General features: G+C 35.2%; 15 protein-coding genes and 1 long non-coding RNA gene across 22 annotated transcripts; 8 read left to right on the forward strand and 8 right to left on the reverse strand.

Annotated features, from left to right (window-relative positions):
- Nucleotides 1-3,690: 3,690 nt before the first annotated feature.
- LOC140887133 (type I inositol polyphosphate 5-phosphatase 4) lies at nt 3,691-7,259 on the reverse strand. Its single transcript, XM_073294192.1, has 10 exons — nt 6,758-7,259; nt 6,552-6,639; nt 6,149-6,217; nt 5,935-6,022; nt 5,726-5,830; nt 5,024-5,648; nt 4,736-4,929; nt 4,493-4,601; nt 4,248-4,396; nt 3,691-4,164 (listed from the first exon to the last, which is right to left on the reverse strand). Exons 1-10 carry the CDS (start codon nt 6,785-6,787, stop codon nt 3,930-3,932), a joined length of 1,692 nt encoding a protein of 563 aa, XP_073150293.1. The 5' UTR covers nt 6,788-7,259; the 3' UTR covers nt 3,691-3,929.
- A 10,627-nt stretch (nt 7,260-17,886) lies between these two features.
- Nucleotides 17,887-22,737, forward strand: LOC140886943 (protein NETWORKED 1C-like). 2 transcript variants are annotated; one of them, XM_073293887.1, is made up of 4 exons: nt 17,887-18,072; nt 18,390-18,633; nt 18,745-21,314; nt 21,421-22,737. In XM_073293887.1, the coding sequence occupies exons 2-4, from the start codon at nt 18,534-18,536 to the stop codon at nt 22,534-22,536; spliced, it is 3,786 nt and encodes a 1,261-aa protein (XP_073149988.1). In that variant the 5' UTR covers nt 17,887-18,072; nt 18,390-18,533; the 3' UTR covers nt 22,537-22,737. The 2 variants fall into 2 exon arrangements, with proteins under 2 accessions (XP_073149988.1, XP_073149987.1); XM_073293886.1 differs by having other exon boundaries at nt 18,475-18,633.
- Nucleotides 22,738-32,446: 9,709 nt separating this feature from the next.
- LOC140887421 (sulfate transporter 3.1-like) lies at nt 32,447-36,919 on the reverse strand. Its single transcript, XM_073294663.1, has 12 exons — nt 36,512-36,919; nt 36,208-36,415; nt 35,764-35,935; nt 35,576-35,641; nt 34,613-34,726; nt 34,200-34,316; nt 33,973-34,099; nt 33,600-33,886; nt 33,332-33,522; nt 33,147-33,232; nt 32,967-33,043; nt 32,447-32,855 (listed from the first exon to the last, which is right to left on the reverse strand). Exons 1-12 carry the CDS (start codon nt 36,864-36,866, stop codon nt 32,664-32,666), a joined length of 1,992 nt encoding a protein of 663 aa, XP_073150764.1. The 5' UTR covers nt 36,867-36,919; the 3' UTR covers nt 32,447-32,663.
- Nucleotides 36,920-47,143: 10,224 nt separating this feature from the next.
- On the forward strand, nt 47,144-48,876 carry LOC140892494 (uncharacterized). Its single transcript, XM_073301414.1, has 2 exons — nt 47,144-47,490; nt 47,589-48,876. Exons 1-2 carry the CDS (start codon nt 47,215-47,217, stop codon nt 48,522-48,524), a joined length of 1,212 nt encoding a protein of 403 aa, XP_073157515.1. The 5' UTR covers nt 47,144-47,214; the 3' UTR covers nt 48,525-48,876.
- A 403-nt stretch (nt 48,877-49,279) lies between these two features.
- LOC140891900 (uncharacterized) lies at nt 49,280-52,116 on the forward strand. The gene is made up of 10 exons (XM_073300570.1): nt 49,280-49,479; nt 49,562-49,720; nt 49,807-49,990; nt 50,187-50,243; nt 50,332-50,402; nt 50,632-50,710; nt 50,815-50,874; nt 51,158-51,261; nt 51,331-51,391; nt 51,495-52,116. The coding sequence occupies exons 1-10, from the start codon at nt 49,358-49,360 to the stop codon at nt 51,882-51,884; spliced, it is 1,287 nt and encodes a 428-aa protein (XP_073156671.1). The 5' UTR covers nt 49,280-49,357; the 3' UTR covers nt 51,885-52,116.
- A 1,137-nt stretch (nt 52,117-53,253) lies between these two features.
- Nucleotides 53,254-55,889, reverse strand: LOC140891216 (uncharacterized). Its single transcript, XR_012152454.1, has 3 exons — nt 55,703-55,889; nt 53,717-55,539; nt 53,254-53,630 (listed from the first exon to the last, which is right to left on the reverse strand). It is a non-coding gene; the product is annotated as an uncharacterized lncRNA (long non-coding RNA).
- A 2,159-nt stretch (nt 55,890-58,048) lies between these two features.
- On the forward strand, nt 58,049-59,453 carry LOC140892501 (uncharacterized). The gene has a single exon (XM_073301421.1). It carries the CDS (start codon nt 58,441-58,443, stop codon nt 58,921-58,923), a length of 483 nt encoding a protein of 160 aa, XP_073157522.1. The 5' UTR covers nt 58,049-58,440; the 3' UTR covers nt 58,924-59,453.
- Nucleotides 59,454-64,406: 4,953 nt separating this feature from the next.
- On the forward strand, nt 64,407-65,161 carry LOC140887938 (transcription repressor OFP16-like). Its single transcript, XM_073295556.1, has one exon. The coding sequence runs from the start codon at nt 64,504-64,506 to the stop codon at nt 65,101-65,103; it is 600 nt and encodes a 199-aa protein (XP_073151657.1). The 5' UTR covers nt 64,407-64,503; the 3' UTR covers nt 65,104-65,161.
- Nucleotides 65,162-67,666: 2,505 nt separating this feature from the next.
- On the reverse strand, nt 67,667-69,624 carry LOC140887939 (small ribosomal subunit protein eS24z-like). The gene is made up of 6 exons (XM_073295558.1): nt 69,522-69,624; nt 69,365-69,439; nt 69,216-69,257; nt 68,448-68,618; nt 68,044-68,130; nt 67,667-67,862 (listed from the first exon to the last, which is right to left on the reverse strand). Exons 2-6 carry the CDS (start codon nt 69,434-69,436, stop codon nt 67,821-67,823), a joined length of 414 nt encoding a protein of 137 aa, XP_073151659.1. The 5' UTR covers nt 69,437-69,439; nt 69,522-69,624; the 3' UTR covers nt 67,667-67,820.
- Nucleotides 69,625-70,183: 559 nt separating this feature from the next.
- On the reverse strand, nt 70,184-72,043 carry LOC140887937 (COMPASS-like H3K4 histone methylase component WDR5B). Of its 2 annotated transcripts, none has more exons than XM_073295554.1 (3): nt 71,904-72,043; nt 70,749-71,499; nt 70,184-70,590 (listed from the first exon to the last, which is right to left on the reverse strand). In XM_073295554.1, the coding sequence occupies exons 2-3, from the start codon at nt 71,394-71,396 to the stop codon at nt 70,303-70,305; spliced, it is 936 nt and encodes a 311-aa protein (XP_073151655.1). In that variant the 5' UTR covers nt 71,397-71,499; nt 71,904-72,043; the 3' UTR covers nt 70,184-70,302. The 2 variants fall into 2 exon arrangements, with proteins under 2 accessions (XP_073151655.1, XP_073151656.1); XM_073295555.1 differs by having other exon boundaries at nt 70,749-71,427; nt 71,904-71,943.
- Nucleotides 72,044-74,376: 2,333 nt separating this feature from the next.
- Nucleotides 74,377-81,307, reverse strand: LOC140887936 (ent-copalyl diphosphate synthase 1). Its single transcript, XM_073295553.1, has 15 exons — nt 80,970-81,307; nt 80,768-80,845; nt 80,552-80,637; nt 80,074-80,383; nt 79,060-79,243; nt 78,245-78,459; nt 78,034-78,154; nt 77,814-77,926; nt 77,310-77,536; nt 76,514-76,629; nt 76,106-76,204; nt 75,750-76,001; nt 75,386-75,497; nt 74,878-75,102; nt 74,377-74,736 (listed from the first exon to the last, which is right to left on the reverse strand). Exons 1-15 carry the CDS (start codon nt 81,073-81,075, stop codon nt 74,503-74,505), a joined length of 2,478 nt encoding a protein of 825 aa, XP_073151654.1. The 5' UTR covers nt 81,076-81,307; the 3' UTR covers nt 74,377-74,502.
- A 4,221-nt stretch (nt 81,308-85,528) lies between these two features.
- LOC140892758 (fatty-acid-binding protein 1) lies at nt 85,529-87,429 on the forward strand. The gene is made up of 4 exons (XM_073301741.1): nt 85,529-85,943; nt 86,208-86,451; nt 86,758-86,849; nt 87,160-87,429. Exons 1-4 carry the CDS (start codon nt 85,547-85,549, stop codon nt 87,297-87,299), a joined length of 873 nt encoding a protein of 290 aa, XP_073157842.1. The 5' UTR covers nt 85,529-85,546; the 3' UTR covers nt 87,300-87,429.
- A 745-nt stretch (nt 87,430-88,174) lies between these two features.
- LOC140887933 (protein TIME FOR COFFEE) lies at nt 88,175-93,228 on the reverse strand. Of its 5 annotated transcripts, XM_073295552.1 has the most exons (13): nt 92,893-93,227; nt 92,428-92,790; nt 92,142-92,302; nt 91,844-92,036; nt 91,469-91,742; nt 91,315-91,375; nt 91,128-91,217; nt 90,766-90,928; nt 90,611-90,677; nt 90,442-90,508; nt 90,015-90,353; nt 88,848-89,922; nt 88,630-88,767 (listed from the first exon to the last, which is right to left on the reverse strand). In XM_073295552.1, exons 1-13 carry the CDS (start codon nt 92,990-92,992, stop codon nt 88,757-88,759), a joined length of 2,964 nt encoding a protein of 987 aa, XP_073151653.1. In that variant the 5' UTR covers nt 92,993-93,227; the 3' UTR covers nt 88,630-88,756. The 5 variants fall into 5 exon arrangements, with proteins under 5 accessions (XP_073151650.1, XP_073151651.1, XP_073151652.1 ...); XM_073295549.1 differs by having other exon boundaries at nt 88,175-89,922; nt 92,896-93,228; XM_073295550.1 differs by having other exon boundaries at nt 88,175-89,922; nt 92,428-92,787; nt 92,893-93,228.
- A 2,928-nt stretch (nt 93,229-96,156) lies between these two features.
- Nucleotides 96,157-99,510, reverse strand: LOC140890551 (ribosome-recycling factor, chloroplastic). Its single transcript, XM_073298422.1, has 11 exons — nt 99,352-99,510; nt 99,155-99,278; nt 98,946-99,015; nt 98,744-98,839; nt 97,893-97,990; nt 97,376-97,487; nt 97,129-97,170; nt 96,996-97,052; nt 96,873-96,923; nt 96,610-96,666; nt 96,157-96,466 (listed from the first exon to the last, which is right to left on the reverse strand). Exons 1-11 carry the CDS (start codon nt 99,410-99,412, stop codon nt 96,449-96,451), a joined length of 786 nt encoding a protein of 261 aa, XP_073154523.1. The 5' UTR covers nt 99,413-99,510; the 3' UTR covers nt 96,157-96,448.
- A 716-nt stretch (nt 99,511-100,226) lies between these two features.
- On the forward strand, nt 100,227-101,003 carry LOC140888799 (mavicyanin-like). The gene is made up of 2 exons (XM_073296501.1): nt 100,227-100,398; nt 100,636-101,003. The coding sequence occupies exons 1-2, from the start codon at nt 100,227-100,229 to the stop codon at nt 101,001-101,003; spliced, it is 540 nt and encodes a 179-aa protein (XP_073152602.1).
- Nucleotides 101,004-121,163: 20,160 nt separating this feature from the next.
- On the forward strand, nt 121,164-122,939 carry LOC140891351 (probable inactive patatin-like protein 9). Its single transcript, XM_073299806.1, has 2 exons — nt 121,164-122,443; nt 122,543-122,939. Exons 1-2 carry the CDS (start codon nt 121,514-121,516, stop codon nt 122,738-122,740), a joined length of 1,128 nt encoding a protein of 375 aa, XP_073155907.1. The 5' UTR covers nt 121,164-121,513; the 3' UTR covers nt 122,741-122,939.
- Nucleotides 122,940-142,746: the final 19,807 nt, after the last annotated feature.

The following is a 142,746-nucleotide window of genomic DNA, read 5'->3' on the forward strand; positions in this document are numbered from 1 at the left end:
GAATTTTATGCAGTTAAAATAGCTTTTGAAAAATGGCCATTATTTTTACTTGCTAAAAAATTCACTCTGAAGGTTGATAACACCCATGTAAAAGCTTTCCTAAAAAATAAGATTGAATCTAAACCTGAGAAAGCTAGGTTATTAAGATGGCAAACATTATGTCAAAATTATATTTTTGATATTGTTATTATTAAATCTCATAAAAATATTCTTGCAGATTTATTAACAAGAGATGGAAGGCAGTGACGTGGATTCCATCATGAAAATGCAGAGGCATCTCAGGGAACACCTTGGGTTGCTTCAAAACGAGTTCAACCAGTTAGCCATTAATGCTGAAATGGCCGGAAGGTTACAATAAGCTGATCGGATCAAAGTATCTAATCGAATTACAGGATGTATGCAAGCTCAAACACAACTATGAGATGTTATTCAAGGGCCAATTGTGAAGGCTATAGAAAAACCATTGGTTTCTCATAAACAATATATGCTAAAACCATTGGTTTTACAAGAACAAGAAATACAACCACCGGTTGTGAAACAAGATGTTGAGGAATCCAAAACTCAAGAAACAAGTGCTAATCTATCATCAGCCTTTGATGATCTGGATGAAGCAACAATTGATGAGGATAACTCATCAAGTCAACCCTCCGCCTCTGGGGTAAAAGAGGAAGAGATCAATCTTAGGCCCAACACTGACAAGGGCAAATCTAAGATTGATACTAATCCATCTATTATTTCTCATTCCAGGTTTATCAACAAAGGTGAGAGAAATTGAATACAAGGAGTGAAATCAACCCGAACACTTGCAGGGTTGATGTTGCAGGAATATATCCAAGGGTTTGGCTAAAAAATATTGTCAATCCTAAAGATGTAAAACTCTGGTATGAATTTGGGGCTTTGGCCTCAGTTTATACAACGTCACCAAGCTTCCCGGAGATATCACAGTTACCAAAATGGATCCAGGAAGCAGTCCAAGAAACATGGGCAAATAATGATCATTTGTCCAGAGGAGATGTGTTTGAGTTATACTTTTTTAGTGCAGCTCCAGAACTAACAGTGAAAGGATCACACGAACCCTTTCATTTCATCAATCTGAGAAGACCTGATATAAACAGTCATAAATTTATCAAGGATCCTAAAACTGAAGAAATACCCTTGGTGTCCACTTTCGGAGAAAATGAGATCTCAACCAGAAGGGCATGGGGAATTTGGGTCTGTCTTACTGAGATGGACAAAGTCAAGTTTCTATTCAAATTTTATCAGAATTCTGTGAATGGATCGTTCCTGTTGAACACAATGACAGGAAAAACTACAGCATTTGAGAAAGAACTCTTCGAAAAGAAGAGAAACCTTTTGTGGAACAGCAAGCTGCCAGGGAGTAAAGAAACTCGCCGAAAATTTTGTAACATGGCTCATATTGGACGATGGTCAGAGAATATCTGCCCAGAATGCCCAAATCAGAAGGAGCCAGAATTTGAAAAAACCTTTAGACCCCGAACGGATCGAAAGAATTTTTTTGAGACAAGCAAAGGTGGACAAGGACCACCGAAGATGCGTTTTTACAGGGGCCTACTTCAAAAGCAAAAGATGCCCCGACAACAATAAAGCAGACATGTGAGGAGAATAAAGCCAAAAAAAAGTGGCAGACATGTGATTCCTCCACTAGTAAAAGATGTCATCAATAATGGCATAAAAAATTCCAGACAGCTGTCTCCTTCACTAGTAAAAGATGCCATCAATAATGGCATAAAGAAATACAAGACAGCTGTGAGATTCCCTGAAGTTTCTCGGTGAAACGAGTGGAACTACAGCTATAAATACAGACATTTGAGGAAGCTGAAGATATCGATCATTCCCTTCAGTTTTCTTACAAATAAATTGTTGTAATATTTCTCTTTCTATTGTATTAAGTTTTTTTTTATGTATTTCAAGAACAAGGCTACTATGAGTAGCTAAACAAGTTGTCTTCTCCTCTTCAAAGGAGTTGATTTATGTAATAATATTATGTCTGAATAAATTTCCTAAATCTTTCGTTCTTCATGCTCATATTTTATAATTAAATTTATATATCCTACGCCTTAAGGTAGAAAACGAATTAAGGTTGTGCTGGGTGTCGTTGAAGGAGCTTGTGTAGAAACCATCTATTGCGACTGCGTGGTTGGAGTGAGGAGCACTTCGTAAAACTCGGCAGGTATGACCCGATGACATTATGGTCAAAGAGGTATTTAAATTTAATTCATCTTACGGAAGCATGTTGGACCCTAATCTGGAGTATATCGGCTGGAAAACTTGCGTAACTAATAGTCTTGCATGGCCGGGACTGGTTCGATAGGTATAACAAAGCCACGTACAAAGAATTAGTTTTAATTATATTTTAATTCAAAAATGGGGACCACTAGAGAGTGAAAATAAAGAAAAGGATGGATAGGGAGTTAAGTTAAAAGAAAAGTTTGATAACGGGAAATTTAAAATAATTTACACTTTTATTTTTCTTGAACCTATGGGGCGGGTAATAATTAATTAATAAATAAAATTATTATTTCTCTTATGTTTGACATTTTTAAAAAAAAATGGAAATTACTAAATAATAAATTTTCAGAGTTTGGCAGTACGTTTGTATATGTACCTCGTGTGCACAAACTGACGTATATTTATTTATGTGTAATATTATGAAAGTGGCAGTTTCATCTGACAGACTTATACAACAAGCAATACCTATTTAATTTAACACCAAAATCACACTCATTTTATTGATTACATGAACCAACCCACCCATTCTAATTAATGATCCAAATTTAACAATATCTCCAATTTAAAAAAAATTTATTAAATAATGATGGAGTATGAAATAATGAAGCAATCACATCTGGTGGCAGATTTCATATTGTACCACCCCCAAAACTGGATATCACTTCCCAATCCAAAAATGGATATGGATGGGGTGAAAATTGAAAATTAAAGAACGAATGACGTCACGTGATATGTTGTTCTGACATTTGATTTGATGGGGGGAGACCTGGCCAATAAGATATCCACACGTGGCTCATACTCTGGGACGAAATTAAATGGCCTTTTGTTTGTTGGTAATTGATTTCGTTTTAATTAAGGTTTTTATATTTAGCAATAATTGATATTATTATACTATGTTTTAAGAAAAATTCTAATATAATCCAATAATAGGTTGATGTTTTGATAAGGAACACAAATTTTACATTTAGATGAAAAATGAGAGATTACATTTTAAACATATTTGATTAATATGAAATAAACTTGTGTGTTAAAGTTTATATGACATAATAATTTTTAAAAAAAAAATTGAATCTTGAAATGTTTCGACAAAAGGAAGCAAGTGGGTTTGAAGTGTAAGGAGTACTTGGCAGTTCCCCATACACACAAAATCGAAAAAGTGGGATTTCACAGCCAAATCCAATGTCACATCTGTTTGTGCCCAAAGCACACCACAACTTTGTTAGATTCTCACAACACGTGTAGGACCAATCTCCATCGATTCTCAGCAAGGAATATTTTCATTGGAGTTTTATTAACTTTAATAAATCATATATATATTTTTTTTTAATTTATGTTATATTTGTTACTACACTTGAAAATTTGATCTGTATAGCAGAAAATATAGCACAAAGTTTCAACAGAATTTCGAAGCTCAGTTCTTTATCGAGAAGACTACAAAATTATAAATGAATGAAGCTTCACTAGTAGCTAGCACTATCTCACAACAACAAAATTTGCTGTTATTTACAATCTTTAATCTAACAAGAATCGAGTATCTACACCAATCAATGTATCGAAGATTTGATTCCTCTGATAATTTCTCCACTTTGCCAGCAAGAAAAAAGCCAATGTCGAATGAGAATGTGGCCAAAGATGGAAAAGAGTGAATCTTTTTCGATGAAGTGAAGGCAAATCCATCTTTAGAAGAAACTAGGTTGGTCGTATGGCGCGTACTCGAATGAATATGGCAGCAACTCTTCGACCTCCACTCTAGCACTCGAATAACTCGTGCTTTTCTTCATTCGGCCCCGGTTGATAGACTCCACTTCTGCTAGAAATATACTGTATACTGGTCTGTGATCCGAAAATCTGGACTCTCCACGGACATACGACATTTGTTGGAGGCCATGACCACGCCACAATATCCTATCGCACCTTCATTTTTAAATGTAATGTCAAGTAAAATGTCACTCTATTTAAAGTAACGTCTTGGGACTGGATTTTTCAAAGGGATTTACCATGCAGGAGTTCTCCGTTTCTCTTTCGGATGCATGTCCTCACCGGCATATCTGTCGGAGTTATTTGAGTATTTGTATGTAGGAGGGAAATAGATTTGTCCTTCATTCCATCCTGCAAAAACACGCCCTTCTCTTTGTTCTATGCGCAGCTGTTTCCACAGAAAAAGGAATTAACAATGTAGATAAACCTGTCAGTACAATCATCAATATCTAACTCACAACATAACCAAGGTTTATTTGCTTGCCTGGTCGTTTTCTAGCAAAGCTCTCCAATTTCGCATCTCTACTAGCGCCTTTGCACATCGGTAAGAAAGGGCGATTCTATAGTTCAAGTCACCAAGCCATATGATTCGACTGGAAAATAAAGAATGCAAGAATTTGACTGAGCTTCCAACCCTTTATACAAATGGGATATTGGAACAATAGATTGAACAGCATAACAAAATGTACGAAGAAAACAGGACGGTGTAATAGGGTGGGAAACTTACTCATGCTCAAGAATAGTTTGAGGGGAGTTCTCGTTTCCCATTCCATGAACTCGGGGAAACCTTGTTTTCCTCAAAATCTCCATGACATCTGAGTTTCTTCGCTGCTCGTCGCCCTCCTTCTCTCCAGAAGTTAAATGAGTACAAATGAAGCAGAAGCTTGTTTGGTGCAATGACATGCTAATTGAAATCGAACCCTGAAAAATTTAGGTCCATGAGATGATTTTTGGCGATACATTTAAGTTTTCAACTTGAATCATGAATCATGAAGTTGATAAAAATGAATCATACCTTGTTTCCAAGATATCCCATCAATCCTCTGCCCACACAAGACACCTTCAGATTACTAACAGCATCTCGTAGATCCCTCCTTATCCACACCGTGAGGAAAATCCCGACCATTTGCTTGCTTGCAGCTAAACAATATCTTGACTTCCCTGAATTTCGATCCCGATCCTCCATTGGCTCGTAACCACTGTAAGAGATAGGCGAGTAGCAATGCGTGCAAGGCAAATCACCAAGCTCGTTTTCATCATCAGAGGAAACATAACCAACTTTTGGATCATAATAATCACTTGGTCTATGCCCATATATCACCCGATCACATACACTGAACCGGCGATCAAGTCTAGGTTGTTGCACCAAAATGTCATTTTCCATCACTCTCATGCTTCGGCTCAATGATTGGAAAGAGCGGCGGTGGAAGAAATTGGACCCCTCTTCACCATTTGATCCTTCAAAGTCGTCATCTGATTCAATTATCGGATAAGGAACAGGGGAAGGTGTGCGATAACTGCCACTACTTCCGGGAAGACTGTTCAGAGTTCTTCGAACCAGCGCTAGCCATTTCTTAGCAGGGCCATTATCTTCAGTGCCCAAAACATTACCAGCATTTAATGGGACAATTTCTTGAAACCTGAAATAATTAATAAAGAGACTTCATCAACATTGAACCAAAGGTAAAAATAGGTAACTTGAGATTAATTGACTCACCCAAGAACATAGATATCAGCAGGAGGTGAAGTGTGTAGCCATTCTTCAAGATTCAAATAACTAGGTGGAGATTTTCCAGCCACATTCCATGTTGCCACAAAGATCCTATCCCAATTTAACAAAGATTACATTGATCCAAGACTCAATTTTTATTCACATGAATGCCTAAAATTTAGATTTTTGATTAAAAATTTAAAAGAAGCTCACACCTATAGTTTTGTACATCTGTAACTTGAGAGGCATCAAGATCAATCTTATTCCGTCTCAGCCGATCGGTGTTTCGCCTATTCGGTTTCTCTGCAGATTTAACAAAGAAATTAGCAGCAATTCCAAGAACGATCCAAATGGAAGCAAAAACTATCATGGAAAATCTTATGAGTAGCGGTTCAGTGGTCCAAAAGATGAACCAATTTGATTCTGGACCTGTTTTGCTTTTCTTGGTTGTGAATGCCACCCTCTCTGAGAAATTGTTCCTCCATTCTTCATCAACACCTGAAAAAGCAAAAACTTAAAGCTTTTTAAAGCTGTGTGATTCACTGTCGCAGCAGAATACCCACATTTGCACAGCACAAAACAACAAAATATAATTTCCTTCGGGCACAATTTCTCTTTTATTTTTTCTAAAAAAAAAAAAGAAGTTCGCAAAGAGATGAATGCAACAAAAACGAGATCTAAGCAGATAATTAAATGCAGAATCAAATAGTGCTTGATGCCTATCCGATGATAAAAGAGAAGAAAAGGACAGAAATGACCTCAAAAACCAATAATACAGGATTCAACAATCAATTTCCTTCAAATTCCTAAACTATATTGAGATGAAAACTACCTCCATTGATGATGTCATCCGCATGAAAATCCTCAGCTCTGCTCTTGATGTTGAACCATTTCTTGACTAGAGTCTTGGGCCATGTAAACTTGATCAAGAAACACAAAAAATCAGAAATCTTGACAGCAACAACACATACAACTGCTGATTTCACGAAATCTCATTAATGCACTTTCTGTTTCTTTCAGTAAAACTGTAAAACAAACCTTGCTTTTCTTTGAGTTTCCATCTCTCATTGTCTCACCACTTCATATAGAAATCAATCCCTTGACTCTGTGAAACTACGGCAAGATGAAAAATTTCTTCTCTTTCTTCAACAAATTATGGTCCCTTCCTCTCCATTAACAGATTCAAAACAAAAGAAATTGCAAAAAACTGATTCTGACCAAAGAATATGATGCAAAACTCAATTGGATGAACGCGGGTCGCAATATCTTTCTTGCAATCAAGAGACAACAAATCACACCAAGAAAAAAAAACCCACAAGTTCCTTGTCACTTTGATCTAGTGACATGCAATCCAAGAAAACCAGATGAAAGAAAATGCACTCCAAAAACAATGCCAGGAAAAATCAAGACAAATCAAACTGTGAACGCAGCAACAGGACAATGCAGAAAATAAGGATCAAAGACACAAAAACAAAGAAACGTAGCCCAGAGATTTATGGGGTTTTAGAGTGGAAGAAGGTGGTTTGATTTCTTCTAAAAGAACAGAGTCTCGAGTACAGCACAAGTGTATCGAATTTTGAAGAGAATAAAGAGAGTAACACAGTGTCTTTGTGTGTCTCTCTCTCACCCACCACACACGCTGAATGTGTGTGTTTCCCGAGGACTATATGGCTCCATTCCAACGGGCCCTGACCCCATATTAAGGGCAGCATGGCACAGTCCATTTTGAACAATATCCAATAGGACCCCCCCACCCAACCTCCCTGCCCGCGGTCAGCCGGGGAGATATTATGGAGAATGGGTCCCTTTGCAGAAAACATTTACATATACAAATCAAATTAAGATTACACTCATAGTTATAAATTATTTGTGAAATTATAAAACTATCACAATAAATATCGTCAAATAATTATAAAACATGTATCGATTTCTTGAGACGATTGGTGTCAAGATTTTGGGAGATGCATGTCTCGTGGAATTATGATCTTGTTGTAACAATAACTTTTCTCCATAAACGAAAGTTTTGGAAATGGTGTATAGGTTTCCCATGTCGATATTTTGGGTTTAGCATGCACTATATTTTGGGGGCATACATGTACGTTTTAAGTGTTTTAAAATGCTACAACAAAATGTTTTGTTCATAAAGCAATGTAGAGGTCCTTTTTGGGTCAAACCAAACTAGTGTCTTGGGACTTCAAGGCAAGTAGTCCCAATTTGAGGACTTTTGTTTCGGATTGCATTTCAATTTTTTTTCCCCATTATTTTACCTTATTTATTGATCAATGCAACTTTTTTATGCTAAGGGGATCGAATCCTTCCTTTATTTTTATATATATATATATAGTTACATAAAATTAATTAATTTAAAAATAATATATTTTGAACCGACCCACAAACCACGCAGTCTCCTAGAGTTTTGGGCGAACTCCGAGTGAATTGAATACTTATTTTAGCAGCATGGAACGAATTAAGCTCTCTAGGCTCGGAATTATAATTGACTAATCTTAAATTCACATGCTACATGTGGGAGACTGTGTCTTGTTCCTTACCCAAGACACAGTTTTTACATTTTCAAGGCTGTTTGCAATTTATTTACTATTTCATTTAGTGGATTCCTATGAATGATATTAATTATATTATAAAGTATAAGAGGGTGAATCTATCCCAACTAGCCTATGCCCAAATCTCCCTATTTGGTATCCCTATTCCCTAGCATGCCCACTTCTAAACTTTATCCAACGAAGTTTCCACTAGCCATCCTACATTTATCTTCTAGCCTATGTCCGTATTAGGATGTCAATATTTGTATAACTAGGGTCAAAATTCACGTCTTTGTATGTATAGTAACTCATCTAAGTACACCTTGTGATATTTTAACTAGGGTATGGACTTTTGTTTGAAATATGATTTTGCAAACATTTGTATTTTCTCGGATTCTCTATTGACGATTGGAGCAATAATTATAATTTAACCATTAGAGGATTTCGGTTCGAAAGGAGTGATTGTGTTCGATATTAAAGATCTCTTATTGCCACCGGGATTCTTATCCATCATGCATACGAGACGTTCAAAAAATGCAATGACCAATTTTTTAGTTCATCATGCTTTATCTGCGGTTTCGAGCCTAGAATTGGTTAACTCTCATTCACTTTCTTGGCTTCTTAATGTTGTAAACACAGACTTATGTTTTTAATCTATCTAGTTTTTTCACCTAAAAAAATAACTTCGAGCTGAATTTGGTATCGAAGAAATATTTTAAAAAATAATGTATAGGGCTATGTATGATCCTTTCAAATATATACAAGATTTACCTGCTAAACAATAAAAAAATTATGTGTCGATTATATCCATTTATTTATGTAATAAAAAATATCAAAACAAAAGTAGTGGATGAGGCACTGGTTAATGAGACGTTATTTTAAGAATAATGTATCAAAAAATGAAGATTCATATACTCACATTTTTCAGTAAACTCACTACAAAAAAACTCTAAATAGACAATACGCAAAAGACAACAATTTAAATACACCCTTAATTTGGAAATTTTTCCATGCATACCATAGGCTTTTGGTCAATTACATATCACTTAAAAGATTTGAACATTATCTTCTTTCTACATGACTTGTAAGATTTAGCCAACTTTAATGAACTACCAATGATTTGCAACCTATTTTTGTTCATTACTAGCCTAACATGGAATCAATCAAACTAAACTAAGTCTGAGCGAACATCATTGAATTCATGCCTATTTCTAAACACCAAGACAAATTCATGTGTGCAATTAGTGTCGAATTATGACAAGTACACGTGACAACATATATATCCGCTAGATACTTCATATTTTTACATGAACTAATTAACTCATATATGATATATATATATTATATATATAAGTACAAAAAAGTGACCAAAATAATTATATCGATCCCATGCACTTCTTTCTCACACGTGGTATGATAATGCCATTGGAATGGGTTTCCGCCATTAATGCACAACTTTAGCAAAAAAAAAAAGTTTGCACTACACCACTTGACCCATACTTGATCGTCCTTGTAACATCAAATAACATTGTAATATTATTGTAACCAAGAGAAGGGGAAGGGGAAGGGGGGAAAGGCAAAAAAAGTGACCCTTTTACATTCAAATTTTGATGTGAAAGTTTTCACCAAAGGGTGTAAAAAAATAAGGTAACAAAAATTTTCACCAGATTTATACTAATTATATGAACCAAAAATCAGATTCATTGACCCAAACCAGCCAAAGATCTTGTCACTGTCTTTCTTGCCTTTCGTTTTCCCCATCCTCACCACTATCCTTTTTATGGTTTACGTATTGCCTGTCAAATCCACCATTCTGTCTTTTTCTTTGGGTTTTAATTTGTTTATGTAATTAAATAATTACCAATTTTGCAAGTTGTAAATTAATAGGCATTTTAAATTATTTTCAGAAAACTTCGTGGACTCATCATGTCCAAATATTAATTGTAACAAATGGAAGTATGGAATTTGAATATTAATAATACAAATATTAGCTGGTTGTCGAATGTCGAACAAGCTAATTCAAATATAGTTATATGAAAGGATAAGATATATTTGAATTTGTCAAGTCATATCATTAATTGTTTAAGTGATTAATATATAGACCCCGGAAGTTTCGACATAAGACATATCGTTTATTGTAGCATAATTATCTCAATTTCGAAAGCAATAATCTTGGTTTTTGCTCGATTATGGTTACGAGCATATATATATATATAGAGAAGCATTCAAATTTCATCCTATTTTTACAGGTATTATCTCAATGATGTATTTAAAAATGGAGATTAATCAATATTTTTGGGGTCCACTGAAAAAATAATAAACCCCACATGTATTAATAAGTCTCAACCCTTAAATCTGCACTGGGGCAGTACCAGGTAGGATCTCCTTTGCCGAATTTGAGAACCCCAAATACAAACATTTTTTAGCACAATTATATCATTATTAACAACATGGTTTAGAATAGAGAATTAATAGAGAAGCATAACATCTGATCATGATGAAGCTTGCTTGCAGAAACAAAAATGGTTGGCCGGAATGTCCAATTTCTTTATTTATTGTTTTTTTTTTGGGTTAATTGGGATTTAGACATATTATACTATATGTAGACGGAGGAGGAATTGTTTAATAATGAATTCATGATTTTTTTTTTCCTTTGAAATGGTTTCACCAATCAGAATACAAGCATTATTATATTTGTTAACTTCCAAGCCTTCATTAAATAATAATAATAATAATAATAATAATAATAATAATAATAATAATAATTTAATAATTGACTGGTGATAAATCTTTTAAAGTTTGATGAAATAGACTTATAGTTATATATAAAAATCAAGGATATTTCCTAAAAAAATATTTTAAATTTTGTCTATATCGATCGAGTTGACATTAATGCCTAAATTATTATGATTTTTGGAGAGACTAGCTTCCATTTTTTAAGTGGATTAATTATACATTGTTGTTATTTCCTGATATAATGAAGATGAAAATTTCTCTAAATCTAATCTAATTAACTAAACTGTACGCGAGTTTTGCTTCTCCGGTGAAATAAAGGTGAAAAATTAAATTCTTTAAAAAAAATGCTAAATTAAATATTATATAGGACGTTCGTGTGGCTATTTTTGGCATGAAATTGCGGCCTTTATTGGCCAGACATTCATTTGGACCTCTTCGTTTTTTTATTCTTTTTCTTTTTAAATGACGGTCTTTATTAGCCAGACATTCAATTGGACCTCTTAGTATTTTTTTTTAATTTAATTACTTTTTAAATATATGAATATTTATGGCCAAGGATTATGACATAGTGGATCCACAATCTTCTAGTGTGACCCCTCAGTCATTTTTCAAGAGAAATCCTAAAAAAATGGTACACACGGTTACAAACATATATAGTGTCGTTGTTGACATTATTCCAGAGGATATAACTAAGGTTCCTATCTTTCAAACGTACATTGAATGAATTTCAGGACTAACATAGCAGTCTGAAAACCACATGAGCAAACCATCATATATATTAGGATTTTTACGAGCCACTGATTGACCAAGATCGATCCAACTAAAAAATCAGATCAGTTATACAATTACTAATTGTGATTATCGCACATAATAATATGATCGAGTAGGATTTTATTTGCGCATCACTATATATACATAGAGTATATACAATATGATCAATTGAAAGTAACCGATTACTTTAGAAGTTAGAACCTTCAAATCGAAAACTCACTTTGTGCTGCATTTTTTATTTAAGTATTTTTTAAAATTTTATCTTTCATCATAAAATACATATATAAATGCGCCTTTTTATCATAAAATTCGAGGCTATGCTTGCTATGGTTACGAATAAAAAAAATGAGTTGCTGAAAGTGATATTCGATTGCAAAATGGTATACATATTAAACAAGAAATTTTGAAAGTGAACCCTAAATTTTAATTCATTGTGTACCTTTCATTTCCACAACCACCACAGTGCGGTGAGTATCGAGTTTTCTGGTGACTATTGAACTATTCAAAGCAAATTTTTAATATGATTCGTGCAAAGTATATATATAAATATAAAATCAATTTTTTTTTCAAATTGGAATTTTTTTTTAAAAAAAAATTAAATTGGACTTGTAACATTTATGGACACGTACATTTTACTATATTATTGAAGTAGAGACTCTCTAATTAATAAACTTTCAATTAATTGGTGAAACTTGATTTGAAGTTATCATTATCTCCTAACTTAATTTTCAATAAAAACAAAATTATTGGACACAATAGTCATTTTATACGGATTCCTCTTTTCTAATCGTTTGTTAATTGATTATTAATTACCTCGCAAGTATCCTTTAAATCACATCATCAAACGAATCAAGCACAAAGACTTTCGATTCGAGCTTGGTTTTTGTTTGTTCGTTTATTTAATTTGTTTTTTTAAACTATATTTATATATCCAGTTTGGTACCCCTAGATAGGGAATTATCATAAAAGAATTATACTTCATTTTTGCATCGAATATATATATAAAAAAAGTTTGTTTTTTTTAATTAAAAAAATTTTAATAATGTGAGCGTATGATTAGGGGTGAACATTCGGTTAATTCGGTCAAATACCGAACCGAATTAACCGAAACTGAATTAACCGAATTATTTTTAGGCTAACCAAACCGAATCAAATTTATGCTAAAACCGATTTAACTGAACCGAATTAAAATCGATTAATTCGATCCGTCACCGAATTAACCAATTTTTTTCTCAAAATGAATTAAAAAATACAAAATTTTATAAAATTAATTATTTAAATATGATATTTTTATATAATTAAACACAGTAAGCTAAAAAAATTAAAATAACAAAAATTAATACAATAATAAATATAAACACATTAAAAATATATTATAAATTATATATAAAACCTAATAAAAAAAATTCAAAATTTAATTATTTATAATTCGGTTAACCGAATTAATCGAATTTTTTTTTGAAGAAAACCGAACACCGAACCGAATTAACCAATTTAAACGAAATTTTTTAACACTAAAACCGAATTTCCGAATTAATTGAACCAAATTTCGAATTCATTCGGTTCAGTCGGTTAATTCGGTTTATCCGAAATATTGCTCACCTCTATATATGATGATAAAATAAAAATAAGAATTCTCCAAACAAATTATTTCAAACTCATACATATATATCCTCCAAAACAATAATTGGACATTATTAGAATATCTGTCTATTTCTTGGAATGGACAATCAAAATTAATAATCATTAACAAGACATCAATTGTAGTGATTAAATTGGATTCACATGGAAATAATTAAGCTACTAGCTAGGAAAGCAACATGCATGCATGTCATATATTATTATTACAATTATATATAGGATGACACGCATGATCTCTTTCTGAATTAAGTAGAACAACATTAAACATCTGGACTTATAAATTATAATGAGAAAATTTGAGCTCGTATAAATATAGAATTCATTTTTCATTGAAATCTTTTCACATCCCAAAGGTTTTTCAGTACGTTTTTCTACGAAAATTGTAACCAGTAACCACTATTTTTTTTTGCGTACAAAACAAACCAATCTTGTTTTCATGGTGATTATAAAGATATTTTTTTCCTATAGCATACGATTTGAGTTTATTGTGGTTATCTTTATGAATAAAAAATGAATTGCATGCTACAAAAAAAGAGCTTCATATGGAAAATGAAGGGAGATAAACGAACAAATCTTGAAAATGAATCCTACGTTTTAATTCATTGTGTACCTTTCATTCCCTCAACCACCATCTAGTTTCTGGTGACTATATATCGCATTATTAAAAACAATTTAATTATACGATATATTTTTTAAAAGATAAATTTGACATTTAAAATTATATATATGTATTGTATTATAGACGGACACATATTATATAATATTGTCATCATTGACTCTAGTATTTGCTTTAATGTGGCCGGGATCCTTGTCCACGCTTGTCTCACGCTACCCAAAATAATATATCCATTTCTCCAATTGATTAGGATATTATTCAATTCGTGGTAAAAAAAAAAACTCTCGGAATCATTTAACAAGCATGCTCAGCAATGTTTTGAGCATACTTAAGATATATATATCATTTGATTCGTGTGCTGAGATGATTAATTATATATATCTACAGACTCTAATCATGTATAAAATTTGAGCAAAACATGAAATGAAACAAAATTAGTGTACAATGATTTAAAATCTTATCATTCACATGAACGATATCTTTTAACTTACATTGATGTGAAAATACACGAGCTAGAACAAAATATGAAACTAAAAAATTGATTATGTTCAATGTAAATGAATTGAGCATTGATGAAAATCTTAATCGACTTCAAATTCGAACTTAAATGTTAATTTTCAAGCATCAACCTGGCTGGATCCAATTTTGTACAAATGACCTTTTTAGCCCACACCATTTGAACTTATAAAATAAACCAAAATCGATCATACACATCTACATCTACATGACTACATCTACATCTACATCGGAAATATCTCTTTATAAATTACAATTTAATTCGTGGACCACTTTGATGCTTCAACTTCTTGTACAGTTCACAATTCAAGGATAGGGACCAACTGGAATTAATGTCGGAAGGAAGTATATATATGTCCGAATAAATTAAAACACGAAGAAAACATGCGATCTTACGCTTAGAACCCTGTCTGTTTTAACATTCTATTGCGAGACAATATCATAAATTTATAATAAAAATAATATTTTTTCATGTGTCAAGTAAAATAAAATATTCTTCTCATAAAATTGAATTGTGAAACCGTCAATATTTTAGAATTCGACGGATGTTTAATTTTAAACTGATAATATTAATTGGTCGTCTTATCATTTGGGCCGTCGCAATTCATACCCATGGGCCTGATCCGACACAACATGGTGAAATCGTTTTCTTGAAATTTGGGTCCTCGCTGGAAGTTTCTGCAGGGCCCAGCCCACGATATTTTGATCTTTGTTCTGTGGTGGGCCAATGAAGAATTGGGTTGTTACTTTTTGGTATAGATTCCCAAGTAATTGATGGCGAGCCCTTGGCCCTTTGCTTTAAGTTTAAACATATAATATGTGATTTCTGTTCTCAGATTTTTTTTTTTTTAAAAAAAAATAATAATTTAGCTCCAATGTCGAAATTCATATTTTTGGAGAACGCTTTAATATTTTTCTTCATAATTACCAAAGTGTTATTTGTTAATTGCATTTTATATCTTTTTTTTTTCGTTAAATATACTGCCAAAACAAGCATGTATTATTTATTGTATGTATGTTTTTTCGAGTCTGCGTTTACTTTGGAAATTAAAATATATAAAAAAAAAAACGTATTATAATTTTGGGATTTGTACTAATTTTTAACAAAAGGGTTTTCGATCCCACAGTACTCCACCTTATATTGAATGTCAAAAAGTCAAAAGATGACCACTTTTCATTGAATTTCCTTTTTGACCAGATCTAAGTCACTCGCTGCATCTCATATTTCACCCCAAGCATAAAATCTAGCTTATATGTCCTTAATATTATGATATGATCTACGGGTTTCGAATTCGAGACTCTCGTTAAAACCCGTCCAATTATCCGGAAAAACAAATCCAGACGAGCCAAGGTTACGATCTGTAAATATATCACACCACAGAACTAAAACATCAGTAATAATTATACATAAAAGTTTATTTGTTTCCTCTTTGACTGGAGTTGATTGCGGAATTTAAACTGTGGTGTAATTACAATGTTACAAGTTGGTAGCATGATTGAGGCACATGCTATGACACTGATAAGGCCAACTCAAATATTGTTATCTTTTTCAATAAAGATAATTTTATAAGGTTTTTTTGCAATTGAAATTAATTTTTTTTTAAAACGAGATATCCATATTTCATCCAACAAATGTGGGAGGACATTTTTTCCTTGGTTCAAAATCACTATTGAGATTTGAACTTGTGAACCTCACGTTATCTTTCGAATATTTTACCATCACATCATGTCAACGAGGACAAATATTAAATTAATTAAACATGCACACAACCTTTAATGTTTTAAATAATGTTCGTCATATAATATATATATATATATATATATATATATATTTGAAATGAAAATGTTATGAATGTAAAAACTAAAAAAAATTGATCTAATCGTGTGTTTAACTAAACGTTTTGATTTAATATGAAAATTAGTTTTTTGGAGATAAAGAAGAGACAAGTTTTACCAATTATATTAAATATAACTAATTGATTTGTCCGTGCAATAAAAAAACATTATTATTTTTTGGGGGGCAATAATTTCGTCGGGTGGGGGCCCCTACAACTTTTCAAAAGCGTGGAAGATTAATAAGGGAAAAGTATAAATGTTCAATTCACAAAAATGCCACCGCAAGAGCTTTTTATGAAAGCTGTCATCTTTATTAAGATTTTTTTTCCTGATAAATAATTTTATTGTTATTTTAATTATAGAATTAATGAGTGTCCGTCCATTTTGTACTAGAGAGCCGTTGTTACCTTTATTATTTTTGTGTTGGACTTTGGGGCTCGATCTATGTTATACATAGAGTCGAATGTGTTACACATCTATTATTATTATTTATTTAAATTCATAAAATTATTATATAAAATTATATAAAGTGTAAACATTCGAGATATAGCATAGACTAGCTCGAACTTTCTTTGATGAATGTTTGGTTAATTGTGTTTCTTCATTAATTAAAGAGTTGATAAAGTAGCGAGACCAGTTTGACAAGTATGCAATATCATTTTTTTTTTCAAAATAAAATTTATTGTTATTAATTAGACAATATATAAGGTTGACTAATATTATCAACTAATTTCTTTGACACAACAAAATGTAATTCTGATAAAAAGAAAAAAGAAAAGAGAAAAAGAAAAAAAGCGTCAATGAACTTATCACCCTTGAAAAATATTTAAAAAGCTCACGTATAAACGATGATATATTTTAATTGAGTACTTACAAAAATGGGATTCTATATATTCCAATTCGACTATAAATTCCAAAAATTACATAGATAGTCATATACAAAATACAATGGCTGATGCTGATCAAGATTCTCTCATAAGGATGCAAAGTATCAAAATTCAAAAAGTTTTATGGGGCTTACATTTTCCTGATTATATGATGCACAAATATTTATAAAATTATTGTGAGACTTCTATATTTGTAGTAAAAATTAATATTTTTTTGTATTAAGTAATAATTTTTTATAAATCATGTCAGAAATCTGTCTCACACAATTGAATCACAAGATAATTTCATGTAAGTTTTCGTGAATTATTAAAGTGATAAAGTCTATCATCTCCCATATTCTCATATTGGTTATCAAATTTAATGACTCAAATGGTATAATATTTGTTGAGAATTTCAAGATAATAATACATTTTACACTACTTATTTTCTCTATAACTAAAGGATACCTTATGCAGGGGAAAAATGAAAGTCGCATAAACAAATAAGGTAAATTGGCTGCTCAAAAAGAAAAAGAAAAGAAGTAAATTTGAAGGTCGCTAAAATTTGTCATTTTCTGGTTTTTCCTATAAATGATGACTTCCCACATATATTCTAGAGAACAGTCAATCAATTACTCATGCAAAGTCAGCAAATCACAGCACACACAAAACAGCAACCAAACAAGAAGAATGTCATTATTTCTTGCAAAAAATAATATTAAACAGAGAGAATCAAAATAAAGATAAAGAGAGACAAAGTGAAAGATCTGAAGCGTTGATGGAGTGAGTTCACGTTAAAGTAGAAAGGCCGAGGAGGAGCTGCTGAGAGAGGTGCCTTTTTCTCTTCCGAAATTCACGTTTCTTTCTTTTCTTTTCTTTCCTATTTCTGCTAAAAATAAATTCTTTAACGTCTAGTTCAAGTTGATTTTCTGTTTGTATGTCTCTGGAGGACGTATGTCTGGTTTGGAATTTTTGTTTGATCAAATCCTGATTTGGGTTTCTTGAATTATGGGATTTTTGGTTACTTCTTCCGGTGAATTCTGAGAAGTTTAGATTGTGGAGACGTTACTGGTTGAAAACATGTCAAAAGTTATGTTTGTTCTTGATTATATATATCATGATCCCTTGTATTTTTTTTACCTCGTTAGTTGCAGAGACATTAGACATCTTGAACTCTAAATTCTGTCTTAATATTGATTATTGAGCTGGGTTCTTGGAATTGGTCTCATCCAGTTCTGGATCAGTGTCAAAATTGCTTTGCTGGTGCCATTGCGCGTCTGTGACTCGTCAAAATGTCAATGTCGCGTTCGGATACGAGGCGTATGTATTCTTGGTGGTGGGATAGCCATATTAGCCCAAAGAACTCAAAGTGGCTCCGAGATAATCTCACAGGTATAGCTAAGAATTTTTCTGATGTTAAATTGTTCACAAATACACGCATTCATGTGATATCTTAAATTCCATGCGTTTAGAAGAACATGGTATTTCTTTTTGCTGTTATAGATATGGATGTTAAGGTCAAAGCTATGATAAAGCTGATTGAAGAGGATGCCGATTCGTTTGCGAGAAGGGCGGAGATGTATTATAAGAAGCGGCCCGAGCTCATGAAATTTGTCGAGGAGTTCTACAGGGCATATCGTGCTTTGGCAGAAAGATATGATCATGCCACTGGAGTGATTCGGCATGCTCACCGAACGATGGCAGAAGCGTTTCCGAATCAAGTTTCCGCGACATTTTCTGATGATTCACATGCGAGTTTTGTTCCGGGGACAGATCCTAGAACACCTGAGACGTCGACCCCATTCTGTATGATAAGTGAAGCTGATAGTGATATGCCGAATGAGCATTTAGGCTCAACCTTTTCTAAGAGTGACTTTACTGGTAAGTCGGATTATGTCACTAGGAAGAAGGTTTTGAAACTGAAAGTTCCATTTCGCTCTATTGATCGGGTTAGAAGAGGTCTTAATTTTGGAGGGGTGGTTCAGAGCAATGAGAATATTTATGTGGAGGATCAAGAATCAGCCGAACCTGAAGATACTCAAACTCGGGAAGATTTTCGAGTACTTAGAGATGGTGCAGAAAATGTAGAACAGGGTGTCGAAATTCTTGAACACACCATTTCCAAATTGACCGTGGAAAAAGAAGCTGCAGCTTTGCAATATCAGCAATTATCGGAGACGATTTCTAACCTAGAACAGAACCTTTTATCTGCGCAGGTGGAGGCTAAACGTCTCAATTCCGAGATAGAGAATGGAGAATCCAAGTTACAGGGTGCTAAAGACCAATGTGCCGTGCTAGAAAGATCGAATCAATCTCTTCATTTTGAGTTGGATTCTTTGGTGTTGAAGATGGGAGCTCGAGAGCAAGAGCTCACTGAGACACAGAAGGAACTGGGAAGACTCTGGGCTTGTGTTCAAGAAGAGAGATTGAGCTTTTTGGAGGCTAAAACGGCTTTCCAGGAAGAACTTCGGTCCATGGCTTCTAAGCTACAGAATAAGGCTCAACTTTTGACTGTTGCAGAGACCCGTGTCCGGAGCTTAGAAGATGAATTTCGAAAGGTGGAGGAAGAGAACAAGCAGATTCTTGAGAAAAATTCCATTTTAGAGTGCTCGCTATCAGATTTCACAGCAGAAATAGACGCTGCTAGAGGGAAAATAGAAGCATTGGAGCAGTTCTGCGATTTTCTTATGAATGAAAAATCCACTCTTGTTGATGAGAAAGCCACACTCATTACTCAACTTAAGGAGACAAATGGGAATCTTGTAAAACTCTCGGAAAACAACGGTGTTCTGGTTAAATCCCTGGCGGGTTCACGCCTTCAGCTTGAAGCTTCAAAGGCTAAATCAAAAATCTTGGAAGATTCCTGCCAGTTGCTTGTAAACGAGAAAGCCGACCTGATCAGTGAAAAGGATGGTTTGAAATACCAGTTGGAAAACAAGCAAGCAAAACTAGAAGAACTTGGGAAGATTCGTAGTGAGCTGGAACATAGATGTATAACTCTCGAGAAAGAGAAAGAATCGAATTGTCGCAAAGTTCTAGAGTTGCAGATTTCTTTGGATGTAAAGAGAAAAGAACTTTTGAGTTACCTTCAAACGAGTCAAACACAAATAAGTGGTGTTGAAGCTGAGAGGAGACTCTTAAAGGAAGAATGCCAGTGGAGAAAGATGGAACTTGATCAAGTTGTAGACAAGGCCATAGATAATGAATTAGAGATATTTGTCTTACGGATGACGGTCCGAGGGCTGGAAGAAAGTAACCGGGCCCTGCTGTTGAAGAATCAGAAACTGGTTGAGGAATCCATTCTCTCAGAAAAGAAGATCTCAAAGTTGGAGGAATTCAAGTTTCATCAAGAAGCAGAGATCAAATCTTTAACGAATCAAGCTAATCATCTGAGGGCCAGTACTTTTCGGTTGTTGAAGGTTGTTGACACTGTCGAGGATCATCCATGCAAGGATGACAGTGAACAAGACCAGCTTTTTACCAACATGCTGTTGAATAACATTCAGAATATGAAAGAATCACTCCGTCGATTTACATATGAGATTGAAAATGGGAAAAGCGCGCTGCATCAGATGGAATTAGAACTTCAGGAAGCACAAAAGAAGATAAGTCTAGCTGAAAAAGAAGAACTAGAGTTGAATAAAAAAGTCAAAGATCTCGAAATGGAATCCATTGACATTAAAAAGAGTCGAGATTTCCTAAAGAGTCGGATTGTTGTACTGGAACTTGAGCTCCATGAATTACATCGAGAGAGGAACATGAGAAAAGGCCGAGAGGGTTATTTGCATTCTGAGCTTCAAAACAAAATAAGTGAGATACAAGAGCTGGAGACTCACGCTGCATCAGTATTTGGTCAATTACAGTGCTCCATGGTCATTCAGCTTCTTTATGAGCAGAAATTTCACGAGCTCCATGAAGCAAATCTTGGCTGTTTTGATGAAAACGAATGTCTCAAAGCTCAACTTTCGGGGATTGGTTTTGAAATTGTATCCTTGAAAGAATGCATATCGTCCCTGGAAAACCAAACTGACATACATATCAAGTTTCAGAATCCCGAAAAGGAGGAATTACAGGTACTGCTTACATTTCAAGAATTCTCCATATGTTTTTTTCCTCTGCTTTGTCCAAAAGTAGTGGCTTTAATATCTGTTGTGTTCTTATATTATTTGTTTGATCCAGGGTGCTCAATTTACAAGTGTTCCCCATGGAATTAATCTGAACAAAGAAAAGACAACCTCGACGACAGGCACGCTTTCTGACTTGCATGATGTGCGTTCCAGACTTCAAGCTTTTGGAAAGGCATTAGTTGAGATAAAGGAACTAATGGTTCAGGAGAACATGAATCTGCGTTTCAAGTTGGAAGCTTCAATGAAGCAAGTTGAGTTGTTAAAATCCAAGGGTGGGAAATATAAGAGAAATTCCAAGCCTGCATCTGAAATCTCCGAGGCAGATAATGTTCTTATGACAAAAGACATTGTACTCGATCAAATATCTGATGATTCATCGCACGGTATCAGAAAGAGAGAAGAACCGGTTGGTATAGAGAATGAAATAGTCGAAGTATGGGAAACTTCTGATCCAAACGGCACAATTGGTCTTATGGTTGGCAAGTCGAAGAGTGTTTCTTCTTCGTCCACACTCGATAAGACTGATATCAACCATGTTAAATCAACGAGGAAGTGGAAAGGCGAGATTTTGATTCCCGGCTCAGATTCGCTGGTTGAGAAGGAGTTAAGTGTGGACAAGTTAGAGATCCCAAAGCGACACGAAGAACCCCTTCAAGAAACGAACAAGAGGAAAGTCTTAGCTAGGCTCGACTCAGATATCCAGAAACTAGCCAATCTCCAAATCACAGTTCAAGATTTGAAGAGGAAACTCGAGATTACAGAGAAGGGGAAACGGGGCAAAGATGTTATCGAATGCGAGTCATTGAAAGGACAGCTTGAAGAAGCTGATACAGCCATAATGAAGCTCTTTGATCTTAATGCAAGATTGACTAAAAACGTAGAGAATAGCACATTTACTCATGAAGTTGAAGCAAGTACTAGGAGAAGGAGATTGCCACAGCAGGCACAAAGAATGTCTGAAAAAATTGCAAGGTTGCAGCAGGAGATACAGAAGTTACAGTTTGTTTTACATAAACTCGACCATGAGAAGGAAGAAAAAACCAAAGTTTCCGAGACAAAAAGAAGAGTTCTTCTGCGAGACTATCTATACGGAGGAGGAAGAGCGAGCCACAGACAGAAAAAAGCGCAATTTTGTGCGTGTTCCCAGCCTCAGACCTTTCAAGATTGAGAATTTTGGGTTCCAACTCTTAACATTTCGACACCCCTGCATATGTCAGATCTGTGTATGCATGCTACCCCTCTTTTAGGTACTCTTATGCTCTTGGCCTAGAACAGCATATTTATGTTTACATTCTTTACAGTAGCCTCCAGGAACATGTCTTACACTAATTACTTGTATGTTTAGAGAAAATTACCCTTGAAATTTGTGTATCAGGTCTTTTGATTCAAATGAAATGATACAACAGTGGCACAAAGAACCCATTTTTCGTCAACATCTAATTTTTGAAAGCACTGAAGATATACAAGTAAATGATACATTTTTTAATGCTACACATTATTTTGGTAGAGAAAATTGCTTCAAAAGTTGAAATCTCAAATATAAACTGCGCGCCATCTCTCGGATGTATATATCTGTATACCCTATACAATGCTATAGCTTCCTGGTTGGTCAGGAGCTATGATTGGCTTGCAAGTGTTTAGCATGTAATTGCATGCCCCAACAGCTACTCCCACTGTTAAAAAGATCCAATCCTGGCCTATCGATTGGATAAGTTTTAGCCTTTGATCTTGGCTTTCCAACGCATTAAGAATAACTTAATTCGTAGTTCATATGAGAACTTATGCTCTAAATGATGACATAGAGAAAAAAGGAGGCTAGGGATTTCTTATTGACTTGCATGATGAATCAGAATACAATAAAGAGTATTTATAACTAGGGATTACAATGAAAAGAAATAGACTAAAATACTCTTAAACACTAATAAAGATAATATTATAATACAACTAATATCCCCCCTCAAACTCACGATGCTACAACGATAAGCATTGAGAGTTTGTCAGACAGGAAACGAAAGCGCGAAGCCGGGTGTGCTTTTGTAAACATATCAGCAATCTGCAGAGAAGAAGGAACGAATGGCAATGTGATGGTGCCGATCTGCAGGTGGTGGCGAGTGACATGACAATCAATCTCGATATGTTTGGTTCGTTCATGAAAGACTGAATTTCGTGCAATCTGAATAGCACTCTGATTATCACAATGTAGTGGAGTAGGGTGACAAAGAGAAATACCCATATCAGCAAGCAACCGACGCAACCAAACAATTTCACAGGTAGTTGAGGCCATTGCACGATACTCAACTTCAGTAGAAGACCGAGAGATGACATCTTGTTTCTTGCTCTTCCACGAAATAAGCGAGTCACCGAGGAAAATACAAAATCCAGTGGTCGACTTGCGTTTCATAAGATAAACCCAAGTATAACGAGTGAAATCATCAATAAAGGAAACATAATATATGGAACCTCCTTTGGTATATACAGGAGAAGGTCCCCACACATCAGAATGCACAAGATCAAATGGCGCAATTGAAAAAGAAATGCTTTTATAAAAAGGCAAGGCTGAAAATTTAGCCAGTTTACAACCACTGCAATCAGAAATATCATGACTGTCCAAATGACCCAAAACTCCTGTAGACACCAAAAACTTTAAACGAGACCCAGAAACATGACCTAAACGAGAATGCCAAAGATAAAAATCAGAAGACGAACGACTCAAACGAAAAGACGACAAATCCACACTAGATGCAGCAATATCTGATACTTTTAGCTCATTCAAGACATAGAGTCCCCCTTCCCTATGGCCTGTCCCAATCACCTTCTGAGATCGCGTGTCCTGAACACAACAATTGGTAGAAATAAAAAGAACTGAGAGACCCGAATCACACAATTGACCAACAGATGCAAAATTTAAAGTTAGACTAGGAATGTGATATACATTTGAAAGTGATAAACTAGATGTGTGAACAGGGCCAATTCCTGCCAATGGCATTGGAGTACCATCGGCGGTCATGACAGACAAAGATGGAGCAGAATTAACAGACGCAAAAGAATCAATATCAGGAGACATATGATGAGAAGCACCTGAGTCTAAGATCCACAGGGGAGACGATTTACCTGAATTATCGGACAAGGACAAACCTTTATGAGAGGAGGCAGACATGGCATGAGGCTGGGAAGCGAGAAACTGTTGAAACTGCTCCAACATATGTGGATCCAAGGACGGGGCAACAACTGCATTGTTGGCCTGAGGTGGGCGATACAACCATGGAGCAGTCTGTGGCGGGCGTGGTGGTTGAGGTGGTCGTTGTTGTTGTTGTTGTTTTCCTTTACCCAACAATCTCGGATACTGAGCCTTCCAGTGACCCTTTTCTTTGCAGAAAGCACATTCATCCGAAGAAACCTTAGGAGCTGGTCTATTTTGGTTGCTAGGCGGAGACTGTCGTGGAGCAGCAAAGACAGATGGAGTTGTAGGTGTGACAAACCCCTTATCTGCTTTAGACTTAAGCCGAATGATGTAGAATTGTCCCACGCAATCCCTCGAAATCATTTCGAAGAGCCATCAAAAACTGTACCAGACGTTGTTCTTCTCTACAAGCCAAATATGGTTCAAATATTCGCAGCTCTGCAGACTCAGTGAGAGCCAACTGATCCCAGAGATTAGTCATGGCAGAATAAAACTCCTGAACATTCATATCATTCTGCTGAAGTGCGCGAATATCGGTCTCCAACTGATACTGCTTGGCGAAATTAGACTGTGTGTACAATCTAGCCAGATGATCCCAGACCTCTTTAGCCGTCTCATACTTAGCCAACTGAACGCCAATGGAGTGGGTAACAGAATTGTTAATCCACGTAATAATCTTCGAATTATCAGCCTCCCAACTGTCGACCAAGTCCGCATAGTTGGTTGTCGTCTCGTCTGTAGGTTTAATACGTACACCTGTAACATAGCTCCACAGAGATTTTCCACGCAAGAAATTCTTCATAATGTAGCTCCAATACGTATAGTTTTTACCATCCAATTGAACACTAATCGACTGAAGTGAATCATCCTTACGACTAACCATGATGAAAGAGGCACAAATACAAAAAAACCCCAAAATCGAAATCAACGGATTCAAAATTTCCAAAATTAACCGAATCCAGACAAACCAACGCGAGCGAGAACAAATCAAAGGGAAAACGGAAATACCAAAATCGATCCGCAAAAGCTGTGGATTGGATTATAACTTCTTCAATCAAACAAGGAGAATTCATAAACCTAGGCTTTGATACCATGATGACATAGAGAAAAAAGGAGGCTAGGGATTTCTTATTGACTTGCATGATGAATCAGAATACAATAAAGAGTATTTATAACTAGGGGTTACAATGAAAATAAATAGACTAAAATACCCTTAAACACTAATAAAGATAATATTATAATACAACTAATACTAAATACTATAGCTGCTCAAAACAGTCGAGGAGAGCTAGCTTCACCGGTAGAGGAGAGTACAATAGGGACTGTCGACCAATCGGCTGCTAATAGATCTTTGACGCATTGATTTCTGGACAAAGTGGTTAGCATAAAAGTTGTATCTATTTGTCTTAACGTATCAAGAAGCACTCCATTTGGATTTAATATGAGAAAAATATGCTTGAAATACCAGGCGTGCTTCAAAATGGTCGAGGACAAAGCAGTCGAGCGCATGTTGTGTAAGACCCTGAACATATGAATATTAATTACGGAATTAGAAATTTAAATTTCGTATTTGAAAAATATTCAATTAGAAATTTATGAAAATTAGAGATTTAATTTCTGAGCCGAAAATATTTAATTTGAAAATTTACGGATATTTGGGAACTAAATTCCGGGATTCTTAAATTAAAAGAATAAAATATTTGGGTTGAATATTTATGAGATTGAATATTTTTATTATGAGTTTGGATATAAAGAGGATTTAATTTGAAGAAGAAACTTGAGTAGGGACTGAATTGCAAATATCGAGGTTTCAGGGGCTAAAATGCAAAAATGGGATTTGACTTGTCAAAAAGGGATTTATATTACACTTTGCATGTGTATATATTCCCTTCAGCAGTAGCAAGACCGAGAGAGAGATGATTGAAGGTTTCCAAGGACCGATTTTCAAATAGCCAAGAACTTGGAGGCCAAAGTGCAAAATTGATATGCAAGTGGGATTACACGTGTGATGTGTATGACATTGCATGTATTCCATTAGATTGAGAAGCTAATTACAATAGCCAAAACCGAGAGAGGAGAACAGAATTTCCATGGCCGATTCCTTGATTCCAAAATTTGATAGAAATTGATCCGGTTGGTAGAATTTCAAATTGATCGTATATTTGCGATCATGGCTTCGAGTGCTACACTTTGACGTAAATTTGGCTAAATTCTACCATGTTTTAATTTTAAGATGTTGGTATAATTACGATTTGATTGTATAAACGTGTTCTAGTATATATGACGATAGTATATTTAAGACGGTTCGCAAAAAGATCGTTGTTTGGACATGTTTTTCAATTATCGATTAGTTTCTGAAATTCTGGAATTTTTAGGCTATTGGTTTCTTGTGATATGGATGGAATTGAATATGAAAATGAGACTAGTTGATAGATAAGATGGTGTCTATGCTTTTGGAATTACCGAATTCGAGTCGTTACGCCATCGATTTTGTTTGTCGAATTTCTGAAAAATGCAAGTGTTGGATTTGAATGTGTAGTGATGAAATGATATTGATATGAAGTAGATATCAATGTTTGATTGATATTAAAAGTATTAGAATCATCGGTTTCGAATTGATTCGTCGTCGATTGGATTTTGGTTAATTGAACAAGATTTGAAGTTGATGAAACCTTGATGAGTTGAAATGAATTTGAGAATCTAATGTTTAGTTGTAAACACTTCAATTCAGATTTAAGTTGAAAGGTATCGAAGTCGATTCGACGAGTCCGGAATGGAATTGACATGAGCTACAAGTTGAAGACAACTAACACCTTGGATTGATTGAGCAGAATTCTGGACAGCTCATGTTTGATCAAGTAGTGCAAGAGTTTCAGAGGTTTGAGTTCAGATTAAAGGTATGATTCGACATTAAATTCGACAGGTAGAATAACTCGAGAATGTGGTGGTTTTCGAGTTTATTAAATCACTTACATGCATGATTAGTTGTTTTACTTAATCTTATGTGATCTATATTAATTACTTGCCTTAATTGATTTAGTTGATTGATATATGAGATGTTTGATTCAAACATGATTTTTTTATTGAGATTGATGTTTGATACTTATTTCAAATTAATGAGTATAGATTACTTTGAATTATTGAGTAGTGGTAGATTGGTTATATAGTTTAGAGTAAACCTCTTGAGCCACAATTCTTTCGAAACCTTGAAAACAAAATCGAAAAGAAAATATTGGACGTGGTGAACTTGTATATGAGAGGTTTGAAATCTGACTTGATTTCTTTTTGCCACGACCATCAATATAGTGTTCACAGTCCAGGAAATACACGATTGTTACCACCTCGAGCGGGAGTGTAGGTGGGAGGCTTGATTTGTGGCCTTATTATATTCCCGGGATCCCAACGAAATGATTTTTGAAAATATCGATTCTGTGAGACTGGAATCCTTGAACCCTTGACGTATCTTTGAGTCTGTATATTATTGAATGAATTTTCCTTGAATGATATTCGACAGGTAAGGGTATCAATAAAGGATGATTGTAATAGTAGATTAATTGTTTAAGTTATATCTACTTGATTTATATAGATGTCTTTCATACTGAAATTTATTCTCACCGGAGTTATCCGGCTGTTGTTTTGCTTGTATGTGTGCATTGCATCAGGTTGAAGAGTAAGCGAGTCGGACTTGGCAAGGAATCGAGAGATTGAGAGATTAGAGTGGAGACTCGGGTGTTAGAAAAAGTTTATGTTTTGTCAAACATGTTAGATTTGGATTCCAATGTTTAGATGTTAAAACATTGGTTGAGACTTTAATAGTTTTTCATGTTTTGATATTTGTATTAAAGCTTGAGACTAGCTTTTAATCTAGAAGTATATAATGTTGCTACCTTGAAATCTAGTTGAGTTACTTTTTGTAGGTTCTACATGTAAACTTGAGATTGTTTATGTGAAGAGTTGGAACTCTACTTGTTGTAGCATCTTATGATGGGGCTTTGAAGTTTCTTGTATAATTATGCTTCTAGTCTTGATGTTATTTTTGGGGAGTTGGCATGTACATGTTTTTATTCCCTTGGATAGGTGTTAAGAATTATTAGCATGCTATTATGTGATTTATACATGGAACTAGTAGCATGTATGAGATTCATGTTAGCTTGGTTATACCTTGTAGCTTGCCTTTAGATCATTCTATTATGAATTTGAGATGCTTAGAATGTTTCAAGCTCTTTAAATTTTGCATAAGACATCAACAGCAGTTTCTGAATTTTCTGCATAGAAAATTCTCGCTCGATCGGTGAACTTCAACCGATCGAGCGAGGCCATGTTTTCTTCGGGCAGAAAGTTGCTGAATTTGTGCTCGCTCGATCGGTGAACTTTTACCGATCGAGCGAGGCCTTGTTATTTAAAAAAAATAAAAATAAAAATTTTTAGGTCTTTGATTGCTTGATCTTAATTCATGTATTGGATTAAATGTTTAGTATTTCATCTTGTATAAATCGTTATAATTTGAGAGATTAGTGCCCGAGTCCTCACATGTTGTCTGTTCGAATTATTATATCTTTTGATTCATCGATTTTTGGACAAAGTGTTAAACATAAATGTTGTAGCACTTTCTCTTAGATTTCAATGAAATCAATAATCAATTCATTTTAAGTTTATATGATAGAGATATGTTCGAAATACAAGAGTGTGTACAATATTTAGCACTGTCAGCAACCTGTGCAAAACCAAAAAATTACACGCACTTTATCATCTTCTTATGCTCTAATTGAGACTTACACTTATGAATGTGATTTGTAGACAATCTTCTTATATTTTCAACGCATGCTAAATCATTTTATTTGGATAATGAAGATGAGAGATATGACCATAAAACAAGAATTGGTCTGTCAGCCATCTGCTGCTTCAAGTTCATCCAACTCTATCTTGAGACGAGATATCATCCGAATTTGTCCACCTAGCAAGAGATGTGACTTGTAGATTTTTGAGTTGGCTGATCTGATTTTGTTTCTGAACTCGATGAGCCTATATATTTTATTTTTTTCCGTTGTCTTATATTTAAATTTCCTCATTATCGTTAATTATAAATGATTTAGAGAGTTTTTTTTAAAAAAAAATCGAATGTGATAATTGTATGAGCAATTTATGCAATTGAAAATTTAAGAAATTGATTAATGCAATATCGAATTTAAATTAAATATCACACTTTGAAAAATTGATAAATTATTAAACGTTGAATCATAACACGCTTTGATTTGTTAATTTATATCGAAACATATGAAATTAAACAAATTTTTCAGCCGTTGATTTTAGGATTGACAAATAATTGTTTGAGATAACCAATATATTCAAGTAAATTGTATATATTTTTACATTGTGTTGGGTACAATAATTATCCCTGCTCGTAGAGCGATTGAATTATGGCGCTGTGGTTTAAAAAAATTTTGAGCTGCACAATTACCACCTACTATAGTTAATAGTAAAGCGACAAACGCTCGATCCTACCATTGGTATCAAAGTTAAGATCATGAGTTCGATTCTAATTAATTGCAAGGTGTGCAATTATTGGGAGGGAGAGTGTTGAGTGCAATAATTGTCCCTGCTGGTAAAGTGATCGAACCATGACGTTTGAGTCGTTATGCATTTTAAAAAGATATTTGAGTTGCACCAATACCACCATCTATAAATTTGGTAAAACGATAAATGCCTACACACTGTTTTAAATAAAAATTATAAATATGAATTTCTTTAACTTTGCAAGAGGTAAAATAATCAAATGCAAATAAAATTATGTATAGATATGTATCAATTTTATGATTTATCACCAATGAAATTATTATAAGACACCGGAAATGCTTAAGACACCGGAAAATGATCCTTTCTGAACCATACACCTTAAACAATTGCAAACACTATACAATCATGTTAATTTCATTTCCGAAATTCTTATATATATTCTAGATTTAAATGATTATTTTTATATTATCATAATATTGAATTAAAAATAATATTAGTGCATTTATTTGTTTGTTTTTTAAAATTTGATCTATATATTATATGATTTAGTTTCTGAAATTGACGAGTAATTATTTTGTTTTTTTTAATTTGTCTATACATTTTATTTTATTTACGTTATTTTATATTTTAATTCTCTCATTATTGTTAATTATAAATTATTTTCAGAGTTTTAATTAATTGTATGAGCAATTTAAAAATTAAGAAATTGATTGTTACAAATTATACAATATCGAATTGAAATTAAATAGTACACTGTTAAAAAATGATAAATTATTAAACGTACTAAATCATAACACGATTTGCGTTGTTTATATAAAAAAAAAATGTGTAATTAAACAAATTTTTTGTCGTTGATTTTATGATTGACAACGAATTATTTGGGATAACGGATATATTCAAATAAAATTTTATATATTTTTGCATTGTATTAAATAAAAATTATAAATATGAATTTATTTAACTTTGCAAGAGGTAAAATAATAAGATGAAAATAAAATAATCCACAGCTCCACATCAAACTCTGCAAACAAGCAATCCACATCTTTCCCCTCTAAAATCCCTTGGCGTTTGCATAGTATTTTGTTTGATCACTTTGAATAAAAATGTTTGAAATTGCCAAAAATCGAAATATGCAGGACTAAAACTGAAATATGAAAACATAAAAGATCGAAATTGCAAAGTGACAAACATAAATGACCAAAATTGCAGTTTTTATTATAATTAACTATCATATTTTAACTTTATTTTTTCAATTTAATAATATAAAAACTGTGTATTATTTTTAAATGTACATAAATTATTTATGCACGCGAAAGATTACTATTAACAAATGTTCAGTTAGACAGGTTTATCTATTAATATATATGTACGTAGGTTCAATGGATCTCTTGTCCCACTGTAGCAAGCTTTGATTATTCCACGCACACATTAATTAGATAATATCTGCAGACCTTTGGGAAAATCATAACATTCCATTAATTTCTAGCTTTATGTCTTTTTTGAAAAAAAAATAATGATTTTTTAACGTGTGATTGAGCAAGCCACGAAGCATCAAGCACTTCGAAATTTAATGTACTCGATCGGAATTTTGACCAAAAATTACAGGTAAGTTCTTAGTTGGGTTGCAATATTTGAAAATTAATAAAGTGAAAACCACCTATAACTAATCATCATTTTGTCTTTAAAAGATTTTGTGAGTAATTACGAACGCACTTTCATGATTCCCATCACTCCCGTCTCAATGAACCAAATTAAATAATTTATTTACGGGTTATTTGCATTCACATATTTACTTTAATTAATTTTTTTGCAATTTTAGTTTTTTTTCTTGATGTGGCAGCACGTGACGCTAATGTGATACAAAAATATGGACATGTACAATGTCACATCAGCACTCTCAATGAAAAAAGATTGAAATGATCAAAAATTGATAGATATAGGACTACAACTGAAATTTTACATATAAATGACCAAAATTACAAAGAGATAAATATATATATAAGATCAAAAATACAATCTTTTCTATTTTAAAAATAAAAACTTTATATATCTATGTTACCGCGCGTGGTAGTTATTTTCAATTATGCATGGAGACATGCAGTACAATAAATGGTTAAAACTTTTAGTACTACTCCCATCCCTAAAAAATTTCCAATCACTCGCTCAAAAAAAAAAGTGGAATTATTAATGAAAAAACAAATGCACAAAAGCAATAAATCATGCTTATATTTTTAGCAGAAATAAGATAAAGATGTGTCGGATCTCTAACTCGTTCCACAATTATCAAACAAATCTCGTAATTAATAAGTTTTTTAAGAACGTACGAATGTACCATAAAAGTTAACACATATATGGTTACAACTGATCATTTTTCTTTGAACTGATCAAATGATGGAACAGTGGCACAAAGAACCCATATTTCTTCAACTTTTAATTTTTGAAAATAGCGCTGACGATATACAAGTAATATTTGGTACATTTCTTTTTAAGCTACGTACACATTATTTTGGTGGAGAAAATTGCTTCCACGGTAGAAATCTCAAACATAAACTCCACGCTATTTAATTTCTCTCGGACATGCAAATATATATATATATACCCTATACATTGCTGCTATAGCTTCCTGCTTGATCAGGAGCCATGATTGGCTTGCAAGTCATGTGTAGCATGTAATTGCATGCTCCTACAGCTTCTTCCACTGTTAAAAACACCCAATCTTGGCCTATCGTTTCGAGGAATTTCGACTTGTTTAGCTTCTTCATCACCTCAGCTCCCGGGTTGGCCAGTGCCAGCTGCAGTTCAATATATATCCACACCAAATTCCAATCAAGAATATTGGAATATTATAATCTCAAAAAAATTCTAACTATATATTTATTGACAAGAAATGGATACATATATACCTTGAGCCCTCTTCGATCGACGATCTTCTTTAGCTCGTCGAGCATGCTGATTCCACTTGTATCGATGTTTCCGACAGCTGCATGCCAAGTTCAAGATTAATTAGAATATTCGTACTGGATATATATGCATGATTTTGCATGAAATCTAGCTCTTATATATATATAACATGCACTACTCACCACTCATGTCGAGTATAATATACTGCAATCCCGTTTCTCCCGACGACTTTATTCGCTCTTCCTCATCATCTATCCATCTCGATATTCTGCAGCAAGAAGGTCTCAGATTCTGCAACACTTGTTATAATATATAACTCAGCTTATTCCTTATTTTGTACATGTGCATGTCTCTGTAATGTTGTTACCTTTCTCTCAAGTAGCTTGCGTTGGCAAAATAAATGGGCGCATCAATTTCAAGAATCAGAACTCCGGGAACTCTGCTGGTATTCGAATACTGCTCCACATTTCTGTAAACCTTGGAGTTTGGAACATTACCTAGAACAAATGTCTTTGGTCTTGCAACAAACAGCAGTACTCTCAAAATAGACAGTCCAATCTGCAAATTCAAGTAGTAACATATATCAATATCGTATTCAAACTCCGAAATGGTGTGCAATGAAAATATATACTTACGGCCATGACTAAGCCAACTTCGATGCTGGCGAAGACTACGCCAAGGTACGCACTCATGCACACAACAAAGTCGAATTTGTCGATCTTCCACAGATGGATGGCGGCTTCGTAGTCGATGAGGCCAAGCATGGCGGCGATGATGATGGAGGAAAGGACCACTATCGGCGTGTAATGGAACAATGGGATTAGGAACAAGAGCGTTAACATGACAGCAAATGCCATGACGATGTTCGAAACCGCGGTTTTACATCCGGCGTTGAAGTTGACGGCGGAGCGGGAAAACGGGCCTGGTCAAATCAATCAACCGATCACAATTATGTTATTCATTGTTCTTCCTATATTAGTTTTTTGACATTAAATTCCGATACGAGACCTGTAGCGAGGTAACAAGAAGTGCAAGAGCCAGCAATATTCATCATTCCAAAAGCAATCATCTCTTTGTTTCCATCAATGTTGTAATTCTTGAACATTGCAAAGCTTCTGCCCACTGCTATTCCCTCCTGCATGTCCAAATTAAGAAATATATTATACGTTAATTATAGCTCTAATGACATACATACGCTACGAAATATATATATAAAGGCTGAGAGAAGAACTTACAGCGAGGGCGATGATGCCGGTGACGATTCCGGTTTTAATAGTTGTTGGAAGATACTGTGAATCGAAGTTTAGATCCATTATTGATGGTGGATTTATTCCTTTCTTCAAGTGTCCAATCTGTAAAATCCATGCAATAGCAGATTTATATTATGTATTAATGTCCAAACATGCCCAATGAAGACATGTATGAATAATTCAATTAATGGTTATATTACAAGTAACACATGATCAATCAATGAATATTAATTAAAAGGATGTATCATGTAGTTTAATTGATCAAGTCTGGATTTTTCGAACTGGACATGATAAGCTTGAATGAGCTACTCGCGACATCGATTTCGTCGGTTATTAAATTCGATGGATCATATTTATAAGTGGTGAAAGGAAATTAATTAAGGGTGCATGAGGCTCACCACTTGGACCCCATGCTTCTCAGCATGGGTGAGGTATACAAGAAAACTTCCCAATATCACAGACGTCAATGGAGCCATTGCTGAAATCCAGAACAGATTTGGCTTCTTTTTGCTCTGCATTCATTCATTAATAAAACATGCATCGATATTCATTAGCAAAATAAATTTATAATTAATATTGAAGTACAATTTTTACAACACGATTAAATGCTTTTTGAGTTTAATAAATTGGAGATTGAAGTACGTACAAATTATGTGTCCAGTCATGTTATTAGAATAGTTTCATTAATTCAGACAAAGATATGCAAACCATAAAACTCACGTTATTACACAGTTGTCAAAGTTTCGAGTATGGTGACGTTTGTAATGTATTTGTGCCTTAAAAGGTATAATTAATTAAAGGTAAATATTGATTTTGCACTCAACGCAAATCCGCCAACCCAATCGCATCTACTTTTGTCTAATATTTTCTTATTACGGAGTTGGTTGAATTTGAAAATATTCAAGCCCGGTTTGGAGAAAAGACTTGAAAAGGAATAATAATATTTTAATGAAAAAGGTGCTCTTACGTAATTAAGGAGGCTAGGGTATTTAATTTAAATGACGACAGAGCTAGCAGAGAAGACACTTTAGCCAAATCGAAATTCCCTTCCAGGAATTAAACATGTATTATAAATATTCCTTCTTCTAGATAAAAGGTCAGTACATTATAAGATATAATAAATATATACATGCAAATTATCTAGATCGATCTTTTACATGATATATAATATAATATATACTCGATTATGACTTAAATTATTAACCTTAGAAAACATTATGACTTACAAAATAAATGCATTGTATTTTTTAAAATAAAATAAATAAACACGTACAAAGTGAAAGACTAATATTATACATGCACGATTCTTGTATGAGATTTTATTATGACACCAAATATATATAGTATTGAGATGAACTTACGAAGTATCTGGATAGCAAGAGGTAGAAAAGGAAAGCAAATCCAAGAACAGCACTCTCCCATTTCCACTGCAAATTATAATCAGATACAGGCAAAACAAAACAAAACAAAACAATTCAATAAACGTACAGATTTTTCCAACTCTAAATTTCAATAAAAACAGAGATGAATTAATAAACAAGGAATTAACCTGATGAATCTGGCTAAAAACCGAGCGTATAACGTCGATAACATCCGTGGAATGAGTGAAATGGGACAATCCAAGTATCCCTTTCAACTGCTGGAGGCTCACCACCGTCGCGGCTCCGCCCATGAATCCTACTATCGTTGCATGCGACAGGAAGTCCACTATAAACCCTAGTCTGCAACATTCATGCATGGTAAGCAAAAACATGAGCATATATATATATATATAACAATGATCCCCTGCACACTAGTGTTGAGAGATTTTGTGTGCACCGCGTGATGTTCGCGCGAACATCTGAGATATTCACACAAAATCGCGCGAACATCACGCTGTGCACACAAAATCCCTGCCCACGGGTGTGCAGGGAATCATTACTCTATATATTCATCAGTGATCCGAAAACTTGTCCGAAACAAGATTTTGGTAAATGGTAAAAAATCCCATTACCTGAAAATGCCTAAAGAAGCTTCGAAAAGCCCCGCGAAGAAAGTAGCAGTGAAAGCAAGATGAAGATAGAGCGTCGGATTCTCGTTTGCATTCACCACAGTGCTCAACATGGAAGCTGTGAGCAGTGATCCCACTGCCACAGTCCCCACTGCTACATCTCTCGAACTCCCCATCACAGCATAAATTAATGGCGGAACAAAGCTCGAATCTAATAACAATTCGTTTAAAAAAAAATTGTTTAGCTACAAAATATGTGTATATAAAACATTTTCTAGTCAAAAGGATTTATAATTTTTTTACTCACAAAGGCCAAGAATTGGAGGCAAGTTAGCAAGCTTGGCGTAACTAATCCCTTGAGGAATGGCGAGGCTGGCTATGGTGATTCCGGCAATAAGATCAGATTTAAACAACTCCAACGTGTAATGAGGTCCCCACTCGAGTATCGGAAAGATGTACTGTAACCCTAATGTTAGCTTCTTCCGCGGTGGCTGGTTTTTGAACTGGCGGAGGGGGTCGTCGGGGAAGAACGTTTCTTTCAGAGTGTTCTTTAACGACTTTACGAAAGGTTGCGGTGGAGGAACCGCGGCACGGTGGCTCCCTAATGGGTCGAGGATGTAGTCGTTGTCCGGTGACGGATAGGTATAATCGGCCCCAACCATTATAGGGTTAGCAAAAATGATGAGGAAAAATTTTGTAAGTAAGAGGGGTTTGTAAGAATATGAGAGTGGTGGAGTGAAGGGTGCATGGAGGGGAATTTATAGTGGAGGGGAATAAGTGCGAGTCTTTGTAGTGCTTACTTGGTAGGGACAATAAAATAATATGTTTAAGAAAAATAATTAAATGTGATTTATTTTTATTTTTATTGGTGCAACATAGTACAAAGGAAATTTCTTCCATCCATTGATTATGGTACCGTGTTTTCACCTCTAATATGCGTACTATAACGCCTCTTTTTTTTCCCCGGAAAAATTAAACCAATAAAATAAAAGTAAAATCATGACTAAAAACATTATATAGTTTCTATCTATGTTTAATTAGGTCAATTTAATTATATTCTCACATTTTGATGTGATTAATAGACAATATCATATGATTACACATGCATCGACAGAATAACTTTAAAAATTCATATCCCTATTTATATATCCAACGCAAAAAATTATGTCTAGAATACTATAAAGATTTCAAAATATTCTTGATGTCGATTTTTTTTTTAATTAAATATGGTGATGGCACAATCTTAACATGTAAAATAATAACAAATAAGTTTAATATTTTGGATTGGGGTTTCATCAAATCTAGCACAATCGAATCAAATATAAATATTCTTTGTCCAAATATAAATGAGAAAAATTATATTTAATTTATAAAGTGAGGACATAAAAAAAAAACATAAAAAGGGGTTCTATTTGATCTATATAACTATATATAATATGAATTTGGATAATTTGGAATCACCTTAATTCAATTCATTTTAATAATAATATTTTTTTACGATTGATATAAAATATTCTTGTTAAAAATTAAACTTGGACCTAACTCACCTCAAAAGCTAGCTCAAGAGGTGAGGTTTGCCCTTATTCATATAAAGAGGTCCAGGTTATTTAGCCAACCTATGTGGGACATAAATCAATACACCAACACACCCCTCTCACGCTCAGGAATGAAACGACTGGAGCGTGGATATATGAAATGGGTGGCCAACTATGGGACAGGTGAGGCCAACTATGGGTCGTCCAACACATAACGGGAACCCGGGCTTTGATACCATGTTAGAAATGAGACTTGGACCTAACTCACCTCAAAAGCTAGCTCAAGAAGTGAGGGTTGTCCTTGTCTATATTAAGGGCTCCCAAGAATTGTATCCTACCAATGTGGAACAATATTCTAACAATTCTTGAATTGAAGGTGAACAATAAAACCACTTAGAGATTCAATTACTTTATAAGTTAAGCATATTAATCTGAAGTAACTGATTCCAAAATTAAAAGCTTGATGTATGTATTAATTAATTTAAATAGTAAATCTCCACTCCACATTCTAACTAGGTGGGCAGTATTCCTGTATTGTGGGTTAACTGTAGGCAGTCAATTGGGTGGGTTCTTGAAAAACGTGTCATATTATCCACTGGTGGGTGCGATGCATCAAACACATTTTTATTTACAAAGTTTGTTTATTTTTTATTTTTGCTTTCTAATTGATTCATCATGCCCCAATTAAATTGGCACGCGTTCTCGATCATTGATTGATTCTTAGAATATATTTGTTGTGTTACGAGCTTTGATTCTCTAGATAAAATTATTTGTTAGATTCGAAGAAATAATTATAATTGATGGAACAATTGAAACATAACATTCGAGTTACTATAGTATGTCAGCTAGCTAATTTTGATTAATGACGATTATTTCACACACTAGTTAATTATTAGTGAAGGTTGGCGGGCCAGATAACAATCCTTGTATATCTGCCCTTTCGAAAACTCAAAACCATTCCAGATCTAGCTTTATTTATTTTGGGTTGTTACTATTTATATCTTTTTTATAAAATATGATTATTTTTATTTTGACCTTGTGATCGTGTGATGAAGCAAGCAATTTGAAATTGTACTCGTTCGGGAATTTAATTTGACCAAAATTACACGTAAGTAGTTTTTTATTTGATGTGATCTTTTAGTTGGCTTGCGATATTTGAAAATTAACATATAATATATATATGTTTAAACTGAAGGGCCACATAGAATTCAGAGACAACAAATTATTAAAGTGCTTATTCGAAACATTAAAACTTGAATTTCTTTACCGATATGATTAAATTAAGGGTATGTTCTCTGAAAGTAACAATTTCATGTGTTCAAAATATTTAAATTATCTTAGTTGATTTATCTTATTATATTTTGCATGATCTTTTAAAGAAATGAAAATTTTAAAATTACGACGGCAGGATAAAATTATGATTAAAATTTTTCCGATTCTTTAATAATCACGTGGGAGTTGGCGGTCAACAAAGGGTCAAAATTGAAAGTGCTTGTTTACGACAGCACGATTTTGAGGCATGACATGAATCTGGCTCACGATTCCGCGCTTATGAACAGTGACGCCATATTTTTGTTTAATTTTATTTATGGTGGGTGGGCGAGGCCCTCTTCTAATTGGATAATGTCTTGTGTACATAAAATTTTACATGAGGGGTTACACGTTTTATTAAATTAGAAAAGTATATCAATTTTTTTAAAAAAATATCTTTATTTTCAACCTACAATTGTTTGTCTTGTTAAAACAAACACTTAACTAAAATATTATTATTTTTTATTTTATTATTTATATTGTGCAATTTTAGGGATGTCAATATTGAACCCGATACGAGTTTACCAAATAATTATGGGATTAAGGTTGAGGTTTTGGGTTTCAGGTTGGACCCGAAATATTTGATTTTTTTTAAAATTTTAACAAAATAATTAAATACACATAATAATAATCAATATATTTTGATTTAAATACATAATAACAAAATCTCATTTATATAGTTCTATATTATTTAAATTTTAAAGTTCAATTGTACAAAATTTAAAATATACTTACTACACAAAATAAAAATTATTTTTAAAAATCAATATTTTACAAAATAATTATCACATGTTGAAAATCAATGATACAATATACAATAATTTTTTTTTTCAAATATACAACATATAAAAATATAGTAAATATTTATTACTTCTATAAATAAGTACAAAAACTTTTTAAAAATTTCTCAAACCAAATCCGAATAAATCAATAGCGACCGACTCAAACTCGACTAGCCCGATCAACCAAAACCTACATGATTTAATTTTTTATTTTGTTTTTTATAATAAAATAATTAATTATTGCACATAATAATATTAAATATATTTTAATTTAAATATATAATAATAAAATCTCGCTTATATATGATTTAAATTTGAAACTTTAATTTTAAAAATTTTAAAATATATTTATTATAAAAAATTAGACAATTATTATTTTTTATTGAACTCATTAAATAATTATATTTTAAAATTTTATAAAATAATTATTTTTTTGAACTGAGTAAAATTAATTCTATTAGTAAATAAAAATAAATTATAATATTTTCATCAAAAAGTTTTTTTAGCAAGACAAAGAATTGTAGGTTGAAAAGAAAGAAATTTTAAAAGAATTTTGAAATATTTTTCTAATTTAATAGGACGTGTAATTCTCTATGTAAGACTTTATGTACACGTAGCATTGTTATTTCTAATTAGGGAATTTAATTATGGTAAATTTGCTTCTTTTTTTCCCTTCATATATTTACTTCTTTACGATTTAAATTTTTTATGCCATGAAATTTGATGCCTCCATAAATAATTGGGTCTGATCCGATCCGAACCCGACAACCCATAATCAGGGACATGGTTCAAAAATCACCTATTATTGTTATGAGACAGGATTTAAGACAATACAAAGCTCATTCGATCATGCCCCATGTACCAATTCAAGTTAGATGGACATATTCAAGACAAAGGAAGAGTCATTGACTCAAGACCTAGCTGCTGAGCTCACTGGGCCGAGCCCTATCTAGGCATGGTAAAAGCCCGACCCGAGCTCAATAATCCATATTTTTGGAAATATACTTTGATGCCCTTCTAGTCTTATTTTATGAGAAACCCAGTCTGGGATGACCCTGTTAGGAAATGGGCTCATGGTCATAAATTCATGGGCTTGAGCCCTAACTGGTATGGTTGGAGCCTGACCCAGGCCCAGGAAGGGCCCAATATCTAGAACCTTCCAGTATTCTCATACAGATGAAGATCTGCAACAGATAAGGACAATATCTTATGAATCCAAGATTTGATATGATTTCAGAATAATCAATTAGAGTCCTACTCTAACACATGTTCTACCTTGACAAGGTAACTTACCCCTCCAAGCCCCTATAAATACAGGTATGGTTCATGGTGTATTCATTTATCTCTTCTATTCACTTCTTGTTCACACACTCACACACGCATATTCTCTTGCTCTTACTTTTTGTCAAGTTTTTTCACTTTCGAGCACTAACTTAGGCATCGGAGGGGTCACGCCGAAAACACCTTTGGCTCCCCCTAACTCAGCTTTTGTAAGTGCAGAACTCTGTCGTGCCCGATCCGACCCGATTTATTGAAGATTTGGATATCCACTCTACAAGACCGAACCCGGAGAAAAAAATCGATATCATCAAAATTTCAGTTTATTTTTGCAGTTTTCAGTTTTTAAAAATTTTAATCATTTTTCATCGAGATTACTGATGTCAATATCAACATCACGTACAAAAAAATATTAATGGACTAAAACTGAAATTAACAACATAAATATCCAAAATTACAAAAAAACACAAATATATAGAACCAAAAAATCAATTTACCCTTTAATTAGTCTAACTCGTCTTAAAATTTGTAGTTTTAAAAAATAGTCTTACTTACAGAATATATCCTTATTTTGTAATTTCTAATATATCCTTTCTTGACTCCTTTTTAACATACAACAAAGTTTATATCAAACAACAAATGTTTAATCTTAGAATTTGTTTCAGAATCGTCAATGATATATGCTTGACTCATATGAGTTGTAAGTTGATGTAAATATTGGAATAGTGGTTATTGAAAACAATAATCAATGTCCTAATGGGTAAGCTATCAAAACAGTGGTACATGCTTGAATTGTTCCATCATCAGTAGCTATATATATATATATATATATATATATATATATATATATATATCAGCAATTGTTTGATTCTAAAATAACTACACTTAAAAAAAATTATATGATGTAGATGTTAAGTTCAATTATGTGGGATATGAAATATCTTGTATGCAAAACTTACAAAATCAAATATCATAATTTCTATAAAATTGTGATATAGGGTTTAAAAAAATTGTGATATCATGCTTCTTTAAGTAAAATAAAGAATATAGAGCACGAGAAAGAGACAAAGCCATAGCCAAAACTGAAATACAAAAGCAAGTTGACTATTTGTACCACTTGCTTCCCAAGGTCATGAAGAGCTCTAATTTGTTGATTATTTTCTTAAATGGGACCATACTAGTTACTCATTTTCCAAACTTAAACATAATTATTGGTTACTTTATATTTATAAGGGGAAAAAAATTAAAAAAATTGCACGTAAGAACAAGTAAACAACCTGCGTCTCGATATTAAAAAAAACTTGTGATTTTTTTAAAAATCGTGTTTGAATATTCATGTTTTAAGTTAATTATAAGTAATATTACTCATTCGTTTTATTTAAAAAAATTCAATTTCTAGAAGTGGTGTTTGGCAATTCAGGAGAAAATCAACAACAGAGGGAATATCTTATCAGGATAAAGAAAATCGGGCATACGCTAACAAAAAGGACATCAAACAGTACAATATATCAAGTATCAGTGGATTGAATTTTAAAATTGTGGTTATAATTTAATTGTCAATCTTATTCATAATACTATACATTTAATTAGAAAAAATTGCAAATTTAGTCTGGTATGTTTGTCATTTTGCGATTTTGGTCCTTTATGTTTTCACATTTCAGTTTTAGTCCTGCATGTTTTGATTTTTCGTAATTTCGGTCCTTTTTATTCGAAAATGCTTACGTGGCACTGTATACGTCAGCTCCACATCAGCACTGAATTGGTGCCACGTCAGCGCCACGTCGGAAAAAGAACTAAAATTGCTAAAAAAATAAAGAGAGTGGACTAAAACTGAAATCTGAAAATATAAATGACTGAAATAGCAAAGTGACAAACATACAGGACCAAAAAAGCAATTTTTTCCATTTAATTATAACATAGTTGAATTTTATTATTTTTAAATGTAACATTACTTAACTAGTTAGCTTCTAGGAATATTATATATATATATATGTATGTATTATACAATAACTTTTGGTGGCTTACTAATTTACAATTATTATTTGCATGAATTGTTTAGATAGATTGCTTCAAGTTACGGGCCGGTATCGTAGAAAAAAGATGAATTGGGTCACTTAAATTTTAGTGATTGTTGGAATTTAAATAGAATAGACAATTGGATATTTATGTTCGGGATAAGTTTTGATAGATGAATACTTACTATGAGCACATAAGTGAACATAGGTTGATGTGACGTTCACCTATTGAATGTATATGAGTTATCTGACTTGTGTTTACAATAAATACTCATTGTTCACCATATAATAAATGTCGTTTAAGGATCAATTATATCGATATGTAGTCATATAGTAGAAAATATTAAAAATAAATATTCCGTCTCATAACTGTCTCGAATTTAAAGAAACAGAAATATATTATAATTTTTAATTGTTGTCACTCCAATATTTCCTCGCTCGTGTACTTAACAATTTAAGTTAAAAATTCGAAAACAGTCGGTTTCATATTTGTAACAAAGAATTTCAATATGTAAATACATTTTCAATCCGTTCGCGGAATCTACCACCTAACCAAAGAATTTAGTGTCTTAAAATCATAAAAAGGTTAAATAATAATTCAGTTTTAAGAATTGACTTTTTTTTTCGCAAATTATATCGAATATATACTATGAATAAAAAATTGATCACTTTGTTGAAATTAGTTCAATATCAAAAACAAAAGCGCATCAATTTCTAGTCTCATTTTCTTACCCAAAATGATTGCCTTTTTTGAAATGAAACGAATTAAATTCAATGAGAAACTACGATTTAGTAATAAATGTCTAAAGAAACTTGCGTATTCATTTTAAATTTTAATTAGCTAGGAATTAAAGAAGCGATTGAGTTATGAAAAATCAATATCATATTAATATAATGTATGAAATTTTATCTTTTCAAAACACACACTAAGAAATAAGTGTTACAAAAGTCTAATAAACGTGACAGATAATATGACATTGAATATAACCAAGAATCGAAATATTACCATTGGTTGGATAGCATTTTTATACTATAATTAATTTTGTGATTGGGATGTTTGGTCATGGCCTTTAATTTTCCACTTTCAAGAGACATAATAATTGATGTGAAAATTTTATAAAATAACTGAAAACCACCTATAACTATCCATCTTGGTTTTCTAAGACTTTGCGAATAATTACGTACGCACTTCCATCACTTGTGTCTCAATTAACCTAATTTTTTAATATTTCAGATAAATATTTCCATGTTTTAACTTTCCTGTCGGGAAAACACCTACTCAAGTTGAACATTTTACCGGATAAAACCTCAATATATATATATATATATATATATATATATATATATATATATATTTTAAAATAAACTTAATATTACCGTGCAGTAGTTATTTTCAACTATGCTACACCATGTGATTTTTACCATTTAACCATTTTCAAACGGTAGGAGTGCGGGTGGTAACTGATTAACTCCAAAATTTATCCAATTTTTTTTTAAAAAATAATATATATAAATTATGTTTTGTTTATTTAAATCGACTCCTTTATGCTTGATGTCAATTTGCTTGTATTTTTCTTTTTTTTGAAGATTGAATATCAATTTCATGATTCCCATTTGTGCAAAACGAGGAAAAGTGAGTGAGTGACACGAAAATCGCAATCCCATTAATATGGCCTCTGTTTAGTGGGTCGATACCACAGAGGATGCATCTGCATAGATCGACAATAATTCACACTTTAATAATACAAGAATTTTGTAAGCTAAAACAGTGTCACCTTCTTTTCTTTTCTTTTCTTTTTTTTTTCTTTTTTTTCCATTTCCTAAAATATATTATTACATTGCTTTAATTTCATGATCCAAATTGATTTTGTGCTAATAATTGAGAGAGCAAGACATGTTCTATGGTCCCTGATGATCAAAGGTGGGAAGACTGTTCCACGGCATCGCGTAATCGAAAAAGTTGTGATATATATGACTTGGGTTAATGTACCAATCAAAACAGACCTATGCTATTAATATTGGTGAACATCACATGAATGAGAATGTAGATTGATTGTGAATTATCCAAGAAACTCATATGCAACATTATTAAACTTATAAAGACTATGACTTCATTTGGACATGTACTTATAAAACGTTTTTAAAGAAGTGTTTTTTAAAAAAAAATTATAAAATATTTTAAAAGTTATTTTAAGAACAAATATGTGTTTGGACAAATATTCTATAAAAAATATTTTAACATTTCAAAAGTAATGTTGTTCAACTTTGTCTTCCATAGTTTCATTCTAAAAACATCTAAAAACATCTCTCGAGTGTTCTTTAAAAACTATATTTTGATAACACTATTTCAAAAACATTTTTAAAAAATTGTATCTAAACACATACTTTAAATTTTTTCACTTATAAAACACTAAAAATATTTTAAAATACATGTCCAAATGAAACCATAATGTGTTTGAATTGAGAACCGTGTTGATACAATTTTATACATGTTATTTCCGAGGTACTTCTCTCACAATGATACATAGACAAAGCTTGACATTTAGATCCCCAACACATGGAGCGATTTTTTAAAAAAAACGATAAGCTTGTAATTTTATTAAAACTGAATAAGATCGTTCATTACAAAGTTTATCAACCAAATATGGAGATTTTCTTGCACACAGACTGAAAAAAACAAAAAAACAAGTGAGTGTGCAATCGCATTCTTCGGAAAATCAACAATCTCACCCGAGCATGACACACATGTATATGTGTTCATTATTTGTTGAAGTCCATGTAAAGTATTCCAAGTCCTCCACATTACATAATATTTTAAACCAGGATATGAATCAATTAGCCAAAAGAGAACATGAGTTCGTTTCGTGATTCCTCAAGTTACAAATATTTTTTTCCCAAGTTGGCAATTAATCAAGGCATGAATCTGCTTTGATAATTCTTCAATAGGTTGGAAAGAAAGATTGATCAAATCTTCTTAGCATCCACTCCTTTTTCCTCTTCTTATCAATAAGCCACGCTTCTCACTTAGTATTTTTTTATTACTAATCATTTGGGCACGTATTTATCCACGGGGATCAGAAATCGCTCCACTATAAAAACAAAAATAGATAGCATTCAGAAAAAAGATCAAACTGTAGTCTATAGTGGTGGGCAAGCCCACTCAATTCGGAAGGATCCTCTCCCTACTTTTTCCCTACTTTGCCCCTTTTTTTAAAAAAATAAAAAACAAAATAAAACTGAGTAGGGTTTTTTTTATTTATAAAGATGGATTCGAGTCGTATTTATAACGAAAAATAATACTTATACATAACAAATAATATTTTGTATGATTCAAGATAGGTTATAAATATGTGTTACGAAATTGAAAATTGAGACAACGTCAAAGGAGTTTTGTGTTTTATTTTGTACTATTTATATCAAGAATGGGTGGAATCGACATGCAACATTTCTTCTCACTTATTATTTTTTTTTTGGAGAATATTAAATATATATTTTTTCAAATACAATAATGGGGGCTAACATTTGAAACTGAGAGATTTTTTTTTCCTTTTATCCTCAATATGTGTGGTAATATCAAATGACCAATGGCCCCTTTCTGAGACCTTATTCTTAAATAGCAACGCTAATGAGATCCATCGGAGGCCATCCAACAAGTCAATGTTTGGTATACTGCGGCCCTTTTTTAACTTGAAAATGAAATTTCAATTTGGTTTCAACTTTCGGGGTCTTGTTTTTATTTTGACTCGTCGTTATTCTTATCCAAGATCTTGTTCTAAATTCGATATCTTAGTGCATGTAACATGAATTGAGCTCCTTGCTCTACAACCGAACAAACACGTGTCAGTTAAAAGTATGCATTAAGTGATATCATTAATCAAAATTATTTTAAATCCATAACATATTTCTTATTTAAAAAATTTAACTATATATTTTAATATTTACATTTTATGAGGCAAATCCAAAAATCTCAAACCCCTCATTTGGATGGGCTACACTCTATTATGATCCACATCCGCACCCGGTCCAAGTACTTCAGCAATCCAAATCTGTATAACGGCCCATCGGGTGAACCGTTTTAAAAGCCCACAAATGGATCTTTCATGTATGGAAGATGCCATTGATCTCTTCCAACTTCAGTACTCCGATCTCGTACAGTTATCGGCCGATGAAGTTCCGGAATCTCCCGGCGAAAGACGCCGGCTAAACTTAATCTCTGATCGAATAATGCATGAAATCGGGCCCGATGGGCCCGGATTGCTCTCCGTAATTGGCGTACCCAAAGCCCGACTACTCCGCCAGTCGCTGCTCCCTTTGGCGCGAAAGCTCTCCCTTCTCAGTAACGATGATCGGAAACGGATTCTCAAGGTAAAACCATATTATTAAAATTAACTTCAAATTAATTCACTTCTGCATTTTTTTTAAATAAAATTTGGATTTTCTGGTTTTGGTGAGTGAATGAATAGGAGTATAATCTGGGAAGTGATGTGCCGCTAAAGAATTTGGATAGAATCGTATCATCTTTTTCCATGCAAATGAAGTATGATGTAGGATTTACTGGTAAATTTTGTGCGTCAATGGCAGCTGAGGCTGATGGTTCAGAATTTAGTAATCTAGGGCTTGCGTTTCGAGACCTAGGTTCTTGTATGATGGAATTAGGGCTTCTTCTTTCTCGAGTTTGCGACAAAAAACTTGGTGGGTGCGAGCTAGAGCATAGCTTATTGCAATGTGGCACGGCTAAATCCCGTCTAATACATTATCATTCAATTCTGGACAATGTGATTATCAAAGAAAAATGTAGGGGAAAAGGTCGTTCTGCCATTGATAGACTTAATCCCAGGATTGACGATGAATCGGATTTGTGGCAGAAGTGGCATTATGATTATGGCATCTTCACCATTTTGACAGCTCCAATGTTTATGTTATTAGATGGAAGTGATGCCGAAGAATGTGACTCTCCAACAGGCCACACATATTTGCAAATTCTTCATCCGAGGAAGAGGCGCGTCCTTTCGGTGAAAGCTGCTGAAGGGAGTTTCATTGTTCAGGTGGGAGAATCCGCGGATGTGTTATCAAAAGGGAAGCTTCGAGCAACGCTTCATTGTGTTTCTAGACCAGCTAAGATAGACGATTTGAGCAGGGAGACTTTCGTCGTGTTTTTGCAGCCAGCATGGAACAAGATTTTTTCCCTTAAAGAATACCCGGTTGGAGATCAGAATCTAGAGTCAGATTGTGAGGGAACAGGAGGTGCTGATCATGAACCGGATGAATTGATTCAAAATATCAGTGGAATGGTTCCACCACTATCGTCGCGGTTGAAGGATGGGATGACCTTTGCTGATTTTGCGAAAGAAACAACGAGGAAGTATTATGGTGGCAGTGGATTGCAAACAAGCAGATAAGAAAAGGTAATGTTGGATATAGTGGGGAAGTTCATATCTTGCACAAGAGATCGTTGATAATGCAAGTTTCGGAAAACATCAAGCTGGCTCGGACCATTTACTGTGATGTTTGGCTTCAAGCCTTCAAGGTCCCATGGATTACAAACATAGCAGGGATCCGATGTAATGGGAGTTCATTATTCTGTTCTCCGATGTGGATGTTTGGACACTGGGAGGAACTCATTGTTTCCAAATTTAAGCCATGATCTGATTCATCTATGCTTTGTATGAGAAGTGTTAATGGCTAAGAAATGTTGGTTTTCTACTCCACAGTTTCTTTAATAATGGTTAATGAAATTGATTGTTGTATTTATCCATAATAACAAAATTATTACTCAAATAGTGTTTTCAAAAAACTATTCCAATATAAATGGGGTAAGTGTGTCTGGGTCCCGAAGCTTTTTAATTAAAAGAGTTGGTATCCATAAGAATTGTCTCTCTTTTTTCTTAAAAAAAATAATATTTCGATGGATAAATTATTGTTTTTATAGTATTAAGAGGTTTTATTTTTTAAAAACAATATTCAAAAAGTGTTTTTTTTTTAATATCAAAGTATCTGTTCTTACTCTAAGATGGAACTTCCATTACCAAAAAAAAAATAATAATAAAGCAATAATTAGAAACAATGATTTCAACTTCAACATAATTAAATAATTAATCATGGCCCACGTCATTCCAAATTATCTTTAGCACCAGCCCATTACGGTTATTGGACCCGGAAAAAGCCCAAAAAGATTAAACCCCGGGAAGAACCCTAATCACCCTGGAGCTCAACGAATCCTAGTTCGGAGAAAATGGAGGAAGAAAGCCAGCAGAAGCTGGAAGCTGAGGTTGCTCCAGCCCTTATTTCAGTACATCCGGCCCATAAATCGATATCCGTATCCGTCGGGTCGGATATCCGGGTTTTCAATCTTGAGTAAGGGGAAAATTAGTGATTTTTTTGTTTATATGAACAATTCTGTAATGCATCACGCACTGATTCAATGTTTGATTTGAAGAGAACGCTGTGGAGTTACGCTGGTTGATGAAAATGGTGGGCATAAGGATTCGATTCGGGCAATTCGTTATAGCGTAAATGGGGAGATTTTTGTGTCAGCTGGAGATGATAAGCTAGTCAAAATCTGGGATACTGGTTCTTGGCATTGTGTTTGTTCCGTGTAAGCATTTTACTGAGTGTAGAAAAGTTTACGAGTAATCACAAATATTATGTCGCATTTTTTACTGAATTTCGAAAAATGATCAGGATTTCAGAAAAAAGAGTGACTGCTGTTGCGATCACCGATGATGGGACTTTTGTGTGTTTCGCGGACAAGTTTGGCGCCGTCTATGTTTTGGACATTGGAGACTGTGACAAAAATAGTTCGTCTCCAGTTCACAAGAGGGCGGTTCCCATTCTTTCTCATTACTGCAGCATAATTACCAGACTGGTATGGAATTTTTCATCAGCATTTATGTGTTTTCATGTAGCGGCTTAGCATTTGATATTTTAGCTGTTTTTAATTGTTGCGTTTCGTCAGCATGATTTGCTCTTTCAGTTGCATTTTTGCAATTGCTGTCTTCGTGTAATCCATTTTCTTGCTTCAACCGAGATTCACTTGGAGTTCAATTACATGTGTGATGCAGGAGATTTCACCAGATGGACGATACATTGTTAGTGCTGACCGAGACTTCAAAATACGTGTAAAACAACTCCCACTGCTTGTCATTGTGCCAGTATCCATCTAAATTTTTTGTTATTCGAAACCATTTCTTACAGAAGTTCGTACAGGTCACTGTGTTTCCCAAGAATCCCCTGACTGGAGCTCATGAAATACAAAGTTTTTGCCTTGGTCATACAGAGTCAGTTTCTTTCTTGTCCACTCGTGTTCTCATGTCAATAATTAAGTTCAACTTTTATGTTCTTCGTTTTTGTTGATTGTGGTGGTGGGTCCTGGATAGTGACATAGAGAGAGGTTAGTTTTTGTTTTGGGCTATGGTTTTGAAAGTTGAATATGAGTATGAAGTACATGTTTAGTTGTAATGAACTCCACTTCTGGCTTGGCTCTCATCCTCTTGTGCTGATTCCCAGATTTGTTTCCTGCCTAGCATTTGTCACCCCTTCGGATTATGAACGGGGATTTTTGGTCTCTGGAAGTGGTGATTCAACGGTGAGTTAGTTGATACATTGCTATATGAAAATTTGAGGACTATATTCCCAAAAATAACGAGCATTCATTTGTCGTGGGCTAACCTATTCATGTTGAAATTGCAGGTTCGCTTGTGGGATCATGCCTCTGGTTCGCTTCTTGATACCTGTGAAATAGGCGCTAAGGTAAGTTATATGCTACACTTTTTATTAAAGAAGTGTATTTCGTGATTAAAAATCACATTTTCTTAAGCTCGAACAACAAATTTAATCATTAATCCAAGCAAAGTATGTAACTTGTTGGCTTGGTTTCCATTGAATTTTCTAGGAAGGCCTTTTTCATGGTCTATTTTCTTGTTTTTGGGCAGAATGTTATGGCATTGGAGTTCCTAATGCCAGCTCAATGTCTCAATTCTTTCGGTGATAAAATATGAGCTTCATGTTTTGTTTAAATTCTCTGTTCTTGAAGGCAGGACTTCTACATTCTGATGGAAGAGAAGATGAGATATTGCCTGCTGTTACAGATATATGTGCAACTTCCAATGGTTCACTACTAGCAGTAGCCATTCAGAGGTATGTGATTTTTGTCAATGGTATTCTTTTATCTATTGATATTTTATAAAGCCTTTTATTTTACCAAAGCTTGCCAGGCGTAATGCTGTTACGATGCAACCACCTTACCCGGACCCTCACTATGATCAAAGTTAGTTCTTGATAGCCCCTCAAAATTCTTGAGTCACTCGGACAACACAGGAGCAAAATAATTTTCTCAAGTAACAACACCCTTTTTTGAAAATATTTTGCAGGTGGTTTCTGTTGAAGGAGAGACGTTTATTCCAACTAGTATGGGTGTGTCGTCTTTGTCCCCCGTGTTATGGATGGTAATGGGTGCATCCAGTTTACACGCGAGTGATTCTGAATCTTTGGTTCGTTTGAGGGCAATTTCTGGCTTCATTGCAAACAACACGGAACATGAAACCCTTGTCTTAGAAGATGCTGATCTACCTGGAGGAGAGGCATTGCTTAAAACACTGCAACGCAAGTTATCAATGGGAAAAGAAGCTTTCGTAATGGCTTCCGAGGCAGTAAAAACAGCAACACGGAACTTGTTAATCAAGAAAAATTACTCAGCAGAGAGACGGGAGTTAAGAAAGCGAGGTAGAAATGATAAGAAGGGTCAAACAACAGCTGAGTGATAAATCATTTCTGAAAATTTTGAGGTTCGGCTGGCTAACCTTGAATTTGGTTCAGATCCACGCAATGTTTTTGTGGTACATTGAGATATTGAACGAAAAATATGTGTTAGAATTTGGAACAGTTGTATTTACCGTAATATTTTGGTAAATACTTTGATGTCGATTTCTGGGTTGATCTTGTAATATTACTGTATTTTTATTTTTATTTTATCATAACAAAAATGGTATTTTGTTGGGACTTCATTGTGCATGTTCCATGCTTGTCTTGGTAAGCAGTATGGCAATTGCGACACAATAATTTATGCACAAAAACACTTATCATATCATTCATATGGTCACACGGGTCAATTTTGTGACATAGATTTTTATTTGGGTTATCCATAAAATTTTTATTTTTTATGTCAAAAATATTTATTTTTTATTGTAAATATGGGTAGGATTGATCCGTATATTCGGACACTGTTTCACAAAAGACTTACTCTAATTTATTAACAGTTTATTATCTGGATCGAATCATTTGCTCTCGTTAACTTGCAATTTTCTTTATGTTTAATCCAGTTTTTTCCGTACCATTTCTTATGTTCAAAATTCGCTGAATTATATCTCGCTCGATACTGCATAAGTATTTTCTATTATGAGATTGTGTAGATAAATATTATGATTATTAAAATATTTGATCAGATATGAAATAATATCGAATAAATGATAATGTATTTGATTTAATTGATTAAATTAGGAATAAGATAAAAAAATTATATAATATTATATTTTCGTATGATAAGAATGATTTGATTAATATTGACTAAATTGATATTTTTATTGGTGTAAGATAAATAATCCATTCATAAAATCACAATCAAACATTTGATAAGATTTCAAACATTACGGAGTCCGTATCCTCCGATGTCTTCAATGAACATCACCTAACAATGTGAAGTCCGGATCCTCTGCAAGGGATTCAATCCCAACAATGTACTTGGATTTTTGAACAAAATGGGATTTGGTGAGTTTGGGATAAAATAAAATTATTTATAATATTATTAAATATTGTTAAATTATCTAAAGAGACAATATATGAATATTTTAGATAAACGCTAACAATAAAGAAGATATTTTTAAAAACAAGTGATAACATAATATTTTTTTGTCAAATAATATTATTTTTAAGTATCAAATCCAATTCTTAAATAACATTTACCAAACACCAAAAATTTGAAATTCAAATCCAATTCTCATTTTCCATTCATCCAAACAGTGTAAAGGTTAAAGTATAACATGCTGTGGTTGATTCGATCAATAAAAAGATTTAAAAAAAAATTATGCAAACTTCTCCAAACCAACTTAAAATTCAGACTACCCCTTTTGAGCATTCGTTAGATACGCTGGAATTGGCACCATAATTTGGAACCAAAAATAATCTGTGTAGGAGGAATGAGGAACCTAGAGTTGGATGATGCATTTTAAGATCGTATATACTTCTTTGATTCAAATATCGAACAAAAATCAAACAGCACAAAGATGCAAGTGAGAGGATGAGGATGAGGCATTAGATAGAGAGTTGCATAGAGTTTGAAAACAAATACGTTCAACCGATTATAACCAAATAAAGCGCTACACCAAGTCAATGTTAACTATGCTACAGTTAGCTTAACAACGCCACCAACACGACTGTTATAGACATTAGCATGCGTGTGTCATCAAGCAGCCTCATAAGAAATGTCTTCAATCAGAGCTCCAGTAAAAGCACTGGTTAAAACATGAAAAATACCCATTAATACAAAGGTAAAAATCCAAAAAAAAAAAAAAAGGTGAATATAGTAAAGATTACCTACCTGTTAACAGCTTGGCATGATCAAACAATCTCCGGTGACAACATGGAACTGACGGACTACGTGGTGTAAAAGCTTAAAAGAAAGAGCTAAAATATCATCTAGGTACTGGAAACTTCGAGAAACGGGAAGAAGGAAAGCTTGAGAAAGAAATCTCATCATGGGTCGACTTTCTCACTTCTCGGAATATGTTCTTTGCATAAATATGCAGTAAAGCACTAAAGGGGAATCTACTATATTAATTTCCCATCCCGTTTTTCTTTTTTAAAAACCAGAAAAACAGAGAAACGGAAAAACTGCAGCTTAGCAAAGATGCAGAGATCAGAACTATTTCTATACTCTAAACAAACAAAGGAAGAAGCTGATGAGGCAATTTCAGATGATTATAACTAGAGAGACTAAATTGCAACCTGAAGTTGGTATTTGACTAAAGGAACTAAAGATAAAGGGCAAGTTCAATATGAAGGCTGAGGCTGGGTAAGAAGGAGATGGAAAAAAAACTGCACTGAACTGACAGGTGAGGTCTCTATAATATATACAAGCATGAGACAAGAAAAACTAAAACCTGAAAAAAGGGAGGAACCGAAATAAACAATGCAGAAAGGAAGATTCGCTGGAGATCCCAATTGATACTTCCAACAATGTGTGGCCTGATTCCAGCTAAATATATTCAGACGAGTGAGCCAAATATCTAATTATGCCGATCCATCAATCACTGAAATCAATCAAACCCTGCCTTCCATAGACTAAAACCACATTAAAAGATGTATCAATTTTCCCAAGATATATGGAGATGGACAATCAACCAGTCAATACAGCAGTTCGATATCCTCTGCCACCACTACTTCAGGAGGGGGAGCCTTAAGTGAATTCCTCATAAGAAGTTAGCACGCGGGCCTATCCTTATCATTCTATATACAATCTACCACTAACAGACTTCACAAAGTACACTAATTTTCATATTTACACGAGCACTAGTTGCTCCAAGTCTGTCAATTATCAGTTATATCAAGATTAAGAATGCGACGAAGAGTCTTAGTCGCAGTGTCAGCACTATCAAAAATATCACCATCCAGAGGGCTCTGCTCCCTGGTGGGGTAAGTAGGCAGAGATTTCACAGCAAAGAGCAAACCAATTTCAGAGGTTGAGGCATCCAAATCAAGGGAAATGGATTGTTTAGGCTGTACCGAGAACGTAGGTATAGGCAACGAGCTCGGGGGAGGTGAATTTGAGTAAGTAGGTCCAGCCCAACGCTCAAAGAAATGAAAATCATCATTCATCAGCCTTTTGTTGTCTTCGAACTTGATATCAATAGGGATTGGATAACTATAGTTTTTCCCGTTTCCTTTGGAGCTTTTTTGGTTTACTTTGTCAGACGGTGATGGTGTTTTGGGCGAAAAAGAAGAAGAAAAGGCCCGTTTGATAACAGGAGTGGCCGGGGAGTAAGATTTCAACTGAGATGGGAACAACCCTGATCCAGGCTGAAATGTTCTGCAATTAACTCCTCGAAAATGGCCGACAGGTGCCGACCCAAACGACCCACCTTTCGATGAGCCATTGCCACGGTTTCTACTATAACTCTGATGGTGATTCCTGTGATGAGCTACAACGACTACAGTCTCCATCAGCTCAGCCCAACGAAAAATCCTTCTGTCGTCACTGTATTTGGAACAAAACTGGATCTAAACCGGTCAGAAATTTTAAACCTTCTTCGCAACCTCCAAAACCTGATGAGAGCCCGATAAACCCAGCCAATATATAGAGCATATACGTAGAGCTACATGCATCCACCACAATCACACCCTCACCGTTCAGTTTCTTCAGATCTACAGCACATCACCCAAAACAAAAACAGAGCGAAATCACGACAACGACACAAAACATAGTTTTTTTTATATATAAAAAACACACAAATCAACAAAAAAAACACTGAAGATTCAGCATATTAAAGCTAGAATTTTCCAAAAAAAAAAATCACAGAAAAATTACCTATTTCTGAGTAAAAAACAAGTAAATGGTAGAAATCGAAGATGCGGTTTCAACTTCAGACTGAGATTATTTGACTCAACACATATATCAGCTATTTTACGCGTGAAAGGGATGAAGAAGCCATTAGAGAAGCTCGGATTCTATAGCTTGTGGAGTGGTTTATTCGGATTGAAAGGGAAATGATAGAAATCTGCGGATCTAAATATGAATCACAGTTGGCAGTACCTTGCGTGCTAGAGGGTGAATGAGACTTAATTTACAAAAACACCCCTTGCTTCCCGCCTACCATTTACCGATTTACCCCTCATACGCCGACTATCGGACAAAGATAAAATGCCACGTAAACCAACCATTAATTTACATAAATGTCTTCTTTTATTTTCTTCCAATAATTTAAGCTATGGGCCGCTTAATAAAAACAAAATTTTAATGTTTATTTAATTCGATCTTAATTCGAAAATTTAATTTTTTTTTCTCAAATTCAATTAGAATCATTTGGCTTTGCATTTTACTCAAAATATGAAATATTCCTGAACTACTCGAAAGTAAATAATCAAAATAATTATATCTTATTTTAATTTAATAAAATAACAAAGTTCGTGAACAACTAACAAACTATTTTCGTAATGATTATCGCACCGATTATATTTTTCTTTTCAAGTCTTATCGACTTGGCTATGATCAATAGATGGTTCTTCATCCCATGTCTTCTCCTTTTATGAGAATAAACATATGCATAACACCATAAGTATAAACTTTAAATGTAAAAAAAATGTGTGTGATTTCTTTAAGCTTTATTTTTCTTTAATATATAAACATAAATGGACTTTAAAAAAATCTCGAAAGAGGCTTAAAAATAGGAATCGGATTAGGACAAATATTTTTGTAGGAGGTATCAAGTAGTGAGTGAAGCTGAGTCCATTATCCATACAACTATACATGCTTTCGTTCTCACATTCCATTCATATGTTTGTTAAATCATCATTCCTCCGTCGACTAGTCAAGCTACTCAAACTCAAACCTATTCAAGTCTCAATCACTTTTTAAAATATTCCCAAAAAAGTTATAAATATCTTGATTATACGTATACCAAAGTAAATTTCTATAAAACTTTGATTAGGACTATTATTAAATTCTATCTATTTAAATTTTAAAAGAAATATATATATAAATATTCATTGTGGAGTTTAACTACGTAAAAAAAAAATTCACATGTTATTCGAGTGGGAAAAAATTTTATACCGGTCTCCTCGAAAGTTTGATCATGATCTTCATGTCAACACTTTTTTAATTGAACATATGGCACAAACTTTGCTCATGGTGATTGGGTAAACCGTTACCCAATGTGCACCATTATAAATAAAAAGAAAAAAAAAAGTATGTGCGTGATATTATCTTATTAATCCATCATTTAAAAAAAAAAATAGAATGAGGTATCGTTTCAAGTTACAGATTATCAATCATTGATAATTTATCTTATCTAATCTCAGGTTTATTTGATCATATTATTTATATTAATCAAATCATTAATTATTTATCTTACATCATTCAAATAATTAAATTTAAAATCTAATATTATCTTTAATAAATAATATTATTAATATTTTATTAATTTATAAAAACATTAATTATTTATCTTACATCATTCAAATCATTGAATTTAAAATATAATATTATCATTAATAAATATTATTATTTATATTTTATTAATTTATAAAAAAACAAAATATTAATTTATCGTCTTATTCAAAATCTAATCATTCGAATCAAACAAACTATTTTTATCAGTCAAATTAAATACTATGTTTATTATCATTTTTTATTTTTTTATTATATTAAATTATTTATATCTACGTTACAGTCATTTCTTTAAAATCGAATGGTACCTAAATAATTTATAGGAAGTGTTGATAAGGACAACAACACTATTCTGCAAAGTTTCTCATCGAACTTCAACACTTCAATATTCGATATTAATTTCCCTATGAAATTTCAATATTTAATTTGAATAATCTAAGATCAAGTGAATAGCTTAAACCATTTAAATACTTCACTATAAACATTTTCTTTATACTTCCTCCTAGCCATTATTAGACTTTGTCCTATTTTGTCTGTTTTAGTTTGTCTGAATTCTGATTTATGTGAACCCTTGTAATTTTTTAGGGGTAAGCTTCAAGCTTCTGTATGTTGTAGGTCTTTTGCTTAGTTGTAATTCATTTGCACTATAAATTAAAACATAAAAAATTCTATGAATTAAAAGTTATATCAAAACATTATCCTAACACTATTTATAAAAAATATACATGACACCAAAAAAAATGAAGTATTTTTTAGTATTTCTTTTGGTAAGTTAGCACTCTAAAAGGAGAGAATGAGATGAAATTGAGTGATCTTGTATTTCAAGCTGAAGTCTTTTTGTAAACAGAGCCAACGCTATAAATCGTCAGAAATCAAGGAAATTGCGAATTCAGTGAAACTCTCTACAGTTTAGTGCCCACTGTTTTCTGAGCTCTCTACAATACACGCAACTTCATCGATAAAATCTTCGCTTCTTCTCTCATCCGTTTCATTTTAAAAAAATAAAAATCCAATCTTTTTGTCAAATTGTTACTTGGGTTCTCTTGGTTTTCTCAGAGGAAATTCAATCCTGGTTGTCTGGGGTTTCTTTTCAGATCCAAGCTTTTTTTCTTGTTTTTACATGTGTATAATCTGAAAAAAATCATATAATATTTGCCCCAATGAAGGTTTACCCCGTACCAAGAAAGCACAACATCGCGCTGCGATACGATGTTGCATCAGTACTCGCCCTTGCTAATAGCTGCCGACAGAAGAAGCTGCGGCGGCTGCCCCACATATTCGAGAAGGTTCTGGAGCTGCCCTTTCACCCAGATGCCGACGTGTCGATCGAAGAAACCTCCGAGGCCCTCCGATTCATCGCCGCCACGGATGAGATCAGCGGTGACATCAGGGCCGATGCCGTTGAGATCTGCCCTGGAGTTACTAAGATTGTTGTAAGGGGAAACGGCGTCGTTGACTTGTCGGGTACTGAGTTGGAGATCGATTTGTGGCGGTTCCGGCTCCCCGCTTCGACCCGTCCGGAGCTCGTCTCCGCCGCTTATAACGGCGGCGAGCTGGTGGTGACGGTCCCGAAAGAGGCGGAGGAGGAAGAAGAAGATGGCGGCGGGGATATTGGAGGTGGGAGGCTTGTTTTTGTACAGTAAAAGCAATATCAATCTTCCTTCACTTCGTATTTGTCCGAGTCTCTTATCTCCTAGAAAGATCAGATATGTTACAAATTGCAATTTCAAAGCTTTCGGGGCTGAACAGGAAAGAAAAACAGAAGAGAGACTGAAAACAAAGCCTGTTTATGGTTATTTGAGGTTCTTGATTGTTTTCCTTTAGTATAATGAAATAGTATCTTGATTGAAACTGGAAACTGTGTTTCGACAATCGAAATTCACTCAAGTTTTACGAGGTCTCATTGTTTCAAACCATGAGTTTGGAGGGATCAATGGTACAACCATTAGTCTAGTATCTTGCTAGAATGTTTTCGATGTTTATCTTCTGCTACATGATTTTGTAATATTTCAGTATTGCACTGCATTGAGTAGATATCAGAAATGTGTTCCAATATAGAACATGTAGTATGAAATTTGTGCACAATGCTTCGCATCGAAATGTCTGTTCTACTATTCTTTCATTACTTTCTGCTTCTGCGAGTGGCTGTGAACTTTTACCCAAATGGCTAAAGAAATCTGGAATTTGAAACTTTTTCTTGATGAATGTGTTTTGTGGTTGATGGTCAAAGTCTTTAGAAGATTGTATAGGCCATTATTAGTATCTTGTCTTGTATTTTTCGGAAGCGCTTTATGTTTTAACAGCTACTTCACTGGATTATATGGTGCAGAGACTATGCAATGCCTCAGATTTCTTGAGATGCATTCAAAAAACATTTGCATGTGAACATTTGTAGCCCCAGTATGTGTCGTTTTCGTCCCACGGCCAAACAACATATGTATGGTTGTAATCTGCGTAATAGACCGTGCCTGTAGGTTGCATGTGTGATGGTTCTTGCTCCTTGCAGAGCCATGAAAATACTACAGACGTGGCTACTGATTATTAGCAGACTACATTACATACGAGGGTGAGAGTTGCGAGTGAAAAGGCTTGTGGAGACAAAGCATCATATGCCCATGAAACTTTTGATTATTTGTGACAAAGTACCAAATGCTTGATATGGACCATTATAATCGAACCAAAACCGATACGAACGGGGACGGGTTAATGTATTGGAATCTTGACCATTCTTGTTTTCCGAAAGTCTCTTTACTTACTATAGCCTTTATTCTTTGTGGATGGATGTTTGGTTGAGTTTATGATAGCACAATTAGTAGTATCTTAATACTAAATTCAATTATTTAAATTTAATTTCGACTCGTGGGGTTCATAAAAATATTTGAAAATTGCGTGATCAAATTAAAATTGTATCGTGACTTTGTGTGGATCTTTTGTTATGAGAGAAACATCACAGGATACTGTGCATTGAATAGTTTTTTGTAATTCATATCACAAGATTAAATATTTACACACATGAAATATTAAAATCATATCTATATTTTAATACACAATATCTTATGTTGTTTTTCTCTTCACATCATCTCATCTTTTTTCGACGTTGATGTTGTCACCATGGAATTTATAATCTTAATGAGATATGAAAAGGTGGTGGTGGAGCCTTTGGTTTGTTCTTTTTCTCCTCCATCGCACGTATGGACTCATCTATTCTTGTCTGTCATTCGACAAGATATAAAGTAAAATCTTACAAAATATTATTATAAAAAATAAAAAATTGAAGCAAACAAAATATGGAATTTCAAGATGAATATAATATCAGCCGTATTTAATTCATTTTTATTGGGGTACGCAAGCTTATAAGTGATGGTCTTTAATTCAAGAGTTAAGGCCACCGTTATCTATTTGAATTCTATAAAATCCGATCATATTAATGAAATAATTATTAATTATTTACACATTGATTGAACATATGACACGATAGTCTTGGGACCATTGTGATTAATTAATTATACATTAATCGATATTATTAATAATTTTTTTATTTGACATCTCATTTGGGCCTGGCAAGTCATATAATTTATATTTACATATTTTTTAGAGTGAAAAAATAAAATAAAATAAATGTAAATTTAAATTATATGACATGTCAGATGAGATGTCAAATAAAAAATTATTAATAATATCGGTTAAACTATTTTAAAAATGTGAAAATTTTCTAACAAGCTATAATTTTGAAAGAAATAAAGAAAAATGTTTATAAAATAGGAGGGAATGAAATATTTATGGTTTGATTATGTGTTCGATTTCAGCAAAACCAAAACCATCCAAAATTCCGTATCGAACCAATATAAGTCCTTATATTCACGATATTTAATTAATCTCATTTAAATTTTAAACTCTATTTTAAACAACACTTTGGGCCTATATATGTAAATTCGAACCTTCTACACTACAGTTTTAAAAGGGCCTAGAATTGGGTTACGATCGGATCACATTCACATGAGCCCAATTGTTAAAGATCTATTTAGAGATAATCCAATTGCGCAATGGGATTCGTCCACTAATAAAAAAATAAGTGCTTCACCTAATGTCTTTAGATCTCAACCATATTGGGTAGAGATTAGAGACCTTCAATATAGATATATTGACAAGCCCCAAGATTATGATATAGAATTTGTAAATAGCCAATAAATCCATTTTCATATTGGAATTTCAAATTATTTATTTCTTTGAGTGGACGATTAGTGTTCAAAGTGCATTGTTTCGAATATATATATATATATATATATATATATATATATATATATATATATATTCCTCGAAATGATAATAAATATCACACATTAAGCACATCTCATATATCCTCATCAATGAAGCAAAAGATGGTAGGTGAAATGGATGGGATGATCCCCACCATGTGTAAGGGAAGATGGTGCCTTTGTAGGGCTAGTTTTAGTTAGTTCAACTTCTTTTTTCTTTTTTCTTCTTTCTCCCTTTCTTGTTTCTAAAGCTTTGGAAATCTAGTACAAATTTGAAATATATAGTAAGAGGTAGCGTGCTTGTACCGATTTCCTTTTTCAATGTTCCTCAATTGGAGCAACTAAAAATTGATTTGTGATGGATTTTATTCATTTGTTTAAACATAATTTTGAAGCAAAATAGTGAAAGAGTGGGTGCCCTGCTAGCAAACTTGTGGCTGAAGGCCTTTATGACTTTATTTATAAACAATCTTTGTTTAATATAATTTACACTATTTATTGGCATTTACTTTATATTTTGTCATATTGTTATGATTGTGACGTATTATATGATGTTTAGATAAAGACCTTGAATATAATAGAGTGCATGTAAGATGTGATAGTGAATATGAATGACTACCATGAAATACATCTTATAATAACTGTATATTCTAAACCAGTTCCTAGTCAATTGAGCCGTCCACAATAAGGATAAGGATCGCTCGAGATTGAGACTAGCATTTGCGATGCCGAGTACCACGTTTCATTGGTATGGAACATAAAGATGTTCGAAGTATGCAAATGGATATTCATTGGATGGATGATCGAACTACCCTATTCGAACTTTCCAAGTGGTTTTCACAAATTGAGTGGATAAGTCTGTGGTTTTGGTTAAACACCATTAGTCCTTACTACTTGAAACATCATGGAGACTCTATATGCTAGTACTGTATTTTGACTCGTTTACCGACTCCATGAGGGTCATCAGGTGTCGAGATTGGGTACAGTACGATACATATAGGAGTCAATGCTTTGTTGTCAAGGATTCACCACACGCTTACGGGCGTGGATATCCTATGCGATCTGAGGAGATATTAGTGTGACAAATCTCTGGCCAGAGTACATGATGTGCTTTAGGTTATTTGGTTTACTAATTGCACATGCGATGTCATTATTTGATCTTCAAGATGTATTGCATAGTTATAAAATCTCGAACGACTCTCGATATACCAATGGTTGTTGATTCGATCGGGATATATGGTTGAAGGGACCGCACTGTACGCTAACTTAAACCCACTGGTTCTTGCAGGCACTATCAGTGATACCTAGGGAATCATGGGGCTATGTTGCTAGGCGCTCTTCTATGATTCGATGGGCAAGTCAGAAATTGTTGTTTCGAGTCACAAGGTGTTGTGAGCCCACGGCTAGCTGTATCCCTGAACCATTGAGGGTCACACAAGTAATAGATTTCTAATTCCCGTTGAAATAGTTAAATTTAATGAGTTAAATTTAGCGAACGAGAAGTAGGACTTCTTATTGATGAATAGAGGGAGTGAGATTTTCTAAAATGACATGGGAATGTCATCTTTGGAAACCACTGAATTCGGATTCAGAAAATTTATCTTGACTTTAAAATATGCAGAAAAGGTTTTTGTACACATTGGTAAAATTAGTTTATCAATTTGAGTCACGATGAATTTTATATTAATTTCTGAACATATGGGCTTTGTTTGTTAGGCTTGAACTTATGACTAACGGGCTGTAAGCTGTTAGCAGCTCGTGTTATAAATAAGTTATTCCAGTACAAAAATTAAAAAACACAACTCATAATTTTCGAAACCTAGAGTGCACTCTCCTAGGGTGGCCGACCCCTCCCTCCCCTGTTCGAAAATTCCAGAGTTGTTCGAGAGTGCACGATAGTCTTGGGGTGGCCGACAACTTTTAAAATATTTTATAATTTTTTTAAAAAAAATACTTTTATAAAAAAGTTTTTTAAATACGTCTCCATTAGAACCTAAATCTTTAAGATCAACGCAATAACGTTACCTTATTTTTTATTTTCTTAACCAAAAGCACGGACATTTTTTAAAAAATTTAATTTTAACTCCCCCTAAACTAAAGATTTTGTTTTGCTTTGCTTATTTTTTCACGTGACCCATGTGTTGAACCAAATCAAAGGAAAAATAAGTACAGGAATTCATATTATAGACCATACGATCGACGGTAATAGCTTCGAACAAATTAAGTAAAAAATATTATGCTATATGTACAACTAAAGTTAATTCTATATTTGTATTTGAAATTATACATTTATTATAAATGAAATTTTGAAAGAGTTTTTTCGAATTAAGTATAGAGATAATTTTGTAATTTCTAATCGAATGTGTAATCCTTCATTGTACATGCTTCATCCGTCCCACTCATTCAAGCTTACGTGTTTTCTATCAGATTAATGATGATTTTAATAAAATAAAATAATTATATGATCCCAGTGATATTAATTTAATAGAGGAAAAATGATAAAAGTGTATTAAAGATAATATTAGATATGAAAATTAAACTACATGATTGTGACTGATAAAAAAAGTAACCTAAATGAGTGTAACAGATGGAGTAGGTAGAACCGAGCGCTTGTTATTTTATCAAAAAATATAGTTTGTGTTAATTGTGCAACACAAATCTTTTAAATCGAACAACAGTACAAACGTCATGATTTGATCACTCAACCTAGTAAAGAGAATTATTGCACTTCAACAATCTATCTCTCAAATCCCAATAATTGCACTACTACAATCAATGAAAATCGAACTTATGACTTTGACTCTGTTATCAATTGATATAACATTTTTCAAAGAGGTGAATAGCTAATAAGAACCGAATGATCCCGGGCCCTTATTATCATATGCACTCAAATAAATACATGCCAACCAATCTTAAACAGTAAACCAACTAAATCTAACTTTCACCATTTTCTCTCCCAAATTTTCAATGCCAATGCCAAGAAACCTCAATCGCTGCCTCGCCACCATCAAATCCCTCTCTTCCACCGATCTGCCGCCGGCGGAAATCCATCCCCGCCGTCTATTCTCCACAAACTTCAACTCCCTCTACGACTCCACCGCCGACTCCGAATCGGAGTCCACCTCCACACCCGACTTCGCCACCGCCTTCGCCTCCCAACGCTTCTTCTTCACCTCCCCCGGCCGCTCCAACTCCATCGTCGACTCCTCCTCCTCCCTCGCCTCCACCTCATTCTCCACGTCTTCGAACCCGCCGGAGAACCCCGCGATCTTCGGCGGAAGCGTCGCCGTACCCACCTTCTCGCCGGACCCATTCATCGACTTCCGCCGATCCATGCAAGAAATGGTGGAGGCGCGTGAGCTACACGACGTCGACGCTAACTGGGAGTACTTGCATGAGCTTCTGATGTGCTACCTCTCTTTGAACCCCAAAAGCACCCACAAATTCATCGTCGCAGCTTTCGCCGATCTCCTCGTCAGCCTCCTTAAAGAGCCGCCGTCGCCGCCGCAAAAGGGTCGCCGGAGAAAGCATTTTTCCAAAGGCAAATGCAAGATCTCACGGCATTAGTAACACATGTAACCTTTTCATTTACAGTTCACTGATCATGGCAATGGTTGGATTCTCATTCAAGTATAATATATAATTTTTATCATATTCATCTACTTAATTAATTTATATTATATAAATATAAAATAATATATTATAATATAAAGATCAAAATTGTAAATGTTGACAGTTCATTATGTGCAGGACGATATTGTGTTTGGCCCCCCACTGCATATAATTTCCATCCTATTTCATCACCTTATCTTTTCCAATTATATTAATAGTTATATTATTATTATTACACATAAATGTAGTAATATTAATTTCTTTATGTTTTAATTATGGTCCAATGCATCTAATTTACGGGAAATTTTTAATTTCCCATCTACTTTGTTATAAATTCGATGGGACGTGTATAAAAAGACGAGTTAGGTTAGGTGAAATAAAAAATATATATAACTCTTAAATTAATTTACTCTGAAAACTCAGATTGACCTGACAAGTAAACTAGCCTGATTTGTATTCTGAAAGCGTAGGAGGAAAAAAGCTGCCATTATTGAAAAACATTTACTTAGAATAATTAATGTTCAGTTGCAACTGTTTTATTATAAATTTGTGTAACCATGAAATTCAATAGGACGAAAATGACTTCTATGACATACGACCATCTGAGATCAAGATTAATTCAAGATCTCAAATTTGGGATAACGTCTCATGTTTGATATATAATTGTTGGTTTTTTTTATGTCATGATCGAGATAGTATGGATAAATCATTTAGAAAAATCAACTTTTATATATTATAAATTTATATGATAACATATTAGAGATAAAGCAAAGTTAAAAAGAATTGATGCAACCACCGATCTCCTTTGGTTTCATTCTTATTTCATGAGTATACAATTTCAATTTAATCATTAGATTACTACATAGATCAAAAATATATATTTAATTGTTTGATTGATTGCAGGTAGATGATAAGTAAATAAGAACACTTAAGATTTAAAATTCTACACCAAATAATTATGATACCATAATTTAGGGAAAAAAATATATGCTAATTTCGTTATAGACACAAAATGGGTAAAAATGAAGCATAATTATGATGAAAAGTGAAAAAGTGTCCGAATTATGAATGTACTTGGATGGCAGCCGAAAACATAAATACATACATATATATGGGCTCATCATATTATTTTGTACGAACACTCAAAATTAAATTAAATTTCCCCACATTTCAGTCAAAGTTGAAATCAGTCATATCACGCAGCCATTTTGCGCTCGATGCATGGAGACAATTAATTAGTACTCTTTAAGACAAAAACACGTAAATCAGACATTTTAATTTAAAAGATTTTCACGTGCCATGCATTATCGAAGAAAAACATTAAAAAAATGGATTGGATGACTCGGCTTTGTACAAGCGGAGGACAAATATTTGGTTAATAAAGACAAAATATTGTCTCACAACACTTCTAATTACAGAAATTAAAGAGGGGAATCTTTAAATTGTTTTGAATATATATGATTTTAGTACTGAATATTGGTGTATTGGGCGAGTGGATCACATGGGGAGATTATAATACCAATAAATTACTATATAAATGGATGGTATAATATTGGTTGACTTGTTTCTCCCACGACAAAATGCTGGCCTGAAAGCCTGATGGCAGATTTTTCAATGAAGACAAGAGAGACTGCAATGCTTAATCAAGTCAGTAAAAATCATAGAAGAACACACACACACATGTGTGACATGTGTGTGTGTTTGTAATATTGGAGTAATTTTTCTTCTTCATTGAGAGTTTTTGAACTTAGAAGGTATGCTGTAAGGTTTCTAGCAAATTATGACGATTGGAATGAAAAGATTTGATTCTGGAAACGATGGTAATATGATTTGTTTGATCAGGCAAGAGTTGACTACTTATTAGCTTGAATTTCATTTTCATGTCCCGTATGAGCTTAATTTGAAGCATTAGGAGGAGTATTTTCAACAATCAACATGGTTCTGGCTAAGATCAATAATGCCCACGTTCAACAAATAGAGTGGCACACAGGCCTGGTTAAGATCGATATTGCCCACGTCTAACATAATTTTGGGAAGGCTTATGCCACTTGTTTTTACGATAAGATTTAAACATGGATATTTTGTATTGCATTAAAGCTTCAAGTTTTAACGAAATTTACGAAGTGTTTGGGAATATTTCCTACAAGAACTTTTGAGCTTTGGTTGTCAATTTGTCATGCTAAAATATTGAACTCTGGAGTCATTTGAAAATGGACTCTTTACTTTTTGCTGTCCTACAACTCGGCATTGGGCTGATGGTTTCTAATCATAATTAGTTTTTCCATCTTAATTGGGTTCAAAATTGTTCCATTTGTAAAGTCAGTTTGGGTGCTTCCCTGGTCTAAATCTCGGCACGCATATCAACACGTAGAAGTAACAATTTTAGCTCGATGTTAAGAGCAAGAATTAGTTAAAAACGTAGTCTTAGCAGAGGGCATGGTGTCGAGATTCCTTCATCTAATGCAATACAAATAAATCAAAAGCACAGAAAGAACAATAAACCAAGCAGAAATTTCAATGAAAACACAAAATTCAAGACTTTGATAGTAACCATCATAAAATGTGCACGTTTAACATTAAAGGAGATTCATCGGTTCAAGATTAGAGCGACAAAAACACAATGTGAAACTCTTCCAAACATCAAATTCTATGAGCACAAAATTGGAAGGAACTTATTTCTTCTTGCCAGCCTTGGCAGCGTCTCCTGCCTTGGTCTGCAAAAATATGGAATAATCATAAGTCAATTGGTCGAGGGATGTATGTTAAGAAAAAACAAGGTGGTTCTTTCCTCAGATAGAAAGTATTACTCTGTTTACAGAACATAACAGTATAATAATATTGAATAGCTAAATGCAGACAATACCAAGGATCTTGACAAAGGGAAGCACGACATACCTTCTTAACACCACGAATCTTTTTGGCTCTGTTCTTCCTTTCTTTCATTTGCTTCCTTGACTTCTCAACCTTGGTGTCGAGACCATTCTGCATTCAACAGTTCAAGAGGTTCTCAGAACAAAAAGATACAACAAAATATAGAAGATTTATGTAACTACAATTGAATACTGGAAGTTTTTGTATCATGATTCTCTTTTCTGGTCTTAAACACCAGTAAAAAGACACCAATATAATTTTATCAGTGATGAGTTCAAAAGGCAAAAAGAATGCCTGACACTCTTAAAACCAATATGCAAGGCAATGCATTCAATCAGAAAACTGCATGAATGAAATGACCATATTTTTTGTCATTCAATCAATAGGAGAAATCAACAGTAAAATAGTAAAGCGAGTAAATGAATTACCCTGATGAGTCTGTATTTTGGCTCAAATTTCTTGGCATTTTCGACGGAATCGTAGATTAAACCAAACCCAGTAGATTTGCCTCCTCCGAAGTGTGTCCTGAATTTGAACACAAAGATGGCATTTGGATCCTTTACCTCGTACATCCTCGACAATTTCTCCTTCAACTCAGCCTTCAACAATGATATTCGTAGAACCAAAAGTATATTAGAACATTACCGACGATTGAATCAAGAGGACCAAAACCAGGTCTTACAAAGTGTTGAGTACTTGCATTAACAAATATAAAATAAAAGTAACATAGAAACTAACACCACTTAGTATCTGACCTAAGAATAATATTTCATTGTTAATTCTCGACAAATAAAAGCAGAAGTAAAGCTGCTTAAACTAAACTGAGCACACCACCAAAGGTAATCTTGGACAATATTGTCTGACGAGGCGACAAATTACAAAAACAATGCGAACTTTAGGCTTGTCCTTGATCCAAAGCAAAATATAATCGAACTGCATTAGGAAGAGATGGACATCAATTGTGTCATTGAAACTGTATTGTCGCATCGCAGTCAGGTCGAAGTAAAACTAATCCAGTGTTCCCATTATCACATTTTTCGAATTAAGGCAAAAGAGCAACAAACAGATATCTTCAACTAAACCCTAGAACTGAGAGGCGTTGCAATCCGCATAACATAAGAGTAGCATGACTAAACACCAAAAAAAGAGCATTATATAACCAATAAAATGAAAGGAAACATCAAACGAGGCCATACCTTAGAAACATTAGGCCTTCCTGGATGCAACACATCAATAATCTGAAAAATTAAATGCCGAAGCAATTCCCCCAAAATTAAATAATATAGATGAAAACGAGATAAAATTTAATAACACAGGAACTAAAATAAATAAGTTCAGAACATACAAATTGTTTCCTGGAAAGCAAGCGATTAGTCATGAACTTCCTTGTTCTGATAGTTACTGCCTTGTCCGCCATTTCCTGACCACAAAAACAGCAAATCCATCAAATTTACTGAAAACGCAAACAAATGAGGAAAAACAGGGTGGATGTATGAGTTTACGCTGTCGTTTTGTCGGATTCACGCCGCCTTGCGCCGCTGCTCGTCGGAAGCCAAGTGGTGAGTCCGCTAGTGAGGCGCTTCTGTTTTCTGAAAGAGAACGCTGTGATTTAGGGTTTTGGAAATATAAGAGGGATCCTTCGTTAAATGGGCTTAGTAGTATTATTAGTTAATGGGCTTGAGCTTACTAAAGCTAGATTCATTAATTTTGCTAGGTTGGTTAAATTGATAGTTAATGGGCTTGGGCTTGGGCTTACTGAAGCAAGATCCATTAATTTTGCAAGGTTGGTCCATTCCAAAAATAATATATATCGTTTTTTTTAGGTGTACTTTGTTATAATTGACACGATATGGATTACATATCACTTGGACATTTTTGTTGAATTATATTTATTATTAATGAATCTAAAGTGTAATGTAATAACTTATTCAGGACTATCTGAGTTGTTTTGGGTTATAAAAGAATATAACATACATTTATAAGATTATTATTATTATTTTTTCGATAAACAACACACACGGTACAAGAAAACCACACATTCACTTCAAAAGTCATGGTATTTATAAGATTATTATTATTAAATATAAATTAATGTTTATAAATTTTTTGGAGTCTAATTTATAAGCTGACGAAAATAATGAGTAAATTGATACACATTGGGATATAGGGGACCAGAAGCTTTAAATTTCTCGAGAAAACAGAGAAATTACAAACACAGTACATTATACAATACTGAATTATTGATTAGCTTTACTCTTGTTAGTAGAGAGTAAAATACAAGCGTTATCCTTGAACCCAGACCCTCACTGTTCTATCATTATCAAGCCCTGCAGAAACAATCATATTCTCCAAGGGATGGCACGATACAGATATTACTGTATCAGTGTGCCCTTCAAGTTTTTGAACCATATTTTTACCCTGCAAATCCCATAGGTACACGCAGCGATCCTCCGACCCGCTGACTATATACTTTTCACCCGTCACTGAAAACGTTGGCATCAAGCAATATACACTGTTCGTATGACCTGCGTATATCTTCAAGAACTTTCCAGCTGAGTAGTTCCACAGCTTCTATAGTCACACAAGTAAAACAACACAATGTATTAGAATTCTCGCAAATCATACCCAAGTGACCTGGAAATTGTCTCCAAGAATCGTACTAAGCGAACTTTCAATATGTTCATCAAATAATGGAATAAAAACAAAAAACCGATAAAGTTGCAACTTACAAGAGTATCATCAAGGGTGGCTACAAGTATAAATTTCCCATTGGGTGAAAACTTTGTAAATGACACAGCAGGAACCTTATCATCAATAAGCGTCTTTAGCAAAGCTCCGGTTGCTGTATCCCAAATCTTACAGGACCCGTCATGACTTCCCGAAACAATCAAAGATCCATCCCTGTTAAAATTCACAGAGGTGACCGGCATCGAGTGCGCCCGGATTACGTGCACAGACTTACCGGTTTTAACATCCCAAACCCTAACCTTATCATCAAAGGAACCCGAGGCAATAAGATTCGACTGCGGGTTGAAGCTCACACAGAAAACAAAGCCAGAGTGGCCCTTGAGAGTTTTCACACACTCAGCGGAGCGTGCATCCCAAATGCGGAGAGTCCGGTCGTCGGAGGCGGAGCAAATGTAGGTGGAGTCGGAGGACCAGGATAGGTCATTGATGCCTTCGGAGTGGCCGAGTAATTGGGATATTTGGGCTAGTGTTTCGGTTGAATAAATGATAAGTGTTTTATCCAAGGAGGCAGAGGCAAAGAGCTTGCCATTATTGGAGAATCTCACGCATGAGACTGCACGAGTGTGGTTAGTGAGGATCTTTTTGAGACGGTATGGGAGGTGCGAAGGTGGAGCATCAAGGTTGGACATCACAGTGGGTCAAGAGAAGAAATCTCCAGCACTATTATCACAACACCAGGAACATTAGGGTATTGAGGACTATTTGGTGTGTTCACAATTTAATGAAAGCATCCTATTACATATGAATGGAATACTGAGTATTAGAAAGAAACCGAAACCAACTCCCAGAATTTTGAGATAAAGAAACTAATCAACAACAGTTTCATTTTTCAACAACTCCCTCAAAGATTAACAAAGACCAAGATCATAACACATAAAATTGCACAAAACTTCAATCTTGAATCGACCATGTAAAAAATTAACCAGCAACAACAAAATTATTGTAAATTGGAAACATTTGAAACTACCCCAACACTGAAATTTCATTACCAATTCTTCCCAATACATGATCGGGCAGGCTTAATTTTGCATTAGGCTACAAATCCAGATTCATCAAAATAAATAATCACCAGCATTTGCAAGATAATAATAAAAAAATACAAACAAGAAAGCGGGGGATTGAGATTATACACTTACGTAGATGCGAGGAGTTCGAGATTCGAGCGAGGGCTTTCGGGAATGTCTTAAGAATTTGGAGTTAATCAGAGAACGAGCTAAGCCTTCTAGGGCTAGACCCGACTCATCTATGTCGGGTAACCCATTTTTTGTTGGGCCCGGGTTAAACATAAACCATATAGTAATCCATTTACGCGGAATAAATAACACAATATTTGATCATAGTGCAATCGAGTAGAGTCGAGTCAAATCGAGATACTCGAATTCGATTTTATTTTGTTTACTCGAGCTCGAGTTAGATTATAGATTCGAACTACTTGAGCTCGAGCTTGGTCAAAACTCGACCCGAGCTCAGATCGAGTTTTGACCGAGCTGCTCTCGAGCTACTCATGAGTAACTTGACTCGTTTGCACACCTAATCATAATGCACTCTTTAATATTGGTTTCAATTTAAGTGTTTTTAATTTTTTTCCTCACAAAATGAATATATATATTTTTATTTATTAAAACTGATATTTTTATTTGCTATCTAGGTAAAAGTATTCGAGAATTAGACATTTTCAATTAATAAAAAAATTGAGCCCCTCCCTTAAATTTATGAACAAACATTTTACTTATGCAATAAATCAAAAAGGTCTAGAACTAATAAACTTTTGTAAAACTAGGTTGGACGTACATGATTTTGTGACAAATTGCAAATTATTATTATTGTTATTGTTGTTAATATTATTTTATTTTTAATTTTTACTTTCCAAGTTTATAATCATAATTAATTTTGAGTTAGAAGGTGCTTTTGGTTGTGATGGTGATGTATATACAAGATAAGTTAGGATTTGGCACGAATAAAGTGAGTTTGATTATGAATGATATATGAAATAGTGTTGTGTTGATGAAGTGGGTACCATTACATGCTTCATGTTCGACGCTTTCACAACACAAAACACAAATGTAAAACTTATTGCGCTTTGTATAGTTTCGTTGATGTGAACTTCGAAAACAATGGTGGAGCCACAAAGTTTATGGAAGGAAGGCTACGAGCTTTTGCATTTTAATTGAGATATTTAAATATTCAAAAATATATGTGGATAAACTCATATTAATGTGTGTGCGTGTATTTTTATGTCAAAATATTATTTTTTCTCTATATAATGATCGAGTCGACCCGTCTTATGAGAGAGTTATTATTTATATGTATAAATATACATACACATTATCATATATATATATATATATATATTTCATGCAAAGATTGTATGATTTATTATAAGATATATAATAATATATAAGAGAACAGAGGTGATCTCTGCTTAAAAAGAAGATAATCCAACTCGATACCAATAAAAATAAGCTACCTACCAATATCCAACCATACAATTTGCCTTTTTTTATTTTGTGGTGTGATATGATCACCCGTAAGTGGGTTTTATCAAATCACATCTCTATTTATTTCAAAAAAAATAAAATAAAACCAGAGCTATATTTCCTAAAAAAATAAAATCACATATACATAAATTATAATTTGAAAACATTAAACATGGATGAAACGACCACTTTAAAGTAGAAAAGATCCATTTATTAAAATGAAAAAAATTATATAAATTATTGTAGATACTTGTATATTTTTTTGAAAAAAATGATATTATAAATACCATTTCTATTTCATGAATAAAATTAATTCGTTTTACGTACCATCTAAGGTAGATATCAATTGTCCCTTTTGAAGGGTTAGTAAAATGAAAACGACTTCTTGCTATATAAAAAAATGAAAATGACATGCATAAATGAAGTTGGAACTAGAAAACGGAACCTACACAAGAGAAAGTGGGGGTGGGTTCGATGATAGAGACTACACGATCGCCTTCAAAAGTTGTCTTCCTGTCTAAAAATAATTGTGTTCCGTTGAAAGTATTACTCTCAATTCATTTTTAAACACCGGTACGTATAAAAATGTATCGAGGGTAAAATACATTTCAAATGATCGTATAATTAGGGTTGAGATATCGAACCAAAATACCAATTTTTTGGGATATCGTACCGAAATTTTTTCGATATATAGACATTTTTTTGGTATTTCAAATTTTTTTTTTATATCTATACGGTATCAGTATGGATTTTTTCTATACCAAAATTTTAGAATTTCGATATCAGTATCGGTATGAATTTTTTTCATACTAATATTTTTGATACGATATATCGAAAACCCACCTTTTTATACGTATTCACATAGTGTGTAAAATTGTTATTTCTAATGTAGCGTGATTCAAACCATCTGTGAATCAATGAATACATCGAGGGATTTTAAAACTTTAGAACATAGTACTGCAAGAAGTTGAAATATAATGTAGAATTAATTTTGAACAGTTGAATTAAAAACTATAGTTATCATATTTGAGGACATATAGAATCAGAAAAATTTAGAAGAATGCAAATATGTTTTTTGCAAAATGCATTCAAACATATATACTGGAGAAATGTTTTTGAAGTTTCTCTACCATACACCTTTTCAGTTGAAATTCAAACTCGAGTCTCTCCCATTTCTTGAAATCTAATTAAATTAAATATATATAATTTTATATACTCCCACCAATTAAATTATTTAGATGTGTACATTTACACACATTCACATAACTCCTTCAAAGAGCACTTTAGCTATGTGAAAATTGATGGTGCCTGGACTACAATAAGCAGCATGATAGAAGCTCCTGGCGATGGCAAGAAAGTTTTGCTTGGTGTCGCCATCCAAATCCTTGGAGCTTTTCGTCAAAACCAATTTCACTAGTTCTTGCATGTCCGACTCGATTTCGTCGGTCGTCATGCCTCCCATGTCCGTCACGCACCCACTCGCATCTTGCACCTGATCAAACAAATCGTTCGGAACGAAACACGAGTTATAATCATTCGTATAATCGATCTAATTACAAAGAATTTGACAAGTGTATGCATGTATGTACAATTTATGATCCAATAAGAAGAGTAAACCACGTCTAACTCTAACCTTTCGGGATTGGAACATACGAAGTCGATGGCAGACTCTGCTAGTGATGTCCAATAGATTTTTATACTTAGGATGAGATATTAATAACTCCTCCGATATCCAACCGCTACCGCCTCTTCCTCCACCACTGCCGCCGCCGCTGAGATTCAACGTGCGAACCAGCAATTCAACATCTCCTTCCCCCGTGTAGCCTCCCTCTTCCCATGCACTCAGCCACTTTTGCCACTACAAATAGACAAAAATGACTATCTAGTAAGTATTATGTGTTGCATGTACGAGTTTAATTATTCTAGTGAAGAAATTATAATCAACGTTGTTGTCTATATTTTTTTTTTCTATAATTTAATAGTTTTTATGCGTTGAAAGTGACACATATTTGAAAACTTATTATACAACCGGTAACATAAAATATGTCGATGGTGAAGTCCTATCTTTTACGCCAAACGAAGTTGAAAAAAAATCATATAAAAATGAAGCACAAGAGGGTGCTAGAAAATTAAAGATGTACCGCATGATATAATTGTTGATGGATGTCTCGGCCGCATGCCAAAAGGGTGTCCAAAGAGAGCTGGTTTAAGGTTCTGAGCAAAGTCCCCACCAAACTGTTTCTTGTTTTGTACCTGTACGCACTCACATATCAGAATACGTATTAATTTTTTCGATCATTTGAGAGGCCACATTTGAATCCACGCCCAAATAAAAACGACACAAAATTGTGTCTTTTCCATGTAACTTGAGTTGTCTCATTGTACGTATAGTGGACGAGTAATACACCTTATCTCACAATACGTGGCTAGATAACTAGTATTTACGTGCTTGCACGTGTCACGTGCTTGTATAGTCGTGTGGGAAATGAGAAATGAAGTGCTCACCTTCCTCCACTGGCGTACTTGAGGCCGCAGGCGTACTCAAATTCGTCGATGAACGCGTGTTTTTGTTCCTCCGAGAGTTGCTGTCCGTCAAAATGCGACGCTATCGTCTCCATCAAAATCGACGTTTTAGCCCAAGCAAGCCTCACTTGGGAATTTTCCGGCTCGAATACACTTGCAGCGGCTATAAAGTATGATAACAGTAGGCTTCTCTCGCTCAACCCAAACTCTCCAAGGCTACAATCCCTATACCACCTAAAGAAAAAATAAATAAAATAAAATAATCATGGAGAGCTTAATAATAATAATAATAATAATAATTTAGCATCAATAAAATGGTAATTAAATTTCTACTTTACTTTTGAATGCTTTTCCACTCTTGTTGATGCAAGGCTTGGCAATTGTTGTAGTCTAATCTCCCAAAGTCGAGATACATTCCGTTGTTGACTTTTGACATCCTACAAAATAATAAAAAAATATTAACTCTCGAAATCTTATTAAAAAATAAACATATCATATAACTTCGATTGGAATGAAAGATGTTGATGGGTTTGTACTTTGTAGCATAGCCAGCTTTGGATCAATAAACAATACCACTGCCGCCATAATTTGTTTTGTGGCTCAAATTAAATCTTAGCACAGTTATTGCACAATAGATTTAACTGTTCTTTTTTAAATAATTAATTAATTATTCCATCTTCTTTTATTAATATAATATAATATTTACTTGTAATTATAATAATTAATTACGAGAAATAGAAACGAACCTGTACAAGGTTTTGCCAATCCAAACATCATCTTCCCCGCCGTATTGTTCCAAGTAGAATCTTGTTTCCACTCGGGGCAAGCTGGCGTACCAAGGAACATCTAGTGCATATCCAACCTGTAAAATCAATTTCATTTTTATGTATCTAATAACTTTACTATATCTTTATTGAACCCAATTTCATTTTTTTTTTTAAAGAAAAAAATCCCTATTCGTGTGCAGTAAATTGACCCACTAGAACCAAATAAAAATTGCACAAGTACTTGTAGTAATAGAATGAAAACGACAAGTTTGAATCGGCGTATTTGTTTCCATTATGAGACATGAATATGATGATCTGTTTACACTAGTGTAACATTCTCGATGTAGTTTACACAAAATGTTTTTATGAATATCTAATTTGAAAATAAAAAAAAATACCCGATTGAATCCACATGGTTTACTTTTATCCACGATGTTCTAATATATATTTTTTTCTTCTAAAACCACACCAAGAGTATTATCATATAGAAAACCGAGCCAAGCTTATGAGTTGTGGCAAGTGATATACTTCCCCCACCACCTAGTGCTTAGTTGTATATATATAGTACATATATATAAAGGCATGGTTGGATTTAGTTGGTAAATGATTAAGATATTCATAAAGTTGTATAACTTTTCCAATATACAAAGTGTTTTTGTCCCACAAATAGAACTTAGGTGCATGACCAAGTTGGGAAAAATAACCAAAAAAAAAAAAAACAACTTGATTAAGGGAGAAATTATGTTTTTGGGGCTCGAATTAGATATGTCCGTACCTCACCGGGAAGATCTTTGGTAATAATCCACTTATCGAGCAGCTCATTGTTGGCCCTTTTTTCTTGCAAGAAGCTGGACGAGAATGTCCTCGCTCTTGCAAGTATGTTTTCTTCCGGGAACGTCACCTGAGAAGCTCTGTACAAGTTGTACATTCCCGTCACGGCTTGAGTCGACTGTCCCGCAAAGCAGAAGAACTTCCCACCTTCTTCAAAATGTTTGAATACGTCTAACAAAACAATGCAAAATTTGATATTATTTGTACTTGGTTCTAACTTCTATGTCATGATGAATAAATCTTATACATCAATTGGAGTATGTACTTAGGGGTAATTATATTGGTTTGAATTAAAAAAGAAATACTGATAATATTTGATAGTAGATATTGATTTCAGAACATGTTAAAATCCGCGTGCGTGCCCATGTTTTGTCCTTTTTTTCAATTTATATTATTATTTTTTTTCAAAATATAAGAATATATATAGATAAGTGAAGAGTGCTTATACCTGAAGAAACCTCGTACCCGTACAACCTCAGCAATCTAAATCCCATAGCTGTGTCATCGATGTCCTGAACCACAGTGTTTCTTGCCCAGCAAATCCCTTTATCGGTCCATTGTCTGGAAATTTCAAAACATAATACATAATTATATCTCATATCATTTATACTAATTTTTTTTAATAAACAAAGGCAAAAATTGAGCTAGAATTATAACATTATACGTACCTATGAACATAATCAACGCATTCCTCAATTTCCTGCCGAAAATACCGAGAAATCCCGAGCCTCCGCAACCGGTCCACCGCCCAAAGGTGCTCGAACAAGTCCACCGGATACACGTTCGGAACTTATAAATAATCAAATGTAACATATCATTAAATGGATTTAGAACTAAATTTTAAAAATTGAATTAAAAAAAATTGTATATATTATATACCTCCACCATTGAATTTTTGAACTTGGTCATTTAAGTATTTGAGGCACTTGAGATCTTTAGTCTGCTGCAGCGCAAAAGCTGTGGAAGATGGAGAGAAAAGAAAAGAGCCATCTGCACACTGTAATTTTAAAAGCTTATCCCAATCAAGCCCATCCATGCCTTCCAAGCTGTGAAGCAATGTTGTGGGCACTTTGTGTAGTATGTCCCTTGGTATCCTGCACAATTATTACACACACATTTATTAATTATAATATAATTATTACAAAATCAAACAATACTTTCCATATCCATCTTAATCAAACACTCGTGTCGTCCCGAATAAGAAAAAAGTTTGGTTCAAACCGTCGTTAACTAGTATATTTTCGTACTTTTAGTCGTTTTGTTAGGTTCAAACCATCGCAAAAATATATTTTTGTACTTTTAGTCGTTAGTTAGGTTCGAACCGTCGTTAATCAGTATATTTTTGTACTTTTATTCATTTAGTTTGGTTGCGACCATCGTTAACTAGTATATTTTTGTACTTTTAGTCATTTTTTCAATGTCTGCGATTAAAAGATTAAATGCACGCAATTTAAATCAATTTATTGCACCAAAAGAAGACAAAAACAAACATGCATGTATAGGCCAACTTACAATGCATAATGTCTATGTGAAATTCATTTATGACTTTAAAGAGCAAAAGAGTAGACTTGCATGTAATATCTATCATTTACTTCATTATATATAATTACGTCACCAAGTAGTGTTTTGACATATGCAAATGTCAATATATATATTTCTTCCCCTTTTCGAAATAGATATGGCAATTATTATACCTCGTGAGCTTTAGATTTCTTCTGGCATAAATATCTTGCATGCCTGGAGAATCATCTGGAATATCGATGCCCAACTTTTTGGCTATTTCAATAAGTGATGGCAGTGCCACTTCGAACCCAATTGGCATGTGCTCCTCATCTTCATCTCCGAGTTTTGCTATATTCTCTTGTATGTAACAAATCCCTGCCAAAATTAAGTTAATGATTTTAATTCTAAAAATAATTTAAATAAAATATATACAATTTTAACAATCAAGACAAGATGTGGGGATGCATATTATCATATTCTGTGTTACCAATTGATTATATCAACATGTAACATCGTAGTAGGTAAGAACTCATCAGGTGACCCCACACAACATATATATATATCTTTATATATATATATATATATATATATATATATTATATTGTCTCTCCTATAAACCTATAAACAGAGGTTTATATTTAGGAAAAATATTTTTTTTGATCTATTAATTCATTTATGTTTTGGTTTTGATCAATTAACTTTTTAAAATTTGGTTTTGGTACACTAACTTTTAATTTTTAGTGATTTTGGTCCAACTGCATACGTGCCAATTAGACATTGTCACACATCACTCGGAAAATGCTGAGGTGTGTCAATGTCTAGCTGACACGTGTGTAGTTGGATCAAAATCACTGAAAATTAAAAGTTAGTATAACAAAACCAAATTTTGAAAAATTAATGGATCAAAACTAAAATATAGACAAGTTAATGGACAAAAAAAAATATTTTTCCTTATATTTATGGATATATACGTGAAGTTATCTACAAAATTATATAATTGTAAAAAAAATACATGTGTGTGTAATCAAATTTGACCCCCCAAATTTCAAAACATACCCTTTTTTGAAGTTTCAAAAAGGGACATCTTAGAAAATGGTTTAGATAAAGTATTAAAAAAAAATTAGGTTTTAATTTGACATAATGATTGGACACCAAGCGTGACACATTGAAATATAAATTATAAATGGGATAATTTGTATATAAACCTTTATCACTTTTGTCAGGGTGCATGTTCCATGACCTCAATGCAACCACACATGCTAATGTGTTGATTATCCGGTCATGGACGGAGAAGGCGGCCGCGTCGCCCCACGACCCGTCGGAGAGCTGATTATCGGCTATCCATTCCAAACTTGAAGGGAACTGCGGCCGCCTATTGCCGTCGCCGCCGACATCCGCCACCATCGCCACCCAGGCGGTGTCGTAAGCGGACACGCTTATTTCACCGTCGTCCATGGAGGCTAGCATTGATCTGATCGTCTCCACCAAGTCCCTTATCTTGTCGGATTCTGTCTCCTTTGAGATTTTTTTACATGACAAGAAAAAGGGGAAAAAAAAAAAACAAAAAAAAAACAAGATCATGGGATTTGACAGGAAAATCTAGTGAATGACTGAATCGGTGTAATTTTTGGCGACAAAATAAAAAATAAAATTGACATTAATTCTTGATCATTTAATGGTTACCTTGGGTGTATCTTTTTCTGTGTCATCATCCACGATATCTTGCCACTTTATGCCTGCCAAACCATTCTGAATCACATCTATATGTTCTGCATTTTCACCATAAATATTTATATAAATGTCACCAAACCATTTTTTTTTTTTTTCTAAAAAGAAAACAATAAATAAATTAACACAAGATTTATATATACAGATACAGACAAAACCTCATGTAATTACCTCCAGTTCTTTGCCCGGAAATCGCGTTGCATTTGAGAGATGAACTAGGTGTAATTTGTTTCCAATAGGGAAAAATTCCTGCAAGAATCCAAATAATGAAAAAAATATTAAGTTTATCAATGATTTATAATATATATAATGGAAAAAGGTAGCCAACGGAAAAGACAAAAAAGAAAACCAAACTCTCATAGGAATTATATACCGGCGGTGGTGGTGGCGGCGGTGCGTATGACATGGCGAGACGGCGGCGGAGGAAGACGGCGGCGGATGGAGGACGAATGGAGCATAAACTTGGAAGCAGATGACATGTTTATAAAATCTTGATTTTTGTTGGAGAAAAAATAATAATTTAAATTAAGAAGAAGAAATAATTAATATATTATATATAAAAAAATGTGTTTGCGTACGATTCCCTGTTATTGAATGGGGAAAAAATAGTAGAAGAGGAGGCTTAAAAGGAGAGAAAGGCGAAGGAAAGAGACAGAAAGGACTTCCCAAGAGATTCCAGGCTATGTGTGCATGGGATCATTCCAAATTCATGAAAATGAGTGAACTCATCTTCTTTTCTCCGCCATTGCTTTGTGTACATATATATATAAGAAAAAAATAATATAGTAGGATCACGTCTGTACGTAATTTATAAACAATTTTGTTTCGATTTCGAGAATAAGATTTTTGTAATTAAGTCTCGATTCTTCACATTTGTATGTGTATATGGTAATTGTAATATTGTGATTCACTCGATTTGGTTATTAATTTAGTGGTTTTACGAATGTGATTATTTGAGCAATTGAGGTGATTCTTAGGAAGATTGTTTTTAATATTTGGAGTGTGTAATGTGTATTGGTAAAAATATTTTTTTTTTAAAGAAGAAAATATCTAATAATAATTAATATATATTTATTAAAACCAAAAAAAAAAAAAAAAAAAAAAAAAAGGCATGAGTCAGGATGTGCATGTTCTATCCGGTCACTATAACCAAGATTCAGGTTTATTTGGTTTTGAGCCGTGTGAGTTTGGTCCAATCCCTTGAGCTTTTGAAGAGTGATATTTATTTTATTTTATTTTATTTTATTTTATTGTCCCAGAATTCCAGGATAAGTTGAATTAAAAAAAAAAGGGATTAATGTGGACCCTTTTTGGTTAAAAAGGTGAACCCATTTTTAAATTTCGTGTCTCCAATCCAAAGCAGGGTGAAAAAGGAAAGTTTTGACCAAAAAAGAACAAGGACAGATAAGCAACACTGTAAATATAAAGTTCAGAAATAATTTATTTTTTTTTAAAGAAAAAACTCTAAATATCACATTCACTTTCATTTTCCATTTAACTTTAATATAATATATGTAATTCGAAAAAGAATTTTTGAATCTGGGATGTATATTTTGGATTATGTATATTAAATACGGAAAATCGAATTTATTGCTTTATGAAAAATTTCTATGTAATAAGAATTATATATTATAATTTAGTGTCAAGTTATGTTCTCTATTGGGTGAATAAAATTATCCCTTTTTATAATCTTATATAATGTTTAAACTTATTCCTTTTATAATCTTATATAATAATGTTTAAAATAGCTAAAGTCATAATATTTAAATAATAGTCTTATTAGAAAAAGTATCAAGTATTTAAATTTGATATAATATCTAGATTATTTATACAAAACATTCCATTTTAAAACTTGCGCTATATACACGTATCGCTATAAATTTTTTAGTTAAACGGTTCATTTGGATTAGACATATTATGCAATTGGAGTATTCATACAAAAACATTTCATATTAAAACTCTCGATATATATACGTATCGCGTTCTAAGTGAGATTAATTATTATTTTTATTATGTAAGTATAAAAAAATATTGTTTTGCGAACGCTCGGTTCAGCTCGATTAAAGATATTTTGATATTGTAGTATTCCGAAAATAATATACATATATATATTAATTTACATTAATTAAAAATGACTAGAATCAAAGTCATTTCTTAAACTAAATGAACCAGACATGATATAATGGGCATATACGAGCTAGTTATAATATGTGATTTTTTTTTAAAAAAAAAATAATATATAAAACTATTTGTAGAGTTGTTTGGTTGTATTGATACCATCACAAGTTGAGACGAAATGATACATATCATACAAGGAACGAATTTCGTTTGATCATTGAGAGTATAATTACTCATATGAAGATTGTTTAGAAGTAATACTTATCTCAATTAAAAGAAAACAAATGCCGATGATGCCTTAACCAAATGGTTATGGTTGAGGCCCTGAGACCAACTGGTCTCAGGTTTGATTCTCGTTATTTGTGTGTAGTTTTTTTAATTTATTTAGGTAGAATTAGAAGTTTTTTTTGTAATTTTTTTGTTCGACATAAGCATGTCTCGGGTCTATGTTCAAGTCTCGTTTATAGTGTTGACAGCTATTCATATCATTGTAATTTAGATCATAATTGTATTTATACTCACAAAAATTAAAAGAAAACAAATTACATATATTTCTTCCCCTTGTCTGATTCTCGATGATAACTATCTCACTACTTTGTTCTAATATAATAATATTTGACACAATTCCTCTATGAAAAGCTTTGTACCATGTCTTCGTCCCAATTTAAAACAAGTCACGCAATGTTAAAGCAAACTCACTTTAAATGTCGAATTAAATTTGTCCTCAACTACATATTTTTTTTAAAAAAAATACTCAAGTAAGATTTCATATGTTAAAGACCCCAACCAATCCTCTATTAGTTCCATTAATTATTTGGCCACTAGATCACTAGATGTGAGTTTTTAATTGCTCATATGCTTATTAATAATAACCACGATGTTATCAACAAGATGCCATTATTTTTTATATCATACACTTTTATTGTGTAACGAACTTACTTCATATGATTAAATTAAAATCGAATCTAATGCTAATGGAAAAAATACGTATATTCGTTGTACACGTGCTATCCGTCATTACATCAATTTAAAAACTATGATTACACCAGGTGAAATTAAAGCTAGTTTTGCAAAATCTCTGAATCTCTCATAATGTTACCTTGGTCCTTAAGGGTAAAATAAGTACATTCGTAATATTTTTTTTAAAAAATAATAATTAAGTACTATATTATAAAATTAAAACACAATACAAGGGTACGTACGAAGAGATTAGCATTCCATTAAAGAGAGGCGATAACTGCCTCAAATCCTTAATTAAAAAAAAAAAATGAGACTTGCGTTAGTCATACGACTTGCCAAATCAATATTTTAGAGAAACATAAAAGCTAATTAACAATTATAATTAAAAAAACATATTTATAACCAAAAGAAGTGTCAGTCCAAAATTAACTTAACTTAGTATAAATTAAGAAAAGCATCATTCTCGAGAGCATAAAAATGTCTGTTTCTAAATGGAATAGAAGAATCTTTCATTTATTTTGATGCTTCCTCAGCTGTTTTCACTCGAAAGACTTGCTAGAGTTATTGTTATATACTTATATTCGTAATTTTCACCTACCGTATATCCGTGACATAATCTTAGAACGATTGACGATTTGCAAAATTTTAAGGTTATATATAATTTTTAATAAAACGACAAGTTCTTATCAGTCGCGCCTGATGAAATATATGTATGATGTATTGATGTTCACAATTTTTATGACAATTAATATCTATTTATTTACCAATTTGGTAGACATGATTGTACAAAGGGAGAAAGAAACAGATGAGTAAAATAATATTGTGAGATTTGTTGTTTTGGGCAGGGGAATCAGCTAACCCGATTCCTTAATGCTCCAAATTTGTCTTTATTGTTGAGTTCTAATCACTATGTCAATCCAAACATAAAACCATTTCCCTATTTAGGAGTAAAATCGTAATAGTTTATAAATTTGTTTGTATTAACAAAACATTACATCCATGTTAAATAAAAATAACTAGACCTCGAAGAATCAATGTGGCACAATAAGGGCATAAAATTAAATGGACTTAATTCATTCCATTATCATTAGGGGTGGAAAAAATATCCGGTTAGTGTTGCGGGTTTTTGAGTTCGGGATAGATTGAGTATAGACACTAAAGCTGACCCGAAAAAAAGTAATTGCGTTCGGGTTGAGTTCGAGTTGATATGTGATGACCCGAATTTTTATTTATTCTTATATAGAATTAAGAAAGATTGACTATATTTTTGTATATTGTATACCTAAAAAAATTATTGCATATTGATTTAATAGATTTTCATAATTTAATATTTATTTTGTAAAAATTTGTTTTTTAAAATAGTTTTTAAATTTTTTTTATAATAATCATACTTTAAACTTTCTACAATTAGATTTTCAAACTTAAATAATATATACAAAGTTTTGTTATTATGTGTTTAAATTAAAATATTACTATTATTATTGTGTGTTTTAAATTTTTATTTATTTATTTTGTTAAAATAAACAATAAAATCGAATTAATCGTGTCAGTCGGGTTAGGAGTCGGATTCAGATTGACAAATTTTTTAATAATGTCTTGACTCTTGCATCAAACCGAACCCGAACTTACCGATTGACATGGATTCTCAGGCAGAGTTGAGTTCAAGAGTCCAAAAACCATTCTACGTATCAAGCCCGACAATGAAGCCCATTTAAAATAATGAATTGGAGAAAAAGATAATTGTTGGGCTATAATATAGGCCCAGATAAATGGTAACTAAATCAGCCCTTTTTGAGCTTGCAGGCACTTAGCACGTGACCCTGTATTCTGCTCTATACAACTGTCGCAGCTACTCGGATCACGCCAAAAACAATGGTCTCTCTTCGCTTCCCATTCTCGTTTCCTCAGCCCCCAAAGCCTCCCATCTCCGCCGCCTCCAATGCTTCTTCAAGGCCATTCTCCTCTTACGCCGCCGCTGCCGCGTTATCATTCGCCGCCGCGGGCGCTGGCATTGCTGTCTCACAGAATATCGACAGCCCATTTCTTCAAAACGCACTTAGTTTATTGACGTCTAATTTCACACACAACGGAAGCATGCTGAATCCCTTGTGGGGTTCGCTTTCTCTTTCAGGGAATTCCTCTCCGGTCACTGAATCGAGGACTGGAATGTCGTTTCCGGCGGTTCTGAGGGATTCCCAGAGCCTCCTCGGAATTGGGTTGCGGAAAAAAGCAGTTTTGGGGTTGAAGAATATCGATGTCTATGCTTTTGGTATTGCATTCTTCTCTTCACTCTCTTTACCCAATATTTTCCCTTTCTTAGTTTCTTCCTATTTTTTTTACTACAAGAAGTGAAAAAATTTCTGATATTTAATGGATTTTTATGTGCAAATAATCCAATAACCAAAATGTTGCATATCCGAAGCTCCGCCAGTATTCTACGTTGTTAAACTAAAAGTTCCTGAGTTGATCAAGTTTAGCTTTTGACTTTGTAAAAATTGGTTCTTTGGTATTTTCCTTGGCTTCGGATTGATAGGTGTATATGCTGATGATGATGAGGTGAAAAAGTTTCTTAGTGAGAAACATGGAGATTTTTCAGTTTCCAAATCGAACGAGGAGTTGATGGAGGATCTCATGAAGAGCGACGTCAGCATGACCGTTAGGCTTCGAATAGTTTATGGAAGACTGAGTATTGGTTCTGTGCGGAGTGCTTTCGAAGAGTCCGTCGGTAGTAGATTACAGAAGTTTGGGGGATCGGATAACAAAGAATTGCTTCAAAGGTAACACTTTTGTTGTCGCCTATTCGATGTCTGTTGGCTATGAATGCATGATAGATAGTTATATCCACAAGGAATACTTGTTTATTATGCTTGGGGAATTCTGCAGACTGAGTTTTTCCGAGTGTTCTTTCGTTACTCCTTTCGTGTGTTATATTAGGCCAAAACCATCTTGACGACTGTCACCAGAAGCTAGAAATCTTGTCATCTAGGCTTGTAATGTGTTATGTTAGATACATACTTAACTAGGACAAAATGAATTTTATCTTGTTGGATGGCTTGTAATCAACAAGGTCATTTTGTTGACAGATTCACCTCTCAATTCAAAGATGATATCAAAATACCACGAGGATCCATAATTGATCTCTCGAGGGAGCAGGGTCACATTCTTCGCACGACGAGTAAGATATTTGTTCAATGGCCTCTTTTATTATTTACTCTTCTTTGTTTTTCGCAATGTAATCACATAAAAATGCATGTTTACATACTCCTTAAGAGATGGGATAGGACTTCACAAAGGATTGGGAAGTGCGTGAGCGATGCTTAGTGTCATTCATTTGTGGGGAGTGGACATTTTCAAATCACTACTACTAGAACAACAGGGAATATGTGACTGTTTTTGAATCACAGTGTGGATGAATGAGTTGTGTAGAGCAAATAGTAAGAACTCGCATCAAGATTTGGATTCATTGGTCTTTTACGTTTGTGTAGTTGATGGTAAAGACGTGGGAAGCATAGAGAGCAAACTCTTGTGTCATTCGGTTCTCGATCTTTACATTGGCAAGGAATCATTTGATAAAAAAGCCAGAGAAGACGTTGAGCAGAACTTGGCTTCTCTCCTTGGGAAATAACAATATACTGCTCAGATATTTGGAGCGTTTGGGAGCTTATTTTGGAGATGAGTTTCTGACAAACTTATATGTTGATCTTTCCATGTTATGTATACATCAACATTATAATATAAATTATACTTTTATTTTACGTTCTGTAAATTTTTATGTAACTGCAATTATACTAAACTGATCCTCTTCATTTTACTTCTGCGTTTCTCATCTTTTTTATCGTTAGAATGACAATAATTGATAGGTATATTGAGGGGGGAAAACTTGTTAATACAAGGGGAATTCAACACTATACACAGGGTCAGTGGTGCTGTCAGCTGTGTTAGGATCGAGGTTTGGGGTGGTCGTGGCTCTAATTGTTCAAGACAATGATATTAAACAATTATGTGAATAAGCCGCAATATAACTTCAACATATACCGATATAGAGCCCGTTTGGATTTTGTAGAGATTTTTTAATATAAATGTTTTTTTAAATTATAATTTTTTCCTTTTGAAAAAGTTTTTTTTTTACTTAAAAAAATGTTTTTTAAAGCACTTAATTGGTCATTCAAACACTTTATTAGCTGAAAAAACATTTTTTTTATTTAAAAAAAATACTTTTTTGACCTTGCTTTTAATATCAAACGAGGCCTAACGCAATCTTTATTTAATTTAAATGTTAAACAATACAATAGATACGATATATTTCAACCGATGAGCCAGACGTCAAAAGCAGGGAATAATTGGTGCTTAAATTCGGGAGGAAAAAATGGGAAAACTCCCCAAAAAAAAAAAAAAACTCGTAAACACGTATCATAAAAGCAACACCCGCATTTAATATTGCAAAACTTTCCTCAACAGAAAATTAAACATCATGGTCCCCCACCTATAATAAGAAGAGAATAATGAAATAATGGGATGACATGATAACAAGAAGTCCTCGCACAGAAAATAAAAAAGAAGATATTAATCTCAAAATTTCAACCCTAAAAAATTCAAAAACTTTGAATATAACTTGATGTAATATGTTGTCCTAAAAACTTACCAGCAAACATTTTTGCAAGTGCTGCTAGCTAGCGAACTACGTAGACCCATTAATATTTAGTTCCAGATCAGGCAGTCGTCAACGACAACAGTTCTTGAAAAATTCAGTACTTGAGCTCTGAGAGTTGGCCGGGGCATGTGTTTAAGATTGATGGCACGTTCCCTCGACATGCAGGGGGAGAAACCTCTATCTGTTTGGATGGTAATGCTGTGTCAGCATCGACGACATCGGATGCCACTCTTTCGCTGTCAGTTGTGTTTCTTGATATACAGGAGTCAGATGTCGAACCAACTGGTAGCACTGGCTGCTTCTCGGCGACAATTTTCTGCCCTTGAGGTGATGCAGCTGAGACTGAATGACACCCAAAAGAACTTTTTGGTTGGGGGATGTTCATGAAGCTTAAGTTAGCAATTTGAGATGTGGCTTCAGGAGTTGCGGATCTAGGCAAGTTCTGCCAATGGTGAGAATATGATGAATTATCTGTCTGAACAGAAACTTTTGAGAAAAAAGGGTTTTGGATTGGGAAACTACCAGGGAGGAAAGATCCAGGTAGCACATTACTGGTTGTCGCGTTTATTTTAGCTGTTCCTGTATGTTGCATTTGCTGCATATAATGCTTCTGGCATTGGGTTGGTTGCTGCTGATGCTGATGAAGGATGGGTAATACACCAGATGTCTGAGAAACCGAGGACGTAGGAAACGGCTGTTGGTTCCCACTTGCAACAGACGACACAAAATTGACACTTCCAGCTAATTCATCAACTATGGAAGTTCCCATCATGGAGACAGGTGATACATCGTTGCTGGAAGATTTACGACCATGGGTTTCTGACTTTCCCAAGGTACGTTTTAATCCATCATCAACCTTTGCAGAACCAATTACACTTTTCCCGTCAGATGTCTGGAAATTCTTCTGTTTTGCCATCTGGTACCCATTCCAAGCAATATCCGGAAGCACTGGGAAGATAGCAGAATTTTGTCCCATGGATGAGAAGTTAAGGGGCAGACAAGATGTAGCATTTAAACCAAATGACGCTGAAAAAGATTGCGGGATAAGTTCATCTCTATTTTCAGTACTCCTTAGATGTGTATCTGCATACAACGCACTACCTTTCCTTCCAAATTCTGGGGCGTGCCTGCTGGATGGATGTGATGATGGGAATTGCTGCTTCTCTGCCTGTGTTGAATGTGCAGCTGCTAGACTACGATAATTATTGTCAACGATTTTTGTACTTGATAGCTTCTGACTTTGTGAAACACTGAACATTGTAGAAGAATAAAGAGAGGAGTTGAACAAAGGCGAAGGAGGGGACTGCACTCCTTTAAGCTGTGGCATAGCCCTGTTTGTTGAAATTGGAAATTGGCAGCCATTGTTTTGCAGCATTGCCATATATGGAGCAACTTCATTAGAATCCAAGCTTGGGCCACTGTGGCTCGTAACAGCTTCTCCAGGCAAGGGTAAGTTTACAGAAGGTCCCCCAGCCGAATTAGAACGCAAAGACATGCTACCACTAGCAGAAGCAGATTGGGCCGGGGCAGATGATTTAGGTGGTGCCATCACCGTTGTTTGATGGTGGCCGAGTGCGAAGATAAATGCCGGATTATGCTACAAATCATGAGGAAAAACACATAAGACTAAAAAAAATCAAAGCTGTAATTGTGATTTAAAGATTTGAAGGCAAAAACTACACAACTAACCAGAGAATTATTAGTTGTGGTATGGAGTGAAGCCTGTTGAAGCATTAGCTCTTTATTTTTTGTCGAATTCAAAGCCAATGGAACTTCAGCGCCTTTATCTTTTCCACCTCCCACAGTAATAGCACCCGAATTCGGCTTTCCCTGACAGTCAACAATTACGGGGCTTCCAGAAATCGACCTTTGCGTCGGTGGCATGGTACCACATAAAGTAGGGGCACCAGTAGGCCCAGACAACAAACAGTTTGTGATAAGTTGCTCATGTTGTTCAATGCTGCGGGCAATGTGTTGATGAGTTGCACTTCTCCTCGGACGCGGCAGTGAGAATGTGAATTTTGGGTGCTGCAAAATTTCCATGTGTTTGGCAAGTTAACAGATGATTAAAACAAGAACATAGACATTAGTACTAAAATCCCCATGTATAAAGTACCTGCTTCGCTATACGAAATCTGGCACTGTCATCCATGGGTAAAACTGCTTGCTGAGACTGCATATAGCTGCATATAGAACAACTGGCTGAGCAATGAGCAGCATCGATATAAAACAAAAACAAAAACAAAAAAACAATTAACGAAATCTAACATAGATGTGCAACATACCCTGGATGAGGTAGAACACTAGGCCATCCACCGAGAGAAATTTCGTAAGGTGACGAGGAAGTTTGCACTGCGGAAAGAATGTTAGATTTAGCCGAAAATAAATCTCCATAAGGCAAATGACCAAGTGAATTTACGGGATCATTCAAAAGGCTTACATTGATTTTTCTGCTCCTTCTGACCCCGTAGTTGTTGTTTACCACCGTCTCTGACACTTGATTTATCAAAATAGTGCTTTTCCAAGTCAATCTTCGGCAAGTGATCGATGGCCTCTACAGGACCATCGTTTGAAAATGTATCACTCTTCTGTATCAGAGTAAGCTGAATAGTCTCGACCAAATTATAAAACAATAAACTATATTGATTTTAAAATTTAAAACACACGCATATATATATATATATATATATAATAAAAATTATTATTATTATTAATTAATTAATATATAAATATACAAATAGAAATAAATTTAAAAATCTTGTTACCAAAAAAAAAATTGAATCGCATGAAAGATCTACTTACCTTCTGAACATCGTGAGCCATATATTTAGGAAAGGGTGCCATATCACCCAAAACATCTTTTTCCGGGGATGACGTTACCGGTGGAAGAACCTGTCAAAATAACATTTATCTCCAGTTTTTTTTCTCCTTAATTAATAAGAGTTACGTATTCATATTTGAAGAAAAGAATTTTGCAATCAGTACTCACCATTAAATCAATCTCTAACATGGCTTCCTTCTTGGTCTCAACCACAATCGCGGTATCGTCCCTGACAAACCCACCATTAAAAAATCGGAATTGTTGAAAAGATTAATTGACAAGTAATGATAAAAGATACAAAGGAAAGTTGAGGAATGCTCACTCTCTTGTCACTTTAGGATCCTTTACTTCATAAGCATCTACTTTAACACATGATGGCGAATCGCTTTCGTTTGGAGACAACACTTTTTCTATGTTCAAAAACCCATCTCCATGCTGTGGAGCTGAGTCATTTGGAATTTTCTCTTTCTCAATTTCTTCGTCTTTCTTCATTTCCCCCATTGAATCATCCATGGCTGTCTCAGAATCCACTTTTATTGATTTCTCGTACCGAAGTGAAAATGTTTTATTCTCATCTTTTCCAACCTTTGTCAACCCTGCAATCCACCAAATCCACAAATTATGAAGTAACTTTTGGAGAAATAAACTTGGAAAAACTTTCGACGAAATGCGAAAGGGAAAAAGAACGACAACTGACCTTCATCAGCAGCATTTATGCTATCTTTATCAATTTTTTCTTCGTTTTTGGAAGACTGTGATAGAGATTGAGATTGTTTCATCAGATCGAACAGAGCTTCGACGACCTCGATCTCTCTGTCATCTTGAATCTCTGAAGAAGGCCTGGGATTGGATGTACTCTTTAAAGCACGTGTTCTTGGCTCTACAGATTTCTGCAAAACCAGACAGAGTACAGGACAGAAAATCCCAGTCAAGCAATCTCATTAATATGCACTATATAGATTCTACAACACAAAAAAACCATATAAAAGAGTAACCATCTTTTTTCTCATAGAAGCACCGGGAGCCGATGGCGATGCGCCGCCAGAAAAAATGTGACTCGCCGTCGCCTGAGAAATTGGAAATCTCCGGTGACCCAAGTCCACAACTAATTTCCCGCCGCTTGAATTACTGGAGTCATGCAACCTCTTTATCGAAGCTGTAAAGAATAACAAAAACAACCCGATTTAATCAACAGAAACGGGGTTAAGATTTTTAAAAAAAAGAAAGTTAAAAGCCAAAAAACTGCCAAAGACCAAACAATACTTGTGTTTAACATCTTACTCGAGCGAGCTCTTCGAGGAATGGGAACACCGATCGTCTCATCCACAGAGGCGCTGAGCACGGGGGAAGACCGAAGAGTACGTAGGCTTCGTCGATTATCCGAGAGAGACGAAGACTGCAGTGATGTGTGATTCAATCTATTAAGAAAATGAATTCTCGCATCTTCCTCGTCTTCAAGGTACTCCTCATCACTCGCGTCAGTACTCTCGTTCTCCCTATAACCTTCACCACCATTCTTCTGCTGCATCGCGTACTTCTCAATCCTCCTCCTCTTCGTAAACTCCCGATCTCGATCCTTCTTCTGCAACCGCTCTCGATCTCTTGACCTCACTGCTTCATGCAATTCCATCTCCCTATCATCTACTGAAGGAAAAAAAGAACAGAAATTAAATAACAGAAAATCTCAAAAAAAATCACTCAACAAAACAATAATTAAAAAACAGAAACTCCAAACGAATTTCCCACCACCAGTCGAATCTTTCAGAGACGTGACTCTCTGTCGCCTCCTGGACAAACCGTTGGCAACAGAAGTAGTCGCAATCCTCAATTCTCTGCTCCTCTCCATTACGCAACCAATTTCCTCCCAACAATCACATAATTTTCTCGATTTCCAACCATCTCACAAGCAGAAATGAACGCAAAATAGCAAACAACGAAATCACACTCGGAGACGCAGAAACGAAACAGAATTCGCACAATCTCTTTCCTCTCTCTCTCTCCTTGATTTGCGTGCTCTTTCTCTTGTTCACTTTTCATGCTCTCTCTTTTATCTCTCTCTCTGTAGAGTCTTATCTATCCTATTATTTTCTTTGTTGTCATATTTAAATCTCACGCGATACCTTCTGCATAAAGCTAGATGAACCGCACCGATTTCTCTCCCTCCCTCTACACCTCATCTCCACCCTTGATTCTAATCTTCATCTGACGGTCGTAATCATCTCTTCCCTACGTGTCAGTTTTTGCCACGTGGTTCATTTACTATCTGATATGTATTATTAAAATCTGCTATATAATATAAGCGACAGTATATTATTTTCACAATTCCTCTGTACCGCCCCTTTTCTCTTGTCTTTTACATAATAATTACATTTAATAATATTATTATATATTAATAAATAATAATAATAATAATAATAATAATAATAATAATAATAATAATAATTCATTTGGAGTTTTAACTAAAGCAGCTGGCGCAGAGGAGATTCAAAGCGTTCAACTTCAAATCATTTTAAAAGTCGTGAAATGAGTTAATGTAGAAGGAAATTTAATATCATTATTAAATGACTTACGTAAAAATATGGATTAGTATATTTAAGTTTCTGTGTTTTTCTTACATACATTAAAAAGGTATTGGAAAAGAAGTAAATTTTACCCCAAAAAAAAAAAAAAATAGTAGTAGTGTTTCTAAATCCTACATTTTTGTATCATTACACAAATTCTACAAAGGGGAAGTAAATGGGAAAAATATATTTGTTATAATTAAATTAAATATTGACGTGATCAACTATGATTTTGCCTTTAGATTATGATAAGTACTATTCACAATATTCAAGAGCCAAGAGGCGTATATTATCCTCACAAAAACAGTTGTTAATTATCTCATAATATTCTTCACACGAAAGTATATTTTACATAATATTTTGAACATATAAGGAATCCTATATATGTTATATATCTTGAGCTGTATGTGCTCATTTGACAACCTAGGAATAAACTAAATATTATTGCCTCGATCAAATCATGAAATTTTTATTAAAAATTTTAAAGACTGATTTACCAAATAAAGATATAAATCTTATGCCATTAAAGTATTTATCCACAGTAATTGTTGATTTATAATTCAAGACTGAGTCGATATAATGGATGCCCTACACTTAATATGTGAACTATAACAAAATCTTTTTAATAATTGTACTATGCTTTTTTTTAAAAAAAAAAAAAAAAAAAACCAAAATTTGAAAAAAAAAAAACAAAAAAAACATAAATATATTTTTATTCGATTATGCTAAACCCGCTTAACGGATGATTTTTCACTGGTTTGTACCTACAGGCTACAGCAGCTTCGGTTGTACTAGAAAGAGCTCATTGTTCAGCGATTTGGGCCCCACACCCTCGAAGCAATATTCCGACATGGCAGTGACTTTTTTTTATTATTATTATTTTCTAAGGGTCCCACAATGAGCCGACGTGGCGTCCAACTAATCACATCGTGTGTAAGGGCGAGATCTCAGCCGTCAAATTGCCGGGTCGGACGGTGGGGCTTATTCCACGGCAATCGGATTAAGTGGCGACACTGGTGGAGCCAGAGTCGGTACGATATTTCACCGCGTCAATAGGGACTCTCCCTCGTGCTGTTTTATTTATGACGTCATTTTTCTATTATTTATTTTTCTGAATTTTTAAAATAATTTTATAAATTCAGGTTCTGATTTTTGTTAAAAATAAAAATAAAAAAATTTAGTATATAGTTAAGTCAAATTTATAGTAGATAGTCAAGTCAAATTAAAACATGCTCGATCAATTAATATTTTCTTCAAACATCCAAACATGATGATTATATTATGCATTTTGTTATCATCGTTTATTAATCTTTTACAGAAGAAAAATAATATGTGTGTTTCGGTTTACCATCTAGTCTTGTACCTTACACTTAAATAAGGGGCTAACTGCATTAATTTCTCTTATGAAAAGTTTAAAAATCATAAAACCTTTTAAAAAATATTAATAGGTTAATGCATCCCTCACTTTTTTAAAATGTATCACATTTCACTCCTGTGTTATATAAATTTGAGCACATTTATACCCTCTCATAGAGGTTTTTATGCTAATTTTTTTAAAATATAGGGTCTAACATGCTATTAATTTTATACATGGTGTTTTATGCCTTTTAGACTTTTCACATGGGGTGTGGATGCAATTAGCCTCTTAAATAAGTGTATTTTAAGATTTGAAGTGCAGTTTTTAAGCGTAAACTGTAAAGTATTAACTGAAGTGTATTAATAACCCACAAACCATTAATTCTTTGAAGTACATATTAATTTATATTTATATTATTAAACTCTTCAATATTATTTTAAATATAACATACTAGCATAATGTTTGCCACGTGACTGTCAATTTTTCAATAGTGATTCAATGGGATCTAAACATGTGTGATGTGTCGTATTAATTTTAAGTATGGTTTGTTGGGAAGTAGTTGAAGGGTATTAATGTAGAAAAGATAAGTAAACTCCTATATGTTAAATATTTTGTGAGTTTTTGAATCATTCTGATTTGGTTATTCCGAATTTTTCGATATATACGATTTTTTTTCGATACGATAAAGGCGATATGACGATATTTCGAAATTTTTCGCCAGCCCTATCTATGTTCTTTATTTACATTGACGTGGTACGAGCATAATGAATAATTAATTATATTATGACATCATCTGAAAATAACTAACCAAAATGTCTATTAAAAAAATTATTGTGATTAAATATATTGCACGGTTAGAACTTAGAAGGTTTAAGCGATTGGATAAATGATTTGAAAGTAGCTAAAAAAATATTTATTTGAAAGTTTGATTTAAAAGATATCTACGTTCGATATATTTTAATTCTCAGTTATTATTATACTAGCTAAATTAATAAATGATGTATTTGAAATAGTAAGGGAAGTAAAGGTGAGAAAAATTTGGAAACCGAACTAAACTATCAAACCGAGCCGGTTTGGATTCAATTATTTCGAAAAATTGAATATCGTTTGTATCAATCAAACCTTAGCCAAACGAAGTCTCCACATAATAATCAATCATGATAATTAATCAGTTACATTCAATACGCACATGTGATAACAATCAAAGGGATAGGCCGAATACAGATTACATAGAAAATACCACTAAATCTCCCTTCAAACACGCGAATAACATTGTGGCCTAAGATGTACAATTATACGCAATTGCTCAGTGATTCTTGCGGGACTCGTTCCTATGATCAAGAACACGGACAAAACCGAAAAGGAAGATGGCCTCAACACTTTGTTATACCGTCAGCAACTCCTGGAAAACGTAAGGGAAAGTGATGCAAAGGGTGCATATCAAATGCTAGGCATGCGGAGGTCGTTAAATTTCAAGTGTTTCGGCTATAAGTTGTTCGAAAAGAGAAATGAAGCTTCAATAAATGTGTAATATGAGATGGATACCTTCTCCTTCTGTTTGTAGATCGAATCAATCTTCTTCATGTACTCGTCTGTCATTTTCTGCACATCAAGAATCCGATTTTTAATAGGAGCCATTGGATTTTGATTGTACAGAGAAACGATGGTCAGCCAAATATTTCACTGATGTGCAGGGATGCTGAATTATAAACCATACAACAATTCCTAGTTCAAGGTAGTGAACATGAAACAGGTAGGAATTTCGTATTTCGATTGACTACTTAACGAAAATCAACTAATCTAGGTACCTGCAAATCACCGGACAGGTCCTTCACATTGTCCTCGGAGAGTTTTTTATCCTGCAAGATTTTCGGTAAGAATGAAAATAACCATGATATGGTAATTAAATGAGGCAACAACAATTTTCAGACCTTCTCGAGTTTTTCATAGGATTTGATGGCATCTCTTCTTATATTCCTAATAGCAACCTACAAGTATAAACAGCAACTTAAAAGCAATATTTAATATGTTTTGTACGAGATACACATATATGTGGACAGTAACCTTTCCTTCTTCAGCTTGTTTGGCAACAACTTTCGACAATTCCTGGAATAACAGATCAAGGAAATCGATATTTAAAATTTTGCAGAATCAGTTACAGAAAAGGCAACTCAACTCATAATTTATCAGGAAAGCTACGTAACTATCAAATTCTACACACGGCACATTCAAACAGGCCTTGGGGTAAATGTAAAAGCAGTTTGTTTGATTAGGCCATACAAACACTATATTATGCAGAAGTTCATGATACCTTTCTCCTCTCAGCAGTCAGCTGAGGTATTGTCAATCTTATAACTTCTCCATCGTTATTTGGAGTCAACCCAAGATCAGAGCCGACGATTGCCTTCTCTATTTCCTTCAAACTGGAAATTATCTGAATCAAAATTGTTGAATCTGATACAAAATAGCATGTAACTGGCAACTCAAAATGTGAGAACATGCTAATCACTTTGATGTCATGGTTTCATAATGCCACAACTTAAGAGTCTGCAAAGTCCAAGAATATTCAATCAAAGCTCTATTACACCTCTTTAAATGATAATGCTCATCAGTGACCATTATTCACCTATGTCAGCTATTTGATGAAGAAAACTGAGGGGAACTGGAGAGTTGAAACAAATCCCATCCCAATTTCAAAGCTACTTAGCTTATCCGCATAGCTTGTCCGGAGTGTATTTTCTTGGTAAATAGTCACAACTAAATAAGATGGATAAAGAATTGTGCAAAACTTTTTGCAATTTGGAGTTGAATAAGGCACCAAGATATACCTGGATTTGTCATATGGCTGCACCAGGAGAGAACTTGCATCAGGTGTACTGATCTGAGCTATACTCTTAAGGGAGACGGGCGTTCCATAATACTCGACCTTCATAAGACAAATAATACTCGGTCAAGAAATTCAATTTTCTATTGTAAGTGGGATGCACAGGTGTCAAAGGTACAAAATTGCCAAGGAAAAAAAACTAAATAAACTTATTTTCAAGGAAGCAGAAGCAATGCCTGAAGAAATAAGAGGAAAAATGTGGCATGATGGCATTTGGAGCAGTACAGCTTAGATGTGATTAGGATTATCCAAATATTCAAGAAAGGATCATTTTGATGGAAAAATGACCTGGCTATGACTTATGAGGTCTATAACGTTCATTAATTCAACTTGTCTCATTTATCCCACCAAGTGTCCTTCAGTGCATGAGTGAAGAGAAAAAGTCCAATACATCCGTAAACCTCGGAAACTTTCAGTTATATATGCTTCAAGTCTATTACTTTTTTCTTATTTACAATATTTACTAAATTTTAAGCAGCGAAATTTGGAGAAAACACCATCAACAAGAAGGCCACATATACTTCAAAAAACAACCACTGATAAACATAAAGGATCACGAAGATGCTACTCACAAGTAGCCAAAGATTATGCTCATACTATGGTAATATAAAACTTTGGAAGACATATTAGAGAACTCAGTTCATACTATATGAAGTAACAAAAGACAACACCCACCCCAAACCCTATATTTCTGCATAAAGGTAAAGGTGGCATATACAACATTAATTAACAAATAAGATAAAAGAACACAGATCAGAGGTGCTGAGCAAATTATCTCATGAGGAAAAAAACTACCTCCACTTTATCTAGTATTGCTGGGTTGGCTCTGCCCGTTCTTATGGAATTGAAACTGAACTTCACATTATCAATAGTTTTTTCCATTCTTTCTTTCTGAAAACCAGTACACAAAATTTAACTCATAGCTTGTTATAAAATTCCGAAGTCGGAGAGAAACATCCAAAACTATCAATGATACAGCTTATAACCATTTTCTTACTACATCCTTCTCAATCATAGATTTCTCCGCCTCTATTTCTTCAATAGTCGCACACTTCAACACCCCACGTCTAGAAATAATGGAACCCAAAACGAATTCAGTTAAAAATAAAAAAATAATCAACAAGAACAAGCATTCTCATTTGGTAGATACCATCCACAGAATAATATAAACGGCTTCCAGAAAAATATTTCGACCACCCAACTTGCCTCTTGTTCCGTGAATGTTTAACAACCAAAGGCTTCCCAGAAAACCCTCTTGCCCCCACCCGAAAATTTACGTAGCTAGAAGAAGCACTCCAAGAACCCAAGCTCCCAAATTTTGGATAAGAATCTGCAGTGAAGGCTAAAGTATGAAACACATGCAGAGACCAAAAACAGAACAAGAACTGAGATTTCTCACTGACCTGGGACAGAAGAGTAGCATATGGAGCGAACGCTAGATGCAGGCGACAATGCCATCGGCATAGTGATGAAAGAACCCGTTCGACGAAATGCCCAAGTGAAGTAAAAGTGATGAACAAAATTTGTGTGTGGATAAGAAGAGCGATCTTTCCCTCAGGCACGTTCACCAAATCACCATGTAAAACATTCGTCTGAGGGAACAGAATGGGCATTAGGCCCGTATACAATTGGGCTCAAGGCCAGCATGGTTAATCTCAGAGAATGGGCCGAGCTTCCTCTTTGACCCAAAGAGAAATCCCATTAACTAATGTCGAACCAATGGAGAAAATTTTATTCCGTACACTACAATAAGAGAGAGGTCGTGAATACATAAACAATTAAACATACACATAACATGTGTGTGTGTTGGGATTGTGATTAACCTTTGCTTCAATTCAAATAATACGTGTCACAAAATTGAATGGGACATGACAAAACGAGGTCGAAGGTTGCACTCCCCATTCTTATCCGATAAAAAAAAAATCATTTTGACTCCCCTTAATTAAATTTCTTAACTCCGTCTCACTTCACTTGAAACAGTATTACATGATAATATTTTTATTTTGTTTTTTGGTCGAAATAAATAAATACGCATGCAAAGAAACAAATATATGGTCAGGTTTCAAATGGCTACCAACCCCAATTCACGCAATATATGTGAGTGAGTACGTTGGTGCTCTGGCTTTTTTCACCAAACAAAGCAAATTCTGTTATATAAAAGGCCCTTTACTCTGGATCTTCTTCTTCCTGCATTCAACTGCTTCTACACACCTCCCAGCTGTACGACTGTAAACCCCCGCGACCAAATCAATTCTTTCGTCTCCCCGAAAATTCAGTCATGGGCTGGGCGAAAAATGAAGGGTTCGTCTTGATTTTCATGGCTTTCTTGGGATTCACCATGGGTGCTACTGTGTACCAAGTCGGCGAATCTGCGGGATGGAGTGTTGCCGGAAATGTGGATTACGGCAAATGGGCTTCTTCCAAGACGTTCCAAGTTAATGACACTCTTCGTAAGTTCGTTTCGATCTTTTCATGATTTTGTTCATTTCTTGAAAAACTCGAGTTCCCGGCGGTTTCTACATTTTCTCACCATTAATCCCACATTCTTGAAACGAAAAAAGCTTGGGATTAATTAGTAATCAAATGCATGTTCTCTTTTGTGATGTTTATGGTGTTCGTTCTTTTCGAATTTCAATCCGCCATTGTCCGATTCACCGATTGTAAAAACATGAATTATCTGTGTGTAGTTTTCAAATTCGACCCGCAGTATCACAACGTGCTGCAAGTGAGCCGCTCGGACTTCCACTCGTGCGACGCTACTGCTCCGATCGCCACCTACTCCACCGGCAACGACTCGTTCTTCATACGGAGCCCCGGCCACTACTTCTTCTTCTGTGGATTCCTGGGCCACTGCCAGGCGGGTCAGAAAGTCGATATCCGGGTACCCAAGTCTGTTAATGGGCCCGTTGGATCTCCGATTGGAAGCCCAATTCAGACTCCTCAGGCCTCGCCAGATGAGGCGATGGAACCGAGCCCATCCAATGGGGAATCTATCGTACGTTGGAATAAAATTTGGTTATTACTTCTTGCTTCTCTCATGTGGGATTTGTTTTAATTGATTCCTCCATGGGATAATGCTTCCATATTAGGAGTCTTTGGGTGAGTGAATGTGTTTGGACAAAACTATTGTTCTTAGAGTGGTTAATTTCTTAGTGGATGGATGGTTTGCTTTTCGGACGTAATTTTTACATATAAATTTCTAACTCCATTAGTTCAAAAAGTTTGCTAGCTAGCTTCTTGTTTTTAGAAAGACATGGAAATGAAATCAAGAGAGATATTACCTACTTGGAGGAAACCCAATGATTAAGGACTTCGACTCACCGTCGTGCTCTATATATGATCGGAAAAAAAAGACCTAACATGATAGAGAAGAGCTCGTCAACATAGCTAGAATGACCTGCGTAACTTTCGACGATTTTCGACATGAAATTAACCATCTCAGTTTGTCTCAGTCGAATGCAGGCAAGCCATTCTTGGCTACTTAAACTAAAACTCTCATCTTCATGTAAGGTCTCTCTTCCTTGGTAAAATATATATATTATGGTGTGAGGATAAATCTTTGGCATTTGACTAGTATTTATAGCCAGATTTAGAGCACAATTATTGACCCTACCTTAGCCAAAATACCTCATCCATAAACTTATGCATGATAAGATTGCAACCCGTGTTGGAATATATATATTCTTTTGAAACTCCAAGGGAATTAACCTCGTGCTTTTATTTTTATTTTTTAAATCTTCTTTTCCATATTCTTGATACATGCATTCTCGATTTTTTATATGAGTGGTACGTTTTTTTTTTCAAAATAAAATTTGGATCTGTTTTCTGAATTTTGGTTTATATTAGCCACTTGCTTCGTGGAGATGGAATGTCAACTATTAAATCTCAAGGAACAAAGAACAACTTGAAACTGACATGAGTGAAGGAGGTTAAATGCAAAAAAAATCTCGATTTTTTTCTTCGCATGAGAATAAAATTTTCATTTGAATGAAGAGATATATAGAAACAAGCTTCCAGTACTCAGAAAGCTAGCTAACGTATAATCATGGTTCACATTGATTAATATTAATTTTTATCGTCTCGTAGTATTTAATTATTCAATTAAAAGTATATAAATTAAATTTATCCGGCCGTATGTCTATCTTTGATACAAAGGAAAATCAAATATATGTAGTATAAATAAAACTCGATTGATTAAATTAAATTAAATTGAATTGAATTGAATTGGCATGGTTTGATTTATATGATATTTGTTTTTCATGGTTATTGAATTAATTTAAAGAATAAAGAAAATTCAGTTCATTTTAAAATAAAATCATCTTTAAAAGGCCCGGATCACATCTGAAGCCCACAACAGATCGTGAAGGAGAACGAATTAGACAAATAGAAGTACTAAAATCCATAATAAAATTTAATTAGAATTTTGGGAAAATTTTGCGATTTATAAAATTTTAAAGTAAATCATTCTTTTTGGATTTAAGAATTCAAATCAATATTTTTTTTTTCATAAACCCGAGCTGTAATTGATCTCATATTCAAGCCAAAAAAACTCATTTGATACGGATCGAGTCAATCTGTCACACAGATATAGTATATGGGCACAGGAGTGTTAGTGTATCTTGTAGATATTATTCTTTATTTGTTTTCTAGTCTGTAGATTAGATTTGTGATTTCATTCCTTATATTTTATATCTAAGATTAGTCAGTTATTTGTACTTATCTTTTCTATACTTTAGGCTTGTACTTTGTATATATATAAGTCCTTGAGTGATCAATAAAATTATCATTCATCAATAGATTTTTATATGGTATCAAAGTCACAAGGCTAATCGCCACAAACACTATTTTTTTCTTTTCCAATCTACTCTCATGGCCATCGAAACCACCTCGCCGCCTCCCCTACCACCAACTTCTGACAAATCTCCCACTCTCATCTCCTTCAATATTGCGGCACAAGCTCCTCTTAAACTCACCGCCACCAACTATCCTGCCTGGCGCCTACAATTTTACTCCCTCCTAATTGGTTACGATCTCTTAGGATTTGTTGATGGCACCAAACCGTGTCCTCCAATCATGATTAACAGCGGCACCACCAAAGTTCCCAATCCTGATTATTCGCTTTGGATTCGTCAGGACCAACTTCTGCTGAATGCTATCATCGGCGCCCTCTCTCCCACGCTCCTGTCGTTCATTGCCTCTGCCAAAACGTCCAGTGATGCCTGGTCCATCCTTGCAAAAACGTATGCCGCCCCTAGTCGAGGTCGCATCATGAAACTTAAATCACACCTCTCCCATCCCGTCAAAGGCTCCAAAACCATCATGGAGTATCTGCACGGCATCAAAGCTCATGTCGATGCCCTTGCCCTTATGAATGTTGCGGTGGATGATGAAGATCTCACTCTTAAAATTCTTCATGGCCTCGATGACAGTTACAAGGAGCTCTCAAATGCTATTCAAGCACGTGAGACATTCATCACCTTTGATGAACTACATGAAAAGTTGCTCACCTTTGAAGCCCAACTCATGGCTCGCACTCCTCCTCCGAGCAGCCCTGTCACTGCCTTTGCAACTTCACGCTCCGCCAAACCAGCTCCACAAGGCTATCATCCTGGCCCCTATCGCCCTCCAGGTCCACCTCGTTCTCGTGAGCAGCGGCCAACAGGCTCATGGAACGCTCGGCCAGCAGCGTCCTCTGCTCCCAAACCTTACTTAGGGCGCTGCCAACTCTGTGGTGTTCAGGGTCACTCCGCCAAGCGTTGCCCAGATTATCAACATCTTCCTTGGACTACATCGGCTCCAATCCCTCCCTATTCGATGGCTCACACCCAGCCACAGGCCCACATGACTTCTAGCCACATCGCTGCTCCAGCCTCCTCGGAATGGATTCTAGACTCCGGGGCTTCGCATCATGTGACAACAGATCTTGCAAATCTGTCCCTTCACTATCCATACAGTGGCTCTGACTCCATTGTCGTGGGCAATGGCTCTGGTTTGTTTATCTCTCACATTGGCTCAACCCGTTTGTCTGCCTCGAATATTGAGTTTTTACTAACCCATGTCCTTTGTGTCCCTTCTATGACCAAAAACTTAATTTCTGTTGCCCAACTATGTTCTAACCATAAAGTATCTGTTTCCTTTCTACCCTCGTGTTTTCAGGTGACGGATCTCCGCACGGGCAATCTGCTTCTCACGGGACCATGTAAGATGGCATCTACATCTGGCCCATAACCACACCCACCACCTCACCGCCGTCCACCTTCTCCTCTGCCAAAGAATCACTGACCTTGTGGCACTCTCGCCTGGGTCACCCCTCCTCTCATATTGTTAGTCGTCTAGTGTCCTCTAGGATTTTATCCGTGTCTCCTAGCGTGCTTTCCAATTTTCATTGTAATTCTTGCAATATGAATAAAAGTCATAAACTACCTTTTTCTGACTCCACTTTGATGTCCACTGCTCCACTTGATTTACTGTTCTCGGATGTTTGGACCTCCCCGGTCCTTTTTTCCGATGGTTACATGTATTATGTCATTTTTGTGGATCATTTTACCAAATATATTTGGTTGTATCCTCTCCGGCGCAAATCAGATGTCTTATCTATTTTTACAAACTACAAATCTCTTGTTGAAAATAAGTTTAATCGTAAAATTATTACTCTTTACACCGACAACGGTGGCGAATTCCTGGCCCTCAAGTCGTTTTTGGCGACTCATGGAATTTTCCATCTCACCACCCCTCCCCACACTCCTGGACATAATGGTTATTCTGAGCGCCGTCATCGACACATCGTCGAAACTGGTCTTACTCTTCTCCATCAAGCCTCCCTTCCTCTCACTTTTTGGCCTTTTGCTTTTGCCACTGCAACATACCTTATCAATCGGATGCCCAAGAAACATTTATCTATGTTATCTTCCTTTGAAAAATTATTCCATCAACCCCCTAATCTCTTAAAACTCCGTGTTTTTGGTTGTCTATGCTATCCCTGGCTTCGTCCATATTCCAATCACAAGCTAGACCCAAAATCCCAACCATGCATCTTTCTTGGATACTCACTTACTCAAAGTGCTTACATTTGCCTTGACGTCTCTTCTAATAAGTTGTATATCTCCCGTCTTGTTCACTTCTTTGAACACATCTTTCCTCCTTCTCCTCCCATCAGTCTGTCTCCACCCTCCCTTGTCCCGTTCCCCGATCCATCTGTTTTATCTGTCCCTGTCTCTGTGGATGCCACCTCTGACACGGTTCCGGCTGCTGATATGCTGATTTCTCGTGCTGCTCCCTTACCCCACGCCTCACCCGATCCTCCCAACCTGCCACCTACTCACCCCATGCTCACACGCTCCAAAAATCGGATCTTTAAACCCAACCCCAAATACTCTCTCCTTACCTCTACCTCTGTAACACCCTGTATTTTTAATTACATAAATCCGCCTGCATAATTAGGATATTTAATTATTTAAATTTATGATTTATGGGTTAAATAATTATGTGAATTATTTATGCATGATTTAATTTATTTTTTTTTAGCATTTAACCCATAATTAGTGGTTTTTATGATTTTTAGTATTTTTATTATTTAATCGTGTAGACGGGACCGTGGACGGACGAGATGACAACTTTCTAGCCAAATTATTTTATGAGCCTTTTTGGAGCCTTAAAATATTATTTTGAGTTTTATTATCTCAAAATTTTAAGTATTTAATTTTATTTAATTTTAGGGGTCATTTTTATCCAAAATTAGTCAAAATATTGACTTTTTAGTATTTTTAAAAATTCCCTACTCTAATATTTCGGGATTTATTTTTCCCATCAGATTACTTTTGTTATTAAGGATTTTTAAATAAGTGTTTTATGGTATAATATAATTCTAATTAAGTTATTATCCTAATTAAATTCTAATTAACCTAAAAAGCTAAACCTAAACTATCAAACCCTACGCCTCTCCTCCTCCATCAGCCGACACCCACCCCAACCATTCATCATCTTCTCCAATCGGTCTTCAGCCCTAAAACACCATAGGAGGTCGGTTTTCAAGGTTCCAAGCAAGCCGAAGTCGTCCTGTCGTCCCGAAGTCCTTCCTACGCGTGTTAAATCAATACCTACGGTGAAAGGCATGATCTTTTTCCCATTTTTACGCTATATCAGTATATATATCATGTAAGTTAAGGTAGACATCTAAATCTTTTAAGTATTTTTTTCAAAAAAAAAAAAATCGATTTAATGTTGTGCTTGTGCATTGTTCTTCGATTCTTTATGCATGCTCACGTTTTTCCTCTCCATGCTTGGTTCGGGGCTGAGGGTTCGGTCAGGTAAGGTCCTAGGGTGCCTAAGAATCGAGCCATGGCAGGGCTTTGGGCTGGGAAGGGCTCGGCCGAAGGGTTTCAAGCAAGAATGGTGCAGACGGCGCAGGCTAGGGTTTTGGGTTCAGGGGCTTCGGGTTTTTGGTTTGGTCGTGCTTGGGGCTGGGGCCTGGTCAGGTTAGGTCCGCCCGGACGTGGGCTACGTCCGGGCGGCGACGCCCCGGCCAGGGACGGCCGGAGCCGGCCGGCAGCAGGCCAAGAAGGCCTGCTGCTCTCGGCCGAGGAGAATGGAGAAGGGGGCAATCGGGTTCTAGGGTTTCTAGTGGGTTCCGGGTCGGGTCTTGGGTCCGGGTCGGGTCTAAAATAATATGGGTTAAGTTAAGTGGGTCCGGGTCCGGGTTATTTTAGTTGGGCTCGGGTATTTTTATTTTTAAGTTTTTAAGTTAATTAGGAATTAAATGGGCTAATTAAATTCCCAAAAATTTAATTAGTTCCATTTAATTTATTTGGAGTCCATTAAATTATTTTGGGTTATTTTATTTATTTTTGGGCTTTTAATAATTTTTATTTAAATTTTTAAGTTGGCCAGAAATTTTTATGGGCTTGGGAGCCCATGAAAGTTATTGGGCCTAAGTTAGTCTTAATGGGCTTTGGTTGATTTATGGGCCAAGTCTTAAGTTAAGTTAATGGGCTTGAGTGTAGGGCCAGCAGTCCAAAACCATCCATGAGAAAATTGCATGTGTCCTGATTATATATTTAATTATTTTTATGCATTTAAGTTATTTTAATATTTATATGTTAGTAAGAAAAATTAAATTAAATATATATGAAGGACACACAATTTATTTAAGTACATGCATTCATGAAATCCATTTTTATGCTATGATTTAATTTCTATGGTTGAGCAAATAAAATATTTTAGGTGGAAATTGAAGTAGTGTGGCCATTTATGTATGGGCAGTTTCTGCCATTTATGTATGGGCAGTTTTCTGCCATTTATGTATGGGTGGTTCGCCACCAGCCTCGTACGATGGTTTCTTAGACTGATCAGTCGCACTATGGGTCACACTTACGGATAGGACCATTCGATGTTAAGAAAATAAATGCTCAACAACTCAAGTATGTATGTTATGTATTATGTTATTTATGTTTATTTAAGTAAGTTATGTTATGTAATTTTTAAGCATGCTCATTCATGTATATGTATGTATTAGTATTAAATTGATTTAAATTATTTTAAACCCTTGTTAGTATACATGTTGGGCCTCTAGGCTCACTACACTGATATGGTGCAGGTGAGTACGTAGAGGAGCAGGTTACTCCTACCGGTGGTGAGGACGTATGAGCAGCGCTGCAGTAGCCCCGTGACCGTGACAGCTTCTGAGTCACCGTGCTGATGTCTTATGATACATTTGTTATTATTTTCAAGAGTTGAGGGTTATGAATATTTTATTAAACATTTTTTTTTAGTGCATGCACACATTTTAACTATTTCATTTATGCAGTATATTTTTAATTTTAGGGTTGACTCAGATGTTTAATTATTTTAAAGAATGCATTTTCTTAAGTATTTAATTGTTTATTTATTTAGTCATGTATTTATTTTAAATATTTTATCCTGTGCATATATGTATGGGCATATATGTACATATTATATTTAGTAGTAAAAAAAAAAAAAAAATTCCGCATATTTATTTATTATAGAGTTAGGGTCGTTTCAGTTGGTATCAAAGCCGACCTCTCTTAGTACGGTATGGTTCGGGGACGAACCAAGCGGAAGCTGGTGGGCATGTGACGCCCGGGGCTGAGGAGGCAAGGAGTGATCGCCGGTGCCAAGAGGTTGCACGGACAATGAGCGGCTCCTGGTAGGCTTCTAGGCGGAGGGAGACATGAATGAACCGATCCCGTGCCGGAATGAGAGGGGATTCTGAGACTGTGTAGGTATGGGACTACATAGTTGAGGAGGGTTTAAAAGATTTCATATGTACTGCTCATATCAAGAAGGTGCATCTTCTTTTCGGGAGCTCATCACATAAGAACTCCAAAGTTAAGCGTGCTTGACTTGGGGAAATTATAGGATGGGTGACCCCCTGGGAAGTTTTCCAGGGTGCGTGTGAGTGAGGACATAAGCACGCTGAAAAGACTCGTCTTGATACAGTGGGTCGTTACAAATGGTATCAAAGCACGGTCCTTGGAGGGGTCACTACTGCTATGCGAGCTCAGAAATCCACGCTACCGGTCTGTAAGTTTTAATGTTATTAGTATGATTTAAATTTCTAGAATTTAAGTTAGCCTTAATTTTAAACACTTAGTTATGCAAGGCGATTTACGTAAATAAATATGTGGTGGTGCAGAATGCCTCCCAGACAGGTGAATCGACGTGGGAGACCTCCACATCCACCTCCACCTCCACCGCCACCTCAGCAGCACCCCATGACAGCACTGGAGCAGGCCAGTGCCACGATGATGGCGGGTATTACTGCCTTGCTGGAGCAGCAGGCAGCCCGTCCCAGACTGTCCCACGAGGAGGACGTCGCAGAGAGGTTCCAGAAGAAGGGGCCTAAGGAGTTCTTGGGGACCACCGATCCGTTGGTGGCGGAGGGATGGATTCGCTCTTTGGAGTCCATCTTCGACTATATGGGGATCACAGACGCCGACAGGGTGAGCTGTGCTACTTACATGATGCGAGGCGATGCAGCCCTATGGTGGGAGGGTGCAGTCAGAGGAGTCCATCTACCTACACTGACATGGGCTGAGTTCAGGCGTATCTTCTACGCCAAGTATTTCACTGAGGACGTGCGCAGTCGCATGATCCGTGAGTTCATGAGTCTCCGTCAGGGGGACAGGTCTGTTGTGGAGTATGTGAGCCAGTTTGAGAGGGGCTGTCACTTTGTGCCCATGATTGCGGACAGTCCGCAGGAGAAGATGCGACAGTTTGTGGAGGGCCTGAAGGCTGAGATCAGGCATGATGTGCGTATGGCAGATGCCCTTACATACGAGTCTGCAGTGAGTAGAGCCTTGCGTTCCGAGGAGGGTCGGAGAGAGATCCAGAGGGAGCAGCAGGGGAAGAGGCAGTTTCAGGCTGCATACCAGCGTCCATCTTCGCAGCCACCTGCGAAGAAACAGTCTACAGGGCCATCTAAGGGCCCGAATCAGCAGAGGCCTCAGGGGAAGCCACAGCAGCAGACTAGGGGCGGGGCCCCTACTCCAGGGAGATATCCAGTGTGTCCGAAGTGCCAGAAGATGCATTCCGGGCAGTGTCTTATGGGAGCAGGAGTCTGCTATCGTTGCAAGGAGCCAGGGCATCAGATTGCCAACTGCCCGCAGAGGCAGAATGTCAGTGGGCGAGTTTATGTGATGCAGGCTGAGGAGGCAGACCCAGATACCTCCTTGATCACCGGTATACCTAACCCCTAGAACTTTTTCAATTCTTTGTTTTTGTTTAATTGCAATTATATCTGAATGCCTGTTACATGAGTTTAATTATCAGCATGCTAGAATAAGAATTTTGTTTCTTTGTGATTAGAATTAAGGATTTTAGTGTTTTAACCTTGGGGGCATAGTGGTGTGAATTGTTGGGAATCTTCTGCGTGCAGGGAGAATTCTAGTTGGAGGCAACTCCACGTTTGCGTTGCTAGATTCAGGAGCCACGCATTCGTTTATCTCCCGAGATTTTATCAGACGGATAGGCATTTCACCGGAGGTTGTAGACAGTGGTTACGATGTTACCATGCCATCCGGACAGGTTATCACTACCACTAGTGTCATCAGGGATCTGGCATTGGAGTTGCAGGGACACTCCATTCGAGCAGATCTAGTGGTTCTTCCATTGACTGGGTTTGACTTGATCTTGGGTATGGACTGGCTATCAGTTAATGGAGCTTCGATTGATTTCCGACGTAGGACAATGTCAGTGAAGCCAGCAGGAGGAGAGATGTTTACTTTCTTTGCATCTCAGTCTAGCAGTATTCCTCAGATGATATCACTTGTTCGTGCGAGGAAACTGTTGCGCAATGGATGTCAGGGTTTTCTTGCTAGTGTGGTCACTACCTCAGATGTTTCTAGCAGATCTTTATCAGATATAGAGGTGGTACGTGACTACCCAGATGTTTTTCCTGACGATGTTGCAGGAGTTCCACCAGTGAGAGAGGTGGAGTTCAGTATTGAGTTGTTGCCGGATACTGTGCCTATCTCTAAGGCACCGTATCGACTTGCTCCTACAGAGATGAGAGAGTTGAAGGAGCAGATTCAGGAGCTGTTGGAGAAGGGTTTTGTTCGTCCTAGCTTTTCTCCATGGGGAGCTCCAGTGTTGTTTGTGAAGAAGAAGGACGGCAGCATGAGATTGTGCATTGACTACCGAGAGCTCAACAGAGTCACAGTAAAGAATAAGTATCCGCTACCGAGGATAGAGGATTTATTCGATCAGTTGCAGGGAGCTTCGGTATTCTCCAAGATCGATCTGCGATCGGGTTACCATCAGCTGAGAGTCAGAGATTCAGACGTGTCTAAGACTGCCTTTAGGACACGATATGGGCACTATGAGTTCTTGGTGATGCCCTTTGGGTTGACCAATGCTCCAGCAGTTTTTATGGATCTCATGCATCGTGTTTTCCAGCCGTATCTAGATCAGTTTGTCATTGTATTCATTGATGACATATTGATCTACTCGAGGAGCATTGAGGAGCATACACAGCATTTGCATAAAGCCTTGCAGACTTTGAGGGAGCATCGACTGTTTGCAAAGTTCAGTAAGTGTGAGTTTTGGTTGGAGCAGGTGGCGTTTCTAGGCCACATTATTTCTAGGGATGGGATTGCAGTGGATCAGTCCAAGGTGCAGGCAGTGAGGGATTGGGGGATTCCAAAGAATGCTTCGGAGATTCGTAGCTTCTTGGGTTTAGCAGGATACTATAGGAAGTTCATCAAGGGTTTTTCCTCTATTGCAGTACCCTTGACTTCCTTAACCAAGAAGAACGCGAAGTATAGTTGGAGTCCAGATTGTCAGAGGAGCTTTGATCAGCTGAAGGATGCACTTACTTCAGCACCGGTGTTAGCTATGACAGTGCCACATGAGGAGTTAGTGGTGTACACCGATGCGTCCAAGCTTGGGTTGGGCGCAGTACTTATGCAGAGTGGCAGAGTTATCGCATATGCGTCGCGACAGTTGAAGATTCATGAGCAGAACTATCCGACGCATGATTTGGAGCTTGCAGCAGTGGTATTTGCGTTGAAAATCTGGAGGCACTATCTTTACGGCGAGAAGTGCAAGATTTTCACCGATCACAAGAGCCTCAAGTACTTCTTCACCCAGAAGGAGTTGAACATGAGGCAGCGCAGATGGCTTGAGCTTGTTAAGGACTATGACTGTGACATTAGCTACCATCCGGGTAAGGCTAATGTAGTAGCAGATGCTTTGAGTCGGAAGTCGTCAGTGGTATCATGTTTGACTGTACAGTTACCACTACAGACCGAGATTCAGAGATTTGGTTTGGAGTGCTATCCGAGTGGCCATGCACCGAGCTTGTCAGTGTTGACGGTGCAGCCAGTTCTGCGAGATCGGATTAGAGAGGGACAGTCTACTGATGAGGAGCTACAGCGATGGAGACAGAGAGATGAGGCCAGAGGTAATCTCTTGTATACAGTGGAAGATGGCATCGTTCAGTACCGTGGGAGGATGTGGGTACCGAACGTTGATCAGTTGAGAGCCGAGATTCTAGCAGAGGCTCATGCATCTCCGTACTCCATTCACCCCGGAAGTACGAAGATGTACCGAGATTTGCAGTTATTGTATTGGTGGCTTGGGATGAAGAGTGACATCGGGAGAGTGGTGTCAGAGTGCTTGACTTGTCAGCAAGTCAAAGCAGAGCATCAGCGTCCAGCAGGACTTCTTAGACCTCTTCCCATTCCGGAATGGAAATGGGAGAATATTACGATGGACTTTGTGGTTGGCTTGCCGAGGAGTGCAAGAGGGTGTACAGCGATTTGGGTGATTGTGGATAGACTCACCAAGTCAGCTCATTTCTTGCCGGTAAGGACTACTTATACTTTGACACAGTATGCAGAGCTTTACATCAGAGAGATTGTTAGACTGCATGGCATACCAGTGTCTATCGTGTCAGACAGAGATCCGAGATTCACCTCAGCGTTTTGGAAGAGTCTGCACACAGCTTTGGGGACTAGACTCTTGTTCAGTACAGCTTTTCATCCCTAGACAGATGGTCAGTCCGAGAGAGTGATCCAGGTTCTCGAGGATCTTTTGAGAGCTTGTGTCATCGATTTTCGAGGATCTTGGGAGACTAGACTGCCATTAGTGGAGTTTACCTATAACAACAGCTTTCAGTCGTCTATAGGTATGGCTCCATATGCAGCACTTTATGGGAGGAGATGCAGATCTCCGGTGCATTGGGATGAGGTTGGAGAGAGGATTTTGTTGGGCCCAGAGATTGTGCAGCAGACAGCTGACATTGTGACGCAGATTCGAGACAGGATGAGGACAGCGCAGAGTCGGCAGAAGAGTTATGCAGATGCCAGACGACGCGATTTGGAGTTCGCGGTAGGTGATCACGTATTCTTGAAGGTGTCACCTATGAAGGGAGTAGCGCGTTTCGGGCGGAGAGGCAAGCTTAATCCGAGATACATAGGGCCATTCGAGATCTTGGAGCGAGTTGGCACGTTGGCCTATCGTTTAGCTCTACCTCCAGGGCTAGCGGCAGTGCACAACGTTTTCCATGTATCCATGCTTCGGAGATATGTCTCCAATCCGTCGCATGTGTTGGATTTCGAGCCCTTACAGTTACCACCAGATCTTGTTTACGAGGAGAGACCAGTGCGGATTTTGGCTAGAGAGGAGCGGAGGCTTAGGACGCGGGTCATACCGATGGTCAGAGTCCAGTGGCTGAATCACTCGGAGGAGGAAGCTACTTGGGAGACCGAGGAGGATATGAGGACTCGCTACCCGGAGTTGTTCGGGTAAGTACTTTAATTTCGAGGACGAAATTCAATTTAAGGGGGGGAGAATTGTAACACCCGGTATTTTTAATTACATAAATCCGCCTGCATAATTAGGATATTTAATTATTTAAATTTATTATTTATGGGTTAAATAATTATGTGAATTATTTATGCATGATTTAATTTATTTTTTTTTTAGCATTTAACCCATAATTAGTGGTTTTTATGATTTTTAGTATTTTTATTATTTAATCGTGTAGACGGGACCGTGGACGGACGAGATGACAACTTTCTAGCCAAATTATTTTATGAGCCTTTTTGGAGCCTTAAAATATTATTTTGAGTTTTATTATCTCAAAATTTTAAGTATTTAATTTTATTTAATTTTAGGGGTCATTTTTATCCAAAATTAGTCAAAATATTGACTTTTTAGTATTTTTAAAAATTCCCTACTCTAATATTTCGGGATTTATTTTTCCCATCAGATTACTTTTGTTATTAAGGATTTTTAAATAAGTGTTTTATGGTATAATATAATTCTAATTAAGTTATTATCTTAATTAAATTCTAATTAACCTAAAAAGCTAAACCTAAACTATCAAACCCTACGCCTCTCCTCCTCCATCAGCCGACACCCACCCCAACCATTCATCATCTTCTCCAATCGGTCTTCAGCCCTAAAACACCATAGGAGGTCGGTTTTCAAGGTTCCAAGCAAGCCGAAGTCGTCCTGTCGTCCCGAAGTCCTTTCTACGCGTGTTAAATCAATACCTACGGTGAAAGGCATGATCTTTTTCCCATTTTTACGCTATATCAGTATATATATCATGTAAGTTAAGGTAGACATCTAAATCTTTTAAGTATTTTTTTCAAAAAAAAAAAAATCGATTTAATGTTGTGCTTGTGCATTGTTCTTCGATTCTTTATGCATGCTCACGTTTTTCCTCTCCATGCTTGGTTCGGGGCTGAGGGTTCGGTCAGGTAAGGTCCTAGGGTGCCTAAGAATCGAGCCATGGCAGGGCTTTGGGCTGGGAAGGGCTCGGCCGAAGGGTTTCAAGCAAGAATGGTGCAGACGGCGCAGGCTAGGGTTTTGGGTTCAGGGGCTTCGGGTTTTTGGTTTGGTCGTGCTTGGGGCTGGGGCCTGGTCAGGTTAGGTCCGCCCGGACGTGGGCTACGTCCGGGCGGCGACGCCCCGGCCAGGGACGGCCGGAGCCGGCCGGCAGCAGGCCAAGAAGGCCTGCTGCTCTCGGCCGAGGAGAATGGAGAAGGGGGCAATCGGGTTCTAGGGTTTCTAGTGGGTTCCGGGTCGGGTCTTGGGTCCGGGTCGGGTCTAAAATAATATGGGTTAAGTTAAGTGGGTCCGGGTCCGGGTTATTTTAGTTGGGCTCGGGTATTTTTATTTTTAAGTTTTTAAGTTAATTAGGAATTAAATGGGCTAATTAAATTCCCAAAAATTTAATTAGTTCCATTTAATTTATTTGGAGTCCATTAAATTATTTTGGGTTATTTTATTTATTTTTGGGCTTTTAATAATTTTTATTTAAATTTTTAAGTTGGCCAGAAATTTTTATGGGCTTGGGAGCCCATGAAAGTTATTGGCCTAAGTTAGTCTTAATGGGCTTTGGTTGATTTATGGGCCAAGTCTTAAGTTAAGTTAATGGGCTTGAGTGTAGGGCCAGCAGTCCAAAACCATCCATGAGAAAATTGCATGTGTCCTGATTATATATTTAATTATTTTTATGCATTTAAGTTATTTTAATATTTATATGTTAGTAAGAAAAATTAAATTAAATATATGAAGGACACACAATTTATTTAAGTACATGCATTCATGAAATCCATTTTTATGCTATGATTTAATTTCTATGGTTGAGCAAATAAAATATTTTAGGTGAAATTGAAGTAGTGTGGCCATTTATGTATGGGCAGTTTCTGCCATTTATGTATGGGCAGTTTTCTGCCATTTATGTATGGGTGGTTCGCCACCAGCCTCGTACGATGGTTTCTTAGACTGATCAGTCGCACTATGGGTCACACTTACGGATAGGACCATTCGATGTTAAGAAAATAAATGCTCAACAACTCAAGTATGTATGTTATGTATTATGTTATTTATGTTTATTTAAGTAAGTTATGTTATGTAATTTTTAAGCATGCTCATTCATGTATATGTATGTATTAGTATTAAATTGATTTAAATTATTTTAAACCCTTGTTAGTATACATGTTGGGCCTCTAGGCTCACTACACTGATATGGTGCAGGTGAGTACGTAGAGGAGCAGGTTACTCCTACCGGTGGTGAGGACGTATGAGCAGCGCTGCAGTAGCCCCGTGACCGTGACAGCTTCTGAGTCACCGTGCTGATGTCTTATGATACATTTGTTATTATTTTCAAGAGTTGAGGGTTATGAATATTTTATTAAACATTTTTTTTTAGTGCATGCACACATTTTAACTATTTTATTTATGCAGTATATTTTTAATTTTAGGGTTGACTCAGATGTTTAATTATTTTAAAGAATGCATTTTCTTAAGTATTTAATTGTTTATTTATTTAGTCATGTATTTATTTTAAATATTTTATCCTGTGCATATATGTATGGGCATATATGTACATATTATATTTAGTAGTAAAAAAAAAAAAAAAATTCCGCATATTTATTTATTATAGAGTTAGGGTCGTTTCAACCTCCTCTCTTGACTGTGATCCCACCTGTGTGTCCACTGCCATTCGTGATCCTCGTTGGCGTGCCGCCATGTCTGATGAATTTAATGCTCTCTTACGAAACACCACCTGGGATCTTGTTCCTTCTCATCCCTCACAAAATATTATTGGCTGCAAATGGGTCTTCCGTATTAAGCGTAAATCTGATGGTTCTGTGGAAAGGTTCAAGGCACGTTTGGTTGCAAAGGGTTTTCATCAACGTCCTGGCCTTGATTATCATGACACGTATAGTCCGGTGGTCAAACCTACCACTATTCATGTCATTTCAAGTCTTGCTGTTCACCGGGGGTGGTCCTTACGTCAATTGGATGTCAATAATGCTTTTCTTCAGGGCACTCTTGATGAGGAGGTGTTTATGGCGCAACCTCCGGGTTTCACTGACTCCAACTTTCCGGATCATGTCTGTAGGCTTCACAAAGCCATTTATGGTCTCAAACAGGCGCCTCGTGCTTGGTATCAGGAACTGCGCCGTTTTCTACTTACACGGTTTCTTTAACTCTCAGTCTGATGCTTCTCTGTTTATTCTCCGCAGCCAGGGTCACACAATTTATTTTCTGGTATATGTTGATGACTTAATTATCGCAGGTGATGATGTGCCATTTCTAGATTCAGTCATTGCCAAACTCACCACCAGGTTCTCCATCAAAGACTTAGGTCCTCTGTCGTTTTTTCTTGGAGTCGAGGTGATTCCTTGTTCTGGTGGTCTCATTCTATCTCAGCGGCGGTATATTCTTGATATATTGGCTCGATTTCATATGCAACATTCCAAGTCTGTTCAAACTCCGCTTGCCACGAGCACGCTGCTCCCGCTTCATGATGGTGCTCCTCCGGCTGATGCCACTGTTTACCGACAAGTTCTTGGGAGCCTACAGTACTTGCTTCTCACTCGCCCTGACATCGCATTTGTTGTTAACCATCTTTCACAGTTTATGCATGCCCCCTCTGAACATCACTGGGGTGCTGTCAAAAGATTACTTCGTTACTTAAATGGATCTCTTCATTATGGCCTTCAGATTCGGCCCAATGTGTCTCTCTCCTTGCATGGGTACACGGACTCTGACTGGGCTGATAATCCGGACGACAGATGCTCTACAGCTGCTTATGTGATTTTTCTTGGTTCCACTCCTATTTCGTGGAGCTCAAAGAAACAAAGATCTGTTTCTCGTTCGTCCACTAAGGCGGAATATTGTGCTATTGCTTTTGGCGCCGCTGAGCTTTCTTGGATCGGTTCTTTACTTTCTGAGTTAGGAGTTTCCATTCCTACTGTTCCTGTTCTTTACAGCGACAACATTGGTGCTACTTATCTTTGTGCAAATCCAGTTTTTCATTCACGCATGAAACACATTGCTTTGGACTATCACTTTGTCCGTGAACTTGTTCAAGCCTCCAAGTTGCGCATCTCTCATGTCTCTTCTGAAGATCAACTAGCTGATGCTCTTACCAAGCCATTATCTGGTCCTCGTCTTCGCTCTCTGATTTCCAAGATTGCTGTTTCTTCAGAACCTCCATCTTGAAGGGGTCTGTTAGTGTATCTTGTAGATATTATTCTTTATTTGTTTCCTAGTCTGTAGATTAGATTTGTGATTTCATTCCTTATATTTTGTATCTAAGATTAGTCAGTTATTTGTGCTTATCTTTTCTATACTTTAGGCTTGTAAGTGTATATATATAAGTCCTTGAGTTATCAATAAAATTATCATTCATCAATAGATTTCTATAAGGAGACCTCTCATAGTGAAAAGGGCCGTTTTTGGAGCACAACCAATTAGGAAGATTATTAGATTAATCCCTCAATCATATGTTTAAATCTGTGGAGATTCAAATGCATGCATCCGAAGAAATAATGAGAATTTTTGCCTCTAGATCACCTCCTTCTCTGGTGTCGGTTTCAAGTCGTGCTTTGTTCCTAGAGATCTAATAGTTGACATTCCATCTCCACAATCTTCGAATCTAAATTGGATTTCCTTTCTTATTTCATTTTGCGTAATTTACATATACACGGTGACGGAGTGTTATACGGTGAGTTACACATTATACTTAAAATTACATGGATTAGCCTGCATTTTATTTGAAAAAAATCTTTCAAAAATACATGTAAGATAATCATGTAATTTTAAGTGTAATGTGTAACCCAATGTGTACCTATAGCTTTACCCATTAATTTTTCACATAAATCCCCAAGTGGCATAATTTGAACACAACTTTACAAAAGAACAACGATTCAAAATATTTATAACAAACGTACGTGCCACTCATACATAAAATCGAAAATATAATAAATTTATGGAGTGGAAGGGAAATCTAAAAATGTTGATAGAACGCGAGATCTCTAAGAAGTGGAACGAATATATTCATTCCTACACATGCATGATGTATAAGTTATAGATAAGGTATATATTGATCCCTTCATTTGGCTATAAATACTTACCAAATGGAAAACATATCATATATCCCCGTAAGGAAGAGAAACCTTACATGAAAGATGAGAGTTTCAGTTAAGTAGCCAAGAATGACTTGCCTGCATCACTCACATACAAATTGAGTTTTCAACTCTAAATTCGTAGAAAGAAAGCTAGGCAGTCATTCGGGCTATATTTACGAGCTCTTCTCTATCATGTTAGGTCTTTTTTTCCATTAGACACCAACTTAATTAATTGTGTATATTCGAGACGATAGAGCACAACAGCAATGGCTAGCTCGAAGGAGATTTATTTTATCATAATGTAAGGTTATTCTATCAACCATAATCGACCCTTTTTTTTTTTTTTTTTTGGAAAATCTACGTATTGAAATATGCTACTGATAGTGATAAATAATTAAATATGTGCAGGGTCACGTGATCCTATTTGTGCTTTCTTTTGGTTCTAATTCATGTTTCAATATCGTATTGTCAAAGTATTAATTAGAATTGCACATATACTACGTGCACTTGTCAGTGTTAATTTGCAGCTCCATGTTCCTTACAATTATAGCACACGTACGCAGCTTAAAGAATGAACTAAGCCAAAGATACCGATTGCCGCCATACCGGAGATCTACTCGTCGGAAAATCAGCATATGGGAGTGGCGTTACCATTGAACATGTGCATTAAAGTGTTGCAATAACTCGAACATGCAGCCTGTTAAGTTGGTGAGGATGTTTGTTAAGAGATCTGTTACGTTGTCACCCAAACTCCCAAAGGAATTGATGAAAATTGAAATATGACCAATTTTTGTTCCTTTCAGCGACGTTACTTTTTGTTAAGAATGTGACAAAAGATGTGTTTTTTTACCAAATTGTGAGCTGTCTGCATAAGGCATGGAAAAAGCCAATCAAACGGCTGATATGTCGAAAAATGGAGAGGATTTAATTTAGAAATCAAAATGGAGAATAGCTACACCATGAGGGGCAACCTGCGGTAGCCTTTGGTCGGAGGATTGATAAGTCACCTTCTGTATCGTGTGCCGTGGTTTTAGCGGTTGAGGAAGGATTAAAGTTTGCCATTACACGAAACATACAGATTCACCGAGTCACTTTGGATTTTTTTTTTTTGCAAGTGCAAGCAGTCACTAAGCTAAAAGAGAACCTCAGTTATGCAGGATTCATCGCTACAAATATCAGACGACTTTTGGATTCCCAGAGGAACAGTTTGTTTAGCCATATGGGAGATTGGATATCCCTTTTTGGTTGATTCATCTTGTAACTCAAGACCTATTGGTTGATTAATAAATTACAAGCAGTTGACAAAAAAAATAGTGAACTTTTGTAAAATAAAACTTACTAAAATATGATTATTAAATTTCAGATTTGTAAAACTTAACCATATTACTTTTTAAAACAATAATTTTTAGTAAATTTCGGATTTCTTGGGAAAAATGTTCGGAATTTTTCTCAATTGGGCCGCGGTTGCCGGGCCAAATAGTTTTGTAAGCCCGTTATTTACTTATTTGATTCGAAGTTGTTTTTTTTTTTTTTTTTTTTACAGTAATTCGAAGTTGTTTTTAAAGAAAAGACTATGCTTGTTCTAAAAATTAGAAAATTACGAAATTCAAATATCATGACGTGGCTATACAAAATCATATCAAATTTTGAAATGAAAACATATATTGGAGATAATATTTTTTTTATGTTTCATAAATATGATTTGAGTTCGTAACTTAATTTAAGAATAAGTATGGGTGAATATATTATAAATCAAGTGATTGAGAATCACATGATTTCAAAAATATTACAATAAAACTAAATTATATCTAAAAAATAGCTTGAGATAGAAACTAATTGCAAGAGAACAATGAGTCAATGACATATATAATATTATGAGGATGGTTTACATTTGTTCGAAAGGTATCCAAGTTAGTAAAGCAGCAGAACGTTTGATCGATGATTAAGATTTTCATTCTTCCTATCAACATCTTCTTAAACGAATGCTTTGTAAGGTAACCTAATTTATTGTCACAAAATTTTACTTAGCGTTAATTGAAATATAGTGGTGGTATGTGAAAAAAAAAAAAAAAAAAAGTTTACGTACATAAGAGGAATTGAATATGGTAACCACGTATATCATTATTCATTACAACTTACTTTCAGCATCCTCCTATTATTTATTTATATGGAATCGCAATAATTATTCATTTATTATAACAAGAACCACAATCAATAAAATTTCCTCTCGTGCACAGAACAAACACTAAATATCTACCCACTCTCATTCTATTTGGAAATTATATACAATTAACATAGTATTTAAATGTTAGCTTATTTTTGTTAGTTTAACTTCAATTTTGCATTCGTCATCATTTAATGTTATGAGTGTGAATATTGATCAATGTCCAGAATAAATACATTTTTAGAGTATTGTCTTAAGACGGTTCTCTCGTGTTTCTCGCGCGCTCTTGGATGTAATAAACGTCATCAGGTATTTTATCTTAATTATTATTTGTTAACACGTCAAACTATATCATATATAATATTTCAAAAATCTTAAAACCATGAAAGATCGATAAATTTAGAGAAGCAGTGAAAAAACCAGTCAAAACGCGTGTAATTAATTAATTGAATAAAAACAAAAAAAAAATAAAGTGAAAAATAAAGGCAAAACTCAAGTACAAGGCACCACACCGTAATATATACTATAGTACCACTCCCACCCGTCTTAAATACAAAACATAAGAAAATCCATATAATATTTTTATTATTTATTTATAATAAATAAATATTTCTTATTCTTTCTCAAATTTATATATATATATCAGTGCACTTAATTTTCCCTCACCCCACTTCCACATCTCATCACTCTTTCAGTCTTCGATTTCTTGAAGTTACACGCTCGCCGTGTGTGTATTATTTATATATACTGCGAGAGAAATACGAATCAGTACTGAATCTTGCGCCATTAAAGCTCTTCAGTAGTAAAGCGTGATCTTTCGCTTTTTCACGGATTTTTTCCCCAGAAATCCTCCGTAGCTGTAGCTGTACCTATTGCTTGCTCTGTAGTCTACAGTTCTTTATCGTGCTAAGCTTCCAAAAGTTTATCGCTGCGATTTGCGTTTAATTTTAGCTGTGATTTTTGGGTTTCTGTGAATTTGTGTGAGGTGTTATATTGAATTATTGATCGATGGAGTTGAGCAAGGTGACATTAGAGATATTTTCTAAGCTGGAGCAGAAGTGGCTGTACCACTGTGAAGGGAAAAAGACGAGAGTTTTGAGCATTGATGGCGGCGGAACCAATGCCATTGTGTGCTGTGCTGCGTTGGTCCATCTGGAGGACCAGATCCGAGCAAAAACCGGCGATTCTAATGCCGCCATTGCTGATTTTTTCGATATGGTGGCTGGTACAGGGATCGGTGCTCTGGTTGCCGCAATGCTGGTCGCCGACGATGGAGGTGGCCGTCCGCTTTTCTCGGCCAGAGACGCGGCGAAATTTGTGGAGGAGAATGAGGCGGAGCTTTTCAGAGCCGTCGGCGGCGGCATTTTCCGGCGGCGGACGAGGTTCTCTGGGAAGAGCATGGATAAGGCGGTGAAGGAGGCGTTCAGAAGAGATGATGGCAAGGTTTTAAGTTTGAAAGACACATGCAAGCCGCTGATCGTGCCGTGTTTCGACCTCCGCAGCGCGGCGCCGTTCGTTTTCTCTCGAGCCGACGCCACGGAGTCGCCCAGCTTCGACTTCGAGCTGTGGAAAGTCATTCGCGCCACCTCCGCCACTCCCTCGTTTTTCAAGCCGTTCAAGCTCTCCTCCGTCGACGGGAAGACCTCGTGCCTCGCCGTCGACGGCGGGCTCGTGATGAACAACCCCGCCGCCGCCGCCGTCACTCACGTTTTACACAACAAGAGAGATTTCCCATCGGTGACGGGCGTCGACGATCTCTTGGTCCTCTCCCTCGGCAACGGCCCATTGACCACCCCCGCCAAAATGAAGCTCACGCGCGGCGGCGATTGCTCCGCCGGCGCAGTCGTCGGCATCGCCCTCGACGGCGTCTCCGAAACCATCGATCAAATACTCGGGAACGCATTCTGCTGGAATCCCAATGATTACGTCAGAATCCAGGTACTTGTTGAATCGAATCGTAACATAAACATACGCACATACATACATTCCATCGAATAGTACTGACCAAAACGGGAAACGGGTACTTTCTTATGACAGGCCAACGGCGGCGGGGAGGCGGTGCTGGCGGAGAGAGGGGTGGAGGCTCTGCCATTCGGCGGGAAACGGCTGCTGACGGAGACAAACGGACAGAGAATCGGCGGCTTGGTTCAGCGCCTCGTTGTATCGGGGAAGAGTAGCCTGCCGCCGAGCCCGTGCAAGGAGACGGCCGTTAGTCCACTCGTTAACGGCCGTTAGCGCCGTTATTTGTTGATTTGTTTTTGTTGTGTTGTTTTTGTTTTAGGTACAATGTCAGTCAGAGGGTTTACTGTAGTTAACTCTGTCCTTACTGTCCAACTTAACTAGTAGTTGACATTTTATATTATATATCATATATATATATAATATCTTTTGTATTGTTTTATTTTATAATCAGTACCCCTAATTTATTTATTTATTTCTTGCTTTTTATTATTTTTATTAGATATTACATTAGATACGCTTCAAAATCATTTTATACTCATACTTACATAAATCCATTCCACATGCTATACTCCACGCTAGATTGTGCCTCGGAGTTAACTTGATAAAGTTAATTAAGTTTTCATAATTATGAGTTTAAATGATTATATCACTTCCAGTATAAAACATCGTGAATTTGAATAATATGTACATAATTATCCTGATTCTTATTTTTCTTAAATAAAATTAGGGAATACTAAAAAAATTTATCATACGTGTTTGGGTAGCATTCCTGGCCGTACAACTTTAAATTCTATATAAATATTTACGCTTCTAAAAATATTATGATGTTCGCCGTGTAAATGAAAGTGGACCAGATCAATTAATAACTTTAATATAAATTCCAATTTATAACCCCCCCAAAAAAAAAACAAGAAAAAAACAAAAGAAAGAAAGAAAAAAGATTTGCTTTGTTCTAACTTTTCGTGACACGGATCTAGCAATTTATTGCTAAATTCTTGCGTTTACATTTTGTCATGTCACATTTTAATTAACTGAGAAGTGGTAGACATTTATAAATTACTAATTAAAATTAGGAAAATATTTATTTTCAAAATTAATTTCGATTTTCTATAATACGCTATCAGCTGGTGACTTAATTAATTAATTATAACGTAAAAATATTTATATCCTGATAAAATTTTACCTCGATGTATATATAAATAAATATTATATTTTCGTCAAGTCACATTTGATATATAGATCTAAAAGATATTTTTGCTCAAACAAAATAAATGCAGTACTGGACCAAAAATAAATGTGAGAAATTAATGCCCAACCGAACTGTCCCAAAAAAATGTGTACTTCATTTGCATGAACTAAGAAATGGAATCATATCTATAAAGAAAATATCACGTACGTACCCACAACCCCTCTTTCAACAAATTTGTTAGTAAAAGCCTTGCAAAATAAAAATTTTATGATAAAAATTTCTTATATTTTTTTTACATTCACTTCTAAGCAAAAAAAATTACACATCTATTGCTCTTGCTTTGAAAGACAAATTAAATATCTTCTCTTGATACCTTTCTCTTAAAAACTATATTTAATCTTGTCAAAAATTTGATAAAGAGGGTGAATATAATTAAAATTTTAGTGTAGGTTTAAGTTCTTGCCGATAACCATTCATTTCCTGCACGACGATTATTCGAATATCAACGGTAAAAAAAAAATGCTACGTGATCAACCTAACACAATCAAACTATCAAGTTAAAATTTCATGTTACACTCTTGACAAATTACATTTGATTGTAACGATCTTATTCAAATCTTTTACATCATAAATTAGTTCGGGTACGATATATGTTTTGATACTTGTACTGCATATGCATTTACTCAAGATAGCATCTCTACCCAACATCTTGTATGTATCATATTTTTTTTGTGACGTAGAAACTCATAGTCGCTATTTTTGGTATGCATTGGATAAATCCTCGAAGTCCCGAACTAATGCAATATTCTGCAAATTAAACTACGTAAGTCAAGTAAACTCTCGGACTAACACAATATCTTGCATTATTATTTTCCAACTAATTAATGACATTTTTTTTATATATATCTAAAATACTTTATCTAAATTTGTGAATCCTCATGAATAGTGATTTTTTTTCTTTTTTACTCTATATGGAAAATTGTTTTTAATCACGAGGGGTAAGTACAGGTTGTTGAATGATGTGTTGTACCTTTTTTTTAAAATAAAAATAAATATGACAGGACCACTGATTGTTCATATTATTCAATTGAGAGAGAGAGAGACACACATAGGTTGTTGATTAGTGTCCTTACCCTATGATTCTTTTAGGACAGTTATTTACAAATAATTTGGTTTAATATTTAAGTTTTTTTACTATAATCTAGCTAATGTTGCAAAAATAATTAATTAAATCTCACAGCTAAATTTAATTGTTATTCTCTAGCTTGATTGACAAAATGAGCATATGCCCATGCTGGATTTAACTAGGGTAGGGCTACGAGGATTAGTGAATATATATAAATAAATATACATATATATATATATGGGTGTTATTTCTATGCTTTTGAAATACGATGTAACTATCTGTTACATTGTTAAATGATATGGAGAATTTCGATTAAAAAAAACAATATATTTTTCTATGATAAGAAAAACAATATATTTTATATATAATTTTACTTTTTCAATTATTTTTCTTATTATGTGTGGAAACAAACATGTTTACATATATAATCAAGACATGAAGAATATATAACAAATGTCTGTTATGTAAATTGAATCGACATGGTTTGCACTTTGCAGGTACTTTACATTTTGTGATAACATGTCAAAAAAAATACCGTCGTTGTTTGAAACACACGAAGCGAACGTAAATTGAATTATAGGCGTTTTAACAAATTGATGTCATTTTTGAAATCGATACTTTATATGGTTTAACTTAAGGTTTGAAACAGAAAACTTGTGGCGAATTTAACAAAAGTAAATTAATTTGTCAATAAATTTTCATCAAACGTTAGTTAGATGAACATAAATTTAATTATAATATGATTAAAATGACAAATTAAATAATATTCGAACAGTAGATGTAAGCAATTTTATTGTTATGAGGTCAAACTGAAAACAAGTTGACATATTATATTGTAATTAATAAAAAAGGCTCTGAAATATTAAAATCACCTGAACCCGACAAGATTGTGACTTTCCCTAGCTAATCCATCCACTGTGCCATGGGTCCGATTTATATTAATTACAGTCCATAGTAATTCACGTATATCTTGTTCGTTTCTATTTGTCTTAAAAACTATTTCTGTGGCTCAAAAATGTTTAAAACAAATAATATTTTTTTCCCACAATAATAATAATTAGTTATAAATACAAGTTTTAATTACAAAATGTAAATTTTGGCAGGTGAGTATAATAAATTTTGTTCTTTGTCCTTTTTTTTTTTTGTAGCATCGGATGTCCTCCAACCGAAAACCATCATCATTATTTGATCACTTATTAAACATCATTAATTAAGAGTGATTAAAAGTGAAAGCTAAAGTGCTCGCAGTGAAGATATTAAAACATATATGAATTTTTTATAAAGAAAGATTCAATCATAGCAAAACTCCAATTGCTTCCAAGTTAACCATTTCTTTTCTCAATGCACGAGCCGTTTCCCCATGTATGTTTTTAGGTATTATGTACTAAATTGAATTCGAGTCTTATACTATTTAGTGTTATGAAATTCAAACACACGTTCTTTATTAGTTTGAAGTACTAATTATTAATAAATATATACACATGTATGTATGCACGATGTTTGAATTATTATAATATTTTATGATATTTAGCTAGCGTTTGCAACCTCTAAAATAAGTTATCGTAGGATTTTGCTTCGTAAATTTATGGAAAAAAATATATAATTATTTATTTTTAAAGGTTGCAAACACTCCATTAGAATTTGATATTTAGCTATAATTTGACGGAAATTTATCTACTATATGTGGCTAAGCTACATAAAAAAAGTTGCAAGTAAAATTAACGAGATTTGAATAATATGTTTAGGGTTAATTGCATCAAATATTTTGAGAAGTCTAAAAGACATAAACTATTTTTTTAAAAAAATTAATAGACTTATAAATCCTACATTTTTCTAAAAATCAAACATATTTCGCACATAAGTTATCAAAAATCAAGCATATTTATCCCCTTTGGTGGTGGTTTTATATAAGATTTTTAAAAGCACGGGGTGACTAAAATGCTATTTTTTTACAGTGACTAAAATGCTATTAATTTTACATAAAATATTTTTTTAATTTTTTTTTTTAATCGCTAGTGGTGTTGATGCAATTAGCGCGCACCATATAATTATCCATCAACAGTTTTGTGGTTAGCATAATATATAGTACTGTCTTCAACAATTGAATGATGAACATCACTAGCTGCAATAAATGTCTTTCTAAAAAAATCTGCAATAAATGGACGAATGTATATATATATATATATATATATATATATATATGTTTTAAATTAAATGTCAATAAATTGTGTGTATATATATTTTTTAAGACGTGTGAATCCCTATTCCCTTCTTACTTCTCCCTTTTGACTAAGAACACGTAATCCCAAAGCCAATTTTACTTTGGACCCTCGATAATCACACCATAATTAAAGAAATCAAGCATATTATAAATTAATAATATGGCAAGAAAAAGGTGCTAGATTGATTAAGACCCAAGTTTTTTTTTTCAATAATATGTTCCATTCCTACCATACAAAGCATTAAATCGAGATACCTTTTTACATTGATAATTTGATTAAAATAATTACATTATTTTGCGTAAGCCTTTTGCACTTGCTATAAAACTAATAAAAAATTCAGTAATCTTGAATGTACTTATTGAAGTAGCACAAACCACCGAGTAATTAACATTTAAAGTCGGTAGCAGCTCCATAAAAGTGTGTGTACGTAGCATGTAAGCATACAATTTGATTGTAATTAAATGGCCATATTTTATATGTCTAACTAATTTCAATTTGATCTAATTCTCATTTTATTTTTACTGTCTTAAGAAATTATCTCCAATAATATCTCACAACTTAAATGTCATTAATTTTTTAACATATTTTATTTAATTTTTATAATTTTAAATTACTAAATATTTTTTTTATATTAACTAAATTTTTGGATATTTAATTTATCTGTCAATACTGAAAATAACATAAAAAATTTAATATAAAAAAAATTTTTGCATCCAAAAACTTTTGCGTACAATACCTGAACCTCAAGGATAAAATTGAATTAAACCTCCAATTCTCATTTTGAGGTGAAATAACGACTTGCCTATGGCTCACAATTCACATCATAGAGGGTGTGTGTAGTGTGTACTCTAAAGGTAAGAAATAAATCAAATATTAATATTTTTAAAAAAATATTTCAGTGAAATGATAAATTATTTAATTTAGAAAGATGACTTTAATATTTTCTTATTAAAATTACGTGCGATTTTTAAATATATATATATATATATATATATATATATATTTATTGGAATATAAAAAAGTAACGTGCAGGTTTCAATTTAGTAATGAGATACAATGTACGCGGTGGAGAGCATAACGTGTGTGGCTCAAAACATTTGTGTCCCCTACCACTTCATGTCTCTTATAACATCTTAGATACAACCAATCCGTAGCTCAGTAAATTATATACATACAAAGTTATATTTTTTTTAACAAAATAAATTCCATAAAATAAAAATATATATCGTTAGAAAAAAAATATTATCCTCCATTAACAATGTTCCCAAATAAGCATAATGCGATTTTTTGAAATGATCTCTGGACTGGAAATTATAAGGGTTTTCTAATATTTTTTTAAGAAAAAAATTCCAGACATTTTTTTTAGTTGGAAGATGGGATTGTCACAATTGAATCTCGAACTCGAGACTTCGTCTCATATTAGGGATTTTGACTTGTAAATCATGTTTCGAGGAGAATTATAAAAGGGTTTTAAAATATATTTAAGATCGACAAAGATTTATGCGGCAACATTGGGTTATATGGAATAAATATAAGACCTTATCCTGACACATATTAAAAGCTTGAATAATTCATCCATACATTTGCGTCGTTGAGCCATAAAGTCGTGAACCACCGACCCACTTTGGTGCATTTTATGTCATACATTTGGGTCAAATTCGTTATAATTAAGAAAAAATAAATAGAATCGCTTATATTTGACTGACAATGGCGTTAATATATATTTTCTAGAATTAATTACACATGAATTTAATTTAATATCAAGAAATGTGGGATAAAATAGCTTCTCGAACCCAATGAAACGAGAACTTTATGTATAAATAATCCAAATTCCTCGATCGAAAATAGCACTTTAATTATTGTATGTAAGAAAATATAACAAAACATTTATTGTAAGTTCCATACATAATTCATTTAAATACTAGATCTAAAATGGAACATACATGAGTGCGAGGCATGGCCAATTGTTCTTTTGCTGGTCAAATTTTGGCCATAAAATTGAGTCGGATTGACATTTTAATTTCTTAGATATAAATATATATATTATAAGGAGGGAAATAAAGTTATGAAAAATATTAAATTATGATGTAATTGGTCACACGCACGCAAAACAAAGCCAAAAATATTTAATGAAGATCGCAAATTCAGACAACATATTTATGCACCCTCTTCCCACCCGTTTCGCCTTGTCTCCAGATCGTGCACACGTGCAACTGATCTCTACACCCCTCTAAACAATTTCTGAATCATAATTAATTAAATTAATATACTTGATTTGCACACTTATTATAATCCTGATTCTGAAATCGTCGAACAATTAAAATATTTTGTGTATATATATATTTCTATCAAGCTTGCAAGTATATAAATATATATATATATATATATATATATGAGGTATATAAAAAAACACCATAGAGAAAAGAGATGAACAAGAAAAAAACTAACTAAAATACAGCTATTTAGTATAATCATTATTCACATGACTCTGTAAACTAATATACGATGAAAAATAAGTTTTGAACAGCTAGTGTTAATGTGTTATAATTATAATAATTTAAGAAACCACTACATGGTTTATTATTATTATTAATAACGTGACAAAAAATTAAATTACTCTAATTACGATTAGAGGTGGGTTTTCGATATACCGTATCAAAAATATTGGTATGAAAAAAATTTATACCGATACGATATTGAAATTCTAAAATTTTGATATGAAAAAATACATATTAATACTTTATAGATACCGAAAAAATTTCGATATACCAAAAAATATATATATATTGAAAAAATTTCGATACGGTATCTCAAAAAGTCGGTATTTTGATTCGGTATCTCAGCCCTAAATTTGCGACAAATCTAATTGAATTAAGACAAATATTTTAATGACGTAATTTTCGAATAAAAAAATTTAACGTAAATTTTTTTCAATAAATACTAATTTTGATCGTGTCATTTTGTGGGGACCCGGGTTACTAATCCCATCTTAGGGAAATTAACGATTAATAAACAAGTAATCGAACAATAAAAGAATATTCAAACCAAGAGCTAAATTTTTTTTTTTTTTTTAAAACTGAGCACCTCGCTCGATCGGATAAACTTGCCCGATCGAGCGAGCAAAAATATCCTGCTCTCGGGTCTGAACATATTTGGCCTCGCTCGATCGGTGGAAATCACCCGATCGAGCGAGCCCAAAAGCTCAATACTCTGTTTTTTCAAACACAAGCCACGCTCGATCCGTGGAGTTTACCCGATCGAGCGGGCACCCTCTTTGCTGAACAATTTGATTTCAAATCTCATACACATTTCATATAAACTTCTAAACATGCTTCTAGATAATTTACATGCATTCAAACTAATACCAAGTGATCTAGAATACATGAACTCTCAAGTATAAATCAATACTTGACAAAAACAACCTATACAAAGGTTCTTGCTTTCTAACATGTTACCAAGTCATAAATACATATCATCTGCTTAAAACCCGAATCACCACATGCTATCTCTCTTCTCAAGCTATCCAAGCCAACTCTAGCTTGATCTTGCCCCAACCTGATGCAATGCACAAATACAAACAAAGCAACAACCGGATAACTCCGGTGAGAATAAATCTCAGTATGAAAGACATGCATATACATCATGAAAGCATATGGAATCTATATGCTATAAAACTCTAAAACCATAAAACATGTAATAACATGTAGATCATAGAATCATCATCGACTCTTAAACTCTTAACGCATAATGATTCATTTAAAGCAAGAGCACATATTCATATCTAGAATAGTGTATCACAACATGCTAGCATTTATAACTGCATAATCTAAACCATAGAAAACTCTAGGTTAATGCATAAATGCAATGCATGTGCCAAGGAAAGGCTATCAAATCTGATATCAATAAGCTTAGTTCTTGGGATCCCGGGGAATAAAATCTTTAACAAACACCCACTCACCCAATCGAGGTGAAGTTGAATACTTCATTTCTCCTGACTTTGATGCAACTATAGTGAGTCTTCTGGCTCCGGAAGTAAGTCTACATTCCGTGCCACTCAACTACAGCCCTCCAAACGTCATATGCACTCTAGGCCATTCTACCATCTGTGCTATTCAAGGTAGGGGTCAAGATGAATGCAACATAATCTGTATGCATTAAATAAGCTAACACATCTTGAACACACAATTCAAACATCATGCAAGGCAATAACACACTTAGACAAATAAGAATGTGATTTTAGGAAAACTCGAAAACCACCACGTTCTCGAGTTGTTCTACCTGGCGAGGATAATGTCGAATCATACCTTTCATCACGATTCAAATATCTTGAATCTGTTGCCAATGTTGATCATCTCAAAGCTAGCCAAATCAGTCATACAACTCTGCTCATTTCAATCAATGCTACTTGAAGGTATTTTTTATTCAACTTCAAACACTTCAAATCATTCGAACTCGAACACGTCGCTTCAACTTCGATAATCTTCAATTCAAATCTGAAATAGATTATAACATATCTAAACATCAATTTCCAATCTGAATCGATGATTCTTTAGAGCTTATTCAGTTCAAATTTTGCTAAGACAATCAGAATTCAAACCAACGTCGCAACTATTCGAGTTCGATAAATCTGTCGATTCAAATATCATTATATCTTCATTCTCAACATAATCACATATTCAATTCATCCACAATAACTTGAAGATGAGCTCTAGACATTGAGAATGCATAACAATTCAAAATCTTGAACCGGCGGCGTAACGATACGATTTCGATCTTTCCAAAAGCTTAAACATCAATATGATCATCATCTTAACAATATAACATCATCAATTCTAGCAGCATAACACGTGAATGACAGCCCCCAAAAATCCATATTTTCGACAATTCTTACAAAAATCAAAATCATGTTCAAACGACGATCTTTTCTCGAGCCGTCTTAGATATGCTATCGTCGTATATGCTAGAACATGTTTATACAATCAAATCTTAATTCTAACAACCTTATAAAATTCAAACATGGTAGAACTTCATAAAACTTACGTCAAAACGTAGCACTCGGAGCTGTGATCGAAAATATATGCTTAATCGGAAATTCTACCGGGCGGATCAAAAGATATCGGAGTTGAAAGATCAAAATTTGACTTAACCCTTATCTTTTATTCTTCTCTCGGTTCTTGCTGGATATTCTGATGAATTTTCTTCCCTTTACACGTTTTATATGGCAAGTTGCAAGGCAAATTGCATTTTGCTCCCTGAACTTTGGCCTAATTGCAATTCAGTCCCTCGACAAGCGATTTAATTCAATTTCAATCCTAAATAATTTAAGAATATTAGAATTCAAGTCTAAACTCTAAATATTCTCAAATTAAATATTTTCGAATTAAAATTAAATCATTTCGAACATTATCGCATTCTAGTCCTTGAACTGGTCAATATTTGCAAATGGGCCCTTGCTCGAATTTCATCCTCAAATTAAATCCTTGATATTTATAATCTTGGAATTTCCATCTTAAATTCCATAAATATCAATTTCAATATTTTTAATCTTTTAATTTAAGAATTCCGGATATTAAAATCTTAAAATCCGAAAAATCCTCAAATTAAATATTTTTGACCCGAAATTGAAATCTCTAATTTTCATAAATTCTTAACTTCATATTTTCTCTTATTCGGAATTTAAATCTTAAATCCCGTCATTAATAACTTAATATTTTCGGGCCTTACAATTCCTCCCCTCTAAGGAATGATTTCGTCCTCGAAATCGCATTCGATCTTACTGCGGATTCTCGTAAACTGTATAGCTGACATGAAGTAATACTGACTTCAATTCTCTGAGCTTTTGATATCTATTCTGATATCTTCTCTTCTATCGTATCTTCATCTTCTTTCTGATTGCTTCTGCAATCATATCATTTCGCATTAACATATAATCACTGAGTCAACTTATATCTAAGTTGCTCTTTCTCGTGATCGAATTCTGTATCAGTTAATCTGTCTTGCTTAACATCTTATCTACTTCTGTTGTATCTGAATTGAATGCACATACATATTCTAGCTGATATTCTTCAGCCAATGCATATGGATACCAATTCATCTATCTGACAATTCGAGTATTAATCTATAAGCTAGATCAAATACTCATAGGAATCAATTCTAAAACCTAATGATGCTCGGAAAAGAACTTCTTAACTGATCATTCTGGTCAGGCTTCACATTTCTATCTGTTACTCATTTGCTCATTCTGTCTATGTTGTTCTGTTTTTATTCTGTTCAAAGCAATCTTCACATTCTCTATCTTTTCTTGACTCATATCTGGTCTGATAGCTGATATTTCTGTAAGATTGTTTCACGATAAAGACAATTATGTGTTTTTGATCAATCAATCATCAAAATACTGTCTTTATATCTATCAAATAGTTGTCACAGGAATAATAGTAATCACGTGGCAAATAATCAATCAACTAGTACCGAATCTAGTACTATAGTTCTGAGTATATCCTCGAAAATCTGGATAATCACATCTGATATTACACTAATCGGAGGATGGTATAATGAAATCTCATACAACCAAACACTCAGAACATCTGACAATCAATGCCACAATGTAGAAAACAAATCTAAAGTCTCTATCTTGACAATAGATTTCAATAATTCCTGTAATCTGATCATCTTGCTAAATGCATAACCAATATCTTTTTATGTTTGTATCATATCTAATACAACAGATTCATGAATCTGTCAAAATCTACTACAATCTACATTGCAAAAGCATGACGATTCAAGTAGATTCGAACTAAAGTCGTTCACAAAGTTGATCTGATTTCAACTCTTATGTAACTAATCTGTTACAGAAACCACTTGCGTTCTTTTTTTCTGCTTCTTTTACTGGAATTTTAGTATTGGTAATGTTAATTATGTCGTATCTGCTTTCATTTCTTTCACCAATACGAATTTCCAAGTAAAGACTACATGTAAGTCATACATGTTTAGACAACTGAATGAATATTAAATCTGTTGTCATATGCCTCTTTCAGAATCTGATATTCCATATCTAGAATATCTGGCATAATCAAACGATTATTCACCGTAACTATTCATCTGTTCTGCTCTGCTGTCTTATCTCTTATCTTAATCTAGCGTTCTCAAGCAATATGTTGCTTTCATCTTTTCAAACCAATTCAAGTTTAGCTTGGATCGCAACAATTCTAATCGTTTAAGTATCTGTCAAGCATAAATATTCAACAAGTACAAATCTGTACCCAATAAATCCAGCAATTAGCTAAAACCCAGAAATCTTGCTAATAATTTGAATCTGAATTTCTATCAGTTACAAGCCAAATTCTTCAAGATAAACTGAATATTCACATCAAATAATCAAGAATTCTCAAATTTCAAATCAAAGGAACTCGCTCAAGGAAATGTCAGTCAAAATCAAATATTCTGAATGACAGCGAGTGAATCAAAGTAGACTCTAGCAAAGAATAAGAGTCAATCAATATCAATCGAGGTCAAATAACACAACCTCTGAATCGATATCAAGAAAGTCAAGAATCATGATTTCTATGATGTAATAGCTTCAGCAAAATTGACGAGAAAGCTCAAGTGTAACTGATTTTTCTTATTCTCTATTGATATGAGTTCATTTATTAATTCTTAATTCTCAGCTGACAATAGTCGAATATACTCTTTTCGACTTAACTTATTGTCATAGAATTAATCATCATTTCGGTACTATATAACTCTTTTCTACGCAATCTGCTAGCTGTTTCTGAAGTTCTTCATTTCAAGTAATGCTCTTCTATACAAGTTGTCATAATACCATTGTACTAGACACCACTCTATATAGAACTGCATTCATGTCGTAGAAAAATCGATATATGTCATTGAACTATGTCTGTACATTCTAACCACTGACATAGCTATCAATTCTAGGTTAATTCTGTACTAGTTCAATATATCGACTAGACTTCTACTGACAGTCTTCCACGGTCAAACGTGATATAAACAGTACCGACATAATAGAAATTTATTTCTGCAACTCATATCAAATAGACCTCTACTCATTGCTATTGCTGATCTAACATAATCACTGCACAGAATCAATCAATTCTTATCTGATACTCAGTTATTGCAGTAATATCTATGTAATGCCTCGTTTTTTTTTTTTTTTTATCTTAAATGAGTTTATTTGACTTAATCGGAGATTGCAGAGTTCAAGAGCCGGCTTGATTTTGATCAGGGTCCTTTTTGCAAATTTTGGAAATTTCAGGGACTAAAACGCAATTTTGGAGTTTAATATATTATCTACACTTGAGACTAGTCTTCATTTCTCCTCATCTTCTCCCTTGGGCGTGAACCTCCATTGTAGACGCCACTTTGAGCTTCTGAGCTTCCAGATTTCCTTCCGAGCTCGATCCGGCCGTTGGAAATTAATTCTGAAGGCAGTTTAGCGATCACGGCTGCGAGAGCTTCGTTCTATCGTAAGTTTTTCTACGATCAGATACATTTTAGTTTTTGGATGTTGTTAGAATCGTTCTAGATTCGAGTATGTTGTTCTCGACAGAGTTCTGATCGTTTATTACCTGTCGGTTTTGAAATAGAGCGACGTTCGGATTTGTTATGATTTTTGGAAGCCATTTTCGAAAATCATGGTTTTGAGATTTTTTGGGTTTGCCTTGTTATGGTTGTAATTGGCTTTGATATGAGTTGATATCGCTATTGAACTGTTGTCTGCGTTTCCGGTTTGTTCAGTTTATAGCCGTTATGCCGTCGGTTTGAGTTTTGGAGATTTGAACCGTTTTTTAATTTGTTGAACTTGGCTTGTAAGTTGATCTTGGTTATTGATCTTGTATTTTATCTGGACAGATTCGTTTGGAGTTTGTCAAGCCAGAGTTAACAGCATTTTGATCGTCAAGAGTTGGACGGAGATCGGTAAAGAGTTTTACCTTGAGCCTTGTTGTTGTTTAGATTGGTTAGACTTTGATACAATCTTTTGTTGTAGCTTTCCAGAGATTGGAACTACTTGCCTTGAAAGGTAAAAGCAGTCATCGTCGCGGGATAGCATACTCGGGACTGTTGGTTCTCGAGTTTTCCCTTTTAAATCACATATTGCATCAATACTTGTTCTAGCATATGGAACTTGTATTTGTTGGTTGATTGAGTTTCGTTATGTGACTTTTGCTTATATTTATGTTATGCATTCATCTTGAACCTACTTTGTTTACAGCGGGCAGAACCGCCCTTTTTGTTTTAGACGTTTGGGAACTATGATTGAGTGGTCTAGGTGTAGTAACGCGGAACCCATTTTAAGATAATAATATGTTAAACATGATTAAGGGTTGGTAATTGATCTATTTCGGAGTGTTATTGGACTTCGGAAGAGGAATTTGGGTTTTTGACTTTGGGCCAGATCGGAAGCTCCGATCCCAGTTCGGAAGCTCCGATCCTGACCACTTCGGAAGCAGATCGGATGCACGGTGATCGGACGTTCCGATCAGGAACGGAGGTTCCGATCTCAGCCAGCCAGCAATGCTCGATGACTCAGCCGTGAGTTTTGACAAGTGTTGATCGGGGGTTCGATCGGAAGTTCCGATCCCGGAACGGTGGTTCCGATCCCGATGTGTCGGACATGCACAGAATGAGCTGGAATCGGAAGCTCCGATCCCGAGATCGGTGGTTCCGAACGTTGCCGAGATTTTGGCTATAAATAGGGCTCATTTGCTTCAGTTTTGAAATACGAATTTCCGCGTTTCCTTCTTCAGTTATATAGTGTGAGATATACACTTGAGGGCCCTATCGGTTAATAGTGAGGTTCTGAAATAACCACGGTGAGGTTATAGTCATTCAGGACTAGCGACTCCAAAGGGCTAACTACGGACGAAGGTATGGTCCGGGAATCTATTTAAGTTTTGGGAGTACTTATTAGCTTAGTTAAGGCTTATAGAATTTATGTAGTGATACGGTGAACTTTTGAATATAGGCTTGGAACCTAGGATCCTATTATACTTGAACTAGCCTAGAGGTACGTACACATTGACTGAGATTTCCAGCGAGTATACATGTTTATATGTTGCATTTATTTGGCATTATTATATGGCATGATGTATGATTTACCGTTTTCTATACTCATATGTCATGTGCATATACACGTTGAGCCTATTTCTTGTTATACCTGATTATAGAGTCGCTCAGCTCTATACTCGATAGTCTGTCACTGAGAGTACCGCGACGGCGGGGGCATTTATGTCTGTCTACTCTGGTGTACTAGACGAGTGTGGTTGCACCCAGAGGTTGATCCGTGCGGTGGCAGCACTCATATGGCGCCGGTTCTGAGCATGACTTTTCAGATGACCCTGTACCAGTCATCATGTTGCATGCATTATATACATATGTTTACTCATGTCTATGTACTGGGCGTAGCTCTCACGTCCTAGTTGTTATCTTGGACACCCTATTCCATGGGGCAGGTCGCAGGATGGACGGAGCTGGTAGTTCAAGGCAGGACTAGGGAGCAGGAGCCTTGAGGATTTTATTATACAGCAGGATTCGATATAGCTGTATAATGTTTACTGTTTAAGATTTCGATTTGGTTGTATCACTACAGATTTAAGCCTGGATTATATTACTAAGCTGATATGTAAATTATGGATTACGTTTCCGCACGTTTTTACTCTGTTAAGTATTTTGCTGTATTAAGTTTAATGCATGCTATTAGTTGCCAGTTAGTAGGTGATTCCATGTAGGGTCACTACATTTTTGGTATCAGAGCATGCATAGATTTTGGGATTAGTACTTGGGATTTAGTTTAGTCTTGAGTAATTCTTGCGCATTTGGGATTTTAATGTGCAATTCTTTTCAGGATATGGCTGACGAGAGTCACGGTAGTGTTGGCCAGGGAAGTGGTCATCATCATCGTCGCCATCATCATCATGATGATCAACATCGTCCTCATGAGGGTCGACGTCGCTATACTATTAATAAGTTTATGCAGGTAGGACCGAAACCCTTAGTGGGAGGCGAGAATCCTGAACAAGCTAGAAGCTGGATGTCTAAACTTGAGAGCACGTTCCGAGCTTTTGAGTGTACTGAGGAGCAGAAATTGGAAGTTCTAGAATTCGTTCTAGAGGATAGAGCACGTTTTTGGTGGGATGCCAAGGTTGCTCAGGCACGTACTGAGAGAGGACAGGTGACTTGGGGGGATTCTGTCGGAGAGTTTCAGAAATTGTATTTTCCTCCGGCTGTTCGCCAAGCACGATCTATGGAGTTGCTTACTTTGAGGCAAGGATCAATGACTATTGATCAGTATCAACAGCGATTTCTTGATCTGCTACCTTTCAGTCCTCATATCAATGAGAGTGATGCGTCGAAATATGATATCTTTCTGCAAGGACTGAACCAAGATATCTACTCTCAGGTTGTCGTTTGTGATGACCCGGTATCTTATGAGACTTTGGTGAACCGTTGCCGTCTTGTGGAGACTAGCAACAGGCGTGCACAGTTGATGATGCCAGCACAGCCTAGTGGATCTTTTGAGCCTCGAGCTCAATCTGTTGTGCCATCTGTACCTACGTCTTCTTCTACTCCTACTACTTCGTCTGGTTCTCGTGGTTCACGAGGTTCTTTCCGCTTTGGGAAGAAGAAGAAGAAGGAGGAGTTTTGTAGCCATTGTGGAGGGAAGCATCCTGCAGCTTCATGTCGGAGAGCTACTGGGGCTTGTTATATTTGTGGTCAGCAGGGACATCTGCAGAGAGATTGTCCTCAGCGCATGGGTTCTGTTAGTGGATCGGGATCCCAGGTTGGATCTCAGGCTTCTACTTTTCCACTTCAGCAGCCAGCACCACAGAGTTCTTCTGGTTATCGTCCCCAGACTCAAGGGCAGGTGTTTGCTCTGTCTCAGGAACAGGCTACTGAGGGAAGCGATCGCATGTTGGCAGGTAACTTCTTGTTATGTGGTATTCCTGCACTTGTATTAATTTATACGGGAGCATCGCATTCCTTTATTTCTAGTCGCTTTGTTAAGAGACATAGATTACCTTATGTATCATTAGATATGGATTTAGTTGTATCTACTCCGTTGGAGCAAGAGATAGTAACTAAGCGTCTAGTGATGGGTTGCCTTCTGGAGTTTGAGGGTAATGTGTTATCGGCTAATTTGATGATATTAGCGATGACGGATTTTGACTGTATCTTGGGAATAGATATGCTGACTTTGTATCACGCTACTGTGGATTGTTATCAGCGTTTGGTACAGTTTCATCCCGTTGAGGATGATAGTTGGTACTTTTATGGTGAGGGTGCGCGACCTCCGATGCCACTTGTTTCGGCTCTGAAGGCATGTCATGTCTTGGAGTCAGGTGGGGAGGGCTACCTCATCTATGCAGTTAATATGTCCATGAGTAGTACGGGTATTGATCAGCTACCGGTTGTCAGCGAGTTTCCTGACGTATTCCCTGATGAGATTCCTGGTTTTCCTCCGGTTCGAGAGGTTGAATTTGGTATTGATCTAGTACCAGGAACTACGCCTATATCCCGAGCACCTTATCGTCTGGCACCGTCAGAGATGAGGGAATTGAAACAGCAGTTACAGAATCTGCTTGATAAGGGATATATTCGTCCGAGTGTTTCTCCGTGGGGAGCACCTGTTTTGTTTGTCAAGAAAAAAGATGGATCGATGTGATTATGTATTGATTACAGGCAGTTGAATCGTGTCACCATCAAGAATAAGTATCCTTTGCCGTGGATTGATGATCTGTTTGATCAACTACAGGGTACTTCTGTTTATTCGAAGATAGATCTGAGATCTGGATACCATCAGATGCGGGTACGAGACTCAGATATATCTACGACTGCTTTCAGGACCAGATACGGGCATTATGAGTTTCTGGTGATGCCATTCGGTTTGACGAATGCACCGGCAGTCTTTATGAATCTGATGAATCAGATATTTCGAGATTATCTGGATAGATTTGTCATCGTCTTCATAGATGATATTCTTGCCTATTCTCATGACAAGGATGAGCATGCACAGCATTTGAGGATTGTTCTACAGACGTTACGAGATAAGCAGCTATATGCAAAATTGAGCAAGTGTGAATTCTGGCTTGATCGGGTAGTATTTCTCGGTCATGTGATTTCTAGTGAAGGGATATCTGTTGATCCTAGTAAGATAGAGGCAGTGCTGAACTGGTCTCGACCGACGACGGTTGTTGAGATTCGTAGTTTCTTGGGTCTAGCGGGATATTACCGTCGGTTCATCGAGAATTTTTCACAGTTGGCCAGGCTTTTGACTCAGCTTACTCGGAAAGATGTTGCCTTCATTTGGTCCTCGGATTGTGAGGAGTCATTTCACGAGCTGCGTAGACGTCTTACTACTGCACCTGTGCTAGCTCTACCTTCTGGATCAGGAGGTTATGTTGTCTATACTGATGCCTCTGGTCAGGGGTTAGGATGTGTTTTGACACAGCATGGACATGTTATTGCCTATGCTTCTCGACAGTTGAAGTCGCATGAGAATAATTATCCAGTGCATGATCTCGAGTTAGCCGCCATTGTATTTGCGCTCAAGATTTGGAGACATTATCTTTATGGCGAGAAATTTGAGATATTTACGGATCACAAGAGTTTGAAGTATTTATTCACTCAGGCAGAGTTGAATATGCGACAGAGACGCTGGATGGATCTCCTGAAGGATTATGATTGTGAAATCAAATATCATCCAGGTTCTGCTAATCTTACTGCTGATGCCTTGAGTCGGCAGGTGAGACTGTCTGCACTTCAGACTAATGAAATATCTCATATGATTCAAGAGTGCTGTTCATTGAGTTTTACGCTCAAGCACAAGAAAGGGAGGAATGGGATTCGTTTGTATACTATTCTATCTAAGCCAGCATTGTATTCTCGGATCAGAAATGCTCAGATATCTGAAGTTAAGACTCAGCGATTGGCACGTCTAGCCAATGGAGTTAATACATCTGGATTCCATTTTCAGGCAGATGGTTTATTGTGCCTATCCAATAGAGTGGTTGTACCTAATGTTGCGGAGCTCAGGAATGATATTCTATCTCAAGCTCACAGGAGTCGATTATCAGTTCATCCTGGAAGTATGAAAATGTATAAGGACTTGCGAACTAGATTCTGGTGGAAGGGAATGAAGCGAAGTGTGTATCAATTTGTTTCGAGATGTTTGGTTTGTCAACAGGTCAAGGCTGAACATCGACGACCAGGTGGATTACTGCAGAATCTTGAGATTCCCGAATGGAAGTGGGAGCAAGTGACTATGGATTTTGTTACCCACTTGCCTATGACGTCACGTCAGTGTGATGCTATCTGGGTCGTTGTTGACCGTTTGACGAAATCAGCACATTTCATTCCTTATAACCGGGAGTATTCTTATGATCGCATGGCACGCTTATATATCCAGGAGATTGTGCGATTACATGGGATTCCAGTGAGTATTGTCAGTGATAGAGATCCGCGATTTACTTCACATTTTTGGGGTAGTTTTCAGCAGGCGTTGGGTACCACTCTGAGTTTGAACACGGCGTATCATCCGGAGACTGACGGGCAGTCAGAGCGCACTATTCGTACGCTGGAGGATATGCTACGTTCTTCTGTCATGGATTTTGGTTTATCTTGGCAGGATCAGTTACCTTTGATTGAATTTGCCTACAATAACAGTTATCATCGTAGTATTGATATGGCACCTTTCGAGGCATTGTATGGTCGACGGTGTCGTACTCCGTTATTCTGGGATGAAGTCGGGGAACGGCAAGTCGAGGGTCCTGAATTGGTGCAGCAGATTGTAGACAAGGTAGATTTGATCAAGCATAGGATCAAAGTTGCTCAAGATAGACAAGCCAGTTATGCGAATATTCGCCGCAGGCCACTTCAGTTTGAGCCTGGTGAATATGTATTTCTCCGGGTATCACCTTTCAGAAAGGTGATGAGATTTGGTGTGAAAGGCAAGTTGTCTCCTCGTTACATTGGGCCTTTCCAGATACTGGAGAAGATCGGAGATGTTGCTTATCGTTTGGCTTTACCGTCATCTCTTTCCAGTATACACAATGTTTTTCATGTGTCGTTGCTTCGACAGTACATAGCTGATGAATCTCATGTGATTCAGTCTACTGATATTCAGCTAGAGCCAGATCTGTCTTTTGTTGAACGACCAATCTTTATCCTAGACAGGAAGGAGAAAGTTCTTCGGAACAAGACTATACCACTTGTGATGGTACAGTGGCAGCGCCGAGGCGTTGAAGAAGCAACTTGGGAAACTGAGAGTCGTATGCAAGCAGAATATCCTGAGTTGTTTGCTTTGTATTTTTGATTACCATATAAGATGTAATTACCGTTGTTGTAATAAGACATGGTTTGTTGTTTCATATTGTTATCTTGATTTATCTCTAAATGTTATTTCGCGGACGAAATATCTAAAGGTGGGGAGAATGTAGTAACCCGGAACCCATTTTAAGATAATAATATGTTAAACATGATTAAGGGTTGGTAATTGATCTATTTCGGAGTGTTATTGGACTTCGGAAGAGGAATTTGGGTTTTTGACTTTGGGCCAGATCAAAAGCTCCGATCCCAGTTCGGAAGCTCCGATCCTGATCACTTCGGAAGCAGATCGGATGCACGGTGATCGGACGTTCCGATCAGGAACGGAGGTTCCGATCTCAGCCAGCCAGCAATGCTCGATGACTCAGCCGTGAGTTTTGACAAGTGTTGATCGGGGGTTCGATCG

Source organism: Henckelia pumila, chromosome 3 (genome assembly GCF_033568475.1).
Source record: "Henckelia pumila isolate YLH828 chromosome 3, ASM3356847v2, whole genome shotgun sequence".
In the NCBI taxonomy this organism is placed as follows: domain Eukaryota; kingdom Viridiplantae; phylum Streptophyta; class Magnoliopsida; order Lamiales; family Gesneriaceae; genus Henckelia; species Henckelia pumila.

What these genes read in the sequence shown, in the direction of transcription:
- LOC140887133 (XM_073294192.1), bottom strand. Translation starts at nt 6,787, where the DNA reads ATGAGAGATGGAAACTCAAAGAAAAGCAAG. An exon ending in TGGGATATCTTGGAAACAAG is followed by an intron (nt 4,930 to 5,023) that starts GTATGATTCATT and finishes TAAATTTTTCAG; the next exon opens with GGTTCGATTTCAATTAGCAT. An exon ending in CTTTGCTAGAAAACGACCAG is followed by an intron (nt 4,397 to 4,492) that starts GCAAGCAAATAA and finishes CTGTGGAAACAG; the next exon opens with CTGCGCATAGAACAAAGAGA.
- LOC140886943 (XM_073293887.1), top strand. Translation starts at nt 18,534, where the DNA reads ATGTCAATGTCGCGTTCGGATACGAGGCGTATGTATTCTTGGTGGTGG. An exon ending in GCTCCGAGATAATCTCACAG is followed by an intron (nt 18,634 to 18,744) that starts GTATAGCTAAGA and finishes TTGCTGTTATAG; the next exon opens with ATATGGATGTTAAGGTCAAA. An exon ending in CCGAAAAGGAGGAATTACAG is followed by an intron (nt 21,315 to 21,420) that starts GTACTGCTTACA and finishes TGTTTGATCCAG; the next exon opens with GGTGCTCAATTTACAAGTGT.
- LOC140887421 (XM_073294663.1), bottom strand. Translation starts at nt 36,866, where the DNA reads ATGGTTGGGGCCGATTATACCTATCCGTCACCGGACAACGACTACATC. An exon ending in TCTTGCTATCCAGATACTTC is followed by an intron (nt 34,727 to 35,575) that starts GTAAGTTCATCT and finishes GAATGAATGCAG; the next exon opens with AGCAAAAAGAAGCCAAATCT. An exon ending in GCAAGCTACTTGAGAGAAAG is followed by an intron (nt 33,233 to 33,331) that starts GTAACAACATTA and finishes TTCTTGCTGCAG; the next exon opens with AATATCGAGATGGATAGATG.
- LOC140892494 (XM_073301414.1), top strand. Translation starts at nt 47,215, where the DNA reads ATGGATCTTTCATGTATGGAAGATGCCATTGATCTCTTCCAACTTCAG. An exon ending in ATCGGAAACGGATTCTCAAG is followed by an intron (nt 47,491 to 47,588) that starts GTAAAACCATAT and finishes GTGAATGAATAG; the next exon opens with GAGTATAATCTGGGAAGTGA.
- LOC140891900 (XM_073300570.1), top strand. Translation starts at nt 49,358, where the DNA reads ATGGAGGAAGAAAGCCAGCAGAAGCTGGAAGCTGAGGTTGCTCCAGCC. An exon ending in TGGCATTGTGTTTGTTCCGT is followed by an intron (nt 49,721 to 49,806) that starts GTAAGCATTTTA and finishes AAAAATGATCAG; the next exon opens with GATTTCAGAAAAAAGAGTGA. An exon ending in TTTTGCCTTGGTCATACAGA is followed by an intron (nt 50,403 to 50,631) that starts GTCAGTTTCTTT and finishes GCTGATTCCCAG; the next exon opens with ATTTGTTTCCTGCCTAGCAT.
- LOC140892501 (XM_073301421.1), top strand. Translation starts at nt 58,441, where the DNA reads ATGAAGGTTTACCCCGTACCAAGAAAGCACAACATCGCGCTGCGATAC.
- LOC140887938 (XM_073295556.1), top strand. Translation starts at nt 64,504, where the DNA reads ATGCCAATGCCAAGAAACCTCAATCGCTGCCTCGCCACCATCAAATCC.
- LOC140887939 (XM_073295558.1), bottom strand. Translation starts at nt 69,436, where the DNA reads ATGGCGGACAAGGCAGTAACTATCAGAACAAGGAAGTTCATGACTAAT. An exon ending in GAAGGCCTAATGTTTCTAAG is followed by an intron (nt 68,619 to 69,215) that starts GTATGGCCTCGT and finishes TCATTGTTGAAG; the next exon opens with GCTGAGTTGAAGGAGAAATT. An exon ending in CAAAATACAGACTCATCAGG is followed by an intron (nt 68,131 to 68,447) that starts GTAATTCATTTA and finishes TGTTGAATGCAG; the next exon opens with AATGGTCTCGACACCAAGGT.
- LOC140887937 (XM_073295554.1), bottom strand. Translation starts at nt 71,396, where the DNA reads ATGTCCAACCTTGATGCTCCACCTTCGCACCTCCCATACCGTCTCAAA. An exon ending in CCACCCTTGATGATACTCTT is followed by an intron (nt 70,591 to 70,748) that starts GTAAGTTGCAAC and finishes GTGTGACTATAG; the next exon opens with AAGCTGTGGAACTACTCAGC.
- LOC140887936 (XM_073295553.1), bottom strand. Translation starts at nt 81,075, where the DNA reads ATGTCATCTGCTTCCAAGTTTATGCTCCATTCGTCCTCCATCCGCCGC. An exon ending in TTCCGGGCAAAGAACTGGAG is followed by an intron (nt 80,638 to 80,767) that starts GTAATTACATGA and finishes GTGAAAATGCAG; the next exon opens with AACATATAGATGTGATTCAG. An exon ending in TGCGTTGATTATGTTCATAG is followed by an intron (nt 77,927 to 78,033) that starts GTACGTATAATG and finishes TGAAATTTCCAG; the next exon opens with ACAATGGACCGATAAAGGGA.
- LOC140892758 (XM_073301741.1), top strand. Translation starts at nt 85,547, where the DNA reads ATGGTCTCTCTTCGCTTCCCATTCTCGTTTCCTCAGCCCCCAAAGCCT. An exon ending in AACAAAGAATTGCTTCAAAG is followed by an intron (nt 86,452 to 86,757) that starts GTAACACTTTTG and finishes TTTTGTTGACAG; the next exon opens with ATTCACCTCTCAATTCAAAG. An exon ending in TCACATTCTTCGCACGACGA is followed by an intron (nt 86,850 to 87,159) that starts GTAAGATATTTG and finishes ACGTTTGTGTAG; the next exon opens with TTGATGGTAAAGACGTGGGA.
- LOC140887933 (XM_073295548.1), bottom strand. Translation starts at nt 92,992, where the DNA reads ATGGAGAGGAGCAGAGAATTGAGGATTGCGACTACTTCTGTTGCCAAC. An exon ending in TCCTCGAAGAGCTCGCTCGA is followed by an intron (nt 92,303 to 92,427) that starts GTAAGATGTTAA and finishes TATTCTTTACAG; the next exon opens with CTTCGATAAAGAGGTTGCAT. An exon ending in GATTTCGTATAGCGAAGCAG is followed by an intron (nt 90,354 to 90,441) that starts GTACTTTATACA and finishes GAAATTTTGCAG; the next exon opens with CACCCAAAATTCACATTCTC.
- LOC140890551 (XM_073298422.1), bottom strand. Translation starts at nt 99,412, where the DNA reads ATGCCGATGGCATTGTCGCCTGCATCTAGCGTTCGCTCCATATGCTAC. An exon ending in AAACATTCACGGAACAAGAG is followed by an intron (nt 99,016 to 99,154) that starts GCAAGTTGGGTG and finishes CATTATTTCTAG; the next exon opens with ACGTGGGGTGTTGAAGTGTG. An exon ending in CAGCCATATGACAAATCCAG is followed by an intron (nt 97,488 to 97,892) that starts GTATATCTTGGT and finishes GATAATTTCCAG; the next exon opens with TTTGAAGGAAATAGAGAAGG.
- LOC140888799 (XM_073296501.1), top strand. Translation starts at nt 100,227, where the DNA reads ATGGGCTGGGCGAAAAATGAAGGGTTCGTCTTGATTTTCATGGCTTTC. An exon ending in CCAAGTTAATGACACTCTTC is followed by an intron (nt 100,399 to 100,635) that starts GTAAGTTCGTTT and finishes ATCTGTGTGTAG; the next exon opens with TTTTCAAATTCGACCCGCAG.
- LOC140891351 (XM_073299806.1), top strand. Translation starts at nt 121,514, where the DNA reads ATGGAGTTGAGCAAGGTGACATTAGAGATATTTTCTAAGCTGGAGCAG. An exon ending in ATGATTACGTCAGAATCCAG is followed by an intron (nt 122,444 to 122,542) that starts GTACTTGTTGAA and finishes TTCTTATGACAG; the next exon opens with GCCAACGGCGGCGGGGAGGC.